Source organism: Alexandromys fortis, unplaced genomic scaffold (assembly GCF_014885135.2).
Source record: "Alexandromys fortis isolate MF-2015 unplaced genomic scaffold, M_Fortis_MF-2015_v1.1 scaffold_0, whole genome shotgun sequence".
Classification (NCBI taxonomy): domain Eukaryota; kingdom Metazoa; phylum Chordata; class Mammalia; order Rodentia; family Cricetidae; genus Alexandromys; species Alexandromys fortis.
Genome location: NW_026067949.1, coordinates 31,830,230 through 31,959,627, shown reverse-complemented (window position 1 = coordinate 31,959,627; position 129,398 = coordinate 31,830,230). Strand labels below are relative to the sequence as shown.

The window sequence follows — 129,398 nt, the reverse complement described above, 5'->3', positions numbered from 1 at the left end:
AACACACTTGTTCATGTACCCACCTGCTGCCTCCAGTTGTGGACTCCTGGAGTCCAAGATTATTTTATTTAGCTATAATTCTCTAGCTTCTACCTCGGTATTTGCCAACGTTAAGTTGAAATAAATTGTTTATAAATAACCTGTTCCCAGATAGAAAGAGATGGTCAAATCCCCAAAGTCCACCACTCCCCTAAAAACTTTCTGGATGGTTAAGAGCTGGTTGGGTTGTTTGTTTGTTTTCTGCCTATATTTCTTACCAAGCCAGCTTTCCTCTGAACTTTGTTGCTGCATCGTATGTAAATGTGCGGTGGGAAGTGGACTACTGTGTGCCCATTCGTTCATTGCTTTCACATCTCCATTTTGTGTGTTTCGTCTATTTTTAAATGGAATTTCTAAGGAACTAATGATTTGAATTCTGTAGAAAAAAATTTAGACTATCTTGCAAATATACAAGTTAGCATATTTTTTGTAAAAACAAAAAAGGCAAATACCTTTTTCTGAAAAGAAGCAGCCATAAATGGACTATACAATAGCCATCTAGTCAAGATGAATTCTTGGCTCCCCTTACCCCAAACATACCAATTACAAAAATAAAAACAAAACTCAATGAAGAAATCCCGAGAGGAAAGTGGGATTGAGAGCCATAGTTAAGCTTTGCTCGGAGTGACTTTGCTAACCCAGAATCAGTTGCACTGCTGACCTCCGAGGTCTGAGGTCAGGGGTCCTGGTGCACAGAAAGTGAAGAAGAGCAAGCAGAGCAAGCTGCTGTTGCTTCCATCCGAATCCCGGACCATGAAGCAAACTGCATGGCTGTGGGGGCAGGAAGACAAGGAAATACTCCCACAACAGAAAGTGAGGCTGCTGTCGGGGTTTTGTAGACTTCTAGTAGTATATTACCACAAACAGGAGTCTGGAACTACTCCAGTGAGATTTGCCCAGAGTGGGGGTAGGGGGGTCCTGATTGCTGGATTAAGAAAGCCAGATGTAAAGCCACTGCAAACTGATGCTATAGTTTAGAGCTGGTCTGGAATGTGATGATCTGAATGAGAATGGCCCCACAGGCTCATATATAATGGGTCCCCAGTTGGTGGAACTGTTTGGGAAGGATTAGGTGTCGCCTTGTTGGAGGAGCTTTGTCACTGGGGCTGTGATGGCTAAGGTTATGCTGATCACTAACTGTGTTTAAAAGTTTTAAATTTCTGTGCTTAAGAGAACCACAATGCAAAATTGAACTTTTAAATGTTATATGCTGTTAAGGGCTTATTTTTGTAATTGCCTGCTCTTGTAAAACTTTGACAAAACTGCTGTTTCTGCTTCATAAACAAAAGCTTGCTTTACGGAAAATGAACTGTTTGCCTGTAGACAGGATGCAACTTGATGTTCTTTCCTTTAAAAGCCCCTGACCGAGGTGGCTGGGTTCTGTGCTGTCCTGGGGGATCCTGAGTGCTGGGTGTGTAGACCTGGCCAGTATATGAACAAAAGCCTCTTCTTTAATATTTGTTAATGGTCAGACTGGTGAATCTCTGAACTCCCGAAGACCCATAACAGGGGTAGGCTTTGAAAATGGCTTTCAGAAACCCATTCTATTCCCAGATCCTAGAGCTTGTGGATCAAGAAGTGAGTTCTCAGCTACTGGTCCTGCACCATGCCTGCCTGCTTGCCCGCTGGCATGCAGACATGGTGGTCACTGCCTGCTTGCCTCCTGACATGCTCCCAGACATGGTGGTCACAGATACTAACTTTTCAGAAGAATAAATTGCAAGTTGTCTTGGTGATGATGTCTTAAGCATAGCAATAGAAAGGTAACTAAGTCAAATGTTCTCTTGAGGCCTAAGATCTATCTGTTATGGCTTAGTCTGCAGCATGGCACTACTGGGAGGTGGCAGAATCTTTAAGAAATAATTTAGTGAAAGGAAGCTAGGTCCCTGAGCAACGAGAGCCTTTGGTAGTGCAGTGGATATAATTTGAATGACCTAGAGTAGGGTTTCTCAGGGCATCACTACTAACATTTGAACGGTCAGATCTTTATTGAGGGGAACCTGTCCTGAGTATTGTGGAATATACAGAACCCTTCCTGGCTTCCCCACACTGAATGTCTGCAGTAGTCTCCAGTCCAGATGTTCTTACAGTCACACTGGATGCCTGCAGTAGCCTCCAGTCCAGATGTTCTTACAGTCACACTGGATGCCTGCAGTAGCCTCCAGTCCAGATGTTCTTACAGTCACACTGGATGCCTGCAGTAGCCTCCAGTCCAGATGTTCTTACAGTCACACTGGATGCCTGCAGTAGTCTCTACTCCAAATGTTCTTACAGTCACACTGGATGCATGTAGTAGCCTATACTCCAGATGTTTTTATAGTCACACTGGATGCCTACAGTAGCCTATACTCCAGATATTTTTATAGTTACACTGGATGCCTGCAGTAGTCTCCAGTCCAGATGTTTTTATAGTCACAGCACCTTCATGACTTTCCAAATTGTCTTGGAGGCAAAAAACACTCCTGGTTGAGAATCACTGATCAAAATAGATGAAGGAGTAATTGTCATTAGAAAAGAATAAGAATTATTAAATGAAATAGGAACAGGTGTCGATGAAGAGGACCAATCAGAAAACTTGGATATTTAAAAATAATCATAAATTTTAAAAATATTGTGCCAGCAAAGTGGCTCAGAAGGTAAAGTCATTTTTCCTACAAGGCTGACAACCTGGGATCAGTCGTTAAGTTCCTCATGATAGGCGAGAACTTGAAGAGAAGAGATTTTGGGAAGGGGGAAGAGAAGATGACATCATTGGGAAGATGTAGACCGAGAAAATACATTTCAGTCTGTAATAAATGTAGCCATCCAGTGAGGGGCACAGATCACAATAAGGCGGAGTTACTAAAGGTCTCACCGAATGTGATATTTCAGAGCTTGAGTTTCATCCACTACATCATTAGACTTTAAAATGGATGATCACTTAATGAAATTAAGTGGGTAAAATTGGTCTGGGTTTGGAGGATGAATGCTGAATAGTGAACTGTACACAAAACCAAGTTGCCTAGGACAGGAGTCAAATAATCCTCTTAACCGTGTGATAAAATTAAAAAAAAAAAAAAAACCAATGTGGTCAAATGCCTGAGGGACAAAGACAACAAAGAAGAATAGAAAGCCTGTAGTGAGGGGTCAGCCTCTCTAAGTGAAGGCGGAGGGAATCGAGACCAATGCCAAGTGTTGTCTTTCCGAAATGGAAGCCCCAAGTGGAATAACCAGGAAGCCACATTAGCAGGTGCTGTAGCAGGGATGGGACAGTTCTCTAGAGGTGTCGGGGAGACTGCTGGGCATATACAATGATTTGGCTTTGGATGCTGCTGTGGTTAGCATGGCCATCCAGTCTCCTGTATCTCCCTTCCCCTTAGAAGATGAGTTCCTAATGAGCTGAAGAGACGAATATGCCTTTCTCTGTAGGCATAACCAAACGAAGCGGGGACGACGGGTAAAATGAATCGAATTGAATGATCCAGATCTTGTATCTGATATTCCTTCTAGCATCTCAGTTGCTACCCAGAAAACATGTGTAGTGGTCTATGCCCCCTTAGGCCCATAGGGAGAGGCACTACTAGGAGGTGCAGTCTTGTTGGACTAGGTATGCCCTCGTTGGAGGAAGTGTGTCCTCCACGGGTGGGTGCTGAGGTTTCAGATGCTGGAGCCAGGTCCAGCGTCTCTCTCTCTCCCTGCTGCCTGAGGATCCAGATGTAGAACTCTCAGTTACCTCTCCAGTACTTTATCTGCCTCTGAGCTTCCATGCTCTCTGTCATGACGATAGTAGACTAAACTTCTGGACCTGAAAGCCAGCTCCAATTAGTGTTTTCTTTTATGAGACTTGCCTTGTCATGATGTTTCTTTTTTTTTTTCACGGATTTTTAAAATTTTTTATTTTTATTATTTTTATTATTTATTTATTTATTAAAGATTTCTGTCTCTTCCCCGCCACCACCTCCCTTATCTCCCCCTCCCCCAATCAACTCCCCCTCTCTCATCAGCCCGAAGAGCAGACCAGGTTCCCTGCCCTGTGGAGAGTCCAAGGACCTCCCACCTCCTTCCAGGTCTAGTAAGGTGAGCATCCAAACTGCCTAGGCTCCCACAAAGCCAGTACGTGCAGTAGGATCAAAACCCAGTGCCATTGTTCTTGACTTCTCAGCAGTCCTCATTGTCCACTCTGTTCAGTGATTCCGGTTTTATCCCATGCTTTTTCAGACCCAGTCCAGCTGGCCTTGGTAGTTCCCGAAAGAACATCCCCCATTGTCTCAGTGTGTGGGTGCACCCCTCATGGCCCTGAGTTCCTTGATCGTGCTCTCTCTCCTTCTGCTCCTGATTTGGACCTTGGGTTTGTAGTCTGGTGCTCCAATGTGGGACTCTGTCTCTGTCTCCTTTCATCAATCTAGATGCCCTTCAATGGAAGAATGGATGAAGAAAGTATGGAATATATACATATTAGAGTACTACTCAGCAGTAAAAAACAATGACTTCTTGAATTTTGCATCCAAATGGATGGAAATAGAAAACACTATCCTGAGTGAGGTAAGCCAGACCCAAAAAGAGGAACATGGGATGTACTCACTCATATTTGGTTTCTAGCCATAAATAAAGGACATTGAGCCTATAATTCATAATCCTAGAGCAGCTAAATAAGAAGGTGAACCCAAGCCGGGTGGTGGTGGCGCACGCCTTTAATCCCAGCACTCGGGAGGCAGAGGCAGGCGGATCTCTGGGAGTTCGAGGCCAGCCTGGTCTACAAGAGCTAGTTTCGGGACGGGCACCAAAGCTACAGAGAAACCCTGTCTCAAAAAACCAGAAAAAAAAAGGTGAACCCAAAGAAATAAATATAGACATCCTCCTGGATATTAACCTTCATCAGGCGATGATGTTTCTTCAGAGCAATAGGAACCCTAACCTGTCACGCCCCACCTCGTCCAGCAAGGAGGATGCGACCACTGGAGCTCTTCTCACTGCAGTTTATTCCAGGACTTTATTCACTTTCTCTCTCTCTTCACCTCTCACCCTCTCCTCCTCCCTCTCTGGGCAAACCTCTCCCAGCCCTTAAGTAGGCATGGGCTGCCAACCCCGAACTGCCAGGTGGGCACTGCCCATAGGTTCACGCATATGCAGGCAGCTGATAATCATTGCGTGATTATAGCATAGGTCAGACCTTAGCCATAGGAGTTGATTATACATCTCCATCAGGTGTGACTCTATGCTGCTCGCTACACTAACCAAGACGTCATGCTAAAATGTCAATAGTGCTAGCTACTTCAGGTCCTTTTATTTAAGCAGCAGGGACTCAGTTTTCCTGTTGCCAAAGGTGTATAATTTGGCTGGCAACAAGATTATCACTGTCATATAAGGGGCACACTCATGGTACTTCCAGCCCATCTAGAGAGCTTAGAAGGCTTGTAGTGACCTGGCCACAAAAAGATGTCTAGTATAAATGACTAGTTGTTATGAGAAGCTATTCTCTAGCAGAAGACTCTGGGAAATTACTCTCAGGAAATGATCACCTTTAAAGAGAACAGGGCTGGAGCATCTCAGTGACATAGCAATTTTATTTTATGTCTACAAAGACATGGGAGCATTTTCGTTTCAAATTCTGGTGCAAAGATTCAGTCCTTCTTCACCTTTTCGATTGAGAAGGAATAGAGGGAAGTGTGGAGGCTCTGAGGGAATGAAAAGCTTGATAAACATTATTGAATTATAAAACAGCAAACAGCAAGCCTTCTACATGTCAAACATTGCATGCCAAATGACAAAGAACAAGCTAGGAAAACATTTACAGCTAATGCCATAGACCTAAAATGCACTTCATTTCTGCAAACTGATATGTCTATTACATCAAGAGCCCAGAGCCTGAAAATGTGGACATGCATGTCTGTGACTTTCATCACTGTGACAAACACTCGAGGGAAACAATTTCAAGGAGGGAAAACTGATTTCTAACGTGAAAATTTCGAAGCTTCAGCCTGTGATGGCAGTGCACACGTGTGGCGGAAGAGGCTGCTCACACAGGGCAGCCAGAAAGCAAACAGAAACAAGAGAAGGAGCTCGGACAAGCTGGAGCTCTCAAGAACACAGTCCAGCTGACCTCCAATAAAGCTCTCTCGGAAGATTCCTACCACACCTCAGTGATGCCATCACTGAATCCATGTGGGATACATTTCTAGGTCAGCACCCTCAGGAGCTGATCACTTCTTTGTTGTTGTTTGTTTGTTTGTTTTTCGAGACAGCCGTTTCTCTGTGTAATAGCCCTGGCTGTCTTGGAACTTGCTTTGTAGACCAGACCGGCCTTGAACTTACTTAGATCCACCTGCTTCTGCCTCCTGTGTGCTGAGAAGTGCCCAGCGCTGATCACCTCTTAAAAGCCCATGACCTGGAAATTAAACCTTTAACAATCAAGCCTAAGAAGGAATAGTTCATATGTCAATCAGAGCAGCACACAAATGAAAACTTAGGTGTGGAAGAAGGGTAGCCATGTGGGAAAAAAAATGGATGAGACAATACGCTAAAAGACTAACAAAGCCACCACAGCTATAGGGTTAGTGCCGGGGAGGTTGTTTGAATACTGGTTTACATAGCTGTCTGCTTAACAAGCACTGTCTCATCTCATCACACAGCAACCTTAGGCAGCTGCTAATACTGGCATCTGCATCTTACACACAGGCTTCATGACTTACTAAAAGTCATCAAGCCCTAGCACCTTGACTTGAATTCTGTGGATTAAAGCGACTGTGAACTGTGCAGACCACCACGAAAGCCAGCCCTGAAGTACAAGGGCACCTTACAGATATTATTCAGAGAATGATCAGTTAAACTTTGTGAAGGCATCATTTCCAGGGTCCTCAAAGGCCAATTGAATCAACTTTCTAAATGGGGGACAGATTTCCTTTCCCCTAAAATGTCTGTGGTCGTTGCCATAGAAACGTATCCATGACTACCAAACTCCACTTTTCAAAGCAACTCATTGCACAGCTGATCATCTCTGGTCAAAAGAGCTTCTTTTGTGCAGCTGAAGTCTGCTTCCCCTTAAGTGTGCATAATTTGTTCTGAGCATACACATGATGGCCCTTCAGAATAACAGCCTAATCTTCAGTTTTTCCTCATGGACCCTAAAGCTGTTATTTATCTGGCTATTATCCTCTGGAGTAGAGACCCTCCAGTTTCTTAGTTTTCTTCAGCTAACTGGAGTGTTCCCAACTACCTCCCCCTCAGAAAGGGAGCATGTCCAGTATCACACAGAATCAAAGGTAAACGATGGGCCTGACTCTGGGAGGCATAAGAACCATGGCCACCCTGGGGCCTGTCACTGTGACCTGGAAAGCACCCCTGTGGTGAAAATGGGAGGACAGCTTGGCTCTTTCTAGAGTGATTCGAGTCTTAGACTCCCAGTGAAGGGCCACATAACTTTTCACACAGCAGAAGAAATTGGGTAAAGAACCAAATACAAGGCAAGGGGCAAGGAGTCATTTAAAAGACATGAGACCCAAAGAGGCAGCAGAGAAGCAGTAGTTCTCAGGATGATATCCTTGGGAGAAGCGTGCACTTTGATTTCACCAGTATCTAGTCTCTTGGGCTCATGAACCGTTCTTTTCTTTTTAGAACCCTGTTCATCAGGATGCAGTGGGATCTGATTAATCTCAGCGACTTATACCCCTTAAATAAAAATATTATGGTTATGTGTTTTTATGAGCACAGATTAGAACTATATTTCTAGTCATAGTTAATATAAAGTCAGGCCCATGTATAAATCCCAAAAAAGGTTATCATAAATATACTTTAGTACCCACTTCAAGAATACTTTTATTCACATTAAATGTCAGGGCCTATGAACTCTCTCATGAAAACCTGCAGTGTTTGGGAGTGAATGCAGTTTTCTTCCACTATTTGAAAATCCTGGAAAGTCCTTTTTCCCTAAGTGCTGTAAGGGTGACGGGTCAACACTGACATCAAAGTCGTCAGGGTAACCAATATTGGCTGAGTTTCTGCTTGTTAGGGTCTGGACAATAAACAGCTAAGAATTGCCAGCCCTGGACAAACCTCAGAATGACTGCAAACTGCATTGCTCTCCATCAAACCTCAGAATGCCAATGGAGACTCTGAGCTCCTGTCTCCTCCCGCCCTATATTCTGCTCTAGTGATGGGATTAAAGGTATGTACCACCACTGCCCAGCCTCTACGGCTAACTAGTGTGGCTGCTAACCACTGCCTGGCATGTATGACTGACAAGTGTGACTAGCTTTCTACTCTGATCTTCAGGAAAGCTTTATTTATTAAAACAAATAAAATCACTATATTTCCTCCTTTTGGGTCTAAAATAAAAAGGCTATAACTAATATATGAAAAACTATATACAATAAGTACAATGACTATATACAATATATACAGACAATAAGTACATCAACAATGTCTAATCCATTGCATTTGACAAATTCAGAGAAAATACTCCATCCTATCTTGGTGAGTCCAAAGTCTTATACCTAATTTATTTTCTATCATAACTTGCATTACTATGCAAAACTATCTTTTGCTAGCTCTCAAACTTACATACTTTACAATTCTTTAGTGAATTTCTTTTCACATAAACAAGGAAAGCTATGACTCTCTAGTCTTCAACTACCTCAGAGAAGGAAACAAGAGCAACTGAGTAAGCAGGAAGTGAGAGCAAGCAACTCCCAAAAAATATGAGAAATGACAAAACAGAGGGCTGCCTGGACAGTCACCCGAGGTTCCTCTGAAATGTTGGGGCATTCATCTTTGCCTACAGGCCTAGAATATCCTGTTATCATTCTCCATCTTCCAGATTTCTTTTTAATAAGAAATACAGGAGAATTCCAAGGGCTGGTTGATTCTTCAATATGCCGAACATTTAGTTGCTCCTGTACCAGCTGCTCTAAAGCCTGCCATAACAAATCATGTTCCCACAAATTCATTGCTATGTTAGCAACATATGATTTTAATATTCCTCTTTGTCCTTCTGGCCCTATACATTTGACCCATCTCACACTCTGTTTCACCTGAGATAATGTTCCAGTCCCTAAAAGATGAACATTTATATCCTAAAGAGGTCAATTTGGACGCCAATTATTGTTACATCCACACCTATCTTCTAGACCTTTAATGACAACATCCACTTATTCATATTTTTAATTTTGATATTTATTCATTTATAGATGTTTGCCAAAATACTTGCTTTATGGTTTGTCCTGAATTTTTTGTTCTCTCTTCTAGAGCTGTTCTATTATCAATACTGATTGCATCTTGGATCCATTCCTCCAAGGGTGGTGACCTTGCCTTTAAAGGCCTAGTTATCCTTTTGTACTGAGAATTAGAATTTTTCAAAAGTCAGAAAATCAAGGTCCAAATCAAGAGCAGAAGGAGAGAGAGCACGAGCAAGGAACTCAGGACCGCGAGGGGTGCACCCACACACTGAGACAATGGGGATGTTCTATCGGGAACTCACCAAGACCAGCTGGCCTGGGTCTGAAAAAGCCTGGGTTAAAACAGGTCTCACTGAACATAGCGGACAATGAGGTCTACTGAGACCTCAAGAACAATGGCAATGGGTTTTTGATCCTACTGCACGTATTGGCTTTGGGGGAGCCTAGGCAGATTGGATGGTCACCTTACGAGACCTGGATGGAGGAGGGTGGTCCTTGGACTTCCCACAGGGCAGAGAACCCTGATTGCTCTTTGGGCTGACAAGTGAGGGGGACTTGATTGGGGGAGGGGAAGGGAAAGGGGAGGCGGCGGTGGGGAAGAGACAGAAATCTTTAATAAATAAATAAAAAAAAGTTAAAAAAAAAGTCAGAAAATCAATTACTATTTGTCCAGCTTCTGAATTTGGTATCATTCTATTTACTGCTTAAACCAATCTTTGTAAGAAACCTGTGAAGGCTTCCCTTGGACCCTGTATAACGTTAGTAAATGACTCTTACTTCTCCAATTCTGTCCCAAATATTCAAAGCTGCTGTGTGGCATAAAGCCAGGGCGTGGTCATCATATAAAGATAACCTTTCTATAGTAGTATAATCTTCTCTAAGAAGATGATATTGGGAGATTTTCATACCTCTAGCGTTACTTTATTGATCAATAGTCTTAGCCTGTTGAAAGGAAGCTATTTGTTGTCCTGGCCGCCCAGAACCGAAATAATCACACAGAAACTGTATTAATCAAATCACTGCTTGGCCCATTAGCTCTAGCTTATTATTGTCTAACTCTTACATATTAATTAACCCATCTCCATTAATCTGTGCATCACCACAAGGTCGTGGCCTACCAGCAAGGTTTCAGCATGGCTGTCTCCAGAGGTGGCTCCATGGCTTCTCTCTTTACTCCTTCTCCTTTCTCCCAGCATTCAGGTTAGTTTTCCCCACCTGTGTTCTGCCCTGCTATAGGCTCAAGCCAGCTTTCTTTATTAACCAATGGTATTCTCAGCACATAGAGGGAAATCCCACATCATTAGCCCCTTCTCTGAAGCACATACTCTATTGTAATTGTGAACTAGCCTCTAAAACAGCTTTAACCAAGTCTTCTAGTCTTTACAGATAATTCTATTACAAACTGACTGTGAGTTTAACATTGCTTCACAAAAGGTGAATGCATGCCATATAAGACCATCATTTCCTTGAATGTCCTTAAGTCTAACATTGGCACAGGAATCCAATTAGCTCTTACAGAGTCTCTATTAGTTGGCAATTCCTGTAAGGTTACTGGATATACTAAGGTTGTTTGTTTGAAACCTTAGGCTATTCCTCTCTATAATGTAATGCTGAAATTGGTTCTGCATTAAATTCCTGTCTGAATCTGAATATCTCTATGATCTGTTTTATTAAGTTTTTCTAAGGCCTGTATCTTGGCAGTCAAACCAAATAGCTTTTTAAGAGATAAACCAAGAATTATCAAAACAGCAATGATATTATTTACTATTATCAAAATGATAATAGTATGTCAATCCCAGTTGACTATCACTTCATTTAATGTGTCACTTTTAAATCATGCATTACACAATCATGCAGAGACCTAACTTTATTCTAATAGTGTCTCCCATTTTTCAACGTGTGAAAAAAGCTCTTTAAACTAATTTCTCCCTTAAAGAATTCCCAATTTTCCCACCAAACCTGCTGTCAATGATGATGGAGGTGTGAAGTTTATTGTTGTTGCAGAGAACAGTAAAAGCCTGACTGGATTTCAAGGCAGCTACCTAGTTTGGCAGTAGCCTGAGAAGGGAGTTCAGGGAAAGCCCACCAGGAGAGAAGAAAACCTAGCCAGTAGGGTGGTGACTCTGGCCGTGTGTAGCTCTGGCCTATGCCAGTGGCTGTAAAGCCACACGAAAAGGCTTTTTCTGTGAATTTGTACCCCAAAAGTTGGGTGCCAGATGTAGCACAAATAATAAAAACCCAGAGACAGATATTGGGGTTCAAGCTGAAGATCAGAAAAGCAAAGCAGCCAAGCCACTAGAGAGTTCTTACCTTTACTAAGGCTCAGACAAACAAAGAGGCCATCCTACGCTCAGTGTGACTGCAGACTATGATGTTCTCCACCAAACTTCAGACTGCCCATGGAGATCCTGAGCTCGTCCTTTCCCATCTTATCCTCGCCTCTCTAGTGCTGGGACTAAAGGTGTGAACCAGCACTGCCCAGCTTCTATGGCCAACTAGTGTGGCTGCTGGTTACAGGCATGTACCAGCACTGCCTGGACTTTATGGCTGTGGCTAACTTTGCACTCTGATCCTCAGGCATTTGTTAAAACACAAAATTAATATCACTATGGACATCTTTCACTTGGGATCCTCCATAAATCTGAATCACCCCACAGGCTTTTCTTAAACATATACTGCATTGGTTGCTGTACAGGGTAAGAACTATGTACAGGACACATTTTCTTTTCTTCCAGGGCCAGTTTCCTCACAAGAAGTCCCAGTGCAAGTATGCCACTGCCCACTGTGCTCAGTGTGCACACTTACAGCAAGGCAGCAAATTAACGCAGGGCAGGAGGGCAGGCTGGGCTCCAGTTGCCTGGAACCTCATTGAAAACAGACTGGCTATACCCAACACTGCAGGCAGGACTAAGGACATCCTTGCTTTTTCCTTTCCACGAACTAGTGTCCGTTTATGTTTTACTTTTTAACTCAGTACTTAATAAGCAGTTAAGTGCAATAGTTAATGATTCCATGAAGCAGTTGACCCTCGCTGCCAAGCTGGTGATGAACAAGTCAACATGTCTCAAACTGACAGCATCCTGAGGGATGAGAACAGGTGCTTGATAGGGTGGCAGGGCAATGAAAATGAAAGGGACCAGGAAAAGCTGCTGGAAATTAAATGCAGCCCAGAGCGCAGCCCACCAGCTTCCCCTTCTCCCGATTACTCTTCCTCTAGGCAATAGGAAAGAGACCTACCTTCTAGATCCACACTGCAGAAGTCCAGATGGCAGGGATGCCAGCTGGGACGGTCTCAAGTCACCTTCTCAAGCATTTCTACTGCCCACAGGTTGGGATGGCTTCAGCTTGCTTGTTAGGTCCGTGCCTCTAGCACCTGTTTCCATGCATCCCTCTGCCCTGTTCACCCATCCTACCATCTTCTGACTCCTCTCTTAAAAGTGAGGACTGCCCCAAACACAGAAGCTTAGCACTCATTTAGGCAAGTGAGCACTATTAGCACAATATACTGCTAAAATTCTATGTGTTCTTTGGTATAAGGCCTCACAATTAGTCTTGATACACAGCTTCTTGCTTTTATGTGCAACAAGTATAAAACCTAAGGATATTACCAAATATCAACTTTAAAAAACTTTTTTATTTAATATACAGAGCCGCATAATCCTCAAAATCCAGGCTACCTCTTCAGCTCCCCTGCCCATGTGACACGTGCTAAACAAGGGACAAACAATACTGTATATGCTTTTGCAGTTCCATGATTTGTTAGCAACCGGTGAGAAGTGAGTGCCGACGAACTCCCACTGTTCTCTCAGGAGAGCCACTCGCAAACACCAGAAGCTGACAATTAAGGGAAATGCCCCGCTCAGCACAGAGAAGCGAGTGCTGAAGGCGTTCATGATGAGATAAATGCTTACATAAGTGCATCACCGGGAGGTCAAGTAGAACTGACCCCCAGGCTGCGCTCTGCACTCGGGACCTGGGGCAGAGCACCACAGTTATCTCACATTCAGTCACACACAAACGCTCGAGTCTGCCTTCTCAAAGCACTTGCTCTAGTTTTTAATGTAGTGTTGGTGTACTGAGAGTGTGTTCATTTCTTCTTGTTCTTCCATCAGGCTTGTTTAGTGAGACTGTGCAATGCTGGAGCAATAGTCCAGAATGTCCTGAATAGTGAACTCCATTGTGACTCCAGACCCAGGATAGCAGCGAGCTATCAAGCCCTCGAAGTGCTTGTACTGGCGTATAAATTCGTCTTGCATGGAGTGCCACACCACCTATCACAAAACAGAAAGTGAAAGCCAAGAACTGTGAGGGGAAATGGTCACATTATCACACACGGAGAACAGACTGTAAGAGGGATCCAGAATTTGGTACAGCATGGTAGTTAAGAAAATGCCTTCTGAAGCCAGCATCCTTAGTCCTTCTACTTTTAAGACTTGTGACCTCAAGTTCCTATCTGTAAACAAGGTGTGACTAACAAAACTTCTTCCTCCTAGTGAATAAGCAGAGTTCTTAGGACAGCTCTGCCATATGCAAGCACCCGGCATGCTTTAGCTGGTATTTCACAGACTCTACACCCACAACGGATGCAGCTCTGCACAATTATGTGTGGAACAAAGACCATCATTCAGGAAGTGCAATACTAAACACTTAAGGTCCATTTCAGACAAAGTCAAATTTTTTTCTTTAACAAAAATTGATGGCATAAATATTGCTTGATACTGGGAAGGAAAGCAAGGATGATCCAGACAATTACCTGATTCACAACCTCGCCATGGAGGTGGACATGCAGGTAATTTCAAGACAGAATTCCATACACACAATGATTCAGGCTTAAATTGAATTAAATTTATCTGCATCAGCACTATGCAATTTAAGTCTCCTAAGGACCAGGGGAGGGTAAGAACTATGATCATATCCCAGTATGACAACTGAGGGGATATACTCTTCTAGGGTTTTCTGGTGAGCCTTCTAAATCCTCCATTCCTGTCTTAAGACCAGTTACCGTCTCTTACGGTATTTGTTACACCGTTTGCTTTTAATCATTTGGCTCGTGCTATTTCCCACTGAGTACCACACTTGCCACACATTAGCACACTGTTCTACTCTGGGAAGCAAACACAAATGCAGCATCACGGTGAGCATGTCTGTGATGCTGAAACTAGCTACTCTCCCCAGCCCCGAGTCTTCTGACATAGTTTATAAAGATATAGCTTAAATTTGGTTCAACTCAGCCCCACTGCTCGTGAACGAGGCTGCCGTGCCACTCCACCTCTATGAGCACCCGTTCTTTCTGTCTATAAAATGTCAGTGCCCATGAGAGAGGCTTCAGGTCTGAAATAAGGAAATTTGAAGCTCAGGAGGCAAGTAACTTTCCCCAAATTGCAGCTTCATCTGGATCTAGATTACAGATCCATTCCTAGCTCTAACTTCACTCAGTGCTCCTGCACCATACTGAGCAAAGCCACATTCACTAAGCATAGCCTTTAAGACAAAACCCCAGTTAAACAGAGACAATAAAGCAGAAATAATTACATAGGGACCTTTCTTCCTTACAATCATCACCCTGACCTGTGCTTAATAGAACTTTCATTTGTCTTTTACTTTTTGTCTTGCTTTTTGGAGGCAGAGTGTAGCTCAGGTTGGCCTTGAGCTCACTGTGAAGCCTAGGATGACCTTGTGTCCTTGCGCGTTAACCCCCAAGTGCTGGGAGTGCAGGCCTGCGGCAGCACACTCAGCTACGGCGGCACTGCCGACGCACTAAACAGAGCATGTGTAGTGCCTGTGGAGAAAGCCCGAGTCTGTGAAGCCAGGGGATGCACATACCTGCAGTAAGTTCTCCTCTTCACATAAGTGCTTATCAACCTTCTTGTAGAGGTTATCCAGACCCTTCTTCACCTCCTTGCCAGGATATTCTTTAATGACTTTGCGAAGCTCTTGCTTGTTGAATGCAAGCTGGTAGCTCACTTCCTCCTCCCGTATGCCCTGTGCTACTCGGGCTTCAACGCCTTCAAAGAAATGCTTCAAGGAAACAAAAACAAATAATGGCTAAGGATGTCTTACACTATCACCTGAACTTCGTAAAAACCAGGCTTAAAAGTATGTGAGTGCAGAGAAGCTAAAATAACTACCATTTATTACCATGGTACTCGGTAGTTACTTTTTACCACTCAGATTCTTTTCTGTTTCTGTAATGTGAGTATACAGAAAATAATCTCATGCGCTGCATTTGCTTCATTTTCCATTTAATATGTTTATAGACTTAGGGTTTTTCTCTCTCTTTCAGCCTTCTGCAAGTTGGGATGGGATTATAAACACAAACCATTACACCCAACAAAACAATCATTTCTTAATTTTATTATCCATCATTTGCTCAAGGAAATGACTCAAGTCAAAAAAGAATGACAATGTACAAAATAATATTTTTATCTTATGTGTTATATATGTATGTGTGTGGTGGGAGGGGGGGGGTGTGAAGGCCAGAGGTTGACATCTGGTTGTCTTCCTCAATTGCTTCTCTACTTTACTTTTTGAAGCAAGATCTCTCACCCAGCCTGGAACTCACTGTTTAGGCTACATCTGTAGGTCAGTGAGGACTCAGGACTTGCCTGTCTCTGTGTTCCTGAGCTGGGATTACAGCATACTTTTACAAGGACATTAGAAACTCAGCAAGTGTTTTACCTCAAACCTATTCTCCTTTCTTTTACTTTTTTTTCTGTCTTCCTCTCTCTCCCCACATACTCTCTCCCTCCCTTCCTCTCCCTCTCAAAGAAAGGGTTTTTCCATGTTGCCCTGGTGATTTTAGAACCTGCTATGTAGACCGAGCTGGCTTTGAATTCAGAGATTCACCTGCCTCTGCCTCCCAAGGGCTGGAATAAAAGGCATGTGCCACCATGCCTGACCTTGTTCTTTTATCTTGACCAAGTTTTTAAAAACTTCCCCTGAACTACGTAAAACTTGGCCATTTAATGAAGAAAAAGATGGGAAGAGTTCAGTCAAGGTTTCCCCTCAAGTTCACTTTGTTTCCGTATTTGTAAAATGGGATAACAGTACCTTAGCTCATATGATTGTTCTATGTATGTATTATTTACTTTGAGACCGAGTTCTGCCCATGCAGGATTGAATATAATTCTTGTCTCAGCCTTCAAGGCAGTGAGGACTATAGGAGTGTCTTCCACACCTGGGTGTATCACCATTTATAGGAATTAAAGGAAACTACATACATAGAACATCTGTTAATGTCTGGTACACAGGCAGCTTCAACAACCAAGCCTTCATCCTCATTCTCCTGTGTCAGTACACAGAACGTCTGTATGCTATCAGATCAAAAGCAGGAAAGACCAAATGAAAATCTACTCACGTTTAGTTTCTCAAGAGGCTGTCCTAAGGAGTAAATGACATAAGACTGGAGGTGATCAGTGTACTTCTGCTTGGCTTCCTTCTTCTCAGCTTCTAGACATGAGATTTTCAGTCGAGAAAGAGTTGCAAAAATATGGTGGAAGTTTTCCATCATAACTACATCCCTGGGGGTCTTCTGGCTTTCATTTGCTACTTTCTCCACTAAAATCAAAGCAGAAAAGAAATGAAAACTTCTCTGATATGAGTCAAATAGTTCAGGACTAACACAATATTCTACATTGCAAAGTCTTCACAGCCTCCGGAAACAACCATCTTCAAACAATACCGTGCACATGTGGAAATTCAGTATGGAATAAAAGTAACTTTTCAAATCAGTAGAGGAATTATGAATTATAGCTGCTATGTTAGGGCAGCCAGATGATTAATATCATGGCTAGATTCTAAAATGTTCAATTACTTAAATATAAAAAGCAATTACAGGATCATGAGGATCAAGAAAAATATACCGAGTTAAAAATCAAGTTTTGTGATAGCCTTCTAAGAATGACCCCAAAACAAGAGTTGAAAACTCCTACATGAACACCATGAGCAAAATCACGAAGTACAATAAAATGGGTGAGATCATTTGGTGCCTACTGGTATGGCAAGGGATAAACTGACAATAGGGAGTAATATCTAGCACTTGTAGAGTATACATTCCATCAGATACTCAGAGCATTAAACTGATATAAACTCTCTGCAGCATAATTTGGCAAAATCTTGATAAATACATAAACCTTTGAATCACCAATTTCATTTCTAGCTGGAAAGAAACTAAAACATACTAAAGGCATATTCAGTAAGTAAATAGTGGTATATAGAAGACCGCATGGCCATTAAACTAATTATAGTTACTATAATGGTTAGTACAGTCAGCATGACAGGATCTAGATGTGAAAGATGGGCCTTGGGGCATGGCTGTGGGGGATGATCCTGATTACATTAACTGAGGCTGGAGACCCGCCCACTGTGGGTGGGACAATTTCCTAGCCAGAGGATCTTGGACTGCAAACACTAACATGCAGCATTCACTGCTACCTTCTTATGACTGTGGTTATATAGGCCCAGCTGATTCCAGCTTTGCTGACCTAACTTCTCTGCCATGATGCACTGTACCTTGGACTGTGATGTGAATTAAATCTTTCTTAAGTTGCTTTTTTTTTTTTTAAAAAAAAACTTTTTAATTTATTTTGTTTACAGTATTTTGTTTGCATGTGTGCCTGTAAGCCAGAAGAAGGCACCAGATTTCATTACAGATAGTTGTAAGCCACCATGTGGTTGCTGGGAATTGAACTCAGGGCCTCTGGAAGAACAGTCAGTCAGTGCTCTTAACCTCTAAGCCATCTGTCCAGCCCCCTTAAGTTGCTTTTTTTTTTTTATCAAAGTATTTTATCAAAGCAACAGAAAAAAATTAAACAAGACAGAAATCTATATTAATTGCTAAGGAAAGATAACAGGTTTATGGAGTTAAGCAGTTTCCAGGGTATGGAATAGTATACTAAAGTATAGTAAAAAAAAAATATCGATTACAAAACCATACATATTTTATTCATTTCATCTGATTCTAAAATAAAACATGTTCATATGAACTCACAAAAACTAGAAAATAGACTTTTAAGTCATGGGAAAGATTATTTGTAACATTTGATGTTTCTACTTTCAAACTTTTCCATGCCCCTCTCCTCTTTCACTTTCTGTTCAATTTTTGCTTTTGAAATCACTGAGTGTAAGTAATCAGACAATTTCAAATTAACATGTCCAAAAATGTTCCCAACTTAGAGGGCTTGCACACAAACCAGCTCACAGGGAAACTCCCTGAGTAACAGATAAAAAACTGCAGCCTAAGTGAACTGACTTGTAAGCACTACACAGACATCCTTGCCTAGCACCCAGAACCCTTATTAAAATGCAAAGGTCATTTTTTACATTAAAAAAAAAAAAACCCTTCAATTTCCTACAGTGATAAGGCCTCAGAGCCTGGTCCAAGAGTGGCTCTTGTGTCAGCTCATGTGCTGCTTAGCTTTCCCATTTCACAGATGCTCAATTTCAGGAAGCCCACAGGGAGTGCAGTCTACTAAAAACAGTGAGCACGTCTGCACCCAGCTTCAGAGTTACCCAGGAACAACAGAAAGAGCCACAATGGTCTTTAGAACAAACCATAAAAATTCACCATTAACAAACACTCCTCTGATTAGTTTGGTGTATGCTTTGTCCAGATCGCCACGACGTTCAGCATTTTTGAAGATTGATTCTGCAAGTCCAGCAAATTCTTCAAATTCAGCAACAAATGGAAGAATTCCTACTTTACTTTTCTTCGAGATCTTTACTTCTTCCATTTGCCTTATTTGGTTACTCTAAAGTAAGGCAGAGAGCAAGGGGAGAAAAAGCAAAGCAACTTAGAGACCACAGATAACCAAATGCACACACAGTGCACAGAGCACTGCAGAAGCTTGCTTAGAACTGAAACAAGGGAACAAAGGAAGGCGATTCTCTAGATAGAAACATTCTATACTGCACTGCATTCAGAAAATAAAAGCAAGGAAAACAATTAAACTTATTTAAAAGATGATTCAGTCAAGGATTTTGAGCTTCTGTCACTCTATCATTCATGAAGGACAGGGGCAAGACAGGTGTCCACTAAGGCTACAGCAGAGCCAGGCCAGGGCATGGAGGATGCCCCTCGTTTATTTCTGGTTGGTGGCCAAACAGCTAAGTCTGAAAAGTATAACCACTTCCAAACTAGTACTAAACTACTCTCTAAAACTTTTCTAAGACAAATTCTATAGAGATGGGGATACAAGATCAGAGAAGGATGACACAAGTCCATTATGGACTTTCATCCAGCCATCAGGATGCAGAAAGATCTACTGATTTAAGTGTGACTCTACATACTTCTCTACTCACATGGACAAATCAATTTCTACCTAAAATTTCAGTCTTGAGATATGGGAACATAAGCTGAAAAACCACATCATATATGGATTAGACAGTAATTTCTAGACTGCAGGCACTGGTGTAGATAACTCTGTCTACTACTTGGGTTTATGGTTCCGAATGCTCCACCTCTTCAGCACTAACAAACATTAGGAGGTGGCATTAGGATGGAGGGGTGAAGAGGGCAGCAGAGGACTACGGGGTCACTTATTAACTGCTGACTCTGGGAAATAACTCCACCTCTTGAACACCAGCATCGCCTCCTGAGGTGCTGGTAACCTGAGAGTCACATGACTCAGGAAGGTATCGCTGGCATCACCTCCCCAAGGAGGTGGTAATGTGAGGGTCAGCTGCATCTGTGCACTCTCAGGCCTGCGCTAGACTGCTGTGAATTACTCAGGCTATCAGGTATGACGCACTTTTCTCTGCCAGGCCATGTGCTGATAAAAGCACCAGGACCTCATGCTCTGGAAATGGACAGTGCCTGACCTCCAGGATCACTCACTCCATTATCTCAGTCTTTGTTAGCTCTTCCTTTTCCTCCCAAACGTCTTCCTGGAGTAAGAAGCTCCTAGTTACCAACACTGGAGAGGGATGTGCTGTCTGTGTGATGCTGGGGAATGAGGCTCTAGCCTTACACATGCCAAGCACACCATTTACCACTGAAATACATTCCCAATCTAGACAGTGCTTAAGCATAAAGCATGAAATGAGTTTTAATTGTCCTTAATATTTTCACCTGCCATTATTCTATGGATATTTAAGAACTAGATATAACTTACAGGCTACACAGTAGATATATTCAAATGATAAAACTCCAAAAGTACATTAACAAAATGAAAATGTTTTAAAGAACCAGGCTTATTCATTCCTGCAAACTGTAAAAGTCCAACAGGTAACAATAAAGCTACTTGTATTGTTTTTATTTTATGAGGAACATGATGATTGCTAGATGTTATTAGCAACAGGTTTCTCTGTACAGCTCTGTAGACCAGGCTGGTCTAAAACTCAGAGATCCACCTGCCTCTGTCTTTGAGTGCTGGGACTAAAGGCATGTGCCATCATGCCTACCCCGCAGCAACTGATTCTTAAAAAAAGATAGCAGTATGATTTTGCATACTATTAATTAAAATAAATTATAATCATTTAAACTATCAATTAAAATAAATCAATTTTACTAGAATATATGAAAATAACAACAAATCCAAATGCCTTTCAATTGTTTCATTAAACCAAATGTCGCAGTTCAGTAAACTGAGTCATCAGGGACCCACTGGGTCACTCGGGCAGAAGCTGTCCCTATGCATGTGCCTTTCTAGCCAAACACTCCAACTTATTCTGTTCAAATGGACTGCTGCCAATTCCCTACCTCATAGCTTTGGGGTTATGAATACCAGACCCTGGATTAAACAAATTAGCCATTTTACATAATGACGTGTTCTTGAGTTAATCTTAATAGCTTACAATGCATTTGTCAAAGTTCCTCTTCACAGTCACCAAAACATTTCCCAATGTAGTACTTAGGAAAGAAGCAGGGTCCACGTTCTGTGCAGTCCACACGTGGTGACTCATTTTGACTAACATGTAAAGGGAGTTAAAGCTATCAATTTTATCTCCTAATGCAATTAAGTTGTTCAGTTCTGGTTCAATGCAGCGAAATATTTTAATCATCATTTGGCGAATCATATCTTTCCTGTTCAGAAAGTAAGAAAATTAGTTAATTAATATAAACCTCAGGTAAATCAACCTTTAAATGTAACTGCAGTTTAGTATATAAAAATATAGCTAAAAATTGGTACTGCAGCTAAAAATGTCAAACTATGATGAACTATTCTATAGCAGTTCTGAATATAAAACTAGCGAATTGTTTGCTTCATTTGTAAAGCTGGGCACTGAACTGTGCTTTTCTTTCTCTAAGAAATCCATTACTATCTAGCAGCAAACACTAGCACGGACTCATCCATCTGTGATTTCCAGACAGAGCAGTTTAAGATGAGGCCTTTAATAGGACCAACAACAGGAGAGCGAGCACATGTAAGGACTAGCAGAGACTCCACCTGGACAGGATCCAGAATCTCCCAGGAAACATGCCTCCATGTACATCCGTGAGAAATTATCTATGCTAGACCGCTTCTGGACACGTCCATGGGATGACCTTGATAAGGTTAGTTGAGGTGGGGAGATCTGCCTACTGTGAGTGGCACCATTCCCTGGGCTGGCTTCTGGATTGTATAACAAGGAGAAAGTGAGCTAAACACAGGCACTCATTGCTCTCCTCTTCTGACACTGATAGAACATGACCACATGCTTCAAGTTCCTGCTGCCTCCACTTCCCCACCTTAACTATGGGACAAAATAAACCCTTTGCTTTACAGGGCTTTTCATCATCATAGCAACAGCACACACAGGTCCATTCTATATGGGTACCAGCAGGTTACTGAGAACTGTGTGGCTATTTCCATTAGTAACACTTTCTTATGCCTCAATCCAAGTTTACCTTTTCCATTACAAACAACAGATAATAATAAAGACATACTCAGATGAAACAGGCGGCAGTGTGCCAGAACTATGCTGTCGTGATAATGAAACACCATCCACGTCTTCTGCTTCAGTCTGCAAAAATAGTGACAAATTCATATACCAAAAGTCTGCTACATGTTAAAATACCTACAAGAAAATACTTTATGGAAAACAGTAATATTTTCACTACTATTAAAGTAACATATACATTATTTAAGAAAGTTTCATGAAACGTGTTCTTATATTTAAAAATATTAAACTGTTGCGTGGGTGTGTATGCGCACACATGTGAAGTGTCACAGAGCAAGAATGGAGGACAGAGGACAATGTGGTAGAGGCTGTTCTTTCAGTTCACTCTTTATTTATTTATTTATTAAAGATTTCTGTCTCTTCCCTACCTCTGCCTCCCATTTCCCTCCCCCTCCCCCAATCAAGTCCCCCTTCCTCGTCAGCCCAAAGAGCAATCAGGGTTCACTGGCCTGTGGGAAATCCAAGGACTACCCACCTCCATCCAGGTCTAGTAAGGTGAGCATCCAAACTGCCTAGGCTCTATGTGGGCTCCGGGAATTGAATTCAGATCATGAGGTTTGTTCAGCAAGCACTTTACCCACTGACCCATCTCACCAGCCTGTTTTTACCCCGACCCCCAAGGACTAATATAGGGTAAAAAAATTAGTTATCTTTATTTATGTGTACATGTGGTATGGTTGTGAAGAAAGGAGGACATGAGAACAGGAATGTACTCAGATGTAAAGGAAGTTTGCCACAAAAAACCAAACCAAAACAAACAAATAAAAAAAAAAAACATCCAACAACTTTAGAATGAAAACTTCAGCATTAAAAAATGTTGTGGGGCTGGAAGATGGCTCAGCAGTTGGGAGCACTGCCTGCTCTTTCAAAGGACTCAGGTGGGATTCCCAGCACCCCACTTCCCCGATGACAGCTCACAACCTGTAACTCCAGGTCCAGGGCATCCTACACCCTCTTCTGGCTTCCCTGGGCAATGTATACACATGGGGCACAGACAAACATGCAGACAAAACATGCACAGAGATAAAATAAAAATAATAAAAAATAAACATATAAATGCTATCATAAATTCTTTCTGAAGCATAGCAAGCAACACTCCTACTATGAGGAACGGACTCCCAATAGTAACAAATTTCTCACTCATCTTATGATGGCTTTGCATACGCTGGCTGCCTGAGGCATAACTTTTTAAGATGACTCTCATCTGAACTGTGATTTTTCCAGAATTCCTCTCATTTCATCCTCTTACACTTACGCCATGAAGGGGCTGAGGAGGAATTGCTATATTCACATTACGGGAGCAGAATCTGGGGATTAGGACACCAGCTACAGTGCACATGTACACTTGCAAGGCCACAAGACAAAATTGGACTCAAAGCTGATGCTCCCATCCCTCTCTGTACAGCATTATCTCTTAGGTTGTGTTTTTCTTTGGGAACACTAAAATTGGTAGGACTTTTGGTCTTTTAGATCTTATATTATGCATCCCAGGCTAGCTTAGAACTCATATAATCCTCTCACCTAAATTTCCCAAGCTTGAATTATAGACATGAGTGACCACATCCTGCTTAAAATTGCTTTTTGAATGATGTTCTCTACAAAACAAAGGCAGACATTTCCTCCTTTGTTAGGACAGAGGTTGTTGGTTTAAGACATTCTAGAACACTAGAAATCCAAACTCCCAACTACTTTCCTGTTTTCAGTATTCTGTGAATAAAAAAAAATACTTAAAGACTGGTTTATTGCAAATCTTTCCTTTTCAGTTTGGATACTGAAATTGTGAACACATAATAATAGTAACGAGGTTAATTATGTTACAGACTATGAACACTGTTCAAATAAACGTAAGCATACCATTGATGCAGACATGTTTTGATGTTGCTGTAGTTTGAAAAATTTACTTATGAAGTCCTGTTCTGCCAGACACAGTGGTTCCAGTTCACTCAGTACCTGTTCAAAGATCTGAAGGAAATCAAATGACCCAAGGATTAAAGAATTGAATTGATGCTTAAACAAATGCCACCTTTAGTTCACTCTTCAGCAAGGACACAGGTCAAAGTATGAATAATTTCCTAAGTTAGACTCCTCCAATGTGCCAATGACAAACTTTCCCAGGACTGACAGAGTAACATAATTCCAAGGTGAAACAGACTGAAGAGAAGACTCACAGTCACTTCAAACACAAAAGGAAGACAAACCTTGAAACTTACTCGAGGCATGGCAGCCGACAGTGAAGTGTTACTCCTTCTTGATTCTGTCATTCCTCAAACAACTAAGGTGTGATTTGATGTCATATTTGTAACAAATAAATGTTAATGAAGCTCTTATGTTACTTAATTGATAATTCATATTTTAGTTGCCATTTTTGATGGGGATTTTTTTTTCAGATTCAAATAAGAGTTGGAGGGACATGGTAATGACCTAAAAGTTGTCCCAGGAGCCTCCATCTCTAAAAACACTTAAGGTAATCACATGCTAGTGCTAAAAATTGCCTGTTATTTTACCTTATCAAATTTGGTTCTATCGGCGACATCAAGGTCTGAGGCAGACATGTTCCCCATGTCCAGCAGGGAGGATGACTGGGACCTGCGATTGCCCGAGCTCTGGACGCTCAGTTTATTCAGACTAGAAGTTGATCCAGTGAGTTTCCCAGAGCTCCCATGGAGACCTAAGAAATAACAGAACTTTGAAAGCTGTGTCTCAGGAACAAAAGACCTACAACCTGCCTAAGGGCTACCTTTTAGAGTCTCGGTCTTCTGGGACTTAGATTCTACTGCATGTTTTGTAGAACCCATGACACTCACTAACGCTGGGTCCTACTGCACAGAATGTTGAAGGAGAGCTCCATGTGTCTATGGACTAGCATGGAAAGGACCTTGCTGATGAGACAGTCTATGCTCTGCCCCATCCCATCCTAAAAGTAAAGCATCTGGTGCTATCTCTAAGCTCAAGTATATGGGCAGGAACAGAGATGATGGTCATGTTAGCTGTGCTAACACTACAGTTGACAGAACTCTGTAATATTTCTAAAAAAAAAAAAACCTGCAGCCAAGTATCAATCATCTCTACTTAAATACCAATCTGTGAAGTTGGACCACAAGAAACTATCAATTCCTGACATATTTTCCCATGAAAGCCAATCATTTATGATTAAACTTAGTATGTTCCTGTATCTAAAAACCTTGCTTTTCTCAGTAGGTTACTTAGCTAATGGCAGATACATGTGCATCTGATATCTTTAAAATATAATTGAAATGTGACATCACTAACCATATAAGTAGGAGACATTTGTGCTTAGGTAGAATTTAGGAATTCATCATGGCCATGGAGAAAATGAGTAACAGCCTCCACACATTAAGGAATTAATGGTTATGCTTAAAAGAACATATAAGGTTTATTCAGAATATAAACAGTGCAACACTGAAGAAACCACCCTTCCTGAATACTGCTCTGTTAACTTGCACTGTTTACTAAGGCAGAAAGGAAAAATGATGTTCTAATAAGGACAATTCAAGCTTTGACCTCATTATACAAACTATTACCACACCTCTAAGACTTTTTTCAAGGATTTATTTTTATTACTATTTTAATTGTGCATGTGTGTGCATGTGCATGTGAGTGAGGGTGCCAGCAAAGCCAGAGGCATTGGATCCCACTGGAGCTGGGGTTACAGGTGGCTGTGAGGTACTGAGGTGGGTGCTGGGAACTGCATTCAGGTACTCTCAAAAAGCAGTATGTGCTTCTAACTGCTGAGCCATCCCTCCAGTGCCCCTCTAGTAATAGTTATAGCTCTTCTAAACACAGCCTGTAACAGAAGTGCAATGTTAAGGTCTCCCATAAACCCTCACAACAAAGCTTTCAGCCCTTGCTGTGTAACTGTAACCACGTCACTTATTTCTTGGATGTACACACAACCACCATGCTGGGTTTCTTTTTCCAATACCTGGCGATTTGTTGCAATCAACATATCTGCTATTAATGTTTTCAAGACAGGTAACTAACACCTAGACATTAACAACCATGCACTGAGGGCGCCTACTAGCACAGGAAGCATACTCACTCTCTGGGTCCTGTTTGACAGCACTTTCTTTTCGAGGCAGTGTAGCTGTGATGGATTAGGTTGCAAGCATCAAAGACAAAGACAAGTTAATAAACTGCAATTTGCACAAACCATGCACAAGAGGCAGTTAGAGCTCTAGTTTAAAAGACACATGCAAAGAACTGTGAGCACTGACTAATGAGGGTGCAAACACACGGAGAGTTGCTCTGTGACTGTTGAGAAACTATGAGAGACATCTGACTACTCCTTTAATGTGGGGCTTCTACTTAGATATTCAGGAAAAGTATCAGTGTTTAAACCCTCTTTAAATGAGTGGGATTGTTGTTGGCTTAGCTTGGGAAGTTGGTACACTTCCGTTTAAAAGAATGAATTCACAAGGCTTTGTTTCTTGAGAAAATGAAGCTCAAGTAATTTAATACAGTGAAGAATGAAGGGGTCGCTTTAGGCATTAACAATCCTATATCTCCTGAAAGCCTCTGAAGGGAATCCCCACCACATTAATCTTTTACTTTATCTGTCAAAAATAATGCAGGTGGGCCTTTGAAGACAGCTTTAAAATGAAAATCAAATGTGCACTGGATTCCTTGGTCACTAGCCTGTGAATCTAGGACTAGGTGGGGAGACAGCAGTCAGGAGCTGTGTGTGGAAGAGCAGTGCGAGGGGCAGACTAGCTAGGGAAGTCTGAATCTATCAGACATCTGACATTTCTTTTATTCTCAAACTCTGCTCTACACCGTATGTATAGATCAACATTAGAGCCTAAGCCATGAACCATCTGAACTTACACTCAGAAGTTCAGGTAAAAGGTAAGAACCAAATCATAAACTGGGACTAAAGAACAAATGATAATCTAAAAGCTGCTTAAAAACAGAGAGCAATGTGTCAACCGGCACAGTGCCAGGCCACACCTGAGGCAAAGGCCCAAGTAGAGTTCTGTCCTGGTCATTCCCATGCTAGCACTGGGATGCCAGCTTCGGCCACCGGAAGTTCAAGGGGACATGGAACAGGAAGGGCAGATATTAAAGTGGCGAACTCACAATGCAGCTAACTGTCCACTAATGTGAACACTATTCCGGGGGCGTGGGCTCACCTTCCGAGAGCAAAGTCTATTTCAAAGTCTTTTTTTAAGCAGACAATCATGACTAGTCACCAGTATTGCCCATTAATAATTTGGAACTCAAAACATCTAAATTCTTTCTCAGCAGCAAAGACTCAGATAAAGTCTTAAATATCTTTAAGTAGTCTCCAGTAGATAATAAACACAGGAGTAGTGGATCAGGGCCTCTGTTTACTGCTACACTTCCACTGCTGACAATGGACATTTATAAACATTATTGAATTAATCTTCCGCCAACCCTTGAATCCAGCCTTGTATTCAACTACCTTTGGAATCAAAAATCTTAATTTCATTGAGAAACAATAAGATGGTTTCTGACACCATTGTAAAGATTTTGTAATATTAAACAGGGGCACTATAATCACGTGACTATATATACAAAGGAACTAAAATCTTATGTATATTTTACAAATAACTTATTTGTTTCTTATAGTTAAGATATGTATTTTATATATGGTTATATGTCAAACCCAACAGCTGAAGTCCACGTGTAAGCACTACCTTGTCCCCAGCGACACCTGTAAAAATAACAGTCTCCGTTGCCTCTATCTCATTAAGTACATTTGGAGAAGAGGAATGGAAGAATCCATCAAAGTTTCAATGCCAGGAGGAAAACCCTACATCTCTGAGGATATCGAGGTAAATTATTCATCAAAAGAGGGAATAATTTATATAGAGATTTTTATCACAAAGAACAGATATTCTCTTGACATCATTAACCTATTTTGAATTTCTTGAGTGATGCTAAAGATAAAATTAAGTTTCCAGAAAGGAAGAGGCGTCCCCATTCTGATGATGCCCTCTGTGTCATGTTCTTCCATTTGTAAGGTAAACTGTTACCAGCACCTATGCGGAAGGATCGCCAGAGCAAGGACAATAAGAAGTTTCTATTTAAAGTGAGGACCTGAAGTCATTGAAAAGCTAACCTTCCAAACCCAGGGGTTCCAATTGTAATTATAGTTACTATTAGAGTTCATTTACACGTAATCTGGATTATTGAAAAAAATCTCTTAGGAAAAATTTCAACCTACTTAATTGGGAATTTCTTAAGACGTGTGTTTAACTTGAATTTTACTTTTAAAATGTTAACAAGTCAAATGCTGAGAGACCAACAAACTGCTGCTATCCCCTGAATTTAGTTTTTCTCTTGTATTTGATGACAAAATAACTGATACTCTAATCTTCTGTGATGAATTATCACAAATTACCCTCCTATCCATCAGCATTTAATAACTACAGATTTATCCTTTTGCTATGACATTGCTTTAAAATTATAAAAATGTATTTTAAATCTGTATTATGTAAATTAAAATATTTTAACAAGATAATTTAAGAACTTAGAGTAAGAAAAGGCTTAAGCTTTAAGATGTGATAATAATATAAAGATACTATTACATTTTATTTAAGTTGTATTTTTATATCAGTTATCTTAAAGTATATGCAACTTGTTTTGATATACTGAAAAGAGATTTCTCAGCATAAAATGGCACATTAACAAGTGATGACAAATATACTTAATGAAACACTAAACACGTAACTGCATTAATAATATGCTCTTTGCCAAAAAAGGCATAACATATCCACAGTGAAACATCAACAAGATATAAACACACTGCTATTTTAGAACAATTAGCCTTTAGGATGAGTTAGCATGTCTGTTTTCAATAGCCTCCTGTCCCAAGACAGTATTTTATGAAGTGTAGCATAGTAAAGACAAATCCAAAGCACTTCAAAGTCTGGACCACAGTAATTAACACAGTGGCTAAAATTGGTGACATCTAAGGGCAGTCTTCTCTGCCCCGAAGAACAGATGGGAGCAGGACCCAGCAATATTCAACACTGCTGCCTGTTTCCTGCCATTGCTTAGGGCACAGGCTCATTTCAACAGCCAATGCTAAACTCAGCATTCTAAAGGGACTCCAGAGACACCGAGGAGTACACGATGTAGCCCTTTAAGGCCAGGTTTGGATTTGAATAGGCACAGAACTCCATCCAAAGAGAACTCCAGAGATGGGTACATGCAAGAGCAGAACGTGGCCTCAGCACATCTTTTCTTAGCTTGATACTTTCACTGGCTTTTCTTTTGAACAATGTTTTTGTCCCTTTAAATATTAGGAAATAAAAAGCAATATGCTCCAATATTTTGCTTTAGAAAATAAGGAACAATCACAAGAGAGATTTGGGTGACATTTCTGTATACCACAGGCAAGAGAGAAAATAAACACTTTTTCTAAATTTAAAGCAGCCAGTGAGAAGTAAGAAGCCAGGAATGACTTTTAGTTCTTTCTCTGTGGAGAGCAATGACTGACCCCGACCTGCAAAGATCTTGGGGATCAGAAACCACACTCTATCCCTTCTCTGCCAGGCTGCACCTAACTTTCTCACCTCTGCTTTCCCTAGCAACAGTGACCGCCAATCACAGTGTGAATGCCCAACTGCTGCCGGACTGATACACTATATAGTTTTAGCTTGTGAAAAAAAATATGGATACACATTTCTTTTCAAATACACTTTCTTTGAAACACCTGTAAATCAAATATATTAGCTAGCCCTCCTCTTTCTTGAACTCTATTGTGTTTTCTCCTGCCTTGCTAAAGCCTTGGAGTTACCATTCAGTAAGACTACTTCAAAAGCGGACACTGAGCCCACGCTAGGCTTACCAAACTTCTTGCTTTCTTTAGTGGTGCCAGTCATCTTGATCTTTGCAACTTCAAAGAAATCTTTGATTTCTCTTTCATATAGTCGGGATAAATAATCCATGTAATTCTTAAAATAAACGAAATACGTAGTTATTAGTAAACTAACAATTTTCTCCTTAATCGTTCCTTTAAATCCTCCATGCTTGTAAAACCGTAGTGTATTTCAGAGAATATAAAAAAGTTAGGCTATTTTCTGTCTTGAGAAAGAAAGCAGACTGAGTAGGTAAGGAAGCATATCATTAAAATTTACAGAAACGCCAAGTCAAGCAATCACACTTCTATTTCCATGGTTACGCATTGCCTTGGTACATTTTAAATGGAGTTACAACCACTCAGGCTAGGGTATGTGAAGCGGAACAGCTGAGCTTCTCCTGCCGCACTGTAACGGAGGCACGGTGTTCTAGTGTGTGGCGCACCACAAATCCAGTGATCCAATTCCCTAGCAAAGGACACTGGAACTATTTCAGTGTTGTTATGACAATGTTACAGTGGGTTTTCTGGTTCCCTGGGGCGGATTACAGAGATGAAGGGTGCAGGAATCTTCATGAGGCTGACGCCACTTCACTTTGAAGGGCTCTGGGAATCTTCGCCTTTCTCCCTCCATGCTACCATGTTGCCCGGCAGTGCCAATGGCAATGGAGGAGATCTTCTGATTTCACTGACCCTGGTCAGCTTTGGGTGTAAACCCAAAGGTCAGAATTTCATTAGTATACATACAACACAATTTTCAAAATAATTTTCTGAAAACAGATTTGATTAATTGAGCCTTAAATAAAAACACCTATTATTTAGCATAAAGACTAATTTTTTTTTTATCACATCTGTCTATCCTTACATGAAATACTCTATGTAGCCCTATAAGGATTCTTCAGTAGTAGAGCTCATGTATCTTTCCAGGTCCTAAGTTAAATGATTAAAGAATTTAGCTAAATTTCAGGAAATCTACCATAGAATAATTATTCGCAGTTATTCTTTTTTTATATGTAGTCAATCATTTATATATATGATCTTTTTATTTATTTTTTTATTGAGAATAAGAAAAAAAAAGTTTCCGCCTCCTCCCAGCCTCCCATTTCCCTCCCCCTCCCCCCACTCTTCTCCCCCTCCCCCCACTCCTCTCCCCCTCCCTCTCATGGACAGATGAGAAGCCAAGGTCAATGGCAAGGGGTTCTGATCCTACTTCATGTTCCGGCTTGGTGGGAGCCTAGCCAGTTTGGATGTTCGCAGTTATTCTTTTAAACTCAGTACAGAATTTTACCTTCAAGATTCTTTATCACAAATCAATCTATCGTTTTCTATAGAGTAGGTTCTCTAACATACTTCAGTGTCTGTTCCTTTGCAAAGTACAGATCATATCTGTAAGAAAAGTCACTCAACTAAGCAGCTATTTCCTATGATCGTGTATTAATCCAAAAGCACATACAAATTAAAATGTACCACAAAATTTCCTTGTAATATCTGATTTGAAATTTAAATACTGTTGTCCCAAGCAGCCTTTTCAATTTTGCTTTGTGCTGGCTGTAAGTTGTCTTCCAGAGACCTTTTTCTTCTTTTTAACCCAACCAGGCACATGCCTCAACTGTGAACTAAGACTGATAATCACAGTGTGGATTTGCCTATCCATGAGTATGAAAATTTTCCATCATAAAAATATGTAATGCTTCATGAATATGTACCCATGTACGCATGGGGTCTTGCTAATCTGTGTTGTTCTAATTTTATGGTATATGTGCTGCTGAGGAGGGCACTAGAACTAAGACGGAGATATGTCAGTCAGTCTCGGAAAAGCTCGGATGTCCCTAATCATGAGGGAAGCACCTTATATGCGCTCACACAGACAGATGCTGGAGTCCTGGGAGAGAAGGTGCCTGAGCAGATGGACGACATGACCACAGTCCCTATGCCTTCCACAGGCTCTAGTTATGGAAACAAAATAAGGTCTAGAGTGGGCCTGAGTGCAGCTGGGAGTGACGGCGAAGATAAATCCTCATCCCTCAAGAATTTGGGATGGGCTTTTCCTATTCATTCCACCAAATGTGAGCTGTGTATACCCAACTGAGTGCTAAAAGAATATGGGCTTGCTTGTTGGTTTATTTGGGTTCTTTCTGTTGTTGTTCTTATGTCATTTCTTCTTCCTTTTAAACAAAATTCCTGATTTTTTTTTTTACAATACTTCAACAACTAAACTGGCCATATAAGGTGTGTGTATGTATGTACACACATGTGCACCAAAAGCTCAAACCAAAGGATCAAGTAACATTCCTGGAATATAAGTCAATTTCATTTAAAAAGTTCATTAGTAGTATCATTCAAAGTTATCCTCTTGTAGGAAAAAACTACCCTCTGAGCAGAGAATGATCCATAAGTCACCACTAGGTTGGCACTCATCTTATTTCTTCACTTTAAACTACATTCATGAATAATGCATAATATGTAAAGATTAAGACAATCCTCTGAGAACACAATTAGGCAAAAAGCTTATTGATTACTTATTTGAATAGTCACTAGGGAACAAAGCACTTGTTTGCATGAAACTCTTAAGAAGATGTATTTAATTATTTAAAATATTAATCTCCTAAAACTTCAAAAGGGAAAGAATTTGAGTACTATAAATATTTTTACTTACGCACCTCCAAATCAGAATTCTCTTGATAAAACAAAACAGAATAATGTAACAGAAGAATTGCATAACACTCAAAAGACCCATTTGAGGAGCAAAAAGAATCATACCAACACTAGCAAGCCAAGTCAGATGCACATGGACACTTCAGGGGATAAACATTTGTTCTGAAAAGTATTCTTGTGCATCCACACTGCTTGTGTGTGTATGGGGTGGGGCGGAGGCCGAGAGTGGGAGAGCTGGCAGAAGTCAGAAGGTGAGTATGAGAGTTGGTTCTCTCCTACCGTGTGGGTCCTGGGAACTGAACTCAGGCTGCTGGGATTGGCAGCAGGCACCTTTACTAGCTGAGCTGTCTCTCCAGTCCTTAAAAGGCTTTTAAAATTATGGTTTGAATACATTTTACCAGATTCATCTTCCCTTTCTAAAAAATCTCAGTTTATGAATGGTAAGGTCCTCTTGCTGAAGACAACATTTAACACTGGACAGCTGGTGCCTAACTAGAGCCTCACACCTACTGATGAGTGGATTACAGATACGCAATAAAGACAAATCCAGATTTAAAAAAAAAGGACCTCTAAATGGGTCACAGTGTTAGATAAATGTACACAGGCATGGGAGAGAGAAGAAAGAGTATGAAGAGTTATAAAAAGAAATGAATGGTTTAAAAAAAACAGTCTTTAAAGAGACAGAGTACAGAAAAGTAATAGAGTAAAAACAAATATGCCATGTAAAGATGAAATATGAACAGAGTCTAGATTATGTATATTATTGTGTTTTCTTTGAATTTTTTTGACTGTAAAGGAGCTAAGTAACCAACATATATACTTCAAAGGTATCTTGTCTTCAAAATATGGGTCTAAGGATTTGTTGCTTTGGAAAAGTAGTTCTTTCGTTTCCACAGAGGATGAGGACCTGTGAAATCCTTCCAGACTAATGCAGTTTGATGGACCAAGATCCCCTGAAAGGTTGCCATAAACACCCTCCAAAATTACTTCATTCAACAAATAGCAGGAAGCAGTCTGGAGAGAACCACAACTAAATTCCCAAATATTGCTTATAAATGTTTGTTTACATTTAAAGCTGGATATAAATACTTTGCATTAGTAGGGATCTTGATCTATTGATATAGTTTAAGATCCGTTTTGTTTTATGTATATTTCTGCTCTTGATTATGACATTGTATCTGTGAAGCTCATTTAAAAATGTAATGTATATAAGCTGGGCGGTGGTGGCACATGCCTTTAATCCCAGCACTCGGGAGGCAGAGGCAGGCGGATCTCTGTGAGTTCGAGGCCAGCCTGGTCTACAAGAGCTAGTTCCAGGACAGGAACCAAAAGCTATGGAGAAACCCTGTCTCGAAAATCCAAAAAAAAAAAAAAAAAAAAAAGTAATGTATAATTAAGAAATACAGGTTAATAAAGAGTCATCTATAATAGTCAAGCTTCTAGTTATGTTAGTTAGGTTTCTAGATATATAAAAATATAGTTCAGTTAGATCGGTATTCTCCAAATCTTTCAGAGACCTTCAGAATATGGCACTTAAAATGTTTAAATTATTAACTTAAGACTTTTCATGACAATGAGACACATCTGTTCCTAGCTGTACCAACCTATTTCAAGAGGAAGCTGGGCATCGAAAAGGTTCCTTATGGAGCTGTTTAGCCATTTGGGCAAAAAACTGCTCTTGCTTGGACTGCTTGATGGTATACTGTATGGACTGGACATGCAGGACTCATAGAGAAATGACTGCTGAACTTGCCTAAAGGTGAGACTGTCTTTCAGGTTTCCTGTTTCATGAAAGAATCTGCCAGACATTCTGCAGGATACAGAAGAAAGTGACTGACAAACTGCCAATATAGGTGGAACTGTCTTTGAAATTTCCTGCTTCATGGTAAAGTCTGCCAGATACTATGGGCCAGTAGGCTAAAGATGGATGCCCCAACGGTACAAAATAACTTTGGGTGACTGTCCAGGCAATAAGATGTCTGTCATTTCTAGAGTTTTGGAAGTTTTTTACAAAGCACTTCCTTACTTAGATAATATTATATCCTTCTGGAGTCTTTGATGGAGTCAAAGAATTTATAGTTATAATTATAGTTTTCCTTAGTTATGATAAAAGACAAAGTAGATATAAATATTGTAACTGTAATTTTTGCTTGATACCTATTTTGTTATATGTAATTTTACTATGTTAAAGTTAAAATCTTCCTTTTTTATTTAAACAGAAAAGGGGAGGTAATGTGGGATTCCCCTCTGTATGCTGTGAATATGATTAGTTAATTAATAAAAAAAACTGGCTTGGACTGATAGGGTAGAGTAGAGCTAGGCGGGGAAAACTAAACTGAATGCTGGGAGAAAGTAGGTGGAGTCAGAGAGAAGTCATATAGCCCTGCCAGAGATAGACACCAGGCGGAACTTTACCTGGTAAACCACGGCCACGTGGTGATACACAGATTAATAGAAATGGGTTAAATTAATATGTAAGAGCTAGCCAATAAGAAGCTAGAGCTAATGGCCAAGCAGTGATTTAATTAATATAGTTTTTGTGTGGTTATTTCGGGAGTTTGGGCAACCGGGAAACAAACAAGCAATCTCCTTACTACAATAAACATACTTTTTTTTTTAACAGATACTTTTTAAAAAATTAAAAATAGATGTATTCATTTAAGTGTATTTTTTCCTGTATTCATGTCTGTGCATCATGTACATGCCTGGTTCCTTTAATCCAAGTAAATAACTGAGCACTCAGAAGTCCAACTATCTTTTGCTCTGTTAAAAACATACTTCAGTTTTATGTTAAGGAGTTTAAAATACAATCTAAGACTATACTGTAGACCCAGTGAGTAACTGACATCAAATCCATACCTTTGTTAGTCCTTCATATTTTCCATAATCTGTACTCTTTAGCCACTCCATCAGCTTGGCATATCGGAGCAAGTCTCTATGAAATGGATGATGATTGGGCAGAGTCAGTTCAGCAGAATGCTGAGCAAGAGTTGAACTCTGATCATGACCCTAGAGGGAGTAAATAAGTAATTAATATGATGGAAAGTTCAAGAGAACACTGTTACAATAGAAAATTTGAGATAATAACCAAATGTAGTCAAGTAATACCAAGCAAATCAGAAAAATAAAAACCATGCACTTACTTGTCGACTTTTACCATCGTGTGTATTCACGGAAAACTACCACCATTAATACTCACGAGCATGCCTGGGTGGCACTCACTCCATCTTTCTAAAGAGTTGAGAGAGCTGAGTAAAGCTTGCCTCTCTCCATCACTTTACAGTATATTAAGAAATGAACTTCTTGATACAGACTGTATTAAGAAACACACCAAAGGAAGTCATCTAAAACAAACTGTCCACTTTTCTTAATGCGATTCCTACCAGAAGCTCTATTTTTTCCAACAGATAAAAATGTAAGATATGAAATTTTAAAGTTAATAAGGACTATAGATGGTTATATCTTAGTCTTTCCATGATAATCCCTAATAACAATGTTAATTCCAATTTTTCCATTAAAGTGATGTGTAAGTCAAACAACCACATATGACTATTTTAAGCCTTGACAATTTATGTTAATAAATTAGTAATAAACAGATCATGTGTCTTGACTTTTGCTTTAGAAAAATACAGACTGCTAGATTATTGGCTTACTAACCCTATTTTCTAGAAGAACCCAAGGTTCAGGGTATTAAGTAACTTGCTCAGGTCACATAGGGTGAAAGCCATAACTGGAATCTTTGTAACCATGTCTAACTTCTGTCTTCCTTTGAAAACATTCAAACAAAAACATTTAGCCAGAATCAAAAGCTGCAACTGCTGTGTAGCTGTGTATAGAGATGACTGAGCATCTCTCTATAAGTGAAACACCTCAGCCTTTTATTGGACAACTTAGCTCTTTCTTGCTATTCAGTCAACATCTGTGATGGAGAGGAAAGCCAATGCCAAAAAGATGAGGAAGTTGCAAGACTAGATTGTCCTTGAAATAGAATTTTCCAGCAAGCAAGCAAAGACCAACACAAGCCACATTTACTTGAAGTCATCTCCATTCATTTCAGTTGCCTACTCACAGACTATCAGTATTTTACAGAAATCATTAAATTTACAAAAGCTGCTGAATCAAGTAAAGGAGTTGGATGATTAACTTCGTAAAATCACCTAAATGTACTACTAGTTAAAATACAATGGTTTGATAAGCACCCTGAGCTAAAAGAATTAAAATTATTTCAATTTGAAGGATTTGTCACTTCTAATTTACACGCTTTATTATGTATGTCATTGGTCTGTTCCCAGACCAATGTCCGGTTTTCAAGGTTAATATACCGTTACATTACAGAACATCTCTACAGAACTGCACACAGAAAACAAAGGTACCATAGATGCTACACCTCCAGGTTCAGCAGTGTCTCTCTGGATCTCTTACCTACTGTGCTGATGGAGAAGCGGGTGTCCTACTTGACAAACGTTCCAAACACTGTTACCGAGCAACGTCACATTTGCTTTCATTGCACAAAACATTCTTCTTCATTAACTTTTCCCAATGACTCAAGACACAAAATGATGTTTTCTACAAATTTCTATTTACTCAGTTTATTACATATTAAGTTATATTATTTCAGGTTGAGAAAGCTTTTAAATCATTAAAAGTCTCTTCTGGAGAGTGGAAGAATTAATCATCAACAATTGTGCCTTGCCGTTTACAAAGCTCTTTGCATATGTCACTATGCTAATTTCCCCAGCATTTCCATGTCACAAACACTTGGGAAACTGGCATTTCACATACCGACTATCAATCCTTTAATTATTACTGTCAAGATAGACTGTTATTAAAAGATTTACATTTGGATAAATAATTCCAGAATAACAGGTAATTGTAAAATTGTTTGAGTTGCTTAACATAAAATTATCACATGCAAAACACTAAGTATAAAGAAATTTGTCCTTCATATACTTAAAAACGTTAATTTTTAAAGTTTCTCTTATACATAGTCATAGATTACCAACAATTACAGGATTACTGAATGCTCACTGCTTAGGTAGTTTTTATATATAAATTTGAATTCTTACACTAATCTTTTAATGTAGTTCTCATCTAATAAAATGGCAACTCTGTGATTAACATAATTCACAGGGTATTCAAATTAAGAAACATTATAAAAGCTTGGTGAGTAGCTGGGTGGTGGTGGCACACACCTTTAATCCCAGCACTTGGGAGGCAGAAGCAGGTGGATCTCTGTGAGTTTGAGGCCAACCTGGTTTACAAGATCTAGTTCCAGGACAGGCTCCAAAGCTACAGAGAAACCCTGTCTCGAAAACAAACAAACAAACAAACAATCAAAAACAAAACTTGGTGAGCTACAAAATTTTACCAGTAAATATATATATGTAATTTTTGTTTTCGAAACATGGTCTCACTATGCAGTCTTGACTAGCCTGGAACTATCTATATAGACCAGACTGGCCTCAAACTCAGATATTTGCCTGCCTCTACTTCCCAAGTGCTGGGATTAAAGGTGTGCACCACCACATCCAGCTAGATACTAGAATTTTTAATTAAAGGTAACATGGTGCACCTTACTAGAGCCAAACACTGGTCTAAGTGAGGCAGATACTTTTATTATCTCTATTAAATGAGGCAACTAAACGGGAAGTGGCAGAGGTGCATCATCACACACTAGTCAAAAGCTCCCGGCTCTCCTGTCGCCTTGTCCTGGATGGAAATCTCCATGTTCTTTAGCCCCTTCCCAGCATCCTGATGACTAAGTTTAACACAGAGACAATCTCTTTCTTGCACTTGAGACATCCTTTCCCACCTTTGGCAACACATCACAGGCTGTTGCAACACTGTTTTTTTTTTTTTTTATCATGCATCACTCACATGTTAACAGTACATATTAGATTTTCAGAAATGGGAAGCATTCACTTTAAACAAAAGCCATTAGTTTACAAGGCAAAGAAGCACCACACAGAATGAGTAACCGCATATTACAGTCAATAGTTAAGGATGCAAAAAGACCACTGTTTGCTGACTGTCTTTTTTGATGCCATCTACACATGTGGATAACATCACTGTCAAGAGCATTGAAAATAATAAACTAAGAAAAATAGGAGTTTCCTATGTGAGTTTCAGTTGATTCCTTCTTGATATTTTGCAGGCCCAGTGAAATGCGAGTCTGCCCTGACTTCCCCTCCCAGGCTTAATAAGGTGGTCTTTGTCGATGTTTGCATAGCACCACCATCACAGCTGCCAATCCCAAGTGTCTGTCTGTCCCTAGACTTTGAGCTTCTCACAGAGAGAATGAGAAGCATTTATTCCAAAGATCCCAATGCAAAGTCTAATATGCACCTCAACCACCAAGCAATTACTAAAAAATCAAGGAAATGAGAGAAATGGAGAAAGGCAAGCAGAATAAGGTTAATGCCTTTTTGGCAAAATGGGATATTTTAAAACTATTACAAATATAGTTAATGGGTAGCTTAAATCAGTAAGTTAAGCTGTAAGCATAAAATTCTGCTGCTAACTTTAGCAAAATTTATATATATTTATGAAAAAAAGTCAGAGATGCTTGAGCCAGTTTGATGTACTCACAGGAACCGAAAGAAAGTAGGACCTGCTATAGAGCTGAAGGAGGGCCTGAGTAAACTAGTCGGGAATAAAATATAATAAGACAATTGTTTTAGAATACTGCAAAGAGAAGCCAATGTTTCCAGAGAGAATGCACTGATTATTAAGATTTCTCCTTATTTTTTCTGTTCAGTATGTCTAATAAAGTAAAAGACAAAAGAACCCCACAAGAACCTAAGTATGTTAACTATTAAAATACCTTCTGCTCAAATCCCTATATAAGGTGCCCTTGGCATTATTAAACTATTGTTGCCATGTCATTAATTATAAAACCTTTTTCCATTAAAAAAGATGCAGTTTGTAACATGGAGACTGAATCAACCAAAATTCACAGTTGCTCTAGTTTCCTACTTGTACACAATGTGTTCAACCACACAGAACTATGACACATTGAAAATAATGTCAGAATTGATTCTCACCTGTAAACACCAAAAAATACAAGAGGCTCAACAGCAACACAGACCTGCCATTGCATATGTAACTAATGAAAGCCGTTATCTATCTGATTCCTAGAGCCAGTTTCAGGAACTTGCTATCTGTGTAAAGGGTTACCTGTAGTCCAAAGTACTTCTATGAGGAACTAGGCAGATTTTAGAATCTTACAATCATTGAAATGTATAAAGGAATATATTATAGCCCCAAATGAACACATTAAAAATTTTTATGGAAATTTCGGTTTAGGGCAACATATAAATGACCTATGGAAACATGTTAGTTCATAGTAAATTAAAATTACCTGTTGAACAAAAACATTGTTGAGATGACTGGCCAGTCTTCGGGCAAAATGCTCCCTCAAGTCACTGAAGCGCTGCTGCTGCTGCTTGACGGCCAGGAGCATGTCGTGGCCTGCATCAGAACAACAGTCCCTCACTGACTCAGTAGGGCGAAGAGTCTCTCCATGTTTACTGAGAAATGCCATGCCAGTGTGCATGGAGGTCAGAGGACAAGCTTGTGGAGCCCATCCTCAGCCTTACCTTTACATGAGTTCCAGTGAGCCATCTCAGGTCACCAAATTGTGCAGCAAACATCTCTTCTTCGTGGACTATCTAGCACGTGCTGGCCTTCCCTGCATGCTTAGTGAATTTTCTCCCCCACAACTCCCCGAGTACCAAGAAGAGCCCTGTGCATGTTAGGCAAATAGTCTCCCACTGAGCTGCAGCTCAAATCTGTATTATTCTAATGACACCCACACTTAAGTCTTGAAGAATCTAAATCTTTAATGGCTTTTTTTATTTGCTTTATAAAATTTGAGGAAAAAAATAATACAACACACTGTTTCTTCTTTGGTATCATCTGGCAACCACTAGAAATATGAATTTCAGGACTTCAGCTTGACCAACAAATGGGGGGCTATGCCTGGTAATGTTTATTAAGTCCTCTAGCTGATCTGAATACACATTCATGTTTTAGAAACATTGCCTAGGAAAACCGTATCCTCTCTGGCATATCTTAACGGTACTTGTGCTTGCTTTTAATAAGAAAGATCTAAAGATCATGGTAGAGCAGCGAGGTGAGTCCTCAGGTAAAGGTGCTTGGCCACACAAACCAGATGAGCTGAGGTCAATCCCCAGAACACACGTAAAGGTGGAAGAAGAGAAGTGAATCTACAAAGATGTCTGGCCTCAATATGCTACATTTGTACACATCCTGCACACATACAACAATAATACAAGTACATTTTAAGCAGGATTATAGTGAGAGCGCCGCATGGCAGTGCGTGCCTGTACTCTCAGCACTTGGGAAGCAGGGTGATTATGGGCTTGAGACCAGCCTTGGCTATTTAGTGAGATATTAACCCAAAACTGAACAAAATAAAAACTAGACAGTCACACACTAAATTTGTAAAGGTAAAGATATTAGAGACAATGATGTTCAATTAGGAGGAACTGAAATGAAAATGTTCTTAGTATTAATAGAAATAAATTCGTTGTGGAATCTGTGAAACTAATTTGCACAGCTAGTAAATTAATCCTTAATCACTTAGCCGAAATTATTTCTACCAAGTCAAAGCATTTTCTTCAAGTTCCAGTGCTGGTCTCAGCTCTTGATCAGATCTTATTACGGCTACTGAACATACCTGGCCGAAGAGCGACATTCATGCACTGCAGAAGGGCATCAGCAGCGTTGGTGCAGGCCTCAATGCCTCGGGAAGAAGCAAGATCCCCTTCCTGAAGGGCCTTTATGTGACCTTTGGCCAAGTCCATATGGTTCTGGAATACATTCAAACACACCACTTGCACATGTAATTGTGGGGAAAATACAGGCAGGGTGCTATTGAGCCCTACCACCCAGTCTGGACCATCTTTAAATCCTGATCCCACAGGTTTATAAGTGAGTTTTACACATGATCATGACTTCCTGGTTGTGCTCTGTGGGTAATCTATGAGATGCTCACCACGAGGAACTCTATCTCGGACAGGAGCTTCACGTTATTTGTGTTGCTGAGATGAATCAGGTGGTTGCTTTCAGAGATCTGGTCCATTTGCTCTTTCACACTTTGGAGCATTTCCTCGTAACTGCTCAGTTTCAGCTCAATCTGATCCACCTCCTTTAGGGCCTCATCCAGCAACTGCATCAGGGTATTCACCTGCTTTTCAGAGGCCATGATTGACTGAATGTTAGCCTACAAAGAGAAAAGAAAACACAAAGGTGCATCTTGTTTAAACGTGCAAAGGAAGCACAAGGGGGAAACACTGCCAGGTCTCTTTGCATCTGGTCAACTAGCTCCCACTTCCCTTTCTCACAGTGCTTTGTGAAGGCTTACTTGTCTCTGTACTAAGGTTTGAGACTGTGTCTCAGAAACTGTGCAGGGAAATCAGAGGGCTGTGCTCTAAAGCCCTTTAGTGGCAAGCTCCAGATCCTTCTTACCACACTGACTCAGCTCACTTGCTAAATGATTCACTTATTCTAATTTATACTTATTGGTATTTTTGTTTTACAAACAATGAAAATGTTCTTCTTTGGCAATGTTATTCAGAGGCTAGGGAAATTAATCCCTCAGATGGTACCTGGTTGTCTACTTTTCTTCATCTCCCATTGTATATTAAGGACATTCCAAAATCTAAAACCTTAATCAAATGTCTTCACTGGAAATGGTTTTTATCATGTGCGTACATGCGTATACACACATCTGCAGGTATATGTGTGAGCGTGAACCCCAAATGGAGGATGTCATCCTTAATAGCTCTTCCTCTTTTTTTTTTTTTTTTTGTTTTTGTTTTTGTTTTTGTTGTTTTCGAGACAGGGTTTCTCCGTAGCTTTGGTGCCCGTCCCGGAACTAGCTCTTGTAGACCAGGCTGGCCTCGAACTCCCAGAGATCCGCCTGTCTCTGCCTCCAGAGTGCTGGGATTAGAGGCGTGCGCCACCACCGCCCGGCTTTTTCCTCTTATTATTAAGACAGGGTCTCTCACCTGAACCCAAAGCTCCCCGAATGTCTAGTCAGCTTTCCCCCGGGACCCCCTATCTCTGACTCACAATAGTTGGGACTATAGAAGAGCTACTATGCCCACCAAGTATTTACTTGGGTTCTGGGGATCTGAACTCTGGTCCTCAAGCTTGAGTGCCAAGCGCTTTAGCTACTGAACCATCTCCTCACTACCTGGCTCTATCTTCTGAACAAAAAGAATAGAGCTTGGTGACAGCTGGCAATAAGCTTACAAATACAACAGCATTCTCCCTGTGAAAGCTGAAATGGCGAGGCAGAAAACACAGTGCCACCAGTTTTGCAACCCACCATGCACCACTCACTCCCAGCATGAGGCATTCTTACCCCATCGAGCACTTGCAGCTCCCTGGACAACTTCTCTGCAAAGGCTTCAGCATTAGAGATTGCACACTCGCAGCCTTCCATCATTATTTCAATGTCCTGCTCTTCTCTTGCATTTAACTCCTGGTACTCATCCACGGCTTCTTCATCCCCTCCTGTTACACTCTGATTCTCCCCGCTTGGAACAGATTCTTAAAGAAGGTAAAAATGTAATGAAAGCAAGTCGTCAGAAAACAGGAAGAACTGTTACTGTACTTAAAAGAGATAGATAGTTAAGACTGATTATAAGCACAGGCCACACTTAGTGGTTGAAGAATAGAAAAGAATGATTTAGAATACATGAAAAAGGTCTCCAACCTTATTTTCATACAGAATCACAATGTTACTGAAGTGAGGTACTAAGAGCATCAGAAAGCATGCAGTCTAGTATGCTCACAGATCTACAAGTGGTAAAATCTCTCAAAACATAATTCCACTAAGATGGACGGCATGAGGAATGACCCTGATCCCTGCTCCCCACCAGAGACGGCTGCTGCTCTAACAAAACAGCGGTGATGAACTGTGAGCATGGTGAATTGTGAAAGAACAGTTCCTTCCTTTCTTTCTGGGTAGCATTTCCCTTTGTTTTTGCTATTTTCATCTCCCTCTCTCTCTGTCTCTCTCTCTCTCACACACACACCTTTGAAATAACTTTTCATTGAAGTGAGAGGCATGTGTATTATCCACAAAAAATAGCAAATATTGAAAATACTGACTGCACTTTCTATTTGTTGCTATTGTTTAAAAACTTCGCATGCCTAGATGAAACAGCTAAGGATAGACTACAGAAATTTTCTTACTAATTCCAGTGAGGGAACATGAAGTGGTGACCTGAAATCACAACACTGCACAGTTCCCATGCTTCCGAACAAGTACCGAGAGGTCAAATCTGAAGTGCTTTCTAGATCAACACCTAGATTCACTTTGGGGAAAGGAAGACACTGAGTGTGTGAGCATCTTGTACAAAGTTTGATAGAGGTAAAATAAACAATCACTGTTAACCCTAACTATAGCTTTACAGAAAGCCACCGATTTTCTAGTCTGATTAAGACAGGAATTAAATCACAACGTCTGGATGCTATTAGTGTTTGTTATTTTACATGAAAATGAATACTTTCATTCAGCATGGCTTGAAATACTTTATTTGTCTCAGAACAAAATACACTAAATCCAAGTGAGATAAGTATTGACTCTGAAGAAGACAGTATGTTAGGCGGATTTAGTTATATATGGGGGGGTGTTAAAATTTCTGGTACATGCAATTTACAGATTACAGTACAGAAATGTTTCTAGAGAGGCATTGCCATGTTCCTTGTCTTTTCAATGAGGCCATTTAGCTCACTGTGCAAATGCAGAACTATCAGATGTGACTCCATATTAAGCACTAGAGGGCTGAGACTCCCTAAATCACCCAGTACAGTGCCTCACACTAACGTGAAAAATAAACAAAGCTGCTCTAGCAGCATTTCCTCCTCCTGAGTCAGTGCTTTGGAAGCTAATAAGCAATAGTACTATTACTTTTATTTCTCTGCGGGTTTTGTAATAAATTTATCCTTGTACACACTCCACAAAATATGCAACCATTAGCATACAACAGTGGTAAGTAATACATACACATGGAATAGAGTAAGAACAGGTGTTACGCACCTTCTGTAACTTTAGGCAGTTCTGGAGAGTAAAAGGTACGAGAGAAGCAGAGGAAAGTAAGCAAAGAATATTAGCTGGGTAGAAAAGTATACAGATTTAAAACTTTTAACTACTACCCATATCTCATTTGATTTCACACTCAACAAGTTCTCAGGGCAGCATCAAAATCAACCAGTGGACAGATCCTAAGAAGCTTAACCTCTTGCTCATTTGTCATACTCGCTGTCTAAGTGTCTTTCCGTATCCTCTGTCTTTGGGAAACAGTTCTGACTCGTCCTTGAAGAAGAGAACTGGGAGAGGAAATCATCTCCTGGGCAGTGTTTTTAGGTCAGCTGTGACTCATGCATGTAGTGTGGTTACTTTCACTCAAGGCCCAAGCTTTGCCAGGACACTCCCCCACAAAGGATTAGTCACGAAACACTGTTTCAGAGAATAAGACTGAGGCAAGAAACAAACACAGGAGACAGCAGTGCAGGCAGCCATTCAAAGGTCAAGTGGGAGATTATTTAAAAACCTAGATGAAAGTCAAAGCACAAAAAAGAAAAGACAAAAAAAAAAAAAAAACTTCCCTCTCTGTCTCGAAAACCCCAACGTTCAATTGCCATTTATTAAAAGCTACAAAAGTTGCTGCCGCTGCTGCATGAACAGTTACAACAGTATCAACTTACTTGGATGATTATTTAGCTCCTCAAGTGAGGAGACATTTACTAATAAAACATATCACTTTAAAATATATATTAGGAATAAATAACATCTAGAAACACATATTTGAAAACAGAATGACAAGCTTTTCAATGAATGGCTCAATCATCAGAATATTCTTGCCTCAATTGGCAAAACAAACAAAACTCCTAAAGTCATTCAAAGCAAATGAATCTGTAACTGAATGCAATAAATATTATAAAATCCTAGGGAGTCATTTCTTCAACACACCCTGCAGTCAGACCCTGGTGACATGGCAGCCCCTTGATGTTCCTAACCTAGGCCAGTGTCTCAGTGGTTTCTTAGGATCTGACAGACAGGAGTATTTGCCAGTTCCAAGCACCACGCTTGAGAGTAAAATTGCTGGGAAAGAAAAATCTACTTGAAAGGAGAAAGGTCCACAGGCAAATAAAAACAGATCTAAATAAAACAAAAGAAGCAAGTGGCTAGATAAATGGCTTGCTTCAAACTGTATCTTAAATTACTGAGTACTGGGCCAGAGAGTGGTTTGGCAGTTTTAGATGCTTGCCTGGTGACCTGAATTCATACACATGGAAGGGAGAACTCTACAACACCGTCCTCTGCCCTCCACACAGGTGTCACAAGATACACGTTCTCCTTCCAACAAACACATGAATAAAGCTTTCATGAGGAAGGTGAGACAGGAGGACTGCCATGAGTTCAAAGTCAGCCTGGAATTCACTGTGTAGTGAATTCCAAGCTAGCCTGGGTTTCATAGCAGGATTCTGTCTCAAAACAATAAAACAGCAGTTTTCTTCGGGATAAAGAGTACCGTACAAACTGCATCCAAGGGGAATTAAGAACCATTTCCATACAAGGCTTACACCCTTAGGAAAGAAACTTGCAGAGAATGAAATCTCACTGCACATTTTAATACTTCAGAGCAGAGGTTGTCCTGAGACCCAGAACAGCCCACAGGAACATTTGCAAAGGCAGATGAATGACAAATACCTCATCGACCTCTTGTCTAAGGATTCTGTGTTGCTAAGATGAAAGGAAGTTTATTGAACATTTGCTATACACCTGTAATATCTACAATAACCATAGGTAGATACTATCATCATCATCTCTATTTTAATAGAGAATTTAAGCTGGGGCAGTGCAATGCCAGAACCGTGTTAGTTATTACATCTACTGCTAGCCATGAACGTACTGCTGTGGGGGCATTTACCCCGCAGCTGTTTAAAATAAGAAAGGGCAGGAACCTTAATAAACAAAAGTCTGGAGTAAGTATTTAGTAATATAGTAAATGTTTGGACTGAATTCATTGTATGAAAAAAATGTTATGAAACACAAGTGTAAATTTTGCTATTTAAAGAAAATTAAGTATTTAGAGAAAAAAGTCTAGAAGAATATATACCAAAATTTTAACAGTAGTTATCTCCAAGGAATATATTTTTAAGTGAACATTTTTTAAGTATTGAGATTGAATCCAGTGTCCCAGCACATGCTACCAATGAGCTGTATCTCTAGCCATCAGTATTTATTTTCAGACAGGGTCTCACTAAGCTGCCCAATAGCCTCACTCTGGAGTTGAGGCAGGTCTTGAATCTATAATCCTGCTGCCTTAACCTCCCAAGTAGCTGGGATTACTGGGCTGTATCACCAAGCCCAGGTTTATGAGTGAATTTGCTTTTTAAATTTAATATATCAATATCCTATAACTGCACACACACAATGTCTTCAACAAGACATTTTTAATGACATATCATGAAGTAAATTCAGTATCCTAATTCCTTGAAATAACATCAGATTATACATTCATTTAAGGATATACTTGACTATGCATAAAAACTTTACCTTCCAAAAGCTGTGAGCTAACATTGACGAAATCGATTTTCTTGCGGAGATAGCGCTGATTCAGTTTCCAAATGCACGAGATGAACGCATTCTTTTCAGCAGTGCTGCTGGCAACCCACTTATAGATCTTTTCAAAATGTAAATCAAATTCGGGACTTTCCTAGAACAAAAAAATGTAGAAATATATTGATTTTGATCAATTAGCAATATTCATTATTAATATAAAATCTATTTAAAAATTAAGAATGGAAGCTGCTCTTGAGGGGACAAAAAAAAAAAGACCAACTAAAAATATTGTTTACATGGCTGGGGATGTGGCTGAGTGGTAGAACTCTTGTCTCACAGGTCCAAGAGCCTGGCTTCAATTACTACTACTACCACCACCACACTACTACACACGCACACACACACACACACACACACACACACACACACATCAACTGAATGATTTGAAGTGCTTAGACAATATAATGTATAGCAAGAACTGGACAAGCAACAACATTCCACAGTGGACTCTTTCTCCCTGTGCCCTTAAAGTCTAGGGGTGAAAGGAGAGGATATACACTTAGTGACATTGTGCTCAGCGTCCCTGTAGTAACATGACAATGGTGTATAGCTCAAGGTGGCTCTCATTTCCTCTTTTTAAGCTGCTTATAAAGTTTTAGTTATCAGGGACAATGAAAGACGTACTTTGATGGCATCTTTGGCGTCTACCACAGCCAGGTCGCGAAGGGCCCAAGCAATCTGCCTTTTGTAGAAATCGCCCTTGTCAGACTTCTTGACTTTGACCACCTTCACCTGCACTGGGCGCTCAGTTGTCACTGTGGAACGAAACACACGACCGTTAGCAGCTTCAGTCATCCCTCATTCTTCACCCACTCACTGCGGATGTGACTTGGGCTGCCTCAAATAACTGCACTGAAATAAGTGCAACAGTCTGTAATAAGTCAACTGAGGAATTCGCAGAATCCTAAAGGAAGCATCTACGTCAGACTATGAGGTAGAAGGCAGACAGAAGCCTCGAGGCTCCAGACCTGTTTTAAAGGGTGTAGGAGGGAAATCTAGTGATTGACATGTATGAGTGCAGAGGCCGGAAGGAGCCTAATGCCATCACAAAGAGCAGCAGTAATACAGGCAGCACAGAGCAATGCAAGGTGGACGGAACTCAAGTCACCACAAAGACGGTTGCTCAGCTCCTCAAGCAGTCCATCTGCGGCAGTGAGGGCTGCGGCGAGAGAAAAAGCATGCTCTAATTTCTAGTTTCAAAAATGACTCTGACAACAGAATAGAGTTTGGATTTGGAATGAACTCTGATACATTTGAAAAGTAAGTGGTTTTCCAAACAACAACAATGAACAAACAAAACCCCAAATACTCTTAAAAATCTTATATACCAAAATGGACTAAAGCAATGGTTCTCACCTGGGGGTTGAATGACCGTTTCACAGAGGCTGCATATCAGATACCCAGCACATAAGATATTTACATTATGATTCATAACAGCAGCGAAAGTACAGTTAGGAAGTAGCTATGAAATAATTTTATGGATGGGTCACCACAACACAAGGTTTAATATAAATTAAAGGATTGCAGCATCAGGAAGGTTGGGAACCACTGGCCTAAGGAGTATTTGAAAAACATACCTACTAAACTACACTTGCTAAGCAAAAATCTGCCATACCCACACTCCCCCAAACAAGTCCAGCAGTTCAACCTGCTTCTCCTGCCAAGTTTTAAGGAAAAAAAAATAACTTCAAACACAACTATTCTGGTGAGAAAACAAGGCATGTGCCCTGATTTATTTAATAACTGGGGTGAAAATGTCAAAGGAAGCAAGGAGAAAACTGCATATATATAATGAACATGGATGCAAAAATCTTAAAAACAAACAGTATGCTGCCAAATGGTATTAGAAAGACACCATCATTTTCTTTCTTCAGACCTCACACTATCCCTGGTGACAGTACACAGGTCTAAGGAAAGATTCCTCACGACAAATATGACCACATGCAAGACTTTTAGAGAAAACAGTAAAGCTTACCATGTTCATGAACATAAACATATTGCTTAAAAAAAAAACGCAAGTTTCCTACAGTTTAAACAATAGGTCCAATCAAAACCTCAACAAGATTTGGAGCTTAAGAACTTGATTCTAGATGTATGTATGGGTGGGACAATATCTCCTGCAGACTGAAATAAACTACAACAATTCACACACACACACACACACACACACACACACACACACACAAGAAGTTGATTCCAAAATTAAAGTGAAAGAGTAAAGAACAAAATAAAACAAAAATGAGATATGAGAAAATCCTGAAATACCAACATGTACTCTCATGAACATAGACAGACAGACACATACAAATACAACACACTCTCTAAGATATGAGTGAATCAAAACCTTTACAAAATAATGCAGCAGAATCCATAAAGCATCAGATTAATTTTATTTAATGACAATTATAAATCTCATTAAGAGGAAGCATAAAAATGCAAAGAGAAGCCACAAACCAGAAAGTGAACCACCATATAACAGAAATTCCTATGCAAGTAATAGATTATACAATATCTATCCAGATAATAATAATTAAAAAACCATTCAAAACCATATAAGGACAACCAATCCAATAGGAAAACGAGCAAAGGGCATATGTGGTAAACTTCACAGGTAAAGTAAATGGCTATAAATTCATGAGAAGATACTCAACCGCATCAGTAATTAGGAAAGTGCATTTTGAAACCACAATGAGATACTAGGTCCCTCCTGCCATCCTGGCAACAATTGGTCTGTCAGAAACAACTGTTGATTAAGGCATAGAGAACACAAGAGAACCACACTGCTGTGGTAGTGGAAAGGAAAATCCCTTCTTAAAATAATTCATAGTAGAGCAGACCCCACATCTAAGCATACAGCAGAAGACAAGCACATTCACAGACGAGCTGTCGAAACACAAAGCCTAGAAAGAAACCGACTGTGCATCCGATAGGACCGGTATGGAGACAATAGGACACACCCAGTGGGATATGCCACCGCAGTGACTATGAAGGGATCAGAGCCTTGTGAAAGAACAAAAACCAAACTTATGGCCAGCCAGCTGTGGTAGCAGACTGCTGAGACAGGTGGATCTCTGGAGCTCCGGCCAGTCCAGTCTAGGCAGCAAATTCTAGGCTAGCCAGCGTAACATAGTAAGAGCCTATCTCAGAAAGTAAAACAATAAAAAACTCCAAAACAAAACCAGATTCCCATGAACAAACTGTTGAATGGAAGGGGGGGTCACAAATAATTATAATTCAATTCATTAAAAGTTTAAAGACAAGCAAAACTAAATACTCTATAGTTTGAAATTATACACGGGGAACGTGATGAGAGTCAGGGGAGCAAACACCTGTTGCTGGAACGCAGAACGGGGTGAAAAGCACGTCAGGGATAACAGAGCTGTCATCTCGTTCCCCCTACTTGTCACCCACCTTAGATACAAGCTGTAGAATTTTTCTTACATCCACTCCATATTCAATAAAAACAAAGATGAACTGGTCATTTCAATCATTTTCACCAGCCACAGAAACAATGAAAACATTTTTTAAAGAAAGGAATGGCCCTCAGGACTGAAGGAGTACCAAGCACACCTCTGTGCTCACTAACTGCCCACCTGTGGCACACAGAAAACAGTTCTTTTTCTTCTTGCCCGCTTTGCAGACATTCACGATGCTCAGCAGGCGCTCGTCGCTCGGTGTGAAGATATCTCTCTGTAGCGCGTGCTTGATGGCTGTCATCTTTCCTCAGCTGAAAAACATTTAGGGTAATGAGCACCGAGCTCATTATCAAAATCACCCTCACAAACTGCTCCGTCTACGACTCAAATGATAAATTATTAATAAATACTATAAATATATAGTAAGTTAATATATGTACATCATAAAAGCTTGAGGCTACAAGTTTGGAAATGAAATCAGGAAAACCAGTACCAGTATTGTCAAAGTCAAAAAATCTTTCCAAGTGTTCAACAACACATACATACACACACAGACAGACAAATAATCATACTTACACACATGTCCATACACACACATACAGGTTTCTGTGTTAGGTACGTAACAAAAAAACTCTTGATGTAGCCTGTTTTACTTCAACAGTCAAAATTAGTCGAAAGAACAATTAATAATGGCCAACGCTCACCATACTGAAGACTCAGAGCATGGTAAGCGGTAAAACAGGAGAGGGTGGTCGCAACTCATACTGGAATTAAGACATAACTCAACAAATATTGTTATTTGTTAAGTGCCGGGCAGGACTCTGGGGTATAGTGGAGAATCTGACAGGCATGAATGGGGGGATGACGTAACTACGTGACAGTCGTTTTCGGAGCTAGTAATGAATGAACTTTGCAGTGTTTACAGAACATTTCAGTTTGCCAGCAAGTAAATTAGCAGTGGCCTGGACAGCTATTTCCCCAAGTCTAAAACCCATGCCCAGACCCCAGGTTCTCTTTAGACCTTTGTTTTCTAAAACCCCAAGCCTGCATGGTACAGAGGCGGCTAACCACTGTTCATCGTGGGGCTCCGCTGGGTCATCATTACACTATGTGTCTGCAAATGCATTCGTGGGTCGGGCCATCTACTGCAGAGACATCTCCACAGGGAGAGCTGTCATCCTGAAGAGAGAGCCCGGTCTCTCCCTCCACTGTTCCGCCCATTCGGGACAGATTTTATTTTATTTTATTTTATTTGCCAAACTAGCGTGGCCTGGGCGAGAAGGACGTGACATGGCTTCCATAAGCCCAAATCAACATGTCCTTATAAATCTCTTAAATGCACGGCCCAGTCTCTGCGCAGTTTCCTCTTCTGGGTGACAGCAAGCGGGCAGGACGCATCCCCGGAGCGGAGCAAGGTGGGCCGGGTCACCAGGGAGCGGCGGACTCGGTGAGGACCGAACAGCGCCTCCAACGAGGCCACCACCTCCAGGACCGCGGGTCTCCGGCGAGAAGCTTACCGCGAGGCCGCCCGGCGGAGGCGGGAGCTCCGAGTCCGACACTGGACGGGCGCCGGCCGCGACAGCCGCTGTGAAGCGCTTCTCATTGAGCAGGGACGAGGAGCGACCAGAACCCGCCACTTCCCGTATCCGCTCACGTGACGGCCCCGACCGGAAGTTGACCCTGCAGGGACGGAAGTGAAGGTTGTGGAGGAAAAGGTGCCAGCCAATGGACGTGGAAGAGGCGGGACAGGGCGGGGCCGGCCTGCTGTGGGCGTTGAAGGGCAGGGGCGGCGCCTGTAGTCGCAGAGGATGGTAGTTCTGAATTTGTGACTGTCCAAACGACCCTTTTTTCAGGGTCCCATGTCAGCTATCCTGCACATCAGATATTTACGTTATGATTCGTAACAGTAGTAAAATTACAGTTATGAAGGAGCAACGAAAATAATATATGGCTGGGGAAAGGGCGGGAATCTCCACAACATAAGGAACTGTATTAAAGGGTCTCAGCATTAGGAAGGTTCAGAGCCGCTGGAACAGAGCAACTGGAGGAGCTGATATGGTGGTATTTCCTTTTCTCTACAAGTACTCATTTTGGTATTTGTGTCAATTCATTCGAGAGCTCATCAAATGTTTTCTCCTTGGCGTTTGTTAAACCCTGTTAACTCTGGGATCTTGGGATCAGAGTTTGGGAGTGAGCACTTCTGTGACTCAAGTCGGAATCTATGAAAGTGGAACCTAAACATCATTAGGTTTCTAAACTTCATTTCTTCCGGTGTAGGACCATGGCACTTAAGAACTTGATATTCTAACAGGATTATGCAAACCTACTTCTTGGGTATCCTCCCCGGCTCACATAGGATAATTGAACCAGAATCTTCACTTTAAGATGATGCTTGTTTCTGTGTGAGAGGCGTGAACTATGCCAGGATTTCGGGCTGTAAATGATTCATTTAGGCTAAGTCCCTGGCAAGTGTTGAGTGCCTGGATCTTTGATTCCAAATAAAAGGCCGTTCAAACATGAATCCTATCCCCGCACTAGTTCACAGTGAGGACTCAATTTCACAATTGTGATAACAAACTCTACCAGAATGGATTTGTTAAGAAAATGACAGAGGTCATTCTAACGCCCCACAGTATTCTATTAGCATAAAATTATGACAGTGTGGTGGTTTGACTAGAAATGACTCTCTTCGGCTCATATGCTTGGTCATTGGGGAGTGGCAAAGCTTGACAGGGATTAGGAGGTGTGGCCGTGTTTGAAGAAGTCTGTCACTGGGGGATGGACGTGAGGCTTTCAAATGTTCAAGCCAGGCCCAGGGTCTCTCTCTTCCTGCTGCCTGCCAGTCCAGGTGTTGCACTCTCAGCTCCTTCTCCAGCACCATGTCTGCTTGCATGCCGTCGTGCTCCCCTCCATGATGACAGTGGGCTAAACCTCTGAACCTGTAAGCAAGCACATATTAGATGTTTTCCTTGATAGGAGTTGCTGTTTGTGGCGTCTCTTCCCAGCAATAGAACACTGACTAAGACAGGCAGTGTCCATGGATTTTGTACTTCTGCCTGCACCCTCAGGGTGCTGTGAAAGGGACTTGTAGGTTGCAGTAATGATGATCAGGGATGCTATAGTTTTAGAGATTGTGAACATTGGCAGAATTAGGGAGAGAAAAGATGACTTCAGGTCACTTCTTCCTGTATATAAAAATGAATAATAATATGTGTTTTTACAAGCTCTACTGAATGGAAAGATGCCCCAGGGGTCATTAATATACCTAAGAGCTATCCCAGAGTGAGAATAACAACCAACCAGATAATGTCATGTGACAACTCATCTGTGAGCCAGAATCCAATCCTTTATTCTGTATTTGATTCTGTAAAGGACTCCTATGTGACTGTAGAAGTGAGAGCAGAAGAGATGTCAGGGTTGTGAAAGTAAACTACGAAGGAGTCTGAACTACACATTGAAATTGCATGTGTTTTCTGAACCTGCTCAACTTGATTCTATGCCTTTCCATACCTCAGCAGATTGGCTCTGAACCTGTGAACCTGTGAGTTTGAGGAACTAATAGTACATCCAGCTCATGATAGTCGACTCTTACTTTCCCAGTACAGAATGATTCTCTGCTTCAGAAAGCGTGTCTCGCAGAAGAGTAGGGACCTGTGTAGCTGGTCTTCCTGTAGTTTTCTGGCGATTTCCCACAGTGCTTTTATCCATCACAGACCCAAGGCTTCAGATCTATTGAGGCAAATGGTCTGGTATTAGGGCAGCTTCTATGACATCCCTTCCAGGCAACATGGGCACGTGGTGAGTACTCTAACTTTGTGTGACGTTCAATACAACATCCTTCCTTCTGGGAAACAGTCTGGTCACTCTTCTTCATTCTTCACGGAGTGACTTCATTCTGACATCCCTGCTTCCCCTCCTTCTAACTCTCAGCACCTATTCAGCCCCATGCAAGCATCTTAACCTCATTGGCATAGGTCATTATCCGGTCAGGGAGCACAAAGGCTTGTTAGAACTTACTCCACCGGTCCTTGCCGAAACTTTGAATGGCAAACTAGCGGATGGCTTCTGCTTTCTTCTGTACAGCCTTACAACTGCATTTATTCTTCTGATCTAAAGCTCTCAATATTTATTCTCACATACATTCCACTTGACCCTATTGGTGCACACTAGCCCATGTTATGAAGTATCTTTTGATTTAGCATAGTTCAGTGGTTCTCGACATCAGATGACTTTTTTTTTTTTTTTTTTTTTTAACTCCTTGAGGGACATTTGACAATGTTGAGACTCTTTTGGTTGTTATTACTGAAAGCGATCTGCTGACATCTAGTGGTTAGACGGCAGAGTAGGTGCTAACTCAAGTATAACACTAAGACTAGCTCTTCTCAACAAAGACCTATCTATCCCCAAATGCCCCAGTTGTCCAAAGTGAGAAACCTCGGCCCTGGTTCTCTCTAGAGCAGGGGTTGCAATGTCTCACAGTCAAGGCAGTGGGGAAGGGATGTGAAGGAAATAAAGTTATATTATGAAGCAATTTTCCTTTGCAAAATTTCCTTGCAAAATGTCCAGACACGGGGAGATTGCTCTTCATTCTCAGGAAGGAGACTGTTGTCATTGAGGGTGAAAAAAAAAAATGAGGGTTTAAGAATGTGATATCTATACAGTGTTCCCATTCTAGATTTCAAAGACCCATTCCTTTTCTGTTAGGGCATTGGCTTTGATGTAGAAGATATTCCCAGGTGATTCATTTGGATTTTCTTGAACTTCTGTTTTTTTTTTTTTTTAATGTTTAAATACGGGGCCTAGGTTTCATCATAGTCTGCAGAGTGCTTCCTCTGCTGTACAGGCCCTCTGGCCTTCGTACTGAGCTCTGATTTTGTGGCAATTTATGAGAATCTTAGAGATTTGTCTTACGATTCTGAACAATTAAAAAAAAAAGAGAAGTGTTATCTGTTGGCTTCCCCTCTACTGGTCACTATTTCACCACTTACCACTGCATGCGACTGAAAAGCTAAATCGTGCAGGTATTCCAAGCCATGGTGGCATTGTCGGCAATACGACATGCCAGGGTGTGAGAGAGGCCAGCTGTTGTCATATCATTACTGTGAAGCTCTGACTGTCCTTAACTCACTACATAGATGAGGCTGACCTTGAACTCAAAGAGATCCCCCTTCCTCTGCCTCCAGAGTGCTGGGATTAAAGGCATACATAACTACACTTGACTGCATTTTAGTCACCTTTATGGGTAGAGTTTGGTGGTGCTTTTAAGTACATCTATTCTGCACAGAGTCACATACCTGTAATCCCAGCACTCTGTAGACTGAGGCAGCCAGGCCTCTGTGAGTTCAAGGCTAGGCCTATATATAGAGTGAGACCCTATCTCAAGAAAAAAAAGTAGAGTGATAGAATTTATAATATTGTGTGATGTTACCATCACTCACTTCAGAACTGTCCTTATTTTTGCCAAACTGAAACTCTGTGTTCAACAAACAATAATTTCACTTCTCCTTCTTACCCCAAGCTGACAGCAGCAGTTTACAGTCATGTTCCCTTCCTTCTTACTCTAATCTAGCTGCACATATGATATTTCAAGAAGATTTTTGGGGGTACAGAATTTTATAAATATTGTTGTTGGCTAAATATTATTTATTCAACCCTATAATATCTGGAAAGTAATTATGTTAACTAATAATATACTGACCCAAATTTTTCCCAAGAAAGCAAAGATGTTTGCTCACAGTCTTGGTTTGATCCCCTGGTAAGTGGAGTGTACTTCCCCATTTCATACTTTGGGTTGGGCTTGCTTGTTTTGACCAATGGGATTGCTAATGGACTTGATATGAACCGAAGTTTGAAATTTCCTTGAAAACTAGGCTTGTCCTTCTTGTCTTTGGTCACATGTAAGCCCTTGGATCTTACAGTACTAAAAATCAATTTGTCATCATGATGATATTTAGACATTGATGAATAGAGAAAAGGTGTAAGTATGTGTTCTATTTCTCTTTTCTAATAGGAGCTGTCCTGCAAATGGCAGCACCCAAGGGGACATCTCCAGGAAAAAAAATCCCAAATATTAAGTGAAGGGGGTGTGACAGAGCCAGAAAACAAAATAAAGCTGAGGATTTCTTGAGATATATCTCTCTTATAAAGAGATCTAGAAGGCTAGGAAACAGCTAGAAGATACCCACATGTATAGCATGTAGTCCAGACACCCAGCCAAAGAACCCCAGAGTAATGAGCTCCCAAATGGACAGGGTTTAATGATTAATGGCTTCCTTAAAACTTAGAGCCAACCTGAAAAACCCGAATATGTATTCCTAAGCAAACACATAAGATTCTTTGCTTCTAATTATCTACTCCTACCCCCAGTCAGGGTGTGCTGAAGCCTTCCCTATTTTCTCCTGTTTCCTGTTTCATTTTTACACAGTAATTTATTTTATTAATCGTCCAATATTAGATACTTGAACTCATCTAAAAATTTTGCAACCAACACATGCCTGCTCGTATGTCATTTTGTAGCTCCTCCAACATGGATACATCTTTGGGATCATCACATTTAAAAGTACATATGCACACACACACACACAAACACACAGTTTGAAAAAAATGTCAACTTTCTCTCTCAGGCAGTAATAAACCCAAGAACTTTTTAATTTTTATGTCAATGAAATACTATCAATATTTGGGTTTCCCTCTAAGACAAGAAGTGAGCTCATCCACAGATACAGTTCCAGTTTCTCTTCCGGACAAGGTCGAGCATCCTTCCAAGCTTTCGGGGTCGTTGGCAATTCCTTTCCTGTCAACTGTCAGCTCATATAGTTTCCAATCGGCTGCTGGCCATTTTTAAACCCCTCAACTGTAGCAGTACAGATATGCAGACGTTTACACAAGTTGTGGTTTTCCCCACTTTGCAATTTCCTTTTAGCTGTGGTTTTATTTTTCAGATGTATTCTATATAGTTAATATTTACCTATGTTCAATATAAACATTATATCGGCTATTTTAACTATTTTAAATGTACAAGAAAGTACATTCACCATGTTACACAATAATTTCCATTTCTAAAACATTTCCATCGCAGAAACTGTGTAACAATTGAGAATGCCTTCGCTCTTTTCTCCTCCAGTCTCTTATCTCTTCCTCTGTTCTGCCTCTGAATGTATCTACTTCAAATAATTCATAAAGTCAAATCATGCAATAACTGTCCTTTCTTTTATATATTATTTAACTTAGCATAACATTTTCAAATTTTACCCATGTCATAGCGCACATTAAAAGTTTTATCTCTTTCAAGGATGAATAATATTCTATTATTTGACTATACCATATTTTGTCAATTCACTAATCTTTTGTTGGACACGTGATGTTTTCATCTTTTGGTATTATGTAGAATGCTGTAAATACCCTTATAAGCCAACACAATAGTATGTACATCGGTATACAACACTTTATTCAAGTCACTGGAATCGCTTGGGTCTGCCCTCGCTGAGTCATCTGGCAACTTTGCTTCTTCTTAGGAACTGCCTGTAAGGAACGAGCCATTCGGATTTGCACATTCTATGACTACCCTTGAACAGCACCGCTCAGTTTCTCTCCTTGCTTCCCAGAAAGTTAAAATAAATCATTAGAGTTATGTGTTTTACAACTGAACCCAGAATGATAAGGCCATCAACACCAGTTCTTTAAGGGACACTGTAGTATTAGTGTGATTAAACAAAGTACATTACAGCTTTGTCCTCACCCAGATTGCAAGGATGTGAATGGTGTCCTAGCTACCAAGACCTACATTTCTGTTAGTAAGTCCCCAGTAGGTTGTATTTTTCTTTGGTACCATGACTCCCTGAGGCCAGTTGGTGTGCAGTGGGAGTAAGCTGCTTCGGCACACCGTCAAATCCATTTCTTACATGGCTGTAGCATCTCATCCCCACTAGCAATGGAAGAAGGCGCCAGTCGCTCCACACCCTCAATAACTCTTTTCCTTTTCATTTAATAAAGACATAGTCATCCTAGGGGATGAAAGCAGATCTGACTTGACACTTGGGTTTTGATTTGCCCAATGTCTAGTCTAGTCAGTTGCCTAATGACTAGTGATGCTGGACATCATTGTCATGCTTGTTGGCTATATGTGCATTTGCAGAAATACTTGCCAACATCCTTTGCCCATTTTAAGAACAGATTGCTTCGTGTCACTGAGTTCTTTGTGTGTCTGAATTTTAAGTCGTTTTCAAACTGATAATTTGAAGATTTTTTTTCTTCAAGGCTTATTTTCAATGTGTCTTGATAATGTCCTTTGGTGCAAAGAGATCTTTACATGAAGTATGGTTTAGTTATTTTTTTGACATTATAAGAATCCAGTGTCAATCCCAAAGTTCTTAAGATTTACCTTTATATTTCATTCTAATAATTTATGGGGTTAGTTACTATGCTTAGGTTAATAACTCATTTAAACTTTTATAGCTGGTGTGAGCTATGTGTCTGACTCAGCTCTTTTGTGTGGATATCCAGTTATCTTAGCCTCATCACTCGAAGAGATTATTCTTTCTTCCTTGTAGGAACCTAGTAGCTTTATGTTCTACAACTATTTTTATTCTAGTACCATGCTGTTTTAATTATAATAGCTTTGTAGTGAGTTTCAAAAACAGAAAGCATGAGTCCTTCAAATTTGTACTTATTTTCCAAGGTTTTGTTTATTTATTTTTGCTACCTGGAGCCTTTTGCAGTTCTGTATGAATTTTGAAGATTGGCTTTTGCTTTTCTACAATACAGGCCATTGATTGGCATTTTTAGAGGAATTACCTTGGATCTGAAGAATATTTTGAACAGTACTGGTACCTTCAAAAGATAAAATATTATTTATGAACCAAGGATCTTTTTTTAAAGTTTTTTCTTGACTCTAACTTAGCCCAAGCCATGCAACACCTTTGAAAATTACCATGGAACACAATGCAGCCAAAGAGTCCCGACTGCTAACAGTTGCACTAAAACCCATTTCACTGCCATTCACAAAGCCTTGTTTTATTTTAGTTTGAATAATAGCCATCGAGGAAGAGGCAAAACAAACTTTTGACTATCGGTATTTAGTTGGAGAACCATTTCTTCGGACACTGATGTAGGACTTTGGGCTACATCTTCAAAGTGGCAGGGGACATAGGGACAAGCACACAAGATTGAAAGCATAAAAGCATATTCTCATGAGGACCAGGCAGTCCTTGTTGTTGGAGGACCAAATGGAGTCATCGTTGATGTAAGTCGAATCGAAGTTGACGATGTGCAAGTCCTTCTTAAGATACACATGGTTCAGCCGGTTCACCGTTCGAGCAAAGGAGTACTTAGAGGCACAGCTGTAGGCCTCCAGGCTGTACACTTTCTTGAAGTGCAGATCAAAAAACGGATTGTCCTAGAAGAGAGGGAGAGAGAGAGAGAGACCGGGTTTACTTTCATTCGGAGTCATTTCCTGGATCCCCACGGTTTGCTGGCTGTGCCTATTGATTGTAAAGTCTCAGTATCAGGCATATTTCTAAAATCTGCAGATCAGCTTTCCAAAGCTAGCAGAGCCAAACAGAATCCCTCCTGAAAGTCAACAGTACAGTCTTTGCTTTATCTCAGTCCCCAGCTCCTGCAGGCATTCCCTGGGAACCTGCAGGCCACTCTGGTCAGAGAAGCAGGTAGGCTAACCGCAGATCTTCACCGTTCTTTCCGACCCTCTATATCCGATCTACCAGACTCATCCCCAGCTCTCCAGCAGACCATCTGCTGCAGCCTCTCTTCCCCCTTCTCCTCTCTCCAATGGATCACACAGATCTTCTACTCTAATGCCACTGCCAATTCATTCATTTTTCCCAGCCCCCAACTCCAGCAGGCATTCCCTGGGAACCTGTAGGTCAGTCTGGTCAGGGGAGCAAGTAGCCTAACTAAGATCTCCACCACTCCCTACACTCCTGTTCCGGTCCTCAGTCCCACACCATCTCTGTTGAAGACCTCCTACTTTTGGCCTCCCCCACTTCTCTGCCTCCATCTCCAGCAGATCCTGCAGACCGTCTCCCCCAACCTCCTTCTTCACTCATCTGTTATCCCAGCCCACAACTCCAGCAGGCTTTCTCTGGGAACCTGCCAGCCAAGCCTGCCCAGAAAGCATGGAAGCCAGCAAGGATGGCAGGTAAGTATCAGATCTTTACTCTCCCTCCTCCCCTCTGGAGCCAATCTCCTAGCCTCATCTCCAGCTCTGTGGCAAACTAGCAGTTGTGGTCTCTCCTCACTCTCTGCCTCCCTTCCCAGGAGACTAAGCAGACCCTGGTGGAACACTGTGGGTGACCATCTCAGGGACATGAAGGCAGTTCAGTTCATCATGACTTGGTAGCTAGTGTTGGTTCAAACATTGAGATTCTGACACCGAGAAGTTTATTTTAGGCATATTTAAACACACCACAATTTGATAAAAAGTTTCAGGCAATAATTAACTCAATCCCATGTGTACATTAAAGTTTGAGACATGACGCCATTGAAACTGTAAAGTACAGGAGATATCTTTCATAAAGGAAGGTTCTATAGATTGAGAAATTGAGCTCATGATAAGGGTCTGGGAGAGGATTTGGTCTTGGGCCACAGAGACAGTGCAAAAGTCACCAGGCTATTAACCAGGTAGAAAACAGGTCATACATTTCTTTCTCTGAAAAGACAACCCTGTGTGTTTAAATTCCTGGTTCCCCTAGTGCTTACCTGTGAGCACAGGACCTACACACCTCCTACAGAACAACCTGCTTCCCTCCCTCCTGTGGACCCCCCTCCACCCTCCGTAACCCACCCCCTTTCCTAAGTGTCAACTTCCATGCTTAAAAACACATTTTACCTGGAAACCCCAATGTCCACACCTATCAGGATGCCGGAAGAATTCCCTACCAGGCAACATACAGCCAACACATTCTCCTGAGAACCAAGGAGGGCAAAAGAAATCAGGGAACAAAATACCTATCCAACAAAGACAAGTCCAGATTTCAGCAGCTAGAATTACAATCTTCACAAATGCCTTAGATGCCCCGATAATTGCCAGGACAGTATGTCTCCACTAGAGCCCAGCTGTCCGATCACAGAAGGTCCTGAGTATTGCAGCATGGCTGAAGCATAAGAAAAATGCCTTTATAGATATGATAGTTCTTTTTTTTTTTTTTTTTTTTTCGAGACAGGGTTTCTCTGTGGTTTTGGAGCCTTTCCTGGAACTAGCTCTTGTAGACCAGGCTGGTCTCGAACTCACAGAGATCCGCATGCCTCTGCCTCCCGAGTGCTGGGATTAAAGGCGTGCGCCACCACCGCCCGGCTGATATGATAGTTCTTAAGGAGGAAATTAATAAATCCCTTAAAGAAACCTATGAAAAACATAAACAGTGGGAGAAATGAATAAAACAGTCCCACCTTTGGTACAGCAGCCTATCTTTTGTTATACAGCAGTCAAACTCCAAATCCCAGACCCTTATCATGAGCTCAATTTCTCAATCTATAGAACCTTCCTTTATGAAAGATATCTCCTGTACTTTACAGTTTCAATGGCGTCATGTCTCAAACTTTAATGTACACATGGGATTGAGTTAATTATTGCCTGAAACTTTTTATCAAATTGTGGTGTGTTTAAATATGCCTAAAATAAACTTCTCGGTGTCAGAATCTCAATGTTTGAACCAACACTAGCTACCAAGTCATGATGAACTGAACTGCCTTCATGTCCCTGAGATGGTCACCCACAGTGTTCCACCAGGGTCTGCTTAGTCTCCTGGGAAGGGAGGCAGAGAGTGAGGAGAGACCACAACTGCTAGTTTGCCACAGAGCTGGAGATGAGGCTAGGAGATTTCCATTTTTATCTGGCTAACTCTCAAAGACCATAATCTTCAAGTTGGAAAGGGGAGAATCAATAACTGTGCAAAGGAATTAGAGGCCAAGGAAAGTAGGGAAGAAATAGAACACAGCAAACTGCTTCAAACGGATCAAAGTTGACAGGGTTCATCTATATCACCAGGTGCTGGCCAAACTCAGCAGAAATAATTATGATATAAGTAATTTTTGTGGATGAGCTAGGGGAAAAAGACAAGTGGAATAAAATGAATGAGGATAGCAAATTTCTAAACCACAGGTTGGTATATGGGCTATAGATTTCCCTTCAGAATCAATGCAATATAAAAATCTGGTAAGTGCCAAAAGGTAGAATGAAGAAAATAACTCGAAATTTGTACCACTGTCACTCAGGGAATTATTATTTTATGTGAGATACTCCTTTGTATGTTATGAATATGTTTTATTACCATTGGTTATTAAAGAAGCTGTTCCAGCTAGTGACTTAGTAGTGTAAAGCCAGGCAGGAAGTCTGAACAGCGACATAGAAAGTAGGTGAAGTTGAAGAGATGCCATGTAGTTGCTGAAGAAGACAGATGCTCAGAACCTTTACCAGTAAGCCACAGCCTTGTGGGAGATACGCAGATTAATAGGAATGGGCTTATTTATTTATTTATTTATTTAAATATTTGGTTTTGCGAGACAGGGTTTCTCTGTAGCTTTGGAGCCTGTCCCGGAACTAGCTCCTGTAGACCGGGCTGGCCTCGAACTCCCAGAGATCCGCCTGCCTCTGCCTCCAGAGTGCTGGGATTAAAGGCGTGCGCCACCACCGCCCGGCTATATCTCAATTCTTTGATTGAAAGTCCTGTCAAATACACTTAGTTTTAAAAGTGCTATTTCTATGTGACCCAAAAGGTAATAACGGAGTACAAAATGGTTCAGGAAGTGACGAAGTTCAACCATTTTTGACTGGCACAGTCACTGAGTTGATGGCATCATCAAACGCTATGACTGGGAGAACAAAGGGATCCCAAAACTTAATCTGGGTTAGAGAGGGTGGCCGTGGACGTATCTGTTGGAGAAAGTTGCTTTTAAAGTTGCAGGACTGAATGGTAGATTGTGTTTAAACTGTCAAGAAGAGCTTGGGAAAGATGCTTTTAGATTTCATAGACAAAAGTCAGATTCCAACTCATAAAAGCAAATCATAAAAGCCAGTATAGATCATCCCAGGAAATTAATCCATACCACTTAAGAACAATATAATGTCATCTTAACACTTCGTACATGCCAAGAATATAAAGCAGGTCATCGAACGTAACGATCGGCTGTGTATCGATCCCGCGCTACCTTCATAAAAACGCTAACGCTTACGGTATCAGCTTCTTTTCCGTCAATCATCTGAAGATCATCCAAAGACCACTTCTTTGTTACTTCGTACTTTTCATCTAGACCTACTCTGTAATGCTTCACCATGATAATCTTCACTTCGTCAGTTTTGGTCACTGTAGGACAGAAAAAAAAAAAAACACAGACTCTTACTTCATACCTTCATTCTCCAAGTCCCATTTCAGTTTTTGTTTCTCTCCCTTTTATTTAATGGCCTTATACCCAAATTATAAGTACACTCCTAAGGCAAGTCCTGGTGTAACTGGACTTTTGTCAACATGCCCCCAGATTTGCCCAAGACTTTAACTTTATTTTGTGACAATTGTCCATCAGAACACTGAGCAATGTGCTTTGAACTCTGGGCTTTGTGGTGAGGCGGAAAATAGAAGACTGAGCAGAAGCAGACAGTGGAGGACAAAATGCTCACCAGAGCAAGTCGGAATCTTAGTTGGTGACCTTATGAAAAATTAAGGTATGAATAGCAAACGGCTCTGCTTGCACAACAACTCAGTACTGAAGAGTGACCACGCAAAAATGGTGACACTTCCTTCTAAACCTGCTGTGAGACTTTGAATGCAGGTGTGCCTGTGACGCAGCTCCCACTGACTTGCCTGGTAATGTTTGAGATTGTCACTGTGTGGCTCCAACTCTGGTGTTCCAAGTGTGTCACCAGCACAGACAGTTTTAATATTCTACCTTGAAAGGCATGGGAGAATCCTTCTGTACTTAATATGAACAAAACTGAAAATAGTAATTTCCTGGTCCTGAAATCATTTGTCTCTGGTCTTATTGGAATATTGAGTTGTTCTATGAAATCATCAATGAGTCAAATACTACTCAGTATTTACGGGGTATTTGCTGTTTGCTGAGTAAATGCCATAGGGAGACAGATACGAAACCTGGTTTCTGCCCTGACACTCAGGATTTCAGTAAGAAGGGAGACTATGCGGGGATCATATGTACTAGGTTATTGGAAGGAGGTGGTTGCGGGGCTGCAGAGAATGCCCAAACTCTTCGGATGGTTAATGTCACCTTGAGAGTTGTGAGCTGATTGTGTCTTCTCAGAGTGAGACTGGGATTTGTTTTGGGGAAAGATTCCTTTGGTTCTGGGAGACTTTGGCATGCTGCTGTGATTTGAATGGGTCCTCCAAGTTCTGTTGCTGGAAACTTCATGTACACTGCAGTGATGTTGAGAGGTGAGGCCTTTCAGAGGTTAGGTCAGGAGGTCAGAGCCCTCATGAATGGATCAATGGTGCCATGGCAGGGGTGGGGTAGCTTTTGCCAGAGGATGCTCCAAGTGAAAGGATGCTCGGCATGACCTTTGCACATCTTTTTTCCTCTCTTGTTCTCCCTCTCACACTCTTTCTCTCTCTGCCTTTTACTACAGATGATGTAACAAGAAAGCTCTCACCAGATGTGAGCTCCTCAGTCTTGGAATCCTCACCTGCCACTGAACTCTGAGAAATAAATCTGCTCTTTATGAATTCCTAAGTCATGAGTCGTTTGTTTTAGTAGCACAAATCACACTGAGACAGACACATGACTTTCTAGCTATGTAGATATAAAACAATACATTAGAATATAATCATAGTCATAGATGAGAGACATGAACAGACTATCCAGAGTTGAAGTAGAGGATCGCTATGTGGGCACTTCCGGGAGAGGGACGGTCTGAGGAACCTGACAATGAAAGGACAGTCTTACCAGGTGAAAGGAAGAGAGGGGACTGTGTAGATTGGTTGGAATTAAGATACGGTGGATAATGCGATTAGTTAGCTTAGGAAAATTGTTAAAATGTTTTAAATGGCTTTGGGCTTCAAAACAGGCAGAAGCCACTCTGGAGTTGTGGGGAATCTAGAAGTGACCAGCTGATCCCAGAGTTGACAGAGTGAGTCCAGCTTCCTAGAGAAGGGAGTCGGGGCCAGTTGACAAGTCCAGCTCAAGGGCATTGTGTCGGTGTTCCGTGCAAGTTCCTACAGTGACACCTAGTCAGTAGTGAGCCAGGATTTAATGAAGCGGTGTCCTGTGCAAGAATTTCTCTGGCAGCACAACGCACAGGACTCCTCAGAGAAGGTCATGGAGCTGAAGGACCTTGGGGGAAGAGACAATGCTCTCAGTGGGCTCTACTGTGCCATGTCCTGGAGTGGCATCCTGACACCGCTGCAGTGTGGTTTACAAGAGATCATTAATCTCTAGAGAATAAATGTCACTCACTGGTGTGAGGAAGGGGTCGCGAGAATAAAACAGACTCATGGAAAAACTGAAGAACACAAATGACTCAGGAAAGTACCCAATAGACATCCATGGTTGTTGGTAGCCTCAGAATGGTGTGTGGATGGTAAAAAAAAAATCGGCAAATTGAAGTTAAGTCTCAGGTGAGGTTTTGATGATACATGGTGGGACCCAAACAACGTTGGTGAATCCAAATGGAAAGGGGGTGGGGGTGGGCCAGACGGTGGAATAAATGCGATGTACAGGTGAAGTATCTGCCACTTACCTCAGCAGGGACTGAGATGGAAGTTTCATAGTCTTGGAATGATTTGAGGCTTGTGTCTGTGGGATGATTTTCAAGGTAAGACTCAAGGCAACATTTTCAGGGGAAAGAAGTGAGAGAAAAAAGATGATAGCTAAGAGGCTGGAGGAGAAAGGAAGAGGCAGGCCCGACAGCATCATGCCATGGAAATCAGCCAATGAGAATAGCTCAGAGCTTGAAGACACTCCTGTGGAGTCACTGAGCTGAGACAGAGAAGCAAGGGTCTGAATCTGACTTGAGGAAGATCACTGACTCCTGCCCTGAAGGCTATTTCTATGTGGTGACTGGAGAAGGCGGCTTGCACTAACATGCAAGGACTCCATGCACTAACACAGATTCCACGTATGCTGTGTGCTGGCCCCTGGACAGTAGCACAAATAATAACAACTCAGAGACAAAAATTGGGGTTCAACCTGAAGGTCAGAAAAGCAAACAGCCAGCCACTGGCTCTTACCTCTACCTCAGTCCGAAATGGCAAGCCTGCCTCCAGGAATCTCAGAATGAGACAGTGTGTGAGAGTTGTTTCCTCCCATTTTATATTCCTCTCTAGGGCTAGGATTAAAGATGTACACCACTGGAATGAAAGGCATGCACCACCAGGTTTCTATGGCAACTAGTGTGGCTACTGGGAATAAAGGTGTGTGTTACCACTGCCTGGTCTGTAAGGCTGACCAGTGGGGTGATTTTACTCTCTGATCTTTAGGCAAGCTTTATTCATTAAAATACAAATGAAATATCATTACACTGGGCCAGGTGAGATTTTAAAAGCTGGTAGGAGGAGAGGTTAAAGGGTATGGTGTACACCACACACTTGAGGAGAAGGAATGACACATTTGGGGACAGAGGAAGTAATTGAGAGGCATGTCTGGATAAGACATCAATTATAGGTCTTAACTTGGGGTCAGTGAAAGCAGAGACTCTGGGATCTTCCTGACATTGTGAGAAGTTGTTGTATTTAAACACTTCTAAATTTCTCTGGCTCCAAAGAAGATCCAAGCGCATGGGCCTACCTGTTAGCCTTGGGAAGATGCACACACAAGACAAGGACGGTGGGCTGAAGGGGAAGGTTTTGTAGCTTCCACGAGGAGGCAGTGTGCTTGTCTAGTTAGAAGATCCTCCTCCGAATCAGGATTGTTATTGCCCCAGCTTGCTGTCTCAGTAGCAGTAGAGGGGCCGAGAGGCGACAGGGGTAAAGAGATTTGGAGAGATAACTGGACATCGTATGGAAGTATGATTTTCAGGGAGCAAATCTCATGGCATCGTCTACAAGTTATGAAAGCCTGCTGATTGACTGTGGAGCCACTCACCCTCTTCATTAAGCCCATAAATATTTAAATGTCCCCTGTGAATCCAGCACAGTGCTAGGAATTGAAAAAAATTAATGAATTCCCATAAGGCCCCATTCCTGCTCTGCACTCTCTCACTGCAGAGAGTGGAAGCTTCAGAAGAAAATCTGCAGAGGGTGTTGTCAGCAGTGAGTGAATGAGGCCCTGTTGGATGAGGGCCAAAGAAGAGGGGTATGGCCAGGACAATAGAGGAGGGGCATGGCCATCTCTCTGACTGCAGGAAATAAGGCTCAGAGAGGGATGAACCCAAATTGTCAAAGGCAACAGAACTTCCTAGAAGGAAGAAAGGGGTAAAGGCAATTTTAGCAATGCATGGGTGCAAAGGCACAGAACACCTGGCACTTTTCAGTCATGGCAAGTATTTGGCATTGTTGGCGTGAAGCAAGAAGGTAGACAGGAAGAAGGATAGGGAGGCGTTAGCTCCTGTAAGGACTGGAATAGGTTCGGACATTATTCTGAAAACTGTGTCCACACGGGGTGCCACTGGAAGGGATTAGATAAACGGAGAGGCCATGATTTGCATAAAGGATGAGCTGGTGGTAGGGAGAGGAGAAAAGATGTTAAGAAGATAATCCCTACCAGTGACCAAATTTTCTTACGATAATGGTCATTTCCCCCTTCGTACGAGACTCAGACAACACAAGGACGTGCCTGGAAGCTAAGCTTGTGCAAGATGGCGTGGTGCAGAGGGAGTTCAGCCTCCTTCATTTGACAAAATGACAGCCTACTTTAGTGCTAAGGACTTTCCAAGAGTTCTCTTCAGCCACGAGCCAAAGGAGTCTGCTGAGGCTGGAGTTGACCCAATCCCTGATTTCCGCGTTTGGGCTTGGCTGCCAGCTGGAATTAAGTGGCTGCCTCCACATTAATGCAGTTGGAAAATGGAAACTTGTCACATTGTCTTAAGAGCACAAATGTGTTTTATAAAGTGTGAATGTTAGTGAGTTGTTTTCTCTTACTCAGAGGATCCGGTTTGTTACTGTGATTTAGGGGTGATATCTACGGATATGGTTTGTAACTGTGGTTTAGGGATGATATCTACAGATGTGGTTTGTAACTATAGTTTAGGGGAGATAGCGACGGTTTAGGAGTGATATCTACAGTTCTGGGGAGCTGTAGAAGAAACCTGTTCTGGATTTAAGATTCCATTTTCCCAGGTTTTACATTCCAGTGGATATTTTCAGAATTTCAATTTTTATAACCATCACTATTTCAATTTTAAAGGAAGCTTTGTCTTTAAGAAATCCCCATCACCTTTAATTAAAAAAAAAAAAAAGAACACCAACATTTAGGAAGCTAATGGAAAGAGAACTGGCCACTGGCCAATTGGTTTGAAAAAAATTAGTCAAGATCGAGGAAATGTGAAACTCACAATTAAGTCTCCCAGAAATGCATTAAATAAATAGATGCTTCTTTTGTTTTGTATTCTGGTGTTATGTAATGGTTTTCATCGTTTAAATTAAATCACAGAAGAAGTTATCATGAAATACTTTTAAAAGCCTCAGTGAAATGTCACACTCGATTGCTAATGCCCTGTGGTTGTTGAGTAGACTAAGGCTGATTTCACCAAAATCATATTTTCAAATAAAAATTTTCTAAAAATGTCTTTATAAAATCCATTTCAGGCTGCATCATGAGTCTTTAAAATAGCAAAATGGTTGGCTTTAAACAAGCTAGGGCTTGCGTTATTGGTGAACTTATAGAAATATAAAACGTGGAAAAGAAAGAAGCTGGTTTTTGTAGAAACAGAAGAATCAAAGGAGCAAAACTGCCAGCCAGTGAGGTTTATCCCAGGTTTGTTTGATCAGCTCCATGCTAGAATATTCTTAGTCTACCACCGAAAGCAACGTGGTAGAAGGGCCAAGCACACATGGACCTGGCTTTCAAGCCTCCCTTTGTCATCTACGGGTTGGTGATCTTGGGCAACTGCACTCTGACTTCATTGTCTGTACGAAGTGACAAATGAGCCAACATAGATGAAGTTCTTGAAGTATCTGCACACAAGAGCTAAGAGGGGCAGCTACGATCAGTTAGAGTGTGGAGATGTGGAAGGAAGTTTGGGTTTAGAATGAGAATCTGTAGCCTTAGGTTAATCACTTAACTTCTCGTGAGTGTCGTTTTGCCTGTAAAGCATCTCATCTGCACAAAGACGAAATGGAGAAGTCACGGAAATGGCATTAAGTGAACTCACGTCTGACTCTGAGCAGGCAGACCTCACGGCCGTCCCTGTCATCTCAGCTACGAGGCTTCACCCTAATAATGAAAGTTGTTAAGCAGTTTCCCGTCTTCAAAACTTTATAGTTTTTGTGCTCGTTACACGTGGTGCATCATAAAAATGTGGCTGATGGCAAAAATGTAAAACCCTCCGTGAAGTCCACGGCTTCAGAGTGGCAGCTCCTACTGTACTGAAGTTCGCCGAGACGCATAGTTTCACAGAGACTGTGGCAGCAGGCACAGGTTCGAGCTTGATGGGGTCCTAGCAGTTGGAAGCGAAGCAGACAGGGGTCCCACTCCTAACTGAGAAGCTATTTGCAATCGATACCAGATGGGAAAAGGAAAATCAGTTTTATCCAGTGGAGTCTCACGGGTGTACAACCACGCTCCAGGGCAGGCCCAAGAGGAGTAAGGCCAACCCAAAACGAACTCAATGGTATTTTTGTGGGCTTTTTGGTTTGTTTTGGCACTTTTTTTTTGTCTTGTTGGTCTTTTGCTTATCTGTTTTGATTTTTTTTGTTGTTCTTATTTTTTTTTTTTAAGGAGGGAGAAGGGAGGAGAACGGGAGGGAGAGAGAATGTGAGGAGAGAGAACATTAAGTTGAGTGGGGAGGGACCTGGAGAGGATCTGGGAGGAGCTGGGGTAGAGGAAAACATGATCAAAAGATATTGTACTGAAAACAATTTTTAATTAAAAAAGAAAGAAATATAAAAATGCATAGATCAGGACTAGTCAAGTATTTGAGCGGGCTCCTTAAACTAGTTGCATGCTGTTTTTATTTGCGAGTTCAATACAATTAAGTAATTTTTATTAAAAAATACCATGATTGAAAAATGTTTTCCTAAAAGTATAAGAACAGTTAAAATAATCTATACATGAGTATATGCATAATTTTAAAAGCAACAGAGTATATCAAGTTTTTATTATATATTTTATTTTTTATTATACAGATGTATTTACAACATATTTATATATATACAATCCATTAAATATTTTTCTATATGTTTTAAAACTCTAAGCTACCTCTTTCAAGGCTCTACTTTTACTTGCTTAGAATATAAACTATCATTAATAAAAATTCAGAAGGGAGAATGGTAGGGGAGCACTTTAGAGGTGTTTAAGTTTCTTTTATGAGTTCTTTGAGAATGTTATATAACATATTTTGATCACATTTACCCCCATCCAACTCTTCCCAGATTCATCTCCCACCTTACCTACCCACTCAACTTTGAGTCCCTCCACTCTTTTTTAAACGATTAAGTTTAATTTGTCATATGCTCTTGGGCATGTGGTCGTCAACAGGAGCATGGCCAACCCACCAAGAGCTACACCCTTAAAAGGAACTGACTCCCCGTCTCCCAGCACCTGCCGGTTGCCAATGGTTCCTCAGCTAGGGAAGGGATTCCTAGCCACCTCCCCGCACCATGGTGGGATTTTATCTAGCTTGAGCTTTACATAGACATACAGTCACAACCACTGTGAGTTCATAGAGCAACCACCCTGTTTTTATTTCTATTTCAGAGATGCGAGCAACAAGGCCATGAAGGATCACTATCTTATGCCCAACATCACAGTTGATAGGCAACAAATCAGGGGCAGATTTCCCAATATGATCTGTGTCAAGAATTTCCAGGTCTGTCCCACCATGCCCTTTTACTTCCTATTCAGTTTTGGCTAATGCTACAACACAAGTTTTCAAACTCTTCACTTTACATGTGTGACTTATTTTTTCCTCGCTCCTGCAGGAAACAGAGCTCCTCCCTACACTGGAAGACACGGCTTTGAACTGCCAGGAAGAGTGGTGCTGTGTGATGGGATAAACTGGTCCCCAGGGAGAAGACACCATGCAAAGCTTGAGATGCAAAGGAAGGAGGTTCCAGGGGCTGCCCGATGTACTTTGTAGCTAACTTCCCACAGGGACATTGAGTGTATGGTATCTTATTCTGATGTCAGCCTTTGAATCATCAAGATGGAATAGAAAACAATCCTACTTTTGGGACCACTACAAAGGATGGACTCTGCTCAGATAAGAAGGAAGTTCAACCATGGTTAAATGTATTATCTTTAATCAGAAAAAACGCAATGGAATATGACTACTCTGGACCAATGGGTCTCGTAAGCAGGAACCACTGGGTGAAAGGCAATGAAAGGGTTAAAGAGGATGAAGAGACAGTCATGTGACCCTGAAGGTGTAGAGCCACCTGCTTCAACAAGATTCCTGTCAACAGATGTTTTCCAGGTGAAGTATTGTCACACTCTTGGCACTGTCGAGAATCATTTAAACTGCTGTTTGGTTGAAATGTTTTTGTAATGGTTGTTTAAAAAAAGTGTTACATTTTGGGAAAACTCTCCCAGGCTGATGGACATGAAGTATAGCTATGAAAGTGAGGAACTAACAAGGCTTTGTGTGTGTGTGTGTGTTAACTTTAGGTGGAATATCCCAAAATCATTTCTTCCTCATTTCAACAGGAGCTTCATTTCAGAATCCCTGAATAAATACCCAAATGTTTAATTGCCCCTAAGATATTTTTTGGCAAATTAGATTTCATAACTTACTATGACTATTCTAATTTTAAAACTTTTTATTTTAAAATACTGCCAGTGCTACCCAATGACAAGCTACTTTTATAAAGCAAGAATCATAACAGGTAAAATTATTCTATTTTATATTAGAATAGACATCCTCTTTTAGCATAGTGAGTAAAAATAGATTCAGTGACTGGGTGGATGAGAACACAATGTGATCTATTATGTAATTTTAATTCCTCTTTTTACATAACTTAATTGATTTTATGAACGGATTAAGTCTCTTACATTTGTTGACATGCCAGTCCCCCATATTTCAGATGTGTAGTAAAATAAACTTAGGCATTCAATAAGTATTCCTATTCTTGTTGTTGGATAATTTCTTCTATATTTATTAGAAATTGTAACCTTCTAAAGAATTCTTAGACCTTTCTCCAAAGATGCTTGGCTTCCTCTCAGTTTAGAACGCTCTTATAGAAATAGTGGTCAGGAGGACAGAGGTAATGAGCTGTATGAAAATGGGCATTTGCCTTAAAGAGGAACATCTGCAAGTAGCCCTAGGGTTTCTGAGCTCTTCCCTCCTAAGCCCGCGAAGGGGACTGAGAGGCTCAGACCAGGAAAAGAGAGAGCTGCATACCAAATTCAATAATGAGATAATGACACAAACAATTCTACGTAAATTCATAAAAAGTTTGGAACATCATAATGAATGAAAAAGCCAGTGCACGGACAATTTTCTTATATTTTGGTAACAGGAAGGAAATACTTATTTTACTAAGTTCTTTATATGTCAGATCTCTACATTAGGGATTGTGCTCTCCTCCCTAAAGTTCTGCCTTCTTGAGCTAATATCTACTATTAAAGTATTGGTATTGTTTTTCTGTAAGAGAATCTTTCTAAAGAGGATTTCTTTCTTCAAATTAACCACCAGGAAGTATCAATAGGTCCTTGGAGGAAAAGTCTAAGGTTCCATTTTTGTTCTATACAGAAAGGCATTGGGAATGACTATATAGCTGGGTTCTGTGATGCATTTAATCATATTCAGAATGCTGCTGGATTTTTTTCAAGTGAGCCTTTACACAACAAAATTGTATGCTGTGAGGCAAATTGGGTGAGAGATTGGAGAAAAAAATCAAACCAAGAGAAGTACAGATCCAATTTCACTTCTGAACCATTAATGTTGTCTAATACATTTTTTTGGGAGGGGGTACTCCTTAGTGCTCTAAAAGGCCATAGAATATACATTCCTTAACCTGGCTACTTAAACTCTCAAGACGCTCCATGCATGCCTGAGCTGGATAGGAAGACAGACAACGCTTCCCTATACCCCGTATTCACCTTTGAGTTCTTTGCATTTTGAAACGATACTAGAAAGCGCTGCTTACCTGACACACAGAGGTAATACCTGTCCTGAACCGAGAACTCGATCTCAATAAACTCGCAGAGATTCTGCGCCAGCGGCTTGAACAGTTTTTTCTCCAAGTCTTCCTTCACCAGCGATGACATCTCGGGTTCCCCCTGGCTCAGGCTTAAGTCTCCTTTGGGTGTGCAAGCCCCGGGGTTCTCACTCTAACCCTTCTTATTCAGAGCGAAAGGCCCAGCTCCCGACAGTGGGTGCCTGCTCACTGGCAGCCCCACCTCAGCAGCCCCAATCCAGTATTTATTAACCCCCTCGGCATCTTCAGCATCGGGCCTGCTGCAAGCTGCTCTTGGGGAGCTCTGGGCTGGCTCGCTGATGGGGGAGCATATTGATGAACTCTGACAGATGGCCACAGGTCTACTTGTGGAGCCTCCGGGTCGGCAGCCTTTCCCCTTGCACGGCAGCACTATGCAGAGAAAGACCACGGCTTCAGCTTGAAGCCATTATATAAATCAGCTGTCTGGCGCTATTGATTCAGATCATCTTCCATTAAGAACTTCGCTTTCACTGCGCAGAAAAAAAAGGCACCCGTGTTTACTGCTAACACTTCCAACAGGTCTCTCTCCTCGCCCCTGCGATGCACACAAGCCTTTGCTTCCAAGAGTTTGCACCAATTCCTTGGCCTAAAGTATTGTTAAGATGGCGGTTTCTATGGGCCCACTTTAATTCTATGTGTGCCTCCACCCAAATGAAAACCTGTTAGGCACCTGCTAGAGGGAAGCATTCATTATTTGTTTCTCAGGAGTATGAATTTTCTCCTCTCAAGGAGCTTATGGTCTAATAGAGGAGAGGGACACCAAATAAGCATTTGACCCATGCAAGTGAGAACACGGCACACAAGAGAAGGGAAAACTTGGGAGGAAGAGTGTATGAGGTGTCTTAATCACGGTCCTATCGCTGCGAAGAGATGCCATGGCCAAAGGAATTAATAAAAGAAGACATTTAATTGGGGACTTGCTTGCTGTTTCAGGGGGTGAGCCCATACCAACCTGACAGGGAGTGTGGCAGCAGGCACGCGGGCACAGAGCTGGATCAGTAGCTGAGAAGTTACATCCTGATCCCCAGGCAGGAGGCAGAGAGAGAGAGAGAGAGAGAGAGAGAGAGAGAGAGAGACAGACAGAGACAGAGACAGAGACAGAGACACAGAGAGACAGAGACAGAGAGTCACACACACACACACACACAGAGANAGAGAGAGAGAGAGAGAGAGAGAGAGAGAGAGAGAGAGAGAGAGAGAGATTGGATCTAATGTGGGCTTTTGCCACCTCAAAGCCCACCAACAGTGGCACACCTTCTCCAATAAGGACATGCCTCCTAACCCTTGCCACACAATTCTGCCAACTGAGGACCAAGCAATCAAATATCTAAGCCTATGGGGGCCATTCTTCATCCAACCACCTTAACAAGGGTCTGAGGAAGTATCATGTAAAGATGTGGAACAAAGCTGGCAGAAGAACACGGAGGTGGAGGCGGAACCAAAGCCTCAGTGGAGCCCAGAGTGTTGACTGTGCCCAGTGCTTCCTCTTCAAAATGCACAGGTGGTTGGGACTGTGATTATTTGGAGCTTCCCCACTGTTCCCATTTTTACTGTAGCCTTCTTTTTGGGGGGTCCTTTCTTATTTAGACGTCACAATTTTGCTTGAGTCTGTGAGCATGGCAGTGGTTTAGGGCTGGCAAGGATCAGCTTCCTAAGCACTGAGTGAATTGCAGTGCTGTTGAGCCTAAAGAAGGGCTTTAATTTTCTTGAACTAACGACCCCAGCTATCTGGTGTTTCTCTAGCATTCTTTCCTTTCCCCTTGCCTGCGAGAAGCCCTCTACCTATAGAGGAGAAGCTGTTTTCCTTGTATTGGCTCTGGGCACAGCAACAAACAAACTTGTGAACCTGGCCTGGACTTGGCTCATGGGCATTGTCCTTCCCTTACTTAGCATGAGTGGTTCAGGGTTGTGCATGTGTCTCAAGTAGGACTGCACCTAATTTATTGGCTCCTTGTTCAAAACCTGCTCTTTTTCTCTTTGTTTTACAATCTTGAGGCTGAGCCCTAAAAATATTTTGGGTTTGCCCACTGGCAGAATGGTAAAGCCATGTCTGTAAGTGTGTGTGTGTGTGTGTGTGTACATTTATCCATATATAGCTACACATATAGTATACATAATTCTTTAAAATTATGTATTAAAAATCTGTTTACAGAGGCCTTGAATTTGAGGAGGAGCTTGGGAGGACTTGGACTGAGTGCCCCTGCAAGGCAACAGCATCAAAAGATACTGCCCTTCTGGTTCTGGTCCTCTGTTACCATGGTAGTGAGAGCCTTGTGACTATATAGCAGGAACTCTCTCTCTCTCTGCATCCTCTGCCTGGCTCTCGGGTCAGGGAGGTAAAATGAGCTAACATCTGTAAGGCTTTAAGAACTGTGCCAGCCAAATATCTCTGTGTGATGACAGCTATCACTGTGAGTTGATTGGTGGCTATCACATCATATGACTGGTGCTCACCCATCGCCTTACCCAGACACTTCCCTCAGCCCGGCTCTCTGGCAAGGGTGGCTTTTTCTCCAGGGCAGGCATAGCCCATCCAGTCCACTCCCTCCCAGGTGGGCCAGCTGCTTCTGTAGGAAGACCTCTCTCTGTGCCTCGTGGTGAATTTCCTCACCACCACCACCACCACCACCACCACCACCACCACCACCACCACCACCACCACCACCACCAGCAGCCCCAGCAGTAGCCACGCCCCTTGGAGGGCTCTCCAGCTTACCATTATTCAACGATGGTCTTTTCTTTTATTCCTTAGGATCTTTAAATTACTATTACTATTATTATTCGAGTAGCTTGTCAAGAAATAGTTTTTTACTTAGGGGTTTCATCTTTCATTTTGGTTGACTTTCTGTCTCCCACGCCCATCCCGCTTGTCATGCCCCTGCCTCCCTTCCTGATTGAACCCCTTTCAGTATCACCTGCGCTCTGCTCTGCTCCTGTGCCTTCGCACCAGGCTCGTCTTTATGCCCCCGGGGCTCACCGTCCTTGTGTAGCTTCCTGGACTTCACTCATATTCACTCCCACTTAGACACACATGGTTAACAGTTCAGACGAGGATCCAAACGTGGGGGATAACATGCAGCTTTTGTCTTCCGTTGTTCTAGCCCCTGAAGCCTGCAGCTAGGCGCTGCTTGTCACCACCCGCCAACTCCCTGCTGTTCTGAGTCTTTTCTTGGGTTTTAGTGACTTTTCCTTCACAAAGGTAAAGGGGGCAGGACTAACGGTTCAGGTAAACCACCTTCTACACACTTCTAGTTAGAAACAGGATACATTAAACTGTGCCTGTTTGGGCAAGCAGCTAGGTTTCTGTGCCCCATCTGATCCTGAGTGATGTATCTCCAATTGTTATCCTCTCTGGTTTTTGCTTAAAGATTCTAGGGGAGGGGGAGAGGCAGCTTTTGCCATCTTTCTTCCCACTGGATCTGGAGTTGAAAGGGTAAAGCAAGCAGGAGCTGTCCAAGGCCACCCTCCCTGACAACAGAAAGGCTATTTTCAGTATAAAAGAGAGAGAAGATGAGGTCATGCGCAGAGAGAAAAATAGATGTGAGAAGATGGAGATGGAGAGGCTCCTGCTGGCATCATCGGGAGCCCTCGGGTCCAGTCATGCCTGAAGACAGCACCCATCCCACGAACTGTGCTGTCTTTCCACTTTAAGTGTGAACTGTTTCTCTTGACGACTGAAGAATACAATTAGAAGAGAATGTAGCTTTTGCTTAAAAGAATGAGTACCCACTCGCTTTTCATTTTTTATTTAGTGAATTTGTCTTTAAATTTTATATTTATGCACTGTATTTACATCTTTCCCTTAATCCTCTGATTCCTCCCAAACTTCCTCTCAAATTAGTGGTCTCTTAAAAATTATATATATTATATATGTGTATCTATATATGAATAAATGAATTAGCCTATAGATACCACCTATTATATTCATTTAGTGTTGCTCACACACACACCACACACACACACACACACATACACACACGACTGATCACTGGTATCAACAGCCAATTAGGGGGTCCATCTCTACGGTTCTTGGGAAGATTATTTCCCTCTCAGTAGACCTTCATTGTCTGTAGCTCTTCATCGTGGGTTTTCCGCCATCTATTTTGGGCTGTCGAGTGGTGTTGTCATTGTTCGGGCTGCTACAGTGTTAAGATTATATGGGTGGGTTTATAGAAGAGAGAGAGAGAGGGGAGAGAGAGAGAGAGAGAGAGAGAGAGAGAGAGAGAGAGAGAGAGAGAGGCGCTGCCCCATTGCCCTGTAGAGTCCCCCTTAGCAGTGACTCCTGAGCCTGACTCTGCAGCCAGCTTCTCTTTACCGTTTTGTTCTCAGTGGTTGCGCCTCAGTGTGTCTAACAAACTTTACTCCTTCCTTCTTCTATCTTAGATGAAGTTAGTTACAGCCCATGTCGTATGTGGATTTATCCACAGTGCACATCCTAATCCTCTGGGTCTCACACTCTTTCTCTACCTGTTAGGTCTCACTGCCCCCTCTGGAAAAACTGACTAACTGGGGTGCCCATTAACACATCAAAGCTGATGCTGGCCACCAGGTTCTCCCTCCAAGCATCCCGCAGTCCCTGCCAGTTACAGGTATGGCTGTCATATCCCGCCCCTTACCCTAAACTTCTCCAGGCCAGGGAATGGGCAGGGCTTTCCCTTCCTCCAGCTTCTCTGATTTTTACACATGCCAGTCATTTTGGTCCTTTTGGCCCTCTGTCTCTTGCCCTCTTGGCCACTGCTCCTGATTCCCCTCTCTCCATCTCTGCACAAGGCTTGGTCCCGTCTGCTGGTCATATCCACTCTGGATGCTCGGCATCTCCTTGGTTTCTCCCTTCTACCTACGATAAAAACCTCAACCCCTTAGGACCAGTCTTGTCCTCTTTTTATTTCATTTTTTTCATTCAGTACTTTTAGTTTTCTTTTCAAAGATCACACTTTCTCTTACAGTTTAGTGCGAAAGCCATCATCGTTGGCTGTCTGCTGTCCACCTGCCTTCATTAAAGGGGGTTCAGGCAGTGTACTGAAGCCTCCACAAATGCTTGTCAATTAGGTTAGACCTCCCTAAGAAGGTGGCCTCCTGCAGATTACTGAAGGAAGCTAAGACTTGTCCTGCTCTCCCAGGTTTATGCTCAGTGAAGACTATATGCTCCTCAGTGAGGGTGTGTGCTCAGTGAGGGTGTGTGCTCAGTGAGAGCTATATGCTCCTCAGTGAGGGTGTGTGCTCAGTGAGGGTGTGTGCTCAGTGAAGACTATATGCTCCTCAGTGAGGGTGTGTGCTCAGTGAGGGCTATATGCTCCTCAGTGAGGGTGTGTGCTCAGTGAGGGTGTGTGCTCAGTGAGAGCTATATGCTCCTCAGTGAGGGTGTGTGCTCATTGGGGGGGGTGTGCTCAGGGAGGGGCTACAGCAATTTGATCATCCCGCAGAAACTGGGGGTTCCTGCTATTTATTAGGTGCATATTACTTAGACAGATATTAAGTGTTTAAATTAGAATGTTTGCCCTGCTGTAAAGAAATATTATTGACCATTTATTTAATTTTCTATAATCTCATGCGTTGACATCTGGAACCTCAGTGGCCCTGGAGGACTAACTCCTTACAGGAGAGACTAGTCAAGTAGGGACAGCCCTGATTTCCAGAGTCCACAGAAATCATTCAGACTAGCCAACCCTAAACACACTTACTCAGCCTCATCAATGGCTGCCCACAGAAATCACAATACAAGCTTCTGTCCATAATTTCTCCCATCCCACTGTACCTTCTGACCAAGTCTGGTGCCTGCTGTGTATCCGAGATAGTCCCCGTGTGCTGTAAAGGTCATCTGCTTTGGGGTCCTTAAGTGCAAAGAGCTACCTTCTTCATGGAAAATGTCTTCTGATCCAGGAGCCTTATGGAACCTTAAATATATTTGAAGAAGACAACCCTATGCCAAGTCAAGTGTATTCCCTACTCACTATAATTTAACTTGACCATAGACCCTGTGCACCTGTCTGAGGCCCATCCTCACTAGTAACCTGTATGCAAGCTAAGAAAATGCTCTTCCATTGAGTTACAACCCCCAACATATTCTTCTTTGTTTTGAGGCAAAGTCTCCTTAAAATTGCCTAGGCTGGCTTTGAAGTTGGGATCTTCCTGCCTCCAGAGTAGCTGAGATTACAAGCCTGGCTTCATCCTGGTTTTTTTTTTTCCATACTCTGCCTGTCCCTGTCTGTTTGTCTGTCTCCCTCCTAGATTGTTTCACCCTCGTGGAAGGAAACCATACTTTAGGCCATGCTGCATTCTCAATTAGCAGTGTCTGCTAGATGGTGCTCCATTAACTGCATATCATATGCAAAAAAAAAAAAAAAACCAAACTACTGGATTGTAAACTCCCTTTGGGCAGAAACTATGTTAGAGGGATACTTACTGCAAGACCTTGCTTAAGGATGATCAATACTGAGTGAATTGAGTAAGCCTATAGGATGGCACAATATGCAGAATTTATAACCCCAGGTGACAGAGAAATAGAGGTTCAGCGAGTTAATGTCTTTTCGAAGGGGACTGTGATGGTTCACTTTGGCGTCCACTTTGTCACATGTAGAGTCACCTGGACAGGGAGTCTCAATGATGAGGAATTGTCTAGATTTGATTGGCCGGTTGTGATTTTCTTGGTTGAGTTAACTGAGGTGGGAAGATTGGCCCTGCCTGTGGGCAGCCCTAGCTTATGGGCTGTGCCCTGCATTAATGATAATACGAGAATGAGATGAGCTTGGATATACGTACATCAATCCATTGCCCGCTGGACTTGACTGTGGATGTGGTGTGACCAGTAAGTTGCTCCCATCTTGGCTTCCACACAATGATGGATTATAACCTGGCATTGTGAGTCAAATAAACCTCTTCCCCTTTAAGTGGCTTTTGTCAGGCTATTCCGTCAAAGCCATGGGAAATGACACGAAGTCACTGACCAAGCATGACTGAGCCCAGGATGAAGGTAAAGGTGTTGGGAGGTGTAGCACCTGGCAAAGTCTTGCTCTTCATTATGTGTGTTTGAAAGCCTCTCTGCTTTCATAATGTTAGAAATGTGTCAGGACCCTTATGGACAGGGGGACCTGGATGTGTCTCTGGTATTGATGTCATAAAATGTGAACTGGAATGGAGGAATTGGCAGGTGCCAGGAACTCAGGATCGTTTCCCTGCAAATGGCACACAGGTAGGTGATCTGTATCCCTTTGCTTGTACCGAACTTTTACTGACTTTAATGATATTGCACACACACACCTTGTAATGGTCTGTCTTGTCCCTTTAAGAGACAAACCCCGCCATCCCCCCATCCGTAGAGGCAAGTGGATCTTCCTTCCACTTCCAGCCTGAGATTCCTTCCTTTCCATCTCTCTTCTAAAGAGGTAGCTGCTGCTGTGGCTCCTCTCCTCCCCCTTTCTTCTCATTCCCCTTTTCCTTTCCTCTCCCCTTTCCCCTTCCCTTCCATAACCCACTAAATAAATATCCAACCTCACTCTACATGGTGTGCCTATCCATCTAGGTCTCTTATTAGCTACACAGCTCCCTGCCTGGGACTTGTTGCTCCTCATGTCCCATGGACACCTTAGGCTGGTATTGTTTTATTTTTATCATAACACACCTGCCCTCAACTTTGGCAACATCTCATGAGCCACCAATTCATTGTTAAACTCTGATGCAAACTGAAACTCTGGGATTGAACCTAAAATGTAGTGTTCAGAGAGATCTGTCAAGAGGCGGAAACACACAATGGTAACCTTGAAAAGGATTTGATTGGGCACAAAGACCTTTCGTTGAAAAGACAAAAGTACTCTTGCATCATGAATAAAGTCCCTGAGGGAAGCAAGGACCATCCTTCTGCCTGGAGACAAAGCAAAAGGCTGAAGTGATAGAAATAAATGGTGAGGAGAAACAAATAGAAATGTTTCTGATTTCCCAAAAAGAGCCTGGGGCTGGAGCCTGGAGTTGGGATGAGTGCCTCTCAGGCCCATGTGACTGTCCCTAGTGAGGATGTGGTAGAGGTGGCTCTGGAAGTATTGGGAAAGTGACAAATGGGAGTTAGTGTTCCTATGGGAAGACATGGCCCTTGCAGGGGGTGGTGGTGGTGGTGATGGTGGTGAAGCATCACTGGAGAGTGACTCACTGGGACAAGAGGCCTCTAAGGAAGAAGCCCACCAAATTCAGCAAGGTCCCTTCTTCCTCTCATGGTCTCTAGGAAGACCCCTATCGACAAGGCGAATAAAGATCATAGTGCCAGTGCCAAAAAAAAAAAAAAAAAAAAGAGGTTTGAACAGTCCTAGAGCCAACTGACCATGCCAGGTATCAAAGAACAAGTTAGAAGGAAAGAGGCAGTGGTTTAATAGCGAGCACAGGTGAAGATTCGATTCTAGTTTTTGCTTTGGTCTGTAATTCCTGACAATATCATCAAGTCTTGATGTTAGCAAGCACAAGCTGGAGTCAATTTAACTGGACTTATTTGTGTATCTGATGTGAAATTACTTGCCTTAAAACAGTTGTGAGGGCAGGATTATTCTGAGGACCAAATACAATAATGCATGTGAGAATTAATTTGCAGAGTGCCAACTACCGCTTAGATATTGAAAAGAAAGGTAACTTTTCTTTTCCAATGTGATTTCCTTGAACTTTGAGCGCAAACACATAGCCCTTCTTCCAGAATCTTCCAGGGTCTTCTATCTAGAGGGGCTAATGTCCAGGAGAGAAAAAGAAACCATTCAGCCTTCATATCTGTGAGTACTGACGTGAAGCATTCCGAGTCACACATCGCACGTCCAGTATCCTAATCTTATATTCTTTGTTTTGTTTTGTTTTGAAATAAAACTCATTGACCTGTTCAAAAAAAAAAAAAAACCAGTTGTGAGGGGGAGAAAATTACTTTGTGTAGGAAGTGAACGGAAATAAAGCTAACAACCATTGATCAATATTGATAACTACAAACTTGGGGTGTGTTATACTGTTCTTTACTACGTTGGTGTACTTCAAATTTTTCCATAATGAAAGCATAATCAACAGTAAAAAAAAAAGTGATGGGGAGAAATGGAGACCTGTGCAGATTATGTATTTAGAGTGTACAATAGATAGAGGTCTCTTTTTAGGTATGAAGCCAAATACGAAGGAGGCAGCCCTGTCCCTGTCTCGGTTCCAGCTTCTCTTTTCACTGAGGATGGTCTTGGGTCCATCTCTTTATCTCTCTGAGTCTATGTTTCCTTACTTATGAGTTAAGAGAGTCAAACTGTCTGACCGCCAGGTCTAGCCTGGACCTCACATCCTTTGTGCTGGCCCAGCTTGGAGAAATCCTGGAACCTTGCCTACCCATGCCATGACCAACTTTCAGGCCTAGCCTAGGCTTGCTTAGCCTTAGTTGTGGTGCATGCCCATGACTCTGGCTCACCCTTATCATCCTCAACACTGCTGGGCATCATTTGTTTGGGCAGTGCGGCCCACATACTAGTTATGGGCTCCATTTTCGTGTGCTCTTGTCTTCCGCTGAATTGGAATCACTCCTATTCCTTCCATTCACAATCAACACTGGGAATACGAAGGGTTAACCTATCAACCCCTCATACCAGGCATGAAATCAACCAAGCGAGGTGGCAACAACAGAAAATAAAATTTGCACTTTTTTCTTTGGGCGGAAATAAAGACCAGTTTCAGCTGTAAGGTTCCAAGACTACCCTCCAATTCATTACTTTTTACAAGTGCTTGGACAGTGCTTTTTCTGTAAGTCCTCCTCGGGAAACACAGTCCGGCTGAGACGATGACGTCAGATGAGACGCCCTGCACAGTAATCAACACTACCGTGATAATGGGGGGCGGCGTAAAAGCATAGGGAATTTTGTTTAGTCTTCCATGATTGATGACTTACGGAGCACTATTCTGGGAAAAAGCACTTTGTCAGTGTTGGAGGATACGCTGATAATAGGTCCTGATAGTTCCTTGCAGCATTATTTTATAGCTTCCTATTAGCATACATTCAACTGCTAACTAATGGGGTATTGTTGGAGGCACTGTGCTTAGGGAGGTTTGATTCTAAAGCCTGAAGCGTAGTAAATTATATATTATCGCTCAGTCTAACTGCTCTTTAGAATGCTATCATATTTCTCCTGGAAAATATTAACATTAAAATTAATATTTGACTGGCGACTTGAGTTGAGTTGAAATGGAGAGGCTTTCTGTAGCCCAGAAAGGTGGCCGTGGGTAGGTTTCTGGACTCAGTAATCCAACTGACTCCACTTTAAAAAGTGTGCCTAATCTTTTAAGCATGAACACTCTCTAAGCACTGGGGCAGCAACAATGGCGGCAGACGTGAAACTGCAGTTAGACTGGATTACGAAGCTAGCAGGCCCAACCAGGACAGCAACGTTATTTTAAAAGTATGGTTGACTAGGAATGCCATTAGCCAGTAATGCCAGGCAAAGTGGGAAAATCAGCAGTGTTATTAGGCATTTAATAAAATATGAAGAAAAGTAATTTAAGATGGCTTAAGGCAGAACTATAGCCATGTTTATTTTAAGATACACAAGAAGAGGCTATTATGGGTGCCAGTGGGAAAGATGCTGAACTCTGACCTTACTGTTTTACATTATCTTTTTCTTCTCGGTGATTTGGTGACCTAAAACGATCTCTAATTTATCGTTCCTGTTGCTTGTTTATGGTAATATCAAATTTTCTGTGCATATAATTTTAAAAGATTGGTTACAAAACTTCTTTGAAAAGCAGCAGTCCTTGCCAGGTGGAGTGATGGAGACCTGTAATCCCAGTATGTGGCAGGCAGAGACGTGTGATCTCTATGAGTTCAAGGCCAGCCTGTTTTGCACAATAAATTCCAGGCCAGCCAGGGCTACATAGTGAGACCATGCTAAAAAGTAAACAAATAAATATTTAAAAAAAAAAAAAAAAGAAGCGAAGGAAAGTAGCAGTCTACCACCTTTGGAGTAAAACACTCCTAGTCGTTAAGCGATTTCATTTAACTTTGCTTCCGTTTCTTATAGATTGCGTATTTCACTGTTGCTATTATGGGAAAACACATACAAAACTTATCATTTTTAGGAGCACCATTTGGTGTGTCGCGGCCACCACTATCCAGCTCAACTTCTCATCCTCCCCCAAGGAGATTCCACATCCGCTGAACAGTTGCCCTCCCCGGACCCTCGCTGTTGGCATTCTTTTTGGCGCTGCGTGACACTGGATACCTCACGTGAGTGGAAGTGTGCACCATTTGCTCTTTTTCACCAAGTTCTTTCATGTAGCACAATGCACAAAAGGTTCGTCCACACTGCAGCATGGATAAAACCCCCTTTCCTTCAAAGGCCGAATACCATTCCGTTATAGTCCACATTTTGCTTATCACTTACCTGTCAGTAGGCAAGGGAGTTAGTTCTAGCTTTTGACTGCTGTGGATAAAGCTGCTTTGAACATGTTTTTACAAAGACCCCTGAAAGCCTTTGATTTCATTATTTTAAATAGATGCTCAGGAAAGAAATTATTGCATCGTATGGTACTGAGCTTATTATTATTATTATTGAAACAGCCTTATCATTTTCCTTTCTGGCTTACCATCTTACACTGCTAGCCACAGGGCAGCAGAATTTTACTTTTCAAGCCTCCTCGCCCACATTTGTTATTTTCTATTTTTTTTTTTAATGTAGAAGTCATGACTTTGTGGTGTATGCACTCGGAAGTGGAGCTGTTCCATCAGAACTGGAATTGTTTGAACCAAGTGTCTTGGGTAATTATGTGGATTTTACTGTGTGTTAACAGGTTTTTCACCTGCGTTCCTCTCCTCTTTTTTGTGATGAAATACCCGGGGAAGTCAGCTTAAAAGAGGAAGGCTTTATCGTTGGCTCCAGCTCCCAGAGATTTTAGCCTGTGGTCATCTGGCTCCATCGCTTTGGACACAGGTGAGGTGGGGCATAACAGTGGCAGGAGGGTGGACAGAGCGGGTTGTTCTTCTCATGGCAGCAGGGGAACAGCAGGAGGAAGGACCCCAAGGACAAGATAGACCCTTCAAAGGGCACACCCCCTGGGACCCACTTCTTCCGACTAGGACCCCTCCGTCCAATAGCCCACTAAACTATGTGCTCACCAATGGATTGTTGATCATTGTTGAGGTTAGCACCCTTGTAATCTAATCCCTTCAGAACAGTGCCACGAGCTGGGGATGAAGCCATCGGTATGTAATGTCCTCGGGACATTTCCTATTAAAACCATGACCACATTCTGACAAGGGGTCATGCCAAGCCCCTGTTGTTCCAGTTTAAGGCATCAGCTGCCAAAGCATCCCTCTGGGTGTATTTCCTTCCAGAAGATTTGCCTCACTTTGTCTCCTTTCCTTTCTGTAGAGTTTTTATTTCTGCGATTACATACATACTTGCCAAGAATTTTTGGTTTCCTGAAAATTTATTTTAAAGACATCTTTGGGTCTGGAAAGACGGCTCAGGGAGTAGAAGCACTTGCTGCCAAGCTTGGTTGCCTGAATTCCAGCCCCCCGGACTCACAAGAGGAAGGAGAGAACCGATCTTCCTGAAAGTCATCTTCTCACCTTCACAGGTACACCAAGGTGTGAGCAGGGGTGACCACACTCATGTGCACACGTGCGCGCACACACACACACACAGGGGGAAGGGAGGGGAGAGGGACAGAGACTCTTTTTTAATGGATAAGTTGCTATTTTCTGTCCAAGCACGTTAATTGTTTTACTTCAGGCATTATCCTGCCTACAGTGATCTCTGCTTTTGCCCCTGTGGTCCTCCCTCTTCAAAGTTGTGTACCCTCCCCTCCAGGTATCTGGTGATGCTTAGCCATTGGCTCATGTTTAAGAGCTCTGAGCTCTCTGGAAGCTGTGGACTTGTGTGACTCACTGGAGCGTGTTTTCTAGAGGGTGTTTTGTGGACAGCACCGCGCGTATCAATGTTCTTTTTCCCTGGGGAAGTATTTTCTAGATTTTCACTCGAAAGAAATAGCCCTGTGGTGATGTTTAGAAAATGCCCCGTCAAGAGGTGTGAGGCAGACTTACAGCTGTTTGTGATACTAGCTCCTAAGGGCCTTGTCATGTGCAAAACGCTTCATGGGATCTCTCGGAACCCCGCAGTGGCAGCAGATCAGATTTGTTTGGCGAGCATTCGTGCTGTCCTTGATTCTAAGTAAATTACATGCACGACTTTATATAAAGTGCTATCCAGAATGCTTGCATGCATTTGCACTTAGACCCGTGAGTGTACGAGCAGCTGTTCTCATCAGCTCCCTTTACAGATAAGGAAATGGAGACACAGGCTACCAAATGCTGGAGCCAAATTCAAAGCAAGCGTTTTCCCGGTACTCAGGGCTCTTCCTCAGCAGCGGGGGAAGGGGGGGGGGTCCATCCTTCAGCTTCTCTGAGGCCAGGCTTTCAACGGGACACAATCGTACCTTTGGAAGTGAATAGCCCTGGCTGTGGAATATCTAGGAGGTTAGGTCCCAACTCTCCAGTGTGGTGCTTAGCTAGATGATAACAGGAAAGGGAGTCCACACTTAACCAAGGAGCACTGTTTAGTGCCATGATCCATGGGTCCCTGAGGAGTCAAGCTGGGACTGGAATGTTACTGAACCCATATCTTTGCTTCTTGCCTCTCCCTGGCCCTGCTCATCCTGCTTCCCCGAAGTCTCAACCCAGTTGCATCAGAATGCTTGCCTTGGGCTCTGCTTCTGTGAAATCCGACCGAAGAGGACCGTTCTGCTATACTGGAGTTTTCAAAGGTTTATTTATTCACTAGCCACTAGCAATGCGCCCACTCACTGGTATCAAGCGTATGGCAGAAGACTCTTTTTTTTTTTGATTAACACATTGGGATTATATGATGCAAGGAAGGCTCCTAAAATAGTCATGAGTTTACTAATAACGGGAATGAATGTTTTCTGGGAAATGGCATTAGGCAGGTTGCTACAGCATCAACAGACTATATAATTTTATGCATTCATGATCATATATGTTGTCTATCATCGATCAAAACTGCTTTATGGGGCTGGAGAGATGGCTCGGTGTCAAGAGGACAGGCTGCTCTTCTGGAGTACAACAGCTTGACTCTCACCACCAGTGCTGGGTAGCTCACAGTTGCCAGTGATTCCAGGCCCAGAGGACCTCATCTGGCCTCCTTGGATACCTGCGCATGCCTGTGCGTGCACATGCACACGTACAGACACATACAACAAAATAAGTGTTTTTTTTAAAATTATGCTTTATATGTGTAAGAAAATGATAGACTGTCTTTCTAAGTCATCCTTCAGGCAGAGACCAAGGATGTAGACAGGTCCGCACAGGCGATGAAAGTCTATCACTGACTTTTTGATTGACGAACGGAGGCTAAGCTATTACAACTTTATAAAACTAAAATGGACATTTACAGTGTATGTTTTTAGAAGTTGGCAACTGATGTGGGAGTGTCATATCAATCTGTTGATTTCATTGGCTGAGCAATAAAAGAAACTGCTTGGCTGGCCCTGATAGGTTAAAGCATAGATGGGAGGAGAAAACAGAATAGAATTCTGGGCGGAAGAGGAAGTGAGGTCAGACTCTGCTCTGCTCCCGGAGACTCAACAGCTCTGCGCTCTGAGGCAGACACATGGAGCAGAGACACCATGATGGACGGAGGCTAGAATCTTCCCGGTAAGCGCACCTTGGGGTGCTTACACACATCATTAGAAATGGGCTAGTCCAGGTGCAAGAATTAGCCTGTAAGGGCTAGAGTTCATGGGCCAAGCAGTTCTTAAATGAATACAGTTTGTGTGTTGTTATTTCGGGCATAAGCTAGCCAAGCGGCCGGGGTGTTGGGGACGCAGCCCCGCCGCTCCTATTTCAACAGGCAACATCATTGCCAAAATCATAATGAAAATATCCACCACTCCCCAAAGTTTCTCTTCCTCTTTGTCTTTTCTCTCATTCCGGCAGCAGATAGCTGTTGACCTGTTGTATGTTTGTTGTTGGAGTATAAGATGGAAAAGGAACATGAGCTTCAGTCTGTGTCCATTCAGCTTGCCTAAGTGCAGGGCTTGAAGGCATTTTCACAGAATAGGACTAGTGATGAAGCTGAAGTAAAGGAAATGGTAGCTGCTCTCTGCTCCTCAGGGAAGGGATGGGTACGAAGCCACACATGACAACAGTGAAGCCTTCAGGGTATTGGCTGTGTGGCAATCCAGACAGAGGGACTATTTAAATCACTGCGTTTTAACTGTATAGTCAAAACAAAAGCATTCAATCAAAACCTATCACTCCAAACCACAGCTCTAGAGCTGCCATTGCGAAAGGGATCTTGAAGGAGGTCTGTCCTTCAGGTCCATGGTTGATCTTGATTGTGAAATTGACACACCTGGGAGAGGGAACCTCAATTGAAGAATTGCCTCCTTTGGCTTGGCCTGCGGACGTATCTGTGGGACATGTCTTGATCACTGATTGATGTATGAGACTCCAGTCCACTGTAGGTTGTACCATCTCTAGGTAGGGTAGGCCTTGGCTCTATGAGAATAGTAGTCGGATGTAGGTTTGAAAGCAGTCCAGAAAATTGTGTTCCACAGTGACCTCTGCTTCAGTTCCTGCCATGGCTTCCCAAAGTGGCGACACATAAAATGGAATAATCCTTCTCCTCCCCAGGTCGCTTTCAGTCATGGTGTTCGCAGCAGAAAGCCAACTGGGACAGTCCCTTCGTTCTACTGTTCATGCCTGGATGAGGAGACACTCTTCTCGTTTTCCCCTAGCCTTTAACTCAGGATTTTATCTTGCTGCAGCGCATAGAGTCAGAATGCTTGGGGACATTATGCCAGGGTCTCAGATTAATGGCAGGGAGTGATAGACCTAGGTAACCTGACTTAACCCCTTTGGTTTGTGGCTCTCCTCACGTCTACCCATTGGAAGTCCCCCTCACGAACTCGAGTTCAAGTCAAACCCACTTAGTTTTTTTTTTTGGTACCTGTGAATGTTCACTTTATTGCTCCTTTATGAAGGATGTTTAGGACATCCTGATAGTTTATTCATGATCTAAGACTGATCTCATTGGTCTGGATCATTGCTGACTCATACAGGCATGAGGGAAGTCACAAATGTGAGCTGTACATAGAATCTTAACTTTTTGAGTAGCTACGGGCAAAAAGGGGGGAAGAATAAGTAGGTCACGATGGCAATGCTTGTCATCCCAGCAGCCAGGAGGTGGAGGCAGAAGGATGGAGAATTGAGACCGGCCAGGGCTACATAGTGAGTCTGAGGCCAACCTGGGTTATATAGTAAGGCTTTGTCTGAAAAAGAAAATAGGAGGAAAAACCAAGTGAAAATACTCTGTGTGTGTGTGTGTGTGTGTGTGTGTGTGTGTGTGTGTGTGAAAGAGAGGGGGGGAGGGAGAGAGGGAAGGAGGGAGGGATAGAGGAAAGGAGGGAGGGATAAAGGGAAGGAGGGAGGAGAAGGAGGAGGAGAGAGAGAAGAAGAAGAAGAAGAAGAAGAAGAAGAAGAAGAAGAAGAAGAAGAAGAAGAAGAAGAAGAAGAAGAAGAAGAAGAAGGAGAGAGATGTTAAGTGGCATGTGTGTCCACTAGGATGGATGTATGTGCATGTGCACTCAAGTATCCACGCATATCTGTACGTGTATGGAGGCTAGGGGTCCAGGTCAGCTGTCTTTCCTAGATTGCTCTCTCATGAAACCTGAAACTCATTGGCTGACCTTTAGGGATCCCATCTGAATCTATCCCCTCCAGGTATAGAATTGTAGATGGCAACTGTCACACCTGGCTTCTTCTGTGGCTTCTGGGGACCCAAAGTCAGGTCCTCACGCTTGGACAAGGGACACAGTACTGACTGAGCCACCTCCTTGACAACCTCCCCATCCCCCAAAGAACTTTTAACACATTTCAACTGGTGCTTTAAAAGTTACAATAATTTCAATAATATGCATGTATTTTTTAAATATTATTTTAAAATATTTATTTATTTGTATGAATGCTTTGCTGCGTGTATGCACGTGCAACAATGTGCATGCCTAGTGCTCACGGAGGCCAGAAGAGGGCACTGGATCCCGTAGAGCTGGAGTCACGGATGCTTGTGAGCTGCTATGGGTTCTGGGGAACCCACCTCAGATTGTCTGCAAGAACAGCAAGTGCTCCTAACCTCAGAGACATCTCTCCAGCCCCTGAAAATTACTACTTTAGTTACAGAACTGCATAGGATCCCATGTGATAATTCCCTTCATCTATACCATATGTGGTGGTCAAATTAGGACAATTGACATTTTTACCTCAAATGTTTTTCAGAAAGGGAGATGTTTTGAACTACTCATCTGACAGAATTAACATCTCAAATATGGAAGAAAGTTTTGACTCAATGCTGGAAACCAAGCAATCCGATTAAAAAGTGGGCAGGGAGTATAAACAGATTCTTTTTGAAAGAGGAAATTCAGATGACCAGCAACCTGGAGAAAGAAGGGTCTCCTTTATTAGCCACCAGGGAAGTGGGAGTCAAAGCTTTGAGATACCACACTTCCAGTCAGAATAGTAATGAGCCAAAGGTCAAAACTCACACATCTGGGAGAATGTGGTTCATCACTGATGGAGCGAAGGCCAGAGTGGCCACCTCAGAGAACAGTGTGGCGGCTCCCCAAGCTCTCCACACATCCAGAAATCTACTTCTGAATGTCTGTATTCAAAGGAAATGATATCAGCACCTCAAAGAAACACCTCCTCATTTGTGAGTCAAGATACAGAGCAAATCAGAGCCAGTCGCGGGATGAGTGAATAGAGAAGATGGAAAGAACATTAAAAAGCGACACATATCATTTGAAAAAATGAAATAAATGGAACTATAAAATGTTCTTAAGTGGGAGAAGTTAGGCATAGACAAAATGGTCGTGTTCTCTCTTGCATGTAGGTCTGCATGTAAAGTCTGGTGGAACGTATAATAGTGATTAGCAGAAGCTGTGGGGAAGCGTAGTGGGGAGGGAGGATGATGGTTATCTAGATAATAGGTGTCCAGCACAGCTAGGTAGAAATAATAAACCCTGGTGTTCTATGGGGCAGTGAGGGGACCATGACCCGTTATACATCCCATGGGCAACTGGGTGGGATGGGCATGGAGGCACCAGCCTCGGTATTGCTGCCTCGTGTGCCGAGTGTGTCTCCATCAGTCCCTTTGAGAACGGGCTGTTACAAGAGAGCCTGACTTCAGTTCCCTGATCCCCTTATGTGTGTTCCCATTACTGTCAAACAAAGCGGAAAGGATGCCAGCAGTGCATTCTTAAGCCCCAAGTCCTGAGAGATAAAGCAACCTCTTTCCTCTGTAAAAGATCCAGCATACGATGCTTTAAAACAGTAACAGAAAATGGGCTAGGAGAGCCAGTTGGCAGTTGGTTTAATTTATGGCGAGTTTTAAGTCCTTGCCATAGAGTTTCCCCAAGGCTCCTAGTCTATACACTAGTGTGTGTGTTTGGCTCAGGTAGATGTTGTTTTACATTCAATACAGAGACTTCACCATAAGCAACTGCTTCATTCCCAGTTGGGAACTGTAACTCAGCAGCTACCAGCAGTGGGTCAGCTCCACAGCCCTCAGTCAGGCAGGAATTCTCAGGCACCGGCTTTATCACCACCTCTAAAGTCCTTTAGAGTTCTCTATCCCTCTATAGAACTCAGGATTCAAAGGTTGAGGTGAAATTTGCTTCCTCAGAGATTCTGAGTACCAAGTTGCTAACATCCTCTCCTAACTCGTATCTTCCCCCTAAACAGGGCATCCTTCTGCTCAGCCCTACTTAAGAACCCTAGCCATACTTAGGGCCTTCCTACTGCTTCCTGTCAGCTAGTTGCTGACTCAGCCTCCTGATAACAGGCTAATTTTATTTAATCAAGCAAATGTAACCTGTCTTTGCATCTCTAACAAAAGCAGGAGAAACAAATGAAGCATACCTTTACACAGTTAAAATAATATTACACAACAAGTAGGCTTATCTTTATGCTTGTTTGTGATCTGGTATGTTTTGTCTGCGTAACCCTTTATTGTGTATACATTTCTATGTATTCACTATTGATTTATTTATATTTATATTCTGTTTCCTTTGGGTACATTGAAAGGAATCGGGCATGGCCGTGGGCACTGTTTGATTTGAGTACCACTAGCCAATCAACTAGTAAGCTATCTAACACGAGCAATTTTTCTAAATATGCAATGGTAAGTATTTTGATTTGCATCCTAATTAATAGTGACCTGATTTTTAGAAAAATAAACTCTTTAATTTTTAAAGTGGTAAGCAAGTGAGTAATTTTATCACCTTGGGACATGGTAAACAGAAGAAAATCACTGTCAGTTTTTTAAGTAAGGGAATGGGCCCTTCTCCCCAACAAAATGAGAGTACTAACTCCCATTGAGGTTTTTGGGGTGACTTGGCAGGACGTATCAAAAGTCGAAGTGTGCATACAGCATTCCTTGACCTAAGGACTAAAAGCTGGGAGATCTCTATTGTATTTTCTTTGAAATTCCACTTTTAAATTTTCCCCATGAGTATAATTGGGTGAGTATTCAAATTTGTACATTCAGGCAAATAAATCTAGTTCTTACAATTTTGGAAAGGGGAAATTTTACATTTTGACACCTGTTGGGTTCCTACCTCTATCGGGTACTGTAGACGATGTCATAGTAGAGGAAGGAACCCCACAGGTGTCAAAATGTAAATTTGGTACCTGTCTCCACACAGCTTGCAGTTCAGCAAGGAGAGTGGTCCATTCAACATTCCCTAAGTGTGTGCTGCGGGGCCAGTGGAATGGACTGTGACTGGGGTTCATAAGTGGGGTGTTGAACCAAAACATGGGGGAAGCGTCAACGTCTTCTGGGAGGTGACATGTAAGATGGGTGCTGAGAAGGGACTGGCTGGCTGGATGTATTGTCATGCATCCTGTACTAGACTATGATGCAGCTATGAAAATGACACCCTAAAAAGTTACTATATCATGGAGGGACCAAATAAGCCTACAAAATAGACTCTGCCATTTCAGGGTTGTCAATTACTTTCTGTAATATGGAGTTGCTTTTTTTTTTTTTAACTCTTTGGGGGGGCTTGTCACCCAGCTCCCAAATAAATGCTAGGAGTCTTAGTCTTACTTACGAATGCCTGTACTTAGCTTGGCTTGTTCCTAGCCAGCTTTTCTAACTTAAATTATCCCATTTCTCTGTAATTGCATTTTGTCTCTCGGCTTTTTACCTTTCTTTATTCTATATGTCTTTCTTTCCTTCTTACTCTGTGTCTGGCTGTGCGACTGGGTTGCTGGCCCCTGGTGTCCTCCTCTCCTTTTCCTTTTCTCGCTCCTCCTTCTTTTTCAAGCCTAGATTTCTCCTCCTGTTTAATATCTCCATCTGGCAGCCCTGCCTATCCCTCTCCTGCCTTGCTATTGGCTCTTCAGCTCTTTGCTAAACCAATCAGGTGTTTTAGACAGGCAAAGTGACACAGCTTCACATAGCTAAAAACTAAAACATAAAAGAATGCAACACATCTTTGCATAATTAAACAAATACAGCATAAATGATTGTAACACATCTTAAACTAATATTTCACAATGGTTGCATTTGTACACCTATGTATGTATATTTGTGTCTATAAGTATGTGTTTACACATGCTAGCAAGCATTTTTAGAAAGAAACACAAAGTAAGAGTAATTTATTGAAAGAGAAGAGAAGGACAGAGAGAAAATTAGAGAGATTGAGATCTAAAATGCATCAAAATAAAATGATAATTGTGTTTGTCAGAATTTCAGTAGATTTTCAGTTTTAAAATATAAAACATTATTTTAATAATAAAAATTATTGCTGTATTTCCTATTTGAAATATAAAAGCAATATTGGTTTAATGTATAAAACTTTGATATTATTGGGATGTTATAAAGAAGAAAATTTAAGAGATTAAAAGATTTCATTCCCAAGATAGGGTATGGTAAACCTTAACATTTTAGACTGGATCCTCCATCCTGTGCAGAAGAATCTTCTGGACACTTCTGTGTTGGTGTATGTTTTGTCCAGTAGCTTAAAATTTTTATATACTCTATATTAAAAATAATTAGGTTATTATAATTTATATGTGACTTCTAGCATAGATTAAAAGTTAATTCTGTAAACTATTACATTTAATATAGTTAATTTCCTATTATATATAGACTGTCTTGACAGCAAATAGAACTGATCATCCTTCTCAGTCATTCGACACAATTAAATGATTTTCTTCTGCTTGGTGGAGTGGCTAAACGTGGTAAGTTGAGCTCTTTCCTGCGATTCCTTTGAACAGAATCACTAGACCCCAGGGGGACAGCGCTAGCCATGACGGGAACATTCATTTCCGTGTAGATACACAACACAGTGGGGTGGAGTGCCTGGCTTTAGGATCATATGCTCTCTCAACTCAGGCATTTTCTCAGTACATGACTGATCTCAACCATTTCATAAACACACACACACACACAAGAAATGAATCAGATTGCTTCCTGTGTCAGGAAGCATCTGTATGATTATGGTGAGTGTTGCAGTTAGTCAGAGCAAACAGTTCACTAGATTAGGTCTAGGAGTGTCTTGATCTTACTCAGATTTTTTAAAAAAAATTTAAAATTCTCCCCCACCCCACACCATGAGACACATGTGGTGGTCATAGGACAAACTTGGTTGGTGTTCACCTTCCACCTTTTTTGAGACCGGGTCACATACCAGGCTATCTGGACCAGGAGCTTCCTGAGGACTCACCTCTCTCCACCCCATCTCCCCACACAGCCCTGGGACTGCAGAGAGCTTGCCTGCGAATTCAACTTTATACAGGTGGTTTGGGATGTGAACTCAGCTTCTGACCCTTACACAACAGGCTCTTTAGCCATTGAGCCATCTGCCCAGCCTTGGATGTAGAATTCTTATCATCGCGTGTCTGATGGGTGGAGTAAACTGACGCCATGATGCAGTTTAGAGGCCTTTTTTCTTTCCCGTTTCTGACTAAAGCCTGAAATAAAATGACAGTTCGTGAAAGCCAGGTATCAAGCTACAGCTGTATTTTCTCTCATGGTGTGACCCTCAGTACACTACTCTTCACACTGAATTCCCTAAATTATAAGAAACTCAATAGTCACTGTGCCTTTACCCACAGCTTCGTTTTCTGCGACTTTCAACTTACCCATGGTCAACTGAGGTCCCCAGATACTAATATTTGCCCTGATTGGCTCAACAGAAGAGACCGTGTTCATGTAACTTTCCTGCGGCCGAGAGCGCCAATTGTTCTGTTTCACCATTTTAAATAGATCGCTGTGCCCCTTTATAAATTAGACTTTTATTCTCAGTATGTTTGCATAGAAAGAGGAGCGTGTGTTTAAGATGTGTTGTCGACAGGTGCAGGGGAACACAGAGTCCTCGGGACATCCTGGCTCCCTCTTGGAGGTTTCTGAAGAGTGTTTGGTAAACTTAGCTGACCTGGGGTCAAGCTGTACCCAATGCCTCACACCCGTTAATGCCAGTGACACCCCTCTTGGCCCACTGGAACGGTTCCGTTGTCTAGGTGATAGTCAAACTCATCCCCCTACACTATGACTGGCCGAGCCCATGCTGGGTGCCGCCAGTGTTTAGTATTTAGAGCACCGTCTACTTCCTCCAGTTATTTCAACAAAGCTTACGTGCAGACCTGAAAGTCAATATCACACGCACACAACACATCGTGTTCCCCGGCTCGAAATCCTTCCCAGATCGTTACAGAAACTGTGGCCATGGGGACAAGAGAGGAGCAGTCAAGGCAAACATTCTTTGCTTCACAGAGCAGAGATGTTGAAATGCTGGAGAGGTTGCCATGCACTCAACCCAAGCAAAGGCGGCAGGGGAACCTCAGAGAGGGAAAGAAAGAAAATGCTTCTTTTCTTAGATACAGGAAGTCCAGTTATGCCCTACTTTACTTCTCTGCTAGTGTGAGCAAGAACAATCTAACACAAAATACAGCATCATGCCATATTATTTTCCTTCTGTGTCCATGGATTCTATCTGATCCTTGCTTCAATTTTTTTTTTAAGATTTAGAAACAAAATGAGGAAACTATACATTTTCTTTTGATCTGGTGAAGCAATTCATTTCTTTCATTAATTTCAAACATTGATTAAAGACATAATAATCCTTGCCAGGCATGGTGGTGCACACTTTTAATCCCAACATTCAGGAGGCAGAGGCAGGCAGATCTCTGTGAGTTCTAGGCTAGCCTGGTCTATTTAAATTCTTTTTTAAAGGAAAAGAAACCATGAGAGATTAATCCTTGAGTTCTTATTTCCTATTCCAGTTCCTAGATGTTTGAGGTATGTGTTTGAGAGAAAAAAATTGACTATGGAGCTAAATGGTTGTGATTAGGCTGTTAAGATGTTTTCTGTAATTTTTAACCTACCCACTAATTGTTGAGTGAGCCCCGCTGAGCCATTCTGTAGAAGTGGATTTCTGTTCCTAAGTGATCATTTGAACCTTTTCTGTTTCTGTTAAAAATTTAATGTGCTTAGGGAAACTGAATTTATATTTGTTGTTTTTAGCCGTTAAAAGAGGGGTTATATGTTTTATAAGCTGGCAATAGAGTAAGAAGTGGTATTGATTTTTTTTTTAACATTTTAAGATAAAAAACATTTCAGAGTATTCTGAGGAATAAAGTGTTATATTACAAGTATCCATCATTCTTTTAGCACCAGGCATATCTCAAAAGAAGTTTTTTTTTCTCTGCTCACACAATTACCTTGAGTCTACCAACATCATTTTAGCTTGGTGGTGGTCAACCCTCAGTTAATTTCTTGCTATGAGCAGAAATTCTTCTCTGAGTACAAGCAGTCCTGACCTTACCAATGAGCTTACAACTTGAACAGAGTAACAGAAGGAACCATGGCCTCAGTTAAATACTCTTACAACCATTACGTAACATGCATCTGCCTGTACCTTTAAGTTCATTAGGTCCAGCTGACTGGAGTGGTTAGGCCCCATTCAGAAACAGCAAGCTCCACTCCTGAGGGGAGTGTGTTTAAGAATTTGCAGACTCCTGTTGGAACCACCACAGTATTGATCAGAGTTAGTGAGATTCTCTGAGGCCAGGGGAAAGCCTTTTGCACCGATTTTACTGCTTGCTGGTGACTCTTGGCTGTGGTCGTCTGTGGTGGTTTATTTTCTGTGTTCTTTCTCTACTTACTCTTCAAGTCATTTGTGAGGAGGAGGCACCCCCCCCCTTGTCTCTTTCTTTCCTTCCACTATATACACAAACTCATGACTATTTGTGTAGAGAGATACTTTCTTGTCTAAGTCATAATTCACATCTGTTACTGTTTATTGTATAGCCCGAATTATTTCAGCCCTGGCCACTGAGACCTTCCCACTTCTCTGGTTCTAGAAACTTTCTCCTAACACTACCTTTCTCTCATAGTCTAGGCTCACCTCATATTTTCCATGCCCAGAGCTGGAAATACAATACTATACTAAATATGATTCTTATCATTAGAGAACGGTATTTAGAACCCCAAATCTGGCCTCTGTCAGCCCCTGTTGTGAGAAGGAGGGTCACCTTTAGCCCCTCTTACTGAAAAGAACTAGCGAATGTTTGCAGTCAAGGACAGATGTAAGTCGCGATGTACGACTGTCCCGATGTTGTGTTGAATCCAGTTTGCTAAAATTGTATTCAACATGAAATTTCTCTACCCAGCTCTCTTTCTATTTGGTGTCTCTACCTGACTTGGGTATCAAAGTGATGACTGGCTCAATCAAATACACTTGGAAGAATCCTCTCTAGAATTTAAGAAGTTTTGGTGTTAACTCTCCTTTTACTCATTGGGTAGAGTTTGGCTGTGATGTGAGAGTCTTTGCTTATTATTGTCTTGATGAATTGACATCTTTGATGTTGTGTATTGATCTTCGTTTCTTGCAGCAGTTCTTGACTTGATGTCCATAGGATCAGATACTGTAGAACCACCCCGCTACCCTGTGGCTGCCAGCTGCCTCTCACAAATAGCCTGCATACATCCTTAAGATCAGCCTGGTCCCTTACGAGCAGCGTGCAATTGTTTTTTTTTTTTTTTTGTCCGATGTGTTTCACTAGTCCGTGTTTTCTGGATTAGTGGGTTTAACCCATTTCAGTCCAGAGTAGCCATCGGCAGGCAAGGACTTACTGTGGTTAAGGAAGGACTTGCCTGGTTCTTCGCCTTTGGGTGCTCTGTTGTCATTCTTTTCATTTCTTCCTTACTTGTCTTTGGGGCCTGGGGATTTTCCATAGTGACAGGTTTCAATTTCTTCCTCTTTGTTATTGATGTATCAACTGTCATTTTTTTCATTTTATGGTTATGAACATGAACAAATCTATAAGCTACTCTCTTCATCTAATAACTTCTGTCATATAAAAACTATATATACAGTCATATGCAAAACTATATATATTTGTTTCAAATTCTATAAGAGTTTATTATAACTGTTACCTCCAATTCTTTTGAGTTGTAATTTTTATAAGGTGTGTGTGTGTGTGTGTGTGTGTGTGATTTATGAGCCACCATTACAATCCTGGGGCATTCAATATTTGACCATGTATTTTCTTCTGCTAGTGAGTTTTGTACTTTCCTATGTATTTTCAGTAGTAATTACTTTTATTTCTGCCCAAGGGACTCTCCTGTTGGTGGGGCCAGCTTCTGCTGTCTGCTGTCTGTGAAAGACTATTTATGAAGAATAGCCTTGTTGGGCACAATATTCTTGGCTTCTCTCTCTCTCTCTCTCTCTCTCTCTCTCTCTCTCTCTCTCTCTCTCCCTCTCTCTCTCTCCCCTCTCTTTCTCTCCCTCCCTCCCTCTATTTTGAACATAACCTCCCATTCACTCCTGGTCTGTAAGGATTCTGCTAAGAAATTCATGGATTCTTTGAGTATATCTGGTTAGGTGAATTGACTCCTTTGTTGTTTTAAATTCTCCTTTTTCCTTTGACTTTCGCCATCTTAAGTACAATGTGCCCTCTCTGTTAATCTCTCTGTAAACCTTTGAACTGCACAGGTCTGGATGCTCATCTCTCCTAAGATCTTTGTGTTCTCAGTAATTACTTCCTTAAATGCTCGTTTGTCACTTTTTCTTTCTCAAACTCCCTTTCCTTATAATCCATAGTATAAATATTTATTGGCTTAATCGTGTCCCGCAGTCTGTAGGCTGTTTGCATTCTTTCTTCATTGTCCTCCCCTCTGAGTTAATTTGAAGGTTCTCTCTGTAAAATCCACAGATTTTCTATTTATACATGGTCTAGTTAGCTGTTGGGGCTCCGAGTTGTACTTTTATTTAACAGATTGAATTCTCTACTTTTAAGGTTTCCATTTGGGTATTTGTTATGCTACCTTATCTTTTCAAAACATTGCTTTCCTTGTTTTGTGAGTGTGCATATGTTCATGTTTGCAAATGTGCGTATGTTTGTGCATGTACATGGACATACAGACATGTGTGGTGCATGGGCATGTGTGTATCTGTGTGTATACCCATACATGTGTGCAGAGATCAGAAGAGGACATTTGGGGACCTGCTCTACTACTTTCTGCTTTATTCCTTTTTGGTATCTCTCACTGAAACTGGACGTAGGCTGGCAACTAACAAGCCCTGCGATCCTCATTTGAGCCCCTCGGTTCCAGCACTGGAGCCGCAGGCACATGCGCATCCCTGCCTAGAGTTTCACTTGGGTCTTAGAGCTCAAAACCCTTCATGTCTAGCAAATCCATCCATCACAAAGCCATAGCATCAGCCCTTTAAATTTTTTTCCTTAATTTTAATTTTTTGAGATACTGTTACCACGCTGTGTAGTGCCAGCTGACTTGATACTCACTATGTCACTTGAGCTGGCCTTGAACTGTCACTTTCTGCTTCCGCTTTCCAGATGCTGAGATTGGCAAACATGGGCCACCACGCCTGGCTTCTTTAAACCTTACTCAGGCCATGAATTTTCTTCCTAATTTTATTGAATTACTTGTTTATACTCTCCAGCTTCTTGTTTCTTTAAAATTTCTTTAAAAATTTTTTTTTTAAATTTCTTTTTAGGAAATTTATAGTTTTGTTTTGGGGTTAGAAACTGGAGAACTTCTGTGTTCCTTTGGCGTTTCCTTCCCTTTTATGTGTATGTTCCATGTGTCCCTGTGCTGACCTCTGTGAACCTGGTATGCAGGCTTCTCTTCTAGAGTTTGCAGGGTGGCTTTCAGGTTTTTGAATTTTAATTATTTCGTTTTAAATTTCTCTCTCTCTCTCTCTCTCTCTCTCTCTCTCTGTCTTTCTGTCTCTGTCTCTGTCTCTCTCTGTGCGTGTGCGTGCGTGTGTGTGTGTGTGTGTGTGTGTGTGTGTGTGTACATCAACTTTGTCTTTCTACTGTGGGTTTTGAAGACTGACTCAGGTCATCAGGCCAGTGTGGCAAGTCCATTTTTTTCACCTGTTGATCCATCTTGCCAGTCCCAGAGTGCCTTGCTCCGAGGCAGTCTCTCAGCTGCAGATGAACTTGAGGGTGCTGACAGGGCAGAGCATAGTGACTAGGATTCAGGGAGTACAGTGACAGTCTCTGTGTCTTCCACGTTAGCAACTGCTTTGGTCTGGGTGGCAGGGACCTGTGACAGTGATAGTGGGACCGTAGATTCTTAGGAGCTGGGCTCTAAGGATCTTCTTCTTCCTCTCTTCCTCACAGTGGGAAGTCAGAGATGAACGCATCTCTCTTGCTATGGTGTCTTTCAAAGCCCAGAGACAGCTGCAGGGGTACGGTAACCAGGAAAAAAGGCCATCTGAGTGTTCCCAGAGCCAGGATGTAGGAGTGTTGAAAAACTACTGGACTACCAGAGAATCAAAGCACAGGCATGAATGTAGTTCTCCCATTGAGCCAAGTCTTTTTTGAGGTGCCACCCAGTAACCGAATCCCAGGAGCCTAGCACATAGCTGTGGTTCTGATCCTAACAGGAGAGGCAAACTATGGGCGTGGTTCTGGGAAACAAAGGATGCTTAGGCCCCAGGGGACAGAAGGCGGCTGTAGAACTCTGAAACAACGGGACACAAGGGCACTTTGGGCTCTAGGGAACAAAGTTCCACAGAGCTGAGATTCTGGATACTGTCGGACTAACTGCGGCAATAGCAGGCCACTCAGGAGGGCTGGGGAATGTTATAGCTTGGACTCCAGGGGCCCCGAAGCAGCTCAGCAAAGGCTCTGGAGGGGTTGGGTGCTTTGACAGTTTGGACTGTAGTCTTTTCCCAGGCGGACAAGGAAAGACTGTGGCTACCAGGGAGGAGGAGGTAGCAAAGTTTGGCCGAGGTTCTGATTCCATGGGGTTGAAGGCAGCTTGTCTGTTTAGCCCCAGAAAGAGCATCTGTTTGGCTCCCTAAAGCTTTGGGATTCCTTGGAAAAGGTAATACTATGGCAATTGTGCTAGGAGGTAGAATTACTCTAGAGGCTTGGCACTTTCGGAGAGAGGTGTTCACGCACCTGCGTCTGGGCGGAAGGAAGGTAGGAGATGACAGAGGCCTCAGGTCCCCAACAGAGGAAGTGCTGTCTTAGCTGTGGTTTCAGAGTATGGGCTACTCCAGTAGTTAAGACTCTGGGTCCCTTGGGCACAGGGCACCACCTCAGCTTGGCCCTCACAAAAGGCTACACTAGGGGCTGGAATGGGTCAGGGGTGAAGTGGCTCTGCAACAACTTGATCCTAAAGCATAGGTAATAGAAGCAACTCGCCCAGGGATGATGTGCTACTTGGGAGGACATGGTTCCGTGTTGAATTAAGAGCGGCAGGGCTGCGTCCCCGGCACCCGGCCGCCCGCATGGCTAGGTTATGCCCCGAAATAATTACACGGAAACTGTATTTTTTTAAACACTGCCCGGCCCGTTATCTGTTGCCTCTTATTGGCTAGCTCTTACATATTGTTCTAACCCATTTCTAATATTCTGTGTAGCCCACGAGTTGGCTTACCAGGGAGGATCTTAACCTGCTTCTGTCTGGAGTGGGAGAATCATGGCGACTCCTTGACTCAGCTTCTTTTTCCCAGCATTCTGTTCTGTTTACTCCACCCACCTAAGGGTGGGCCTATCAAGGGGCCTAGGCAGTTTCTTTATTAATAAGAAATCACTCCCACATCAGTTCCGTGGTGGCTGAGCCTCAGAGGTGGAGTCATGCCCAGGGTACCTGCCCCTGGAGCAATCTGCACTCAGCTGTGACACGGGTCCCAGCGGCAGTAGCAACATAGCATAGGCAGGGCATAGCATGCTCTTCTTTTCTGCGATGAGGTCAACATGTAAATTCTGGGGAGATCCCTCAGTTAGACTTAGAGCCCATGAAGCCTTCTAGAACCTTCCATATCTAAGGCTTCCAGGGCTCTCTTGCTTATCCCTCGCTACAAGAAGTTTAGCCTGGTCCTGGACTCTTCCCACCTGGAGGGATGTGGTACCAGAGTAAGATGTTTTCTTCTATTCCATGTGTGGCCACCTTGAGCTCCCATGTTCACCAAGATTTCTGCTTCATTTTTGCCTTTTTAAAGTGTTCTCTATTTATTTTGGTGATGGGGATTTTCCAGTATTTTCTAACTGGTCATCTTGCTGAAGCCTTTGTATCTTTGTATATGATAAAAAGTTAGAGGTTCTGCGCTGTCCTTTTAAGACTTTTAAAAATGCAAACATTTTAAAGATTTAGTAGCCGTATCACAGTTCATTCTCAAAAATAGCAGTCAGATGCAATATTAATGCCCATTGCAACATAGTACTTTAAAAAAGAAAGCAAAAAAAAGCCATATTTGAGCGTCACATTCCTAGGCCTCTGCAGAATGACTCCTGGGCCCCAGGAGTTTGCATTTTCCTGGCTTCTGGTTTGTCCTGTTTGCTGGACACGAGAGTTAATACTGATTGTCAACTCGACAAGGTCTAGAACCACCTTGAGGACAAACCTCTGGGCTCATCTGTGAGGGATTATCCAGATGGGTTCACTGAAGTGAGAGGCCCCACCTTCACTGTGGGTGGCACTGCTCTATATAGGCTGGAGTTAGGGCTAAACCAAAAGAAAGAAGGAAGTAGAGGTTATTATGAATTTCTCTGCTTCCTGACTGCTGCAAATGCAGGGTGACCAGCTGCTTTAAGCTCCGGCCAGCTTTACTTCCCCACCATGTTGATTGTTTCCTCAAACTGTGAGCTAAGAAAGCCTTCCTTCCTTAAATTGCTTTTGGGTATTTTGTCCCATCAAATGTACAAACAAGTACACACTGGGCAGCTAGATTTGGAAGGATTGTTTACCAGCATATTTGCTGAGGTTGGCAGCTTAGCCCTGTGAAAGCTCATGGGTGCTGGGAGCACCGTCTCCTTGCTGTACAAGATGTCTCCTTTCTTTTCCAAAAGTGTAGGATTTGCTTTATTAGGATCATATACAGAAGACTGTACTCCTGGCATTCACCGTGGGGGGGGGGCAGAGAGAAAACATTTGGAGAACACATAAGAGCCATTCTTATTTTGGTTATCAGAATTAGTGGAAGATCCAAGCACCATAACATCTTTCTGCCACTTTCTAAATTTTTCTTTCTTTCTTTCTTTCTTTCTTTCTTTCTTTCTTTCTTTCTTTCTTTCCTTCTTTCTTTCTTTCTTTCTTTCAAATTTCAGTTCCAGGTACTGATGGCAAATGCCTTTAATCCCAGCACTCAGGAGGCAGAGGCAGGTGGATCTCTGTGAGTTAAAGGTCATTCTGGTCTACAGAGTGAGTTCCAGGTTAGCCATGGCTACACAGAGAAACCCTGTTTCAAAAACAAACAAAAACAAAACAAAAGATTCAAATATTTGTAGAGAAGAATGTGTCATTTTGTAGTTTGTCAGATGAAACACAGCTTCAACTTTGCCAGACTGGTGTATCAAGAGTACACGGTACAAAAACATTCCCTGTTCACAGCAATTCTCTAAGAGGAGACGCAACAGACGGAGAATAGAGTTAACTGGTACTTCAGGGACAAAGACATGTTAGTAACCGACAATTATGGTATAAGCATATGACCTCAGCTCACAGGAGGCTGAGGCAGAAAGATAACCATGAGTTCCAGGCCAGCCTGTACCACACAGTATGCTTACAGCAAGCCTTGGCTAGTTATCCTGTGAGATTCCACCTCAAAGGAGCAGACCGTGTAAGCAGAGAATGCTTTTTCATTTCCTGGGCCACCCAGACACAAATAACACACAGAAACTATATTAATTACAATACTGTTTGATCAATGGCTCAAGTGTATTTCTACCTAGCTCTTAAATCTTAAATTAACACTTTTCTATTAATCTCTGTATAGCCATGCTTATGGGTAAGGTTCTGGCATCTTTCTCCTTTAGCAACTACATGGTGTTTTCCTGACTCCACCTTTTCCCCCCTGCATTAAGTTTAATTTTCCCATTTAGCTATATTCTGCCCTGCCATGAGCCAAAGCAGATTATTTATTAAACAATGGTAATAAAACATATTCACAGCATATAGAGGGGAATCACATATCAAAACCAAGCCAAACCAAACCAACCAAACAAACAAACAAAACACACACACACGACACAAATTTAATATTGATCAAACAAAATACATCTACTGTGGGAAAATGCTTTTGTACACTGTAAAGATTTGCAACTTGTATAGGTTTAATAAAGCACTGATTGGCCAGTAGCCAGGCAGGAAGTATGGGTGGGGCAACCAGACTAAGAATTCTGAGAAAAGGAAGGGCAGAGATGCAGGTCCCCATCCAGACGTAGAGGAAGCAAGATGAAAATGCTCTACTGAGAAAAGGCCACATGGCCAAACAGAAACAAGAATTGTGGGATAATTTAAATTGTAAGAACTAGTTAATAATAAGCCTGAGCTAACAGGCCAATCAGTTTATAATTAATACAAGCCTCTGTGTGTTTCTCTGGGGCTGAATGGCTATGGGACCCGGTAAGACAGAAACTTCCGTTTATATAAGTCAGTTTGGAATTTGTGTTGTAAACTCAGTAACTTAATCATGAGTTTTTCAGATCCACCTAAGGGAGAGTAGAACTGAAAATATCATAGAGATCATACGAGCAAAGTAGCAAATCAGCTCTTAAACACTGGATGAGTGCTGGAACAACCTACGCATTGTCTACAGCAAGGAAAACATGCAAAATATACCAGGCAAAGCACTTCAAACTCCACGCTAGGAGGCTGCATTGTTACTTGCAATTTGGCTTGAACAGACAAAAACATTTTATTTTTCTTCCTAGTAGAAGCCTTCCATTTTTATAAAGAATAGAACTAAAGAGCAAATTTCCTGTCCATTCTTTCTTTTAGACTGTAGATATGAATTTAGATCCTGAAGGTTGGTCCTTTTCATGATGTTTTTATTTGAAATTTTTTTGGGAAATCGGGGAATGGGCATCAGTGTTCCTGGCACAGATTTGGGCAACAACCACGTGACTTTTTGCTCAGTTGTGGGAACCCTGCTTCTTGGATGGACCATGTGTTTCTAGGGTTTGTCCAGTGTCTTCTCCAGAGTAAGCTTAATGGAGAAGGTTTCTAAACCTTTTCAAAGATTCTGGAATCTACCTTCTACCTGTAATAAAACTTTTCTTTCTTATACTGGCCAGAGTGGGTTATGCTCTGTACAACCCAGAATTGTCTAAGATTCCTTTTGTGTATGATTCGTTCTTTGAAAAAGTTCAATAGTATTGCCTCACTTAAAACTATGGACACTTATAAATTTCAGTGGGGAATTGTTTTCTTTAAGCAACATTTCACGCAATGAAGATTGACATTAATGTTCAATCAAATTTACCCTCTTAAGTTGAGACTAAAAGCTGAAAAAATCAATATGTTTATAAATAATTAATGATGTTCATGGGCTCTTAGAGTACGTTATAAACTTATCTATATAGACATATGTATAATTATGTAGATATTTAATTTCTGAAATGAAGGTATTAAATTTTTATACCTTGAAAAATACTCCAACTTCTTTCTGAGATATGTTGGTAAAACTTTATCTAGAGGTTCAGTAAGAAAATCATTTAAGGAAGTTCCATTCATAAGTGCTTCCAGTGTTTCAGAATCATATATTAAATGTTTAAATATGATAAATACATTGAGTATTCGGTGTTTTTTTCTCATTGCTAAGCCGGCCGTTGAAGAATCATTCAGGCGTCGCAGTATAAAGTAGAGCACAGGTTCACGTGAATATTTTATGGCTTATTGTATAGATGATGGTATTCTTAAATCTTAATGCTGCAGAAGGAAGGGGCATCTCTGCCATCCTTGTGTCAGGGAGATGCAGAGGAGGCCGGTGAGCCAATTAGAGTTAATGGACATCTGGCTCCCACACGGTGCACTTCAAAACCTGGCTGAGAGGGACTGGCCCTCTTCCACACTTTCACAATGTGAAGGATGGCAGAATGGCGAATAATCCTCCTACGTGATGCTTTTAGGCCAACTGAGTCCCAAAAACCGGATTCTCCCCCTGGAATCTTATCACCCATATTAGGTCAGCCTCTCACATGTTTTCTCTTTCTCTCCTTTTCCACCATCCCTCACTCTTGGCCTCGTTCACATGACTCTTTGTGAACACTGGTTCCCTTTGAGTATTTTTCTATTCTTAGTTCATAAAAACCAACCATAATCTTGAGGGTATTTCTCTAAGGCAGCAGTTACCTCTGCAATTTAAAATAAGTTTTCAATCCTATGAAGTTTAAATAATGATTTTAAATTGATGTCTATAGATACTCAAACGGCTCCTATCTTGCCACAAAGCACTTGCCAGTACCCTTGCTTACTGCTTCTGTATTCCCAATAACAAGGCAATGTAATCGGTGTAGATGCCCATCCACAGACAAACGAGTCTTACTCAGTTGTAAAGAAAAACAATTTATGAAATTTGCAGGAAAATGGGTGGATCTGGAAATACTGTATTAAGTGGGTGAGTTGAACTGAAAGACAAAGGCTGCATGTTCTCTCGTACACAGATGCTGACTCCATACATCTGTGTAAATGTGGGCAAAACTTAAAAATTAGAATGTGTTTAGAGGGCAAAGGAGTAAAAATAGTGTCGTTGGGTTGGGGCAAAGGGACATATTGATATGAAATTGGAAAGAAGATTGGAAAGGAGGAGAATATGGGATGGGGAGATGATGGGGTGGGGTGGGAGGAGAATAAACTTAAACACATTCTGGTTGAAAATGCTATAATGGCCCCTGATACTCAGTGTGCCCATTAAATTTTTTGAAAAGTTGACCACGAGAAGCTAGATCTTCACTTTACTATCCTGTGACTTTCTTTGCAAAGGCTTTGAGATAACACGGTAAGATTTCTGTCTTACGTTTTCTTCTTTGAAAGCAGGTGTATAGCATTTTAAAATCCTGCTTATTTGAATTATGACACCTTTGAATTATACTCTTGCATCTTCTATGAGCCCCTTCTGCCCCTATACCTCTGGCTACATGTGCTGCACTCCTGGGGGCACTGACCATTCTTTTACATGGGCCATTGGCAGTGACAGGGCATTGCGATTCTTTTCACTGTGGCTGGGCTCCTTCCAGCAAGCATCCTAGCCCTTCCTCACTGCTTGCTGGAGAAGCGACAGACTCCCTGAGCTCAGGTGTCTTGAGACTGCCCTGGTATGTGATCCCCTGACCCTCCACTCGGCCCCATGGGATATGGAACCATTGCAGCCAGGCTATTCCACTCCCAGGCCCATCCTCCCATGGCTGATACAATTCTTTGTTTCTGGCTTAGAAGTCTGGTGCTTTCTACCTTTACCCATGAAACAATACCAGACTAACTTTCAGGCTTCTATAGTTATTTTGCTGGAGTTTGCCAGCTTCTGACTTTCCTTAACAGTATCAGATGTGTTGAATTTGGATAAAAAGAAAAAAAAAAAACAAAACTGAATGAGATTCTTAGTTCCCCAGAAATGTACCAAATAGTTACTGCTCCAAAAATCTCTTTTAATTCTTTAAAGGAGGTCTATACTTGCAAAAGATTTTATGTCAAAAGAATAAGTTTTAGGCTAAGAGAGCAGCTTGTAATCAAACTTAACTCATTTCTACATTGAGCCAAGGCCAGACTGAATTTGGCGGTCCTTGAATCCAGAAGTCCTTATTATTGAGGTCTTGGGATGTGGGAGAAAGTATTTGCCAAGGTTGGTCTTGAAATGCAGTAGAAGCTTCTTAAAATGTATACACATATGAAATAAATATAAAGAATGGGCAATCAAATAATGCGTGAGACAAAGCCCCAGCTGGACATACATCTCTTGCCACCAAATGAAATCCCTAATGCCCAAGAATGGGTTACACTTAAGCAAGTTGTTGACCCGAGGGGCCCCATAGAAACCCCCAAACAACCAAGGCTAGTGCAAAGGCTATTGGTTGTTCTCCCAAAACTGCTAGTAAAGTGTTGGGAGCTGTGAACCCCCAGATCCCGAATTTCTTGTAAACAACTTGTTTTCCTCTGCTCTGAGACAGCCTGCAGCTGCTCCGAGCAAGAGACCCTCAGGAGTTCCTGATGGCAGGGGAGTGGTTTCTGGTGGGTTTGGCTGGGGCGTGGCTATCAGTTAAGGATCTCTGTAGAAGCGGCTCTGGTACACAATAAAGAGGGCATTCCTGTTTCAAGGATGACCCATGTCTCTGTCTGTGTGTCTTTGTGTGTTTCAATCTCCAGCCCCTTGCCTGGTTCACAAATTGTATGGTAGTGCATAGAGCGCAGATGGGCGTGGTACGCTACAGTAAAGCCCTATTACTGAGGATGACACCTACGGTACTCATTGAATATGGAGAAGTCGAGTAGTGCCTACCTAGAGCCCGACTGACGAGGGTCCATGGAAGACACTCTGCACACTACCGGAGGAGAAAAGGAAACACCGACCCGGCTACAAACCCTGCCATCTACAAGGGTGGACGCCCACAAGACGAGTGGGTGCAAAGTCGGCACGAAAGTGAGAGTAACAAACTGTTATTTGTTGCAATTAGTGCCCGCTCCAAGAGATGCGACCCATGCTGGAACCCAGGTGGCCCAGAACCTGAGACCAGATAGACAGACCATGGACCTAGCGGGATTCACTTCTGTTCTACTAAAGGAGCACAGCAGCAAGACGACTCCTGACAACGTTCTGCTAGACTCATAGCTCAGTGCCTGGCTCAGCCATCATCGGAGAATCCTCCTCCTGCAGTAAATGGGAAGAAACACAGAGACCCGCAATTGGGCAACGTGCAGAGAGTGAGAGGCCTTGGAACTCTCAGTCCTAAATGGGGGTCGCCATCAAATCCCTCCCCTCAGGGCACTGGGAGCTCTGCAGAAGTGGAGGAGAAGAGATGGTTAAGAGCCAGCGAGGATAGAGGACACTTTGCTCAACACAACAGGACTCACACATAGGGTTCAGAGACTGCGGCAGCGTGCACAGGGCATGCGTAAGTCTGAGACAGATGGGGACTAAGTGCTGAGAGAGAAAGGGGACACAAGCCCCAGTCCCTAACCCAGAAGCTACCTCCAATCGGCAACTGGTCACAAGTAGTCTTCAGCTGAGTCTCATTGGGTATTCAAACCACACTTTAGGGCAGGCCCTGCATCCAGCAGTAGGTGGCCAACATAAAATGAACTCAATAGTATTGACGAATGTTTTTTTTTTTTGGCCTCATTATGCTTCATATGGGCATTTTTTCCTTTTTCCTTATAGATCTTTTGCTTATATATTACTGTTTCTGATTTTGTTTTATGGTTTTTCTCTGTGTGTGAATCCTTTGTGCTTTTCCTTTGGATCTATTATTATTTTGTTGTTGTTGTTTCATCCTGTTCTGACTTGCTTTATTTTAAAATTATTCTCATTATTATTTTAGATGTCTGCTTGTATTCTAGTAAGAGTGAGAAAAAAAGTGTGGATTTAGATGGTTGGGGAGGTGGGGAGGATCTAGGAAGAGCTAGGGGTGAGAAAACCATAATCAGAATAAACCGTACGAAAATATCTATTTTTAATGAAAATAAATAAATAAATTGTAACATCAAAAAATAAACAACAAACGAAATGTCAGTTGAGGTGAGATTTGGTATCAGATACCACAATGAAGTCTGGACTTAATTCTATAGGTAGTGGAACTCACTGAGGATTTCTCAACGGGAACCCACTGACTGGTGTACCATTTGGATCAATGACTGGAGGTGATATGATGACCATATTGGTAGAAGAGAGACAAAAATGGGCTTGGAAAACATTTGAGTGACTGATGGTCAGACCCTGGACCAAGTCATCGGTCATGAGGAATGCCAAAGAGGAGGTACAGTTCATTGACAATGAATTCATATTCATTGAGAATGGGAAAAGGGGGAAATCATATTTCTAGCAATTAAAAGAATAAACATTCTCGTTGTTTAATCATAAAAAATTATGAATAGCTGGGCGGTGGTGGCGCACGCCTTTAATCCCAGCACTCGGGAGGCAGAGGCAGGCGGATCTCTGTGAGTTCGAGACCAGCCTGGTCTACAAGAGCTAGTTCCAGGACAGGATCCAAAACCACAGAAAAACTCTGTCTCGAAAAACAAAAACAAAAAAAATTATGAATAGTTCAAAATTTTGTGATGGATCAAACTAAAAAGTTTGAGCAGGCATTGGATAAGCATTGGCCAGCCCTTAACTTGCTGGGAATTGCGAGCTGAGGCTGTTTCCAAGGCTCCCAGAGAGCCATACTGTGGTCCTCTCTGAGCTCCAGCTTTTTTTTTTTTTTTTTTTTTTTTTTTTTGAGGCAGGGTTTCTCAGTAGCTTTTTGGTTCCTGTCCTGGAACTAGCTCTTGTAGACCAGGCTGGCCTTGAACTCACAGAGATCCGCCTGCCTCTGCCTCCCAGAGTGCTGGGATTAAAGGCGTGCGCCACCACCGCCCAGTGGCTCCAGCTTCTTGTGCAGGGTCAGGCTGATTGAGTATCTGAGGACAGCCGAGCAAAGGGAGCTCCAGGGTAGCCCAGGGAGTTAGTTCTGTTTACACAAGAGCTTCTAGGCCGACAGAAAAGCTCAGTGCTGAAGTAAGTTCTCCTGAATTGCCTGGGCCAGCACCGTGCACAGGTGCCTAGAGAATAAATGATATGGAAGCTGCTGCGGGCTGCCAGCACAGCCGTGACCAGGTCACACGCGGTCACAGCCCACAAGGTCTTCTCAAGGACTGAAGGAAGCTGCTATTTAGACCACGGACTGGACTAACTAACAAGAGAACGGAATTAGCAGGAGTGATGGTTAGCGTTGTTGGTTATCCAGGGAGTCACTGCATTTGCACCTGTGAGAAAGAAACCTTAACACCAGCTGAGTGTTGTGGGTCCGTGTCAGCACGTCCCTTCAGACTGACACCGGACCAAGCTCCCTTAGTGATAAAGGGTTGTGGAGGGTGCAGCTGTACTTGTGTTCGCAGACCACGCTTCGGTTTTGACTCGTGCTGTGTTCTAAAGGACCCCTCAACCCGTGGGTCTGGTTTTATATAGTACTTTACACAAATTACTGAGGCTTGTGGGTTACATGAAAAGTCCAAAAAACTAGTCCTTATTTATTAACTCCTGTAAGTTCAAAGTTGTTTTTGTTTTTGTCTTTGTTTGGTTGGTTTTCTTTTAATCATTTGCTTAGGAGAAATAAGGTCTAATGCTCTACAGTACGGTATGGTGACTATACTTAACAATAATTCATTACACACTTCAAAGTGTCTAGAACAAAGGATTTGGAATGCTCCCAACATAAAGACTAGAAATAAGGGATCGACATGCCCGATACCTGGGTTTGTACAATGTGTACTCGTATCAAAATGTGCTGTACTCCCAAATAGGTATCGTTACTCCAGTGATTTAAAAACCCTAGCCATCTGTTTGAAGTGATATATAATTATAATTCTACGGTTTCCCAGAATTATATTACATGAATAATGTCAGAACTGAAATCAGTCTCGGAGAAATGCACCCACTTCTGTCAAAAAGATCTGCCTCTTGCTACATGCCAGTCGGTCTACTTCAGTCCTCCTGAAAGGGACGTAAAATACCTGGTCACAAGTAAAGAGGGACGTCCCCAGTGACACATAAAACTTTCATGTCTTATAAAAAACCTTCTGGTGAAACTTAGATCCATTTCCTAGCCCCAAATGCTGGCATTAGGAATGAGTCCTGTGTAAATCCTGCCTACAGGACACATGATGTTAGCTTCCCTGCAGTGTGCTGACAGATAGGACAGCCTTCATTAGGTATCTGTCACAACCCACAGATGTTCTCAGGGACTAAAGGAAAACTGCTAGTCAGACTGGCATCGGTGGCAAACATATGTCCCTTAAAAACAATTGCCATGTGTTTGCCATCTATTAATTTAGTAACAATCATAATTTTTATAAAAAACGTTAAGGGAATATAAAAGCTGTGTTGCTTAGGAAACCAGTGACTGGTTCGTTGCTATCTATGATACCAGGTTAAGAATTCCTGTTCCCTGGCTGGGCTGAGAGGCTGCTGCCGCTTGGTGACTGGGCAGGGGCTGTGTGCCAGGCGGGCATGTGACCACGGTAGTGCATCAAGCAGAAAGCAGGGCTCGCTCGCATCATTTGAGAAAGTGATTAGAGAAGCGTTTAGCAATTTTTTTTTTATAGCCGGCACAGTGGTACACTAGAATCCTCTTTTTATTTAAAAATATATCTTGTAAGTCCCACGGGGCCCTCCGTCTAGTCTGGAGGTTCACACTGATCTAATGGATGCCGGGGATTTTGTTGTTGCTTCTTACTCATGACAAATGGCTTTCTGCCGCCATTCGGGCCACGCCTTCTTATTCTGTCTTATAAATCTTGATGTGCCAGCCCTGGAGTGATTGCTTAGTTGATCCCCTGGGAAGACTGAAGTGAAAGCATTGATTAGACGCTTTTGGGCTGAGAGCCCTGTTGAGCTATTTAGCTGCCAGGAAATTCTGTTCCATCATTAGGGAAACCAGGGCCAAGCAGAACGTTACCTGGAGATGGTTAGTAGTGGTGAGGTCGGGGGTCCCATCTTCCGTCGAATCTAGATTTGATTTAGAAGATTTGAAGTGGATATGTTTGTCAATACTTATTGGATAAAGCGTGCGAGGTTTTCTGTGTATGAATCATCTATGGCAGGCTCCTCGAACTTAGAGCAGGGTGTACACTAATCTGATTTGAAAATGTCAGAAGATAGTTCTGGATGGCTGTAGTGTTGATGAACATCAACCCAATAGCCGTGTGCTCTCTCCAAGCTAGGAACTTGATGGGCCTACAGCCGCTAGGATCATTGTGGGGGCCGCTCTTCAAAGGTCCTAGGAAAAAGGCACCAGGAACACGGTCATATATAGGATGTGGTTTTCATTTTAAATATTATATTTGATTTATTATTTATGGACAAAAATGAAAGGTGACATCCATTAACCCAGTGACCTTGATTTTTTTCTCAACAAGATAATTGTGTTCTAATGGAAATGGAGGAACCGTAGGTATTAAGACAAAACGTGAGGTGGTTTGATTCAGACTCTGAAAGCAGCCAATGTTTTTAGCACATATTGACAAGCAGTATGGCATTCTTTACAAATGAGAAGAGAAAATGTCACTCGTGGTTCAGCATCAGGAACGTGTTCTCACCCTGTAGCCCTGGGCGGCCTTGAACTCACGGATACCCGTCTGTTTCTGCCTCCCAGGTGCTCAAATGGAAGGTGTGTGCCACCAAGTCCAGCCCCATACCACAGTGGTTTTGTTTGTTTGTTTGGTTTGGTTTGGTTTTCGAGACAGGGTTTCTCTGTGTAGCTTTGGAGCCTGTCCTGGAATTTGCTTTGTAGACAAGGCTGACCTTGAACTCGTAGAGATCTGCCTGCCTCTGCTTCCCTGCTTCCCGAGTACTGGGATTAATGACATGAGCCACCATCACATGGCCATACCACATTCTTTTAAAGGCAGTCACCAGCCAGTCTGCCTAAACGTGGGCTGAGAGCATCGCTGTGGGTGTCTCAGGTACTGGAGTGGGGTGTTCACATTTGTCAGCTCTGCAAACACCACTGTGAAGCTTATGGGTTCCCACTACACCCCCCTTTTTAATCTTCTGAGTCCCGTGGTCAGATTACGTCATCTGGTTCTTGGAAGATTAATTTTTAAAACTTCCTGGGATCCAGCAGGAGAAGACTGGAGTGTCAGGTGACTGCTAGAGTTTGGCTGTTCTGAGGTCACAGAGAAAACAGAAGGGGAGGTGGTTGGTGACCCCCACATGGTAGCCTTTCTATCACTGGTATTGTCTAGATGATCATCGCCTAGGAGGGACCAAATAAGATCGCTATGAACGGTACCCATTTTCCACAAGGCTACATTTATTCTCATTCAGAAATAGCATTCTTTACTTTTGGGGATTATGTCCTTTCTATTCTTTGTGTGTAAGACCATTTGTTTTATGAAATGATGTCAGAATTCTCTGGTGATTATTATTGTTTTAATATTCTCCACTCAATGCATGCAAACAAAAAACGGTTGTCATTCACCTACCACTTAAAGACAAAAGGAACCGATCTGGACACTCCAGTATCTGAATGGTATGTGTTCTGTCAAAACAGCTTGTCTTTGTAAAGACTCAGTGTTAGGAAATGGGTCACATTCATGGCTCTGGCCTGCCATTCATCTGTGCGAACTTGTCTATCAAAACAGTGCTGCTTGCTTCTTAAGAGCATGGGCTGTGAACCCAGGTAAGCAGGGCTCACATTTTGGTGCTTCCAACTGACTAGGCTGGGCTACTTGTTTATCCCTTTGTCACTCACTTTCTTATTCATCTAAGCACCAACAACAGCAGGACTAATTAGTGGGGGGAGAGTTAACAGTGACCAGCAAGTGAGTTGATATAGATCAAATGCTTGTAACAGTGCTTGCCATACAAGACACAGGCTGGCATTATCTGGATGCCATAATTGGTCATTCGTTCCTTTTCCCCATCAGCAGCAAGGAATTTATAATGTGATTTACCTGGATCTATGTATCCATCCCAAGGTTGCCTGGGACACGATTTGGCAAAATGATGGTGCTAAGCTTTCTGTTTCCCTCTCTGTATTTTATTGCATGTCTTTAAAAAAAGTCCCATACATTTTTAGGAAAAATTCCCATACATATCTATGAATTAGGTAAGACATAAATAACAATTTATGTTATTAAATTAAACAATTAACTTTTTGAAAGTTTTATATTCTGCCCCAACAAGCCCTTACATATTGGGTTTGGAAGATCAAACCTGTGAAATGTCACGGTTCTCTGTGTCACGGCAGATTTGATTGTACGACTCACATTGCCACCCACAGACTCAGAATGTTAGGACAGAGCGTCTCAGTGAGGTGGTCACGAGCCACAGAGGGGCCTAAGGGACAGGCTTTTGAGTAGGAGGCCATCAGTAGAGCTGGGAGTGGGAGAAGGTTACAGGAACTAATGGGCGTGACTCATAGTGTGACACACTGTGATTTATTGAACACTTTAAAATCAAAACTGGCCATGGTCTTTTCAGAGCACACTTCCTATGGTAGGATGCCTTGCTCAGCCTTGATGCATGGGGACAGGGTGTGGGGAGAGGGGGTGCTTGATCCTGCCTCAACTTAATGTGCCAGGCTTTGCTGTCTCCCCACGGGAGGCCTTACCCTTTCTGAGGAGTAGATGGGGTGTAGGTTGGGAGGAAGGGGGAGCGGGAGGAGGAGAGGGAGGGGGAACTGTGGTTGGTATGTAGAATGAATAAAAATTAAAGGAAACAAAAAATACAAAAACCTGGTCATGCAAAGTTGCAGGTTTTACCTGTATTTTGTCATTCAATTCTTATGATACCCCTTTAGATAGCTCCCCAACAGAAATCAATGGAAAGTATGCTAGGAGATAAGATGTAAGTTGTTCACGGTCTTAAGACCAGACTCACTCCATGGCACAGACCCAAACCACCTCTAACAGATGCTTCTTGTCTGCTAGATGATTCCAACTGGGTAATCCCATGAACATCTCCCCATAAAGCTCCAGCATGTTATATGACAAGCTTGCAGTAACAAGCAGGACACCGTGAGATTTCCAGACTTCCAGGCTAACACAAGAGGTGTCTTGATTCATGGTGCCAAGACTTAGTATGGAGTGGCCCAACCCACATGGAGTGTGGGACTGGAATACTGGGACTTACCTCTCCGTGGCCTGACTCACTGTTTTCATCACAGTCTTGTACACTCTGTCCTTACTGTCTGGTTCAAGTACAGGCAGAAATGTTTACTTGCTATCGTATGTACTTAAAAGTTTTCCATAATGAAAGGTAGGGCTGGGTACCGAGAAGAAAGCAGTTGGCACTCCCATGTCACCTGGGAGCTTGGCAGCCAAGCTCGTCTCTTGAGCAGAGAGGGAAGTTCATCAGAGGACAGCAGCAAGCGTCAACAGCCCTGTGTTTTGAAGAGTAGTTTTATGTAGGTGTGTCTTGTGTGACAGGTGCCCTGTGCTAGCCAGGCCACTGAGTGGTTCCAGCTATGTTTTCCCCTCTCTCTCTCTCTCTCTCTCTCTCTCTCTCTCTCTCTCTCTCTCTCTCTCTCTCTCTGTGTGTGTGTGTGTGTGTGTGTGTGAAATCACGCAGAGCATGAGTGTAGTCACAGGAACACTTGAAATCCTCCTTCTGTATGTTGAGCACCTGATTTACAGGTTGTACCTAAAACTGAGTGGCTGGCCACGAGCTGTCCTGGAGAAAGAGGTGTAACCATGTGGAAGATATATAGTTGTATGTAGATGTATGGCTGTACAGGAGAGAGATCTATGTATGTAAACAGAGATATGTAAGTGTATGTAAGGAAATGTAACCGTGTGGAGAGATTGTCAGGAAAGTGATTACTCGAGACAAAGTAAAATAGAAGGTTACCATCAGGAAAGCAAGTGCCTCTGCTCCTTTTTTCTTGAGTTACCATCAGATAGCATGTGTTTCCTTATTCCCCCCTCAGATAGAAAAGTCTAGCCCAAAGATAGAGAAGAAGTGTTTCCTAAGTTCTTACTGATCTGAGAAGGCTTTCTGTTCACTACTCTGGGTGCAGGCCTGGGAGCTGGCATCCCGTGCTGCAACAGGAAGAGATGGTGGTAAAGGGAGGTATTGGATATGTTTAAAATTCATTGTATAAAGTGTTCACAGAATAAGAATGTTACACTATACTACACCACACACACACACACACACACACACACACACACACCTGACCCAGCAATATCTACACTGTATGTGGACAGCCTACTGAGTCATCATGCCTATGGCCTGCACGTCCTTGATTATACACTCTGGGTTTGCTCACAGAAGGACCAGCTGTGGTTTTCTCTCTTCTTACCGCCCACCCTTCTCACTCTCCAGCACAGTTACTGCAGAAACATCCGTTTGCAGACATGTACCCCACCCCCACCCCGTCCTGTAACAGAGAAATTCTGTGGACTTCGAGGTGCCTCTTCTCTTCAAGTAGGATAATAGACACACGGGAAATATTTTAGGATAATCTCAATCTACACTTACATTAAAGCTGTATGGTAGCTTGGATCTGCCATGTGCTCTGATGACTCGTGTTAAAGGATTAGTTTCCAGCTTGACACTGTTGAAGGTGGTGGAAGCTTTAAGACGTGAGACCCACTGGGAGATTGTCTCATCACTGAGAGCATGCGCTTGTGAGATCTTCCCCTCTTCCTCCTCTTTTCCTGACCATAAGAAAAAGAATGTTGCCCTCCACATTCTCCCTCTAGGATGTGCTACCTCAGACAAGGGACTGAAATCTCCCAGACTGTGAACTTAAACACACCTTTTATCTTATAAGTTGTTTATGCCAACTGTTTTGCTGCAGTTAAAGTTGGCTGATACAAACAAGAACAGCTTGCCTCATGAAAGCTTTGCACTATGATGAACAGTCCAATTACCCGCCTGATCTATGTGCTTAGTTCTCTCTTCTCCAAAAACTTTTATGAGTTGCTCCAAAAGGAAAGAAACCACTTGACATAATAGTCTTATAAAAGCTCGCCACTTCTCATCAGTAGTTTAATTTCCTGGAGAGATAATGGTTTTAAATCATTTCCTTTCCTTTCTTAAAACTTTATTCATTTAAAAATACTTACTGAAGGGCTAAAGAAATGCCCACTGGTTAAGAGCATTTGTGGCTCTTTCAGAGGACCCAGATTCAATTCCTAATACCCACATGGTGGCTCACCACCGACCATAACTCCAGTTCTAGGGAACCCCATACCTTCTTCTGACCTCCATTAGCACCAGGTATGCATGTGGTGCACATACATACATTCAGGCAGAACACTCATGTGCATATTTAAATAAAGTAAATAAACACAAATATTAATTGGATGCTTCTCTTTTTAAACTTCTTAATTTCTTAAAATATGGAAGATATGGTTTTGGTGCCCACAGAAAACAAGATAGATGTGTGGTCTATTTTTGTAATGTCTAATGAGTTTAATATTGGGTTTTGATTGGCAGAGTTAGTTCAAATAATTGCTTAGTGCTAAATTCACAGGATGCTAAGAAAATCACTTCTTCTTCTTCTTCTTCTTCTTCTTCTTCTTCTTCTTCTTCTTCTTCTTCTTCTTCTTCTTCTTCTTCTTCTTCTTCTTCTTCTTCTTCTTCTTCTTCTTCTTCTTCTTCTTCTTCTTCTTCTTCTTCTTCTTCTTCTTCTTCTTCTTCTTCTCACAATGGACAGGGCACCCAAGGGGGCCAGCTAGCTAATAACTTAGCTGAGTCACTGGGTACTGGACTCCTTATTGTCTGGAACTGGTTTTCCATGTGCAGTTCTAGAAGGTTGTGTGCCAGTACCCCACCGAATGCTTCCCCAGGAAGAGAAAGGGGGAAGGCTCATATTAACTTATGAGAGAATGGTAGATAAGTCTGCTTATTGGTTTATTAATTTTAATGGGATATTTCTTTCAAGTCACTAAAATATTCATTTTTATCACCTAATGAGTCCTTCCAGCACTAGGGTGCTTGAGAGTCTGAATTCACAGTCAGAGAGTTGCGAAGCGAAGACAAGATTGAAGTGAACTTTTGCAAATGGTTTCAAGGGCTCTTTCTCCCTGGCTGTGGGGACAGTGGAACACATCTAAGTCCTGCAGCTCAAGGCACTCCAGACAGAAGTGATTCTGTGGTGACTGACATCGCTGGTATTCACTGCTCACTTTTCTAAGTCTCCGTTTCCGGTTGGGCTGCTACTCTCCCGAGTGACACATTTCTCATCAGCTATAATAATATCAAAGTCAAGCCGAAGTGAAATCAGACTGCCTCTTTGGAGTGGTGTCATTTCTCATGTAATCTGGAATGATTTATAGCCGTGGGCCACACTCAAGGGCTATAGCCTGTCTGATCCCATCATTCTCTTGGCCTCCACTTACCTTTTACTGCATCTAAAAAAGAGGTCGGAGCTTAGAGTGTGGCTCGGCAGTAGAGCTTTTACTTAGACACTGGGGAGCCCTGTGCTCTATCCCTAGCACTGAAAAAAATAAAACAAGAAAAGCATTGCACTTCTTAGGAGCAGAATATTATCCATTAGTAATCTGTGGGTTTTTTCTTTCTTTAATTAGATTTCTAATTCCTTCCTCTACTAAACCCATCTCTGCTATATTATTCTATGCACTGTATTTTAGAGAGGAGCTTACACTGAATTCAGCTGGGAATTTAGCCTCAAGCAAACAAAGAAAGAAAATCTAGTTCTTAATTATGACCAAACCTCCACAGGTTTATTTAAAATCAAAGAATATCATTTACCCAAGGTTTTATTTTTATTTTTTATGTACCTTTCTCAGTGGCTGCTTTTAGCTCTGGCTTGGCCTATCTTCTTGATTCTGATTATCCACCTTTTCCTTTTTCCGGTGTACCCACTCTAGAGAGCCAGAGTTGCATGGCACTTAAGCCAGTTCTAACCATCTCAGGGAAATGCTGGTTTTTGCATAGCTACACGGAATTGAATTTCTTTTGCTCATGGACTTCTAACTGTGACTCCAGGGGCTGGATCATATTGTCTGTTTGCTTGCCTACGTGCAGAAGAGAAAGACTCCATACTTCCTTTCTAAGAACAGGCCTTTGGGGTCACCCTTGTCATCACTATGGATGTTGCTTATATGGGGAAATGAATATGCTGGCCAGGGATGTTTTCACTTCCCATTTAATACTTCTGGGTGTGGTAAAAAGACTTCTTTTAAACTATATCTAGTAGATTTAAAATGGGCAAGATGCAGCTTCGGTGACTACAATCTCGGGATTCAGAAGAGCAATGACACAGAGTGGATTTTATGTCTTGGAAAGGGAGCTGATACTACAATGAATTTTTAAGTTAGTAATTTGTTTAGTCTCCAGAGGCCCTGGCAATGTGCTAAGGGTTATGGGGGGGGGGAGTAAAAAGTACCTGCTCTGCTCAGAGGAATTTCTCAGTCAGAACCAACATTTAAAGTAGTAGTGTGTTAATGCTTAAAAAGAAACCCTGCATTCATTTTTCATCAGCTCCAGTGTTTGCAGCTGGATCTGATGAAGGAGATTATGCCAGCTCGCCATTTTCCAGCCTCCAGCTTTCATTATTTATATGCTTCCCAACTGAGCCCATGGCATATTCTGAAATCAAAGTCCCATGTGTGCTAAGAGTACAACCCCGTGCTTGAACAGGGATGTGTGTCAGATGCGGCCAAACCCCACTTTATTTAGGAATAATTAACCATTTACCTTAAAATCAAGAACAGGTTCAACCATTCTCATTTCTGGGGTTTGTTCCTTGAGAATGAGCCCTCAGGTGACCAGTGCTCGAGCAAATAGTCAGAGAAGGAAGATTTCTTTTTGCAATGTCAAATGAAGGTATGCCATATGAAATTTGATTAAAAGCTCAAAGGTAAATTGAACATTTCATCAATTTCTATGCCATTATCGCAGAGAAATCTGAGTTTGGAAGACAAGCTAAGTATTCTGACAGTCTCTAGCTAGAGGCTAGCAGAGACCTGACCTGAATTCAAATGGACTTGCTTTGGTTTGAACCAAACTTCATGCGGAAATTCAACCCTTAAATTGATGAGGATTTTTGGGTGATGTTTCGACAGAGCATGGGTGGGGTGGGCATGATGAGATGACGAGATGAATGGCTATAGAAGAAGAGGAAGGAGCACATGACCTCATGACCTCTCCTCGTTCTTGCTATGTGATGCCCTCTGCCGTGAGACATACAGCACAAAGCCCTCACCTTGATATTGGACTTCCATGGCTCTAGAGCTATAAAAAACAAACTTATTTTTGTTATAAATTACTTAGTACTGGGTATTCTGCTATAGCAGCCCAAAATAGACTTAGACAGCAGCCCTATAGACATAGTAAAGCATAGTTCTTCAAGGAACCATGAAGGGGTGTGGATTCACGTTCTTAGGAAGAATGAAGAACTCCTGATACCATGTTTGAAAGACTGTGGGGGGCTCGTGTGGCCACGCTCAGGATTTTGGTGACAAAACAGCTCTACTCACATTAGTGTCTGAACCGTGGGTAATTCTTGGTAACCAATTGATTTGTTCTCTAGGCTCTCCCTCCTTGCCCAGATAACCTCAAGGTGCTACTCACTTGTGTTGAGAAACACATCCACTCAGCTTCTTCAGAGCTTCTTTTCACTCAGGTCTTTTGGCTTCCCTGAGGATGCTACTTGGCAGTGTCAATTCCACACTGTGGTGTTTTAATCTGCTGTGGAGTGGGGTGGGCTTCTCCACATCCTCCAGTTCTTGTCTGAGCCTTCTCTAGTAGTTAGTTACCTTTGTGTTGCTAAGACAAAAATACTCAACAAAGGGAATTTAAGGAAGGAAGGAAGGAAGGAAGGAAGGAAGGAAGGAAGGAAGGAAGGAAGGAAGGGTTTAGTGTGGCTTGTCCTATAAGAGGGTCCACCATAATGGTGGATAAGGTGTGGCAGAGTTCACAGGGTCAACCTTTGACCCCTTACATCTGGGAAGACCAGGAAGTTCAGAGCCTAGAATGGGGGTACTCAGACCATTCTCCTTTCCTTCCTCATTCAGTCCAGGCCCCCAGCCTATTGAATGGCCAAACCACATCACCTCTTCAGAGTTCTTCAGGAATGCCCTTGAAGACCTACTCAGAGAATTCTAGGAGATTGTAGATCTGAACAACTTGTCAAGTGAAATTTGTCATCACACCTTCTCTCTATCATGATTAAAAACCAGAACCTAGAGGTTTGGGAAATGGCTCAGTTGGTAAAGTGCTTGCATAGGACCTAAGTTTGATTATAGTGACCCATGTGGAAAAGGTGATGTAGTCACGTATTCCCAGGGCTGGAGAAGCAGAGATCGGCAGCATTTTGGGGACTCAATGAACAGCCAACCTAGCATAATAAATCCCACTGAGAAATGCTGTCTCTGGACAAAAAGAAAAAAAAGGAAAAGAAATGAAAGAAAGAAAGAATGAATGAATGAACAAAAGAAAGAAAGAACAAATGAATGGAATGGAGGAAGGAAGGAAGGAAGGAAGGAAGGAAGGAAGGAAGGAAGGAAGGAAGGAAGGAAAGCAGACAGAAAGAAAATGTAATATGTCACGGCCACCCTTGACCCACAAGGATGACACGACCATCGGAGCGCTTCTCACTACAGTTTATTCCAGGACTTTATTCACTTTCTCTCCCCCCCCTCCCCGGGCAAACCTCTCCCAGCCCTTAAGAAGGCATGGGCTGTCAATCCCGGGCACTGCCTATAGGTTCACGCATATGCAAGCAGCTGATAATCATTGCGTGATCATAGCATAGGTCAGGCCTTAGCCATCTCAGGAGTTGATTATACATCTCCATCAGGTGTGACACCACGCAGCTCGCTACAGTAATAACCAAGAGAGGTGGCTCCTGAGGAACAAAATCCAAGGCTGAGTTTTGGCCTCCATGCACTTATAATGGAATAATAGACACTAATACACACACACACACACACACACACACACACACACACAATGGGGAGGGAAGAGGAGAGAGGGAGAGAATGAAAACCTTGGACTATGAAGGATATGGGCACTGTCCTTTCCTGTTTGTCACCTACTGCCCATCTTTTCTACCCAAACCAGAACAGGAATGCTCTTCTTCAGTCAAAGGGTCATGAGCCATCTTCATGATTAGTTACAAGATCAGTTCCTTGGAATTGTGAGTTTCCAAACCTGCAATCACAACCTCTTTACCACAGTTTCAGCAGCCTGCTGTAAATGCAGTTTTTCTTGAAAAATAAAAAGTAAGCACACTCCAGAGAAGAGTCGAACAACGTAAGAGAGTTTTCAGGCAAGCAGAGTGCACCTCGGCGACAGTAGCCCTCCGGATGAGGCTTGAGACTGTCTGCTGACCATTAAAAATAGAACCTTCTTTGTCTCTGATTCTTCTGAGTTACAACTGAGTTCTGTGAAGAAGAAAGGCTGCAGAAAATTTAAAGCAGGACACGTAGAATTTAACCCTCTAGCAGTAACCCTAGAGAAGCATCATCTATTCATGTCTGTCTGTCTGTCTGTCTGTCTATCTATCTATCTATCTATCTATCTATCTATCTATCTATCTATCATCTATCTATCATCTATCTATCTATCATCTATGTATCACCTTTCTATCCATTCCTTTTCCATCTAGCATGTTCTATCATGCATCTTTTACCTCTGCCATTCACTTTCCTCTTGCTTGTTTTACCCCTTCATTTCATATCTCATAGGCACACGAATGTACAAATATGTATATCATCCTAAGAGGAACATTATGTAGTTATATTGTATATAATTTTATCAACTACTCATCCACTCAGTCATTGAGATGATAAAGTATTCATTTAAGAGCAGCACTGTCTACGATTATATCAGAATAACAGCTGAGTACTCTCTGATATCACATCTTTATATTCAGCAGAATCAACTCTGACTACTTTCTGCTCTGATAACTCCACTCTGTGGTGAAGTTAAGCAAGGCTTTGAAAGAGGTCTTGTTTAAGTCTCTTCTGTCCCTGTGGTTTGTTTGTGTGTTTTAATTCTAAATGCATTCAAGTTGTTAATATTCAAATGGAATCAAGAGCCCAGTTCAGTTCAAAAATGTGCTTGGATATTTTCAACTTCGTAACTTCCAGCAAGAACAAGAGGGATGCAGTTCTTTGTAATAGACAGCATCTTGAATGTCCATCCTTCATGAGGTGGTCAGTGCTTAATCTTTGCTATACAGTTGGGACAGACCTGGGGTAAATTAACTCTCCAGTTCCTCCTCCCTGTGGTGACTTCGCTGCTGGTCCTTTATAAGGTTAGACAGAGGAGGTGCTCATGCCCAATCTTTTGGCATAGAGCTGTCTTGCTCTGAGGTCAGCATGAGAGAATTAATATCCAGTGGCCTCATGCTGTTCAGCCTGAGGTAATCCTTTTTTTGGGTTCCCCTGAAGCCTGGGAGTTCACACAATCACCATTGTCCCTGCAGCCCTCTTCAGAGGAAGTGTTTGTATCACTATAGAGACCCCATCTCCCAAAGACATCATGATTCTGCTCTCTCTGCTTCGTGAAGCATTCTCTTCTCTTCTAAGACACACTGTTGTCCTATTTCCTCTCCTTCCTACAAGGGCAGCTCATCGACTCCAAGTTCCTCTTGGAGCCTTCTGCTAGTTAGAAAGCTCTCCCCGACACTCAGGAGAGCAGGTTCTTCCTCTACCACGATTTCTCTTCAAGGGTAACAGCCTTCTTCCCCAGTAGTCCTTTGATTAAGGCAGAGGAAGAAGAAAGGGGGCTGGAGGCAGCCACTGTGACCCCTTGGAAAACCCTGCGGGAGGCATCCCCAGTCACAGCGTTGTGTGGCTCATTGTTGGCTGTCTTTAGAACGTGGAGGTCAAGTGGGCCTTGATTTTAACTGCAAGGCTTTCTTCTTAGACAATAAAAGAACATTTCACGTCTGTCTGTCATCCAGAGACTCTTATTGCAGATCAAAAAGCCTGTATACTCCAGAGAGGCCTGTCTAAGTATCAATTGACAGGAAGACCAAACACTGATTTATCCCATCATAGCTTGTTGCTGATGTTTTGTTTTTTTTTTTTTTGTTGTTGTTTTTAAATCATCGTTTATCCAGCAATAGTTCGTATTGAGTAGATGCCTTACATTTTCATTGTATATGTTCTTGCCATCCAGGGACACAACTACACTGTAGCTTTGTGTCCTCACTTCAGATGGTCATGGGTAGGTCTCTATGCAATAAAAATATATAAAAATATTGGTACTATTGAAATTTATTTCATAAAATAAATACTCAACTGTGTTGTGGGATGTTTGTACTCTGTGTGAAGATGTATTTGTTGTTATTGGTGTAATAAAAACTGAATGGCCAACAGCTAGGAAGGAGGTATAGGTTAGATTTCCAGGGAGAGAAAGGTAGAGGAGGAAGAATCTAGGCACTCAGGAGCTGCCAGGGGACACAGAGAGAAAACAGAAGGTGCAAGATGGAAGAGCAGTAACACCATGTGATAGAACATAGACTAATATAAGTGGATTGATTTAAGTTATAAGAGCTAATTAGGAACAAGCCTGAGGAATAAGGCTGAGCTTTCATAATTACTAGTAAGTCTCCATGTCATTATTTGGGAGCTGGCTGGTGGGGCAGAGAAAAGACTCATTGCACGTCTATTTTTCTGACTAGTCCTTATGACATAGGAGTGCAATTTAACAAAAGAAAATCAGGGTGAATGAATTGCAAGGTTGTGTGATTGTGAACATATTAATACCAATTAACTTTTACTTTGTTGTTTAGGATTTTAATTGTGCCCTTCTACAGAAGGTCTAAGAACAGTATCAAGACAAGTGCAACTTCCCAAGGCACATATTTCCAGTAGAAAAAAAACATTTTAATCTTTACTTTTATTTTATGTGCTGGTCCTTATCAGACTGTCTTGTGGGCAAGCCTGTGGTGTAATTTCTTAGTTGATGATTTATGTCGATGGGTCAGCCCATTGTGGATGTTGCCGCCCCTGGGCTGGTGTCCCTGGGTATTATAAGAAAGCAGACTGAGCAAGCCTGGAGGGCAAGCCAATAAACAGCACTCCCCTGTGGCCCCTGCATCAGCTCTCTTCAGGTGGCTTCCTGATTTGAATCCCTGTCCTGACTTCCCCCAATGATGGCCTATGAAGTAGAGCAGTTAGCTGATATAAACCCTTTCTCAAGTTGCTTTAACTAAGACACTGGGTGTTTTTGCTTCATGGTATCTCTGTCCTTCTACCTTGTGGGTTCAGGGTACTGAACTAAGGTTCTTGAGTGTGGTAACAAACACCTTCACCTGCTGAGCCATCTCACCAACTTTTGGTTTTTGAGACAGGATCTCATATAGACCAAAATGACCTCAAATCCAGCATGCAGTTGGAAACGACTTTGAACTTCTGATCCTCCTTCCTCTGCCTCTTAAATATTGGGATTACAGGTGCCACCATGACTGGCTATTACTTTTTTTTTTAATCTGAAATTCAGGCTACTATCTTACAAGTGTTTACCATGGTTGATGGAAGTAAGCGTGGTGAGAAACAAGTACCTTTAGCATACCTTGAGTCTTTAGCATGCAGTCTGAAGCCCACTGTTAGCGCTTACTGAAATGCATATTTGGTGAACCACTTACTAGCGTTGTATATTTGCTGAAGTTGAGCTACTTCTTACAGGCTAGTTTTCCACGTATAAATATGGACTTATAATAGCACATGCTCCATTGAAGTGCCGTAGCGTAAATGAAGCAAGACAAAAATTTTTCATGGTTCTATTTCGGTTACCTTAGAATGTTCCCTGGTAATGTATAGTCAATAAATATTTAGTGAATGAATAAATGATGAAAAGTATAGTGCAGATAAAAATACTGAAACCGATGTATAAATCCCATATGTTTGCATCTATTTCTGGATGTTTCGCCTCTTCTGCCGCTTCCTCTGTTCTTGGCAGGCCACCAGCTCGCGCAGCCCACTCATCCGGCAGAAGCCAGTAGCACCGTGTGCATGGACACACACATGAGTCTTTCAAGAGGTGATTCACTTTTAGAATTCATAACACGAATGTGGGCTGTAGCTAATGCATTTTCGGCATCTTTGTGTGTTTGATTTACGTATGATTCATGCACTCCACAACTTATTTCAAGTCAGTTATATATAACATTCTCCCCAAATGAGTACACGAGTTGACTAGACTGAGATGAGGCATAAAGACACTTTAAGAATATTCACCGAGCAGCTTAAAAGCGGTTGAGTTTATTTTTATCCCACTTTTCTTATTGTTTAGATAAAATAATATTCATAGAGCTCATTTATGCCTATGCTTCCTTGTCACGGTTTGTCCTTCTTCATAAGGAGAATGAAGGTTCAGGGAAAGAAAACAAGAAGAAACACAGACTGCTTTTGCCCGTAGGGAGTCTATAATCCAGGAAGAGAGACAAACCACAAAAATGTTTGACCTATTTAGTGAGTATGCGCTGGATAAAGTCACTGTATCCCAAGACACCAGGGAAGCGAGAACACTTGGTGAGGACATGACCATGTCTAAGTCTACCAAGTCCAAAAGTCAAGGTGTGGAGGGTTAAAGTGAACAGCATTTTGGGTTAGAGCCACGCCTACCTGTAAGGGCTGTTGATCTTAGAGTAGCAGACTCAGGTCACAGACGTAATGGCATCTTAGGAACAGGAGCCTGCCTGTCCCGAGCATCTTTGCCAAGAATAATCATACCATGATTTGCTGTATCGACTCCAAGCGACAAATGAGATAAAAATTAGTCAGTGGTGCTGTAGGCAGAAATGGCTTCTGTGTGATTGGCTGAGCAGAGCCGCCAAAGCTCTGGTGTTTCCTCTTCTTTCCAAGAAGGATCAAGAAATACTTGATGGGGATTTTTGCTTTCGCGGTTTTGGAGTCTGGGTCTCAGGGCCTACATTTTCCTACAGAGACGCAATGGAAGGAGTGTGGCAGGTTAGAAGGGAACTTAGCTTAGGTATTGTGCCACTTCGGATTGGACTGAGTCACTTCTTATTGGCTCTGCCGCTTTAGGCTAGTTCCCGAAGCTGAATCAGAGCGGGCATGGCTCTAAGTGATGGAACCTGTTTCTAGCTTCTGCAGCCCTGACGACGCACTAACATCTGACCTATATGCATGTGCGGGGCGCACCTAGTTCTAGAATATTCAACAGTATCCTTAGGTCACCTTGCCTCGGCCTCCTTTCTTTAGGAGGAGTCCCACTCCCGAGAGCAAAGCTTTTCGCGTCCAGACCAACCAATCCAGAGTCTACGTTCTCATGCTCACCACCGCTGTGCGCCTGCTTCAATGATCCCTGGCTCAGTACTAGACATCCACAGACAGCCCTAATACTCTTCAGCCTGTGGGAAATATTCAACTTAGCCAAAGCTGAAGCTATTTATCCCCCACCCCGCCAGGTCCTTTCCCGGACCTAAAGTGAATGCTCTCTTGCCCTCAGCGCTCATCCGTCAGCATCATGACTGATTCCAGTATTTTCTGGCATAGCCCTCTCTTCTCAGGAACCATTCTTCCTCAGTAACTGCCCTGCAATATAGTCTCACTGTTCCTCAGC

General features: G+C 42.1%; 2 protein-coding genes across 3 annotated transcripts; both read right to left on the bottom strand.

The window, feature by feature from the left end:
• Positions 1–12,802: 12,802 nt before the first annotated feature.
• On the bottom strand, positions 12,803–52,305 carry Exoc1 (exocyst complex component 1). 2 transcript variants are annotated; one of them, XM_050149975.1, is made up of 19 exons: positions 52,167–52,305; positions 50,827–50,960; positions 47,858–47,988; positions 47,168–47,327; positions 42,962–43,149; positions 41,588–41,815; positions 41,270–41,402; positions 39,929–40,038; positions 35,428–35,577; positions 29,905–30,010; positions 26,128–26,172; positions 24,572–24,735; positions 23,922–24,029; positions 22,054–22,130; positions 20,982–21,210; positions 18,754–18,937; positions 16,546–16,745; positions 15,012–15,206; positions 12,803–13,459 (listed from the first exon to the last, which is right to left on the bottom strand). In XM_050149975.1, exons 2-19 carry the CDS (start codon positions 50,948–50,950, stop codon positions 13,307–13,309), a joined length of 2,685 nt encoding a protein of 894 aa, XP_050005932.1. In that variant the 5' UTR covers positions 50,951–50,960; positions 52,167–52,305; the 3' UTR covers positions 12,803–13,306. The 2 variants fall into 2 exon arrangements, with proteins under 2 accessions (XP_050005932.1, XP_050005933.1); XM_050149976.1 differs by lacking the exon at positions 26,128–26,172.
• Positions 52,306–59,776: 7,471 nt separating this feature from the next.
• Exoc1l (exocyst complex component 1 like) lies at positions 59,777–73,971 on the bottom strand. Its single transcript, XM_050149635.1, has 3 exons — positions 73,851–73,971; positions 63,835–63,965; positions 59,777–60,043 (listed from the first exon to the last, which is right to left on the bottom strand). Exons 1-3 carry the CDS (start codon positions 73,969–73,971, stop codon positions 59,777–59,779), a joined length of 519 nt encoding a protein of 172 aa, XP_050005592.1.
• Between the last annotated feature and the right edge of the window lie 55,427 nt (positions 73,972–129,398).

Excerpts from the sequence above, each read along its gene's own strand:
- Exoc1 (XM_050149975.1), bottom strand. The coding sequence starts at position 50,950 with ATGACAGCCATCAAGCACGCGCTACAGAGAGATATCTTCACACCGAGC. Across the intron at positions 40,039-41,269 it reads GAATGTCGCTCTTCGGCCAG|GCCACGACATGCTCCTGGCC; the intron begins GTATGTTCAGTA and ends GTTCTGATGCAG. Across the intron at positions 18,938-20,981 it reads GGAACTTTGACAAATGCATT|AGTAACCAAATAAGGCAAAT; the intron begins GTAAGCTATTAA and ends GCCTTACTTTAG.
- Exoc1l (XM_050149635.1), bottom strand. The coding sequence starts at position 73,971 with ATGTCATCGCTGGTGAAGGAAGACTTGGAGAAAAAACTGTTCAAGCCG. Across the intron at positions 63,966-73,850 it reads GTATTACCTCTGTGTGTCAG|TGACCAAAACTGACGAAGTG; the intron begins GTAAGCAGCGCT and ends TCTGTCCTACAG. Across the intron at positions 60,044-63,834 it reads ACGGAAAAGAAGCTGATACC|GACAATCCGTTTTTTGATCT; the intron begins GTAAGCGTTAGC and ends CCTCTCTTCTAG.